The 142,452-nt window shown below is 48.4% G+C and overlaps 3 protein-coding genes across 4 annotated transcripts in view; 2 read left to right on the top strand and 1 right to left on the bottom strand.

The window, feature by feature from the left end:
• PRSS27 (serine protease 27) overlaps positions 1–2,412 on the top strand; it is a 7,428-nt gene extending 5,016 nt beyond the window's left edge. The window contains exons 4-6 of the mRNA XM_008146530.3: positions 819–1,090; positions 1,425–1,594; positions 2,005–2,412. Of these exons, the coding sequence (XP_008144752.2) occupies positions 819–1,090; positions 1,425–1,594; positions 2,005–2,298 (736 nt within the window). The 3' untranslated portion in view covers positions 2,299–2,412. The remainder of the gene's footprint in view (positions 1–818; positions 1,091–1,424; positions 1,595–2,004) is intronic.
• Positions 2,413–7,842: 5,430 nt separating this feature from the next.
• On the bottom strand, positions 7,843–46,191 carry KCTD5 (potassium channel tetramerization domain containing 5). The gene is made up of 6 exons (XM_054714633.1): positions 45,898–46,191; positions 25,555–25,663; positions 23,315–23,406; positions 22,001–22,096; positions 18,548–18,673; positions 7,843–11,711 (listed from the first exon to the last, which is right to left on the bottom strand). Exons 1-6 carry the CDS (start codon positions 46,147–46,149, stop codon positions 11,682–11,684), a joined length of 705 nt encoding a protein of 234 aa, XP_054570608.1. The 5' UTR covers positions 46,150–46,191; the 3' UTR covers positions 7,843–11,681.
• Positions 46,192–59,848: 13,657 nt separating this feature from the next.
• PDPK1 (3-phosphoinositide dependent protein kinase 1) lies at positions 59,849–141,897 on the top strand. Of its 2 annotated transcripts, none has more exons than XM_054714631.1 (14): positions 59,849–59,994; positions 95,662–95,907; positions 100,064–100,106; positions 100,376–100,513; positions 105,492–105,636; positions 106,486–106,583; positions 113,842–113,917; positions 118,870–118,938; positions 119,190–119,286; positions 124,633–124,806; positions 128,861–129,078; positions 133,986–134,043; positions 135,357–135,509; positions 136,160–141,897. In XM_054714631.1, the coding sequence occupies exons 1-14, from the start codon at positions 59,971–59,973 to the stop codon at positions 136,274–136,276; spliced, it is 1,656 nt and encodes a 551-aa protein (XP_054570606.1). In that variant the 5' UTR covers positions 59,849–59,970; the 3' UTR covers positions 136,277–141,897. The 2 variants fall into 2 exon arrangements, with proteins under 2 accessions (XP_054570606.1, XP_008144653.1); XM_008146431.2 differs by having other exon boundaries at positions 95,641–95,907.
• Positions 141,898–142,452: the final 555 nt, after the last annotated feature.

The raw sequence follows: 142,452 nt of genomic DNA, 5'->3' as shown, positions 1-142,452 counted from the left end.
GGAAGCTCCACTGCTGGTCTCACTAGTGATGTGCTTGGCCAGAACTGGGGCCCTGTCCCTACAAGTGCTGGCGGGCTCCTCCAGGACCTGGACCTGATCCCCCCTCACACACCTCAGATCCCTTTTCCGGCTGCGACTCTGGTTACAGATGAGCCCAAGGACTGGAGTAGATGTCTCTTCCTCCTCCTCACCCTGTCTAAGATCACCCATGTCATTCCTGACCAAAGGGCCAGGCTACACATTCCTGCTATTACACTGTGAATCACCTGGTCCCTGACCTTCAGGGTTTCCCAAGCACCTTAGCTCTTGCCTCACCACAGCTCTGCATTTTAAATTCAGCAATGCAGGTTCAGAGGGAGTAGCTCACTTGCCCAAGGCTCACGGGAAGGGCTGGGCCCAACCCCCAGGTGGCTGGCCCCCAGCTACTCCCTTGCGGGCAGTTAACTCCTTCACCCCTCACAAAAAAGCCTCTTACTGTCCCCATTTCATAGCCAAGGAAATTGAGTCACAGAGAACTTGATAGGTGAATTGCTCAATGTCACCCAGCTGGCCAGGGGTAGACCTGGGAATTAAAATCAAAATTTAAAGCTGCTTTAGCTTATACGTCTTTAACCACCTCAGCCGGATGTGTGTCCCCTGGAGATTACTTTTTTGTGCAGAGATGTCAGGCACTGGACCTGGATACCAGGAGGAAGGTGTCTGGCAGCAGAGGAACAAACGAACTATTCCCTTTCCCTTCTCCATCGAACCTGCAGCAATTCCCCCTTCGAAACCTCAGAGGGGCCGCCTCACACCAGCCCTCTGCTCTTTCCCACCAGCACCTCTGAAACATCCTTCTACCGGGTCCTGCTGGGGGCGCGGCAGTTGGTGAAGCCAGGACCACATGCCACGTATTCACGCGTGAAGCGGGTAGAAAGCAACCCCCTGTACCAGGGCATGGCCTCCAGTGCCGATGTGGCCCTGGTGGAGCTGGAGGCACCTGTGACCTTCACCAATTATATCCTCCCCGTGTGCATGCCTGACCCCTCGATCATCTTTGAGTCGGGCATGGAATGCTGGGCCACCGGCTGGGGCAGCCCCAGTGAGCAAGGTAATGGGGCAGGTTCAGGAAAGAATGGGGGGCATGCCATAGAGAAGGTTAGGGCCACTCTGAACCAACAATCTTTTTCTGTTGCTATTGGTACGCATGATCTCTACTCAAATGGGAGAAGTTGGTATGGGAAAGGGGCAGCAGATGCAGGAGGAGACATGGGAAAGTGGAGGGACGATAGAAAGAACCCAGCCTGGTGCATGAATAAGGGAAGAATTCTGTTTCACAACGCCCTAAGCGAGGAGAGGTCTAAACCCAAGCACAACATAGGGAGGGACGGAGCTGTGCTTCTCAAAAACTGTCCGCTGAGTTGAGGCTGTTTGCCCCTCCCCAGACCGCCTGCCTAACCCTCGAATCCTCCAGAAACTCGCTGTGCCCATCATTGACACGCCCAAGTGTAACCTACTCTACAGCAAAGATGCCGAGTCTGGCTTTCAGCTGAAAACCATCAAGGACGACATGCTGTGTGCTGGCTTCGCTGAGGGCAAGAAGGACGCCTGCAAGGTAGGGGCTGGAACAGGCTGTGATGGAGGCTGAGCCCTAGGCCTAGGTCAAGGTGAGAGCCAGCCCAGGCCGATGAGGCCCACTAGGTGGGTCCATGGTCCAGACCACAGCTGTGTAGTGAACCGAGAAAAAGATTCCTGGATCCCACCCAGAGGTGTCAGTAGGTCTGCAGTGGGACTCAGGAAAATACCATTTCAACATACCGCTCTGAGCAGGTGGACTGGAGATGCTAGAGAAATAGGCAACCCAGGCCAAAAAAGGGCCAGCCATTGGGGTGAGGGGAGCTGGGCAGGGACATTCCTAGGGTGGGGAGGTGAGGGACAATGGGAGGAAAACAGGTGTGTGTGCGTGTGTACCTGTTGGCTCTCAGGCCCGTATGGTTTCTGATGGTACCTCTGCTTTCCCTGCAGGGTGACTCAGGGGGCCCTCTGGTGTGCCTTGTGGACCAGTTGTGGCTACAGGCTGGAGTGATCAGCTGGGGTGAGGGCTGTGCCCGCCGGAACCGCCCAGGTGTCTACATCCGGGTTACCTCCCATTATAACTGGATCCATCGGATCATCCCGGAACTGCAGTTTCAGAAGGCCAGGTCTGGCGGCCAGAAGCGGGGGCCCCGGGTCCAGCAGCCCCACATTCAAAACTTTGCACCCTGCCTGGCGGCCCACACTGCCCTCCTGGTCCTCATGGGCCTACTCACCTCCTTCTGAGCCCTGCTCAGGCAGGTAGGCGAGTGTAAGCCCCGGAGCCCACATGTACATTTGTAAATAGCCTTTTCTCTCTTCTTTCAAATGCCAGTTATTTTTATTTATGTTCACCCTCCAATAAAAACCTAACCTCAGTACCAGCTGCCAGGTATGGGCCCTTAGGGCAAGAGGGGAGTGGAGAGGTACCTGATGGAGAGGTGTACTAAGGAGTGTGAGTTGGGGGCAACACTGGGTGGGGGTGTGTGGAGGGCAAGGCTCCCAGTGAGAAGGGAACTGCAGCAGGCACACTGGAGGCTGGATCACTGGAGTCCAGGTCCTCAGTGTCCCGTGACACCTGCTCCCAAGACCGCCTCACAGGCAGCTTCCCTGCTCGCCCCCTGCTGCCTCACTGTCCTTGCCAACAGCCACCCTCATCATAAGTGCTGCCGCAGGGCACCCTGGGCTAAACCCTAGGGGCAGCGACCAAACCAGCAGAAAGAATGGGGGCCTGGCAGAGGGGCCTGAAGAAAGAGGGCTTTGTGGGGCATGGGGGACTCACAGCCCCCACTTTCTATTTCTAAATCACCCCAAGACTTTTTCAAATAACATCCGAGGTGATGCCCCCACAACCATACTTCCCTACCCCAGTGGGGAGTAGGTAGGGGCCCCTCCAGGGGCTCCCTGCTCCCCAGGTTCCCCTTGACGCCCAGCTCCTTTTCCTCCACCTCCCCCCTGGTGAGTCCAAAGCTGCAGGAGGCTGGATTTGGGGCCCATATCCACTGGGAGACTCAGGGGGCCCTCTGGGGTGCCTTGTGGGCCAGTTGTGGCTACAGGCTGGGGTGATCAGCTGGGGTGAGGGCTGTGCCTGCCAGAAGCGCCCAGGTGTCTACATCCGGGTTACCTCCCATTACAACTGGATCCATCGGATCATCCCGGACCTGCAGTTTCAGCAGGCCAGGTCGGGCGGCCAGAAGACCTGCCCCTCCTTCTCAGTGCACCCTGCTGTAGCTTGTCAATACCAGGAATCCAGCACAAAGAGGTCTCTGGCGCTCTGGCCCGCAGGTGCTCAGGCCCTGCCATGATGGCATGTTTACCCATGGGGCAACGTTAGGTTCGCAGGCTGGTTCAAACAGGTCCACAGCAGGCCTCTTCTGTGGCCATGGTCAGCTCTCCCCCACATGTAGACTGACTCTCAAAAGGTACCTGGGCTTACCTGCCATGATCAGCAATAATGAACTGGATGAGACTCCTAGGAGGGCCTTGCACACACATATAACCACATACCCATGCACACACTCCCTAGCACACCACATATACACATTCATGCAGACCTGTGTGCACACCCATGCCTTCACTCACAGATGTCCATATTCATGCACACATGTTCACTAGTACATAACATGAACATACCCATGCACAAAGAAACACCCACACATATGCAAGCCCATGCACACACCTGTGTATACACAGGCAGAGCTTTCCACCTGGTGCCATGAAGAAAGCAGGCCTGGATATTTATGGAATGAATCAGTAAGAACTTAGCAAGCACCTGCTGTGAACTGTGCCTGAGGACAGAGTGGGAACAAATACTTAACTCCTCTCTGTGTTCCACTTTGCTGGGCACATCCCTGCCTGCAGGCAGGAAGGAAGGACCAGAGGAGCAACTGGCAGAGGCTCATGGTGGCCCCACTCCCCTGCTGGCTGCTCTGTGACCCTCTGGGGACTGGACTGTCTGCTACACTCCTTCTCTAGACCAGAGATGGGCTCTCAGTCCCTCAGGGGCCAGCAGGTACACCAAGGCCCAGGCTATGGGTATCCTGAGGGCAGCCGTAGGGACAAGTTCTGGATCATCCTGGCTGGGACCAGGGTCTGGCCTGGGTCCCGCAGCCTTGGAGAAAGGCCTGGCTGACCCCTCCCCCTAGCCCCTGTTCTGGAGGCATTAAAAAGCTTCATGCCAAGAGCTGAGGATGGGAGAAGAGCAGTGTCTGAGCAGCACTCCCAGCTTCCTCTCCTCTCTGCACCTCGCTCTCACGGCCTCCCCGCCCTGCCCCTTGCTGATCCCCCAGAACAAATTCCACCATGTCCACCTCAGCGAGTTCCACTTGAACAACGGCATCAAGCAGGTGTACATGTCCCCGCCTCAGGGTGATAAAGTCCAAGCTATGTATATCTGGACTGATGGTACTGGAGAAGGACTGCGATGCAAGACCCAGACCCTGGACAGTGAGCCCAAGAGTATAGAAGAGTTGCTGAGTGGAATTTTGATGGCTCTAGTACTATGAAGTCTGAAGGCTCCAACATGACACGTATCTCATTCCTGGACCCTGTCTGCGAGGACCCCAACAAGCTGGTGTTCTGTGAAGTCTTAAAGTACAACCGCAAACCTGCAGAGACCAACTTAAGATATACCTGCAAACAGATAATGGACATGATGAGCAATCAGCATCCCTGGTTTGGAATGGAGCAGGAATATACTCTCATGGGCACAGATGAGCATCCTTTTGGTAGGCCTTCCAATGGCTTCCCTGGACCCCGCAGTCCATACTACTGCAGCGTGGGAGCAGACAGAGCCTATGGCAGGGATAGTGTGGAGGCTCACTACCAGGCCTGCTTGTATGCTGGCATCAGGATCACAGGGACAAATGCCGAGGTCATGCCCGCTCAGTGGGCATTCCAGATAGGACCCTGTGAAGGAATCGACATGGGAGATCATCTCTGGGTGGCCCGTTTCATCTTGCACCGAGTGTAAGAAGACTTTGGAGTGACAGTAACCTTTGATCCCAAGCCCATTCCTGGGAACTGGAATGGTGCCGGCTGCCACACCAACTTCAGCACCAAGGCCATGCGAGAGGAGACCGGTCTGAAGTACATTGAGGAGTCGATCAGGAGGCTGCGCAGGCGGCACCAGTACCACATCCAAGCTACAATCCAAGGGGGGCTGGGACAATGCCCGGCGCCTAACTGGACCCAATGAAACCCCCAACCTCGACTTCTCCGCCAGCGTGGCCAACCCAGCATCCGCATTCCCCGGGCTGTGGGCCAGGAGGAAGTATTTGAAGACCGGCGCCCCTCTGCCCTCTGTGACCCCTCCGCAGTGACAGAAGCTCTCATCCGCACGTGTCTTCTCAACGGAACTGGCAATGAGCCTTCCAGGACAAAAACTCAGTGGACTAGACTCGCAGCCATCCAGCTCCTTCTAATTACTTCATCCTGCTTCCACTCTGGCCCCTCAATTGTCGTAACAAATGTAACTCAAAGGGCAGAATATCAAGGTCTTTTTTAATTCCTTGTGCCCAGTTAATATCTCTTGCTTTCTTTGGCCAGGTTAGAGGGGTCAAGTTCTTGGTCTCTTCACACACACATACACACACACACACACACACACACCTTTCCCCCCTCCATCACTGAAGCTTTCTAGTGTGTTAGTGGCGGGGGGAGTTATTCTGAGGGTCCGGGGCGCGGGGAAACATAACCACTGCTTCACTTAATCAGGTGTTTGTCCAACAGGCGTAGCTATCTGGACAGTGAGCACAGTGTTTGTGAAGGGAGGGGAGGAGGGGAGGACCTTTTTCTTCTTTGAGGTAACTGAAGTGGGTAGGAGTGCTGGGCGTGCTCTGTGGTTAGGTTAGATGTTCCCTTTTGTGGGCAAGTTCCATTTCTTAAAAGGTTATAACCAGCTTTTTTTTTTTTTTAATTGATTTCAGAGAGGAAGGGAAAGGGAGAGAGATAGAAACATCAATAATGAGAATCATTGATCAGCTGCCTCCTGCACGCCCCCTACTGGGGATGGAGCCCGCAACCTGGGCATGTACCCTTGACTGGAATCGAACCTGGGATCCTACAGTCCACAGGCTGACGCTCTATCCACTGAGCCAAACCGGCCAGGGCATAACCAGCTTTCTAATTAAAGTGAGAATTAGGAAAGGTGGGGGGCAGCAGGCAGGAAAATGCCCTCTTACCTGCCAACTATGACCCGTTTGCAGTGATCTGCTTCCCTGACCTGGAGCGAAGTGCCCTCACTGGAAGGCAAGCTCAGCATAAAGGGACAGGATGGGTAGCCCTACCTCCAAAGAAAAAGTCCTCATTGCTCGGTCCTCCGTTTATAACACAAATCAGAGTAGTGTTTTTATATTTAAATGCAAAAATAAAAAAATTACATGTATGGGTGTACGGATGGATATGTGTGCTTTTTCTAGAGGAGAAAACCCACTCTGGTCACTGGGAGCCACATTTGAGGCAAGTAGTCTGGTTAGAAATAAGGCACTCCTTTTGAGGGGGGTGAGGAGGGCGGTGCTTGAGAAGTTGGCTGTTAGGGGCTGTTAAACCCTCACTACCATTTAAGGGTTTCTCTGTGCCCTGCCTGCCCTTCTGGACATGGTTGGCTAACAGGAGCCAATAGCAGCAGTCACCCGAGCCCCATGGCTTTGGTTTATTGACACATGTATGCACAGGGGTTTAGAACTATGAGTTGGCTGGTCAATTTGAGCCTGTATGTTACTGACAAGGGGATATTGGGTTATTTTCTGGGGGACTAGCATGTCACTAAAACAGGCCTTTTGATATATTTTTTAAAAATTTAAGCAAAAACAGTTTATATTTTAATCATATTTGTAGGGATTTGAAGTCTCTGTTTTACAGAATTGCTTGTTTGCTTCCACTGTCTCCTTCCTGTCTGCTCTTGGAGGGGAGGACAGGACTGGGGTTAAACAATTGTAATTTTGTATCCTGGTGTCTGTTCTGAGTGTGAAATATTCCTTTTTTTTTTTTTGAAATATTCCTTTTTGCTCAAGATTCTGAGGAGTTATTTTTTCTTTTATAATTAAAAAAAAAACCCACCTTCAAAAAAACAAAAAACAACTTCATGCCTAACTGGTGTGGCTCAGTGGTTGAGCAGTGACCTATGAAACAAGAGATCACGGTTCGATTCCCGATCAGGGCACGTGCCCATGTTTCGGGCTCGATCCTCAGCAGGAGGTGCGCAGGAGGCAGCCGATCACTTATTCTCTCTCATCACTGATGTTTTTCTCTCTCGCCCTCTCCCATCATCTCTGAAATCAATAAAAACATACTAAAAAAAAAAAAAAAGAACGTTTCAGGTCCTGTGGTTAGAAGTTAGGTGGTCTCTGGAGGAAAGCCCCTCTGTGGGGAGGCCAGGATGAAGCCTTACTGCCTGGAGATGGGTGAAGACCAGGCTCCGCTCAGAGGACTTGCCACCCTCTCTCTGCCTCCTCCAGCCTGCTGTCCCAGCTTTCTTCCCCCATTAACACCCCTCCCGATCTACTACAGGGCAGGGGTCTGGTCAGGTTCTGTGGGGCCAATGGGGAGGAGGGCACAGGTGGCAGGGCACCCTCGCCTCCAGTGACCCCACACCCAGTTGGGCTGGAAAGGCGAGTCTGGAGTCCCGGGTGGGGTCCTTGATGCAGCCACGGTGGTGGCCAGCATATGACCTAGGGCACAGTTCCCCCATCCCTGGGCTCCCCCAACACTGTCCCCGCCCAGACCCAGAGCAGATGCTCAAACAGAGGGCTGTGGAGAGGAAGGGCAAATAGTCTTGGAGAGACCAGGAGATGAAAAGAGAAAGCAGGTTTATTTCATACCTTTCAGTTCACGGCACCCTTAGTGCTGTGAACAGAGGTTAAGGAGAGACATGCCCCCATCTGTCACCAGTCCCCTTTCCCACCCTTGGCAGGGATGTGGCTCTGACACAACTTTCCACACTGTCTCCAAGCAGTACCTCAAGAGCCATCTGCCAGGGTGGGTGGCAGTACCAGGTCTAGGTCAGTAGCAGGAAGAACACTTTGGAGAACCGGAGACTGTCTGCTGCTCCACAGGGGGCAGAGGGGAGCAGGCCCAACCCAGGGCAGGAACCACATCAGCTTATAGGTGAAGCAAGAGTTGGGGGACCAGATACCCCTCCTGTGGGCCACAACCAAGCCCAGAAATCCCAGATATGCACCCACACCCACACATGGGCATGCACACATAAGCATTATGACCAGCCCACAGGAGCCCCAGGAAGGAAAACTGCTGGGCCAATACCCCAGACCCCTTCTGGCCTCAAGGACCAGAGGTCAGCCATGGCTCTGATGTAGCAGGATGCCTGACTGTGTGCCTCGAGCAGAGTCCTAGGTCTGTGCCACCACCAAGAGCTCAGGTGCTCAGGAGGCATGGACAGGGAAGACAAGAGGGGATGCGAATCAAAGCCCCTAAAGCCAGGGCCTCACCTCTTCCACCGGGTTGTGCATGTGTCAGAGTTTTAGTCTGTCTCAGGGAAGCACAGCTCGCTCCAAAGGTGCCAGAGTGGAGCTGCTTCCGCTGAAGGCGCACCTGGGCCTCAGCACCCACAGGCCTGCCACAGGCTCCGTGGGACTAATAGCTGCCCTATAGGCTCAACTCTTTATTGCCTCCATAGGGCTCAGTGACCAGTGGGTAACAGGGCAGCCGCCAGCCATTGCCACCAGCTCAGGGCAAGACAAAAGATGCCAGAAGCACCTGTTGGTTGGACACAAGTAAACACAGGGGAGAGGAGGGGCAAAGCAAGGGGTCAAGGGGTGGTGCCTGCCCCTGTGCAGAGCCCTGGAAGGTTCCAGACATGGGCTCTGCAGGAGGCCCAGCAGCTGGGGATCCTCGAAGGGAGCCTGCACACACCAAGCACCCGCCTTGCCCTCCTGTCCTGTCCTCTGGCTTCCTGGAGCTACAGGGCTGGTGGCCCCGAGGCTGCCCCGAAAGCTGTCACCTGCCCCTCCTCACACACCCCCATGGCAGGCAGGCTATGCTTGGAGGATGAGGACCAAGGGGCAGGGCTCCCTCATCAACCTCAGGACCCAGATTAGATGGCTGTTTCCTTTCCAGTCCTTGGCTCAAACAGAAGACAATCTGAGGACTTTGACAGAGATACCCAAGATACTCTGGAACCTCTCCCAAGTACCCACCTGGCAGAGGGACCTAGAGGCATGTCCAGGTTTGCTGTTGACATCAGGGAGCTGCGGGATGCCAAGTTTAGTCTGTTCAGAAAGCAAACTCCTCAGAGCAGAACTTGGAGTCCTTTGCCATGTGCCCCGGGCTGTACATGGAGCTATGGAAGAGCCCAGCCCCCAGGCAGGCAGTTCCTACCCCCAGCCTGGGCAGGCAGAACAGGTCCCCACCCAGGGCCCTGGGGCCCCTGGCCAGGCCGGCCCCACACCTGGAAACAGGACAGACACTCCTGAGAGGCTGGAAGTTTGGAATGCCGGAGACTCCAAAACCTTGTGATCGAGGACATCCTAGACAGCCTCAGGATGCCAGAGCTCTCCAGGGACACAGGAATTTCCCTAAAGCGTGGAGAGCACCCCAGGCGCTGTCGCACAGCAGCCACCAGTGGGAGCCGGAGCGACTGTGGGGAGGGTGGCATTGGGGGTGGGAGGCTCGCAGTGCCCAAGGACGTGAAGGAATTTGAAGCTGGTGTTACTGGCCAGAGTAAGAGACAAGACAGGTGGGCACGCCAAACTTGATGAGACATCAGCACTTTAAAATAAGTCACTCACAGATGATCTTGTCCCCGGACATGTGCTGCACTAACCCCCTAGCCAGTCCCCAGGCTGGACAGTAATGGACAGGTGGATGGCCCAGCTCCACCCTGGCCACTAACCATGCCCAGTGTTGCCAAGAGCTTTTCCATGCATTTTAAGATATTAACAGTTGCTCTGCTCATTCATAAATACACAATTTTATTTGCTATTTTTAGGGGAAACTTAGGCATTAAACTGTCAGCTGATAAAATACGATACCTAAAAAAGTATAAAAGTATAAATATCCCCTTAGAATAAATTTTAGTGAATTAAGTCTTAATATCTTTAAATTAAAAAAAAAATCCTATCTATGATGTCAAGGTCACAAATTAAACAACAATAAGCGGCCAGCAGTGCCCCACAGGTATACCCTGAGGCCCACAAGGCCGCCCTCCTCCCCAGGCTCCATGAGGAGATCGGGTCACCAGGGGCTAAATATGCCCTATAGAAAGGTCGCTATAAATGGTTGAAGCCAAACATTTAACAACATACAACAGACCTTACAAAAAGGAGTAGGTAAGTCCTAGGTGCTGGAGAACTTGGTTAATCAGGTTATTTATTGGCAAAGGAGAAGAGGGCACAGGTGAGATGCCTCCGGAAGCATTTGAAACTAGACGTGCCAGAGCCTCTGCCCGACATGTCAGCAGCCCCGGTGTCGGTGTGCACAGCTTCCGGGGAAGCCCTAGGTCAGGAAGCAGAGAGCTGCCTGTCCGAGCCAGGTCCCCCAGGCTGTTTCCACGACCAGCTCAGAAAGGTCTGTTCTCAAAGCATGTGGATAGCAGGTTTTAGAGGAATCCTTGTAGTTCCAATGTCATGTAAGGTGGGCAGAGCCCATGTGTGGAGTCTCAAACATCCCAGAAATATCAGAGAACTGCATAGTTATACAAAGAAAATGAAAGAGCCGGCAAGAAAGAGAAATATTTGTGATGCGCTGTAAACATCCAATTTTCAACATGACCCGGAATTTCAGCTCCAGAAGCCAGGTGGACAGGCCTCCCGCCTGACCTCCATCCCAGGCGAGACAAAGGCACTGACGAGCGCCAGCTCCTCCAAGAGCCCATGGGTGGGAGGAACAACACAAAATTTCTCCCTCCCTTTAAAGGACTTAACAGATCAATCCAAAATGCAGCAACACTTTTAGGCGTTTCTAAAAAGTAAAAACATTGGGAAGTCTATCCACACTGGAAATAAGAGATGCAAAGGTCTCTTGCCTGGAAAATACAAGTGAAGACGACTTGACCGTTCCAGGCCAGGTCAGGCCAGGGGAACATGGCTCTGAAGGAGGCCCAGCCTTGGGGTGGGGGTCCAGGAAGTAGTGAACATACAGAGGCCACCTCTGTCAAAAGCTGCCCAAGGCTGTGAGAACTCAATCATACCTAGGCATGACTCTCTGACCGGAGAACCAGGGCCTGGTGCGGTGTGGGTGATCGGCAGACACCCAGAGCCCGGGGCCACAGCCCTGCGACCACTTGCTACCAGCAAGGCCCAGGCTCCGTTACAGACTGTTTGTGTAGCACCAAGAACGCTGTCCTCTGAATGATCTTCGGTGATTAAAGGGGTTGGTCAGGAGCATCCTTCCTCGGGCCTGTGTGGCACTTGGAAAAAATCGAGCGAAGGCTCCCATAGCAACGCCCGCCTGGCCAGCACACCTCCTCCTAGTGGGGGATGCGGATGCCCGGCCTTGGACAGCTGGTCACGTCTCTCACCACCCACCTCAGAGGCAAAAAAGGATTCACACCCAGATCTCTATAGAAAATTGTCAAAAGCAGGTTTCTTCTCACGGCCAAGCTTCCTCGACATGGCGGTTCATTTCATCTTGGGAAAAGTAAAACGTTTCGTCAGCTGTCAGCACTGTGCTCCTCACATCCTTGAACCTCGTTCTTGCAAAATCTGAAAATGCCAAATGCAGAGAATGAGGACTTGAGTTTTGCACAGGGAGGTGGGAACTATGCAGCCCTGGAACCAAGTGCCCTGCTTCAGGAAGTGGAGCCCACAGACCCCAATGAGCCTACAGATGGCTCGGCTCTGGGGCCTGAGGAAGCCAGCACCACAGCTAGGGTCTGAGAATAGGCTGGGGCTCAGCCCAGCTGACCCTCGATGTAGGGGCCTGGCTTGCGTACCTCCTGGCCTACACGAGGGGCTGGCCCCTCCAACTCTCTCGACCCTCCATCCCAACCTGACATCAGAAAGGCATGCTCCCACCTCCATCAGGTGCCTCCCTCGGCTTCCTCCAGGAGGTCTGAGGAACACAGGCATGGCTGGAGGGGGGACAGCTCCTTATCAGGCCCCATGGACTGCCAACAGCCGACTCTCTCCCTCCCACTCTTCCTTGGCATTTCAGGGCCAGAGTAGCCGTACACCCCACCCAGCCCTTCCCTCACCACTGGGATCAATTGTGCATCCCATCCACTTCCAAATCGGACTGGGGAGCTCCTCAAGGCCTGGAGCCACCTGGAAGCATGCCTGTGCACTGGCAAATGCCTATGGAGTTGAACCCCACACAGGTGGAGGAGCTGGAACCACCTGTGTCCCTAGGTGGGGGCTTCAGGGCTGGCAAATATTGCGGTTTCCATACATCAAGTATGGCTGCTAAGCATCAGGTAACCAGGACAGATAGGCCACAAGTCCCAGACTAGCCCATCCTAGCCAAGGCCAATGCTGTAAGATGACCCTCCCTAGGATCCCATCAGCAGTGTAAGAGTGAGCCACCCAGGGGCATTCTGCACTTGAATTTCAGAGCTGAGAGATATGGCTTCGAGGACACTGTGTACTTCTGAGCCCTGGGGCCCAGGCACAACACAGGGATATGCCCTGGAAGGGAGCAGGTTCTGCTTGTGCCAGGCCCAGACCCACATGGATGCTCTGGCCAGAGTGAGGTTCACTGCCTCCCATCAAGACCCTGTAGAAGGAGGCAAAATTCTCAGGCTCACATTGAGTGTCCTGCTGGCCCCCAATTCACCAGCCAGGGCACCGCCCCTAGTAGGCAGTCCCTCAGTCATCTAGGGCTCATCTGAATGACTCAAGAAAAGGCATAAGTTTTTGGGAGTTGCTCCAGCTGTCTCGATACCCCTCCACCCCTACTGGTCCAGAGGTCTGGGCCCCTTGAGTCTGAGAGCTCTGGGGCTGCTCAGACAGCCCATGCTGCAGCCCTTGCAAGCCATACCTTCCGCTGTGCTGGGGAGCAAAGGCCCAGATCAGCCCCTGCAAGTCCCTCCTGCCCCAAGGTGCTAGTCACAGCTGGGGCTGCGACTCTTTATCTTTGCTGTTTGCAGGGAAAGCTAGGGCTGGCAGGGACCCATGAAGTACAGAGCTGCCCTCGCTTTGTGGGAACCCAGCAGAGAAGACTGAGTTTACAGGACTAAGTGGTGAAAACAACGAGGCCCACACACACGATGAGGCCCACATAACCGGAATGGCCTGAGAGCAACATGACAATACAGGAAGGGCTGCCTTGCCAGAGCAGAAGCCCCAACAACTATCTCCTAACGAGGACAGAAGACCCCTCCTCCGAGGACCTGTGACAGTCATAGCCCTGTCTGCCCTGGACTCAGCTCTTACCCGAGCCACCTCCCTCAGGGACCAGGGCAGGCCATGCACCACGAGCAGCACCCCCACAGGCAGGCCTCGGCAGATCCGGAGGCTAGGGCAGCTCCAGGGCTGCTCTGTGATCAGCCCACACCCACCCCTCCCACAGCCCAGACCTCCATGAGGGCCACCACAGCAGCTCTAGCCAGCAGATGCAAGATCAATAACTGAGAAGGGGAGCGGAAAGAAGTCCCCAATGTAGGCCCAGTGCCAGTACCTGGCAGCTAACCAGTAGGTACGGCTCCTCCAAGCTCCCCTAAAGCCTAGCCAGGTTCCTAACACAGTTCCTACCAGTGGTCACCATCAGGCCAAAGTTCAGGACCTGCTGTCCATATGCTGCTGAGACAACTAAGATGTGGCCCCAAACTGAGAAGGGCCACAAATGCAAACTATACATCTGATTTCAGAGACTTTGAAGTGAGAAGCGTAAGTATCCCAATGATTTTTTAGGTTCAAATTAAAATACTTTTTGCATGTACTGAATTAAGAGTATTAGCATAGCCCTAGCCTGTTTGACTCAGTAGATAGAGCATTGACCTATGGACTGAAGGGTCCCGGGTTCAATTCCAGTCAAGGGCATGTACCTCAGCTGCAGGCTCGATCCCTGGCCCTGGGTGGGGCACATGCAGGAGACACCCAATCAGTGTGTCTTTCTCATATCAGTCTCTCTCTCTCTCCCTCTCTCTCTCTCTCTCTCCCCCTCTCCCTCTCCCTCTCCCTCCCCCTCTCCCTCTCCCTCTCCATCTCTCCCACTACCTTCCACTCTCTAAAAACCAATGGAAAAATACCCAAATATCCCTAGGTGCGGATTAACAAAAACAAAACCAACAAAAAAGGGGCACTAGCATCAATTTCACATTCTTCTTAATGTGGCTGCTAGAGAGTTTAAGAGGACAGATGGAGCTCGTGCTGCATGTCCTTGGGCTCTGGCAGCTGGTCTAGACCTCTGCTCAGCAAACATTTTCTTAAAGAATTTTCTTCAAGAGTCATATAAGTAAATATTTTAGGATTTATGGGTCAAAGGGCAAAATGGAGGATGTTATGTAGTTATATAATCACCCCCCCCAACACACACAAAAAAACAAAACCACCAACTACTGAAAGTGTAAATAAAGCCCCCAGTCTAAACCTCTCATGGTGCCTCCTGCCTTTCTGAGCTCCTCTCAGGACAAAGGCTGAGGGTCCCAACCTGCAGAGCTCAGCCTACAAGGGGGTTCCTGGTGGGAGAAGGGGACCCCAGGATGATGCCTGGCTCACCCACCTTCAACCTGCCCTCTCTGGGCCTCGACTTCCTGTGTGCAAGACAAGAGAGTAGGCCAGATGGTTCCTGCTAACAGAACGAAGCTGGGTTCTGGAACCAGCTGGGCCTATGAATCTCAGGCAATGAGAAGAGTCTGGGAGGTGGCAAAGAAGTGAGGAGCAGCCGGGGCCTAAGGAGGCAAACAGAAGGAGGATCCACACATGCTCTCCACCAGCATCCTTAGCCCAAGGCACTTGGGAGTAGAGGCACTCCGGACTTTGGCTTCAGGATCGGAGTCCATCTTCTGCAGCACAGCCCAACTCCTCGGCCCTGAGCCCATGGCCCAGCAACAGGGTGGGAAGGCTGGCAGGCTGGTGAGGAGGCCTGACACCCTTCTCAGGCCCCCAGCGAAGGTCTCAATCTCACCCAGACAGGCGTCCTACAGGGGACAGACAGACGGCTCCACTCCCAGACAGGCCAGCTCTACTGCAGATCTACACAACCGGCAGCCAGTGTGGAAAGCTCTCTGTTAACTACAGGCATGAGACAGACACAGCAGAGGAGGGGCTGGGTCAAGGAAACTAAGGTATGGGGTCCATTGCAAGGGCGGCAGAGCTCACCAGGACATTTACACTTAATCTGAGTCATTCCCATCGTGACCCGTCTCCTCGTCATCACTCTGGCTCGGCACACACCATGCGGCAAGGGAGAAGAAGAGAGGACACCATCAGTGCAGGGCAAAACAGGGGGGCAGCAGAGGGAAGCCGGCCCAGAGAGTCCTCAGGGACCATGGATGCTCAGGGCCAGGAACTCCCACTGTTCTGTACAGCAAACCACAGACCAAGCCTCATCTTGGGGACCTGGGCCCCAAACGTACTGGCCCAGATCACACCATGGAGGAACACGGGGCTCAAGCATCTCTCTTGCCCCATCGTCCCTGGGCCCTGGCACTCCCAAAGTGCCAGCATTTTCCTTCCCCCTTCCTAGTGAAGAACTGAACCTTGCCCTAACCGAAGTCTGGGCTTTGCACTCGGTTCCTGGTTACACTGGACAGTCTGACTATGTGATGGGAGGCAGGATCAATTGGCCAAGAGGGCTGGAGATTGCAATCAGGTATGTGGGTGATTAATCATCAATCAATCATGTCTACGTGACCGAGCCCAGTAAAATCTCTGGACTCAGAGGCTAAGGGAGCATCCTGGTGGTCAATGCTCTGTTCATGTTGCCCCCCATCCTGACTCCATGAGGAGCACAAACAGAGAAGCCCTGCATCTGGCTGGTTCCCTGCCTCCACCCCATGAGCTCTCCCCTGGTGCATCTGAATCCTCCCTCTATAGTTCCTGTAATAAATCGTCACCGTGAGCATAACAGTGGTGAGTTCTGTGAATACTTCTGGCAAAGCAGTGGTGTGGGAAGCCCCTGAACTTGCAGATGGTGGTGGACTTGGTAGCTCTTGTGTGGGCCGTTCCCCGTGCTGTTGCCCCATCCCACCTGCTCTTTCCAGCCACTTCCACTTTGACAAGAGAGGCTATTACGAGCTGCAGGCTATCATTTGGTGAGCAGGTAAGTCCGCAGTAGTGACATTCACTACCCTCAGGACGTGCAGCACTGCTACAACCAGGGTGCACGTGGGTGTCCCCAAAGCACCGTCCCCAACCCAGCCCCAATGGTTTTCCATGGCTTTCCAGAGGACCCAACCGCGCTCCACATCCCCAGGAACTCCTGCCACTGCCCCCATTTAGAAGTCACTGTGGCCACCACACTTCAGAGCCAAGTATTTTTAGAGAGAGAAATAGGGCCGCGTTTTCAATGACAAAGAAATTTGGGGTCATGCCAGGAGCTCCCTCATAGCACAGACACGTTCTTCTGCAGCTGAAAAGCCACATGAGGGAAATGAGGTTGGGTGGCTGCCCTGCTGAGCTCGGCTATGAAAACTTTTCAAGTTCAGAAATAAAAGCTTCTAAGAGTCCTGCAATTGCTCAGAGAGAGATATGCCTTCTCATGAGGCTGGGGGATCGCAGGGAGGTGAGTTCACCTTCCATCCCAGATTCTGTGGGAAGCACGCCCCCAGGACCCGGCACCATGACTCCTCCATCCCCGGCGTGCCTGCCAGCATCGTAGGGAAACTGCACCAACCCCGCGCTGTCCTGTCCTCAGCAGCAGCAGGACAGCCCACACCTGAACACCTAGCTGCAAGCACTGCAGAAGGGCAGGGTGGGGACTGGAGGACTCGGTGGGCCCTGGGCATGGATAATCATGCTATGGTAAAAATGCTGCCTGTGGCCGGTGGAGGGCCAGCAGTCAGTGACTCTGCTCTTAGTCACCAAGCCCACACCTCCAAGAAAGACCCTAAAAGGTTCACAGGTGTGGTTCTGAGCAGGTGGTGGCCAGCCAGTCTGAAAAAGCCCTGGGAGCCCTTGGTTAATGTGATCAGTTAAAATCCTTCTGGCTCAAGCCTTGGCCGGTGTGGCTCAGTGGACAGAGCATCATTGAAGGGTCCTGGGTTCGATTCCGGTCAAGGGCACATGCCTGGGTTGTGGGCTCAATCCCCAGTGGGGAGCATGCAGGAGGCGGCCAATCCATGATTCTCTCTTATCATTGATGTTTCTATCTCTCTCTCTCTACATTCCTCTCTGAAATCAATAAAAACGTATTTTAAAAAAAAAATCCTTCTGGCTCAGGACTTTTCCTAAACTCACTCAAAATGCCCTTTGGCAGACAACACCCTGAGCCTTCACCAGGGCTGCCACAGAGCCTGCCCCCACCCCCTGGGCTCTGCTAAGGCTGCTTAGACCCCCTCGCCCCTCCCGAGTCCCCCTCAGAGTTGGTTACCACCTGGTTCAAAGGTCTACCTGCCAGGTACAGCCAGCCCAAGCCAATGCTAGGTTCTGTCTGTCTTGGAATCCCTGACCTCAGAAACAAACCCAGAGGAGATGCCACTAGTCTCTCACCTCTGGGGAAGGCCAGCTGCTGCTCCCTGCCACAAGGCTAACTTGAAAGCAAATGACATGGCAGCTCCACTTTGGCCCTGGCTGCACTGCCCTCCCCATGAGACAGAAAAGCCGGTACCCAGTAGGGAGTGATGTCAATTTACATGGTACTGGCCAGGGCAAGGCCAAGATAATACTCCATGGACTCTAAAATAACAGAACCTGCAGGATCCACTTCTTTTACAAACCAAACTCAACTCCCAATTCAGGATGGATGTGGCCAGGGCAGGTGCCACTCGGGCCCCACCCGGAAGCCTCTTGGTCCCAAATCTCCAGGGAAACAGCCCACAAATGGTGGCATCACTTAAAAGCACAGCCACACACTTCCAAGAGCAACTCTTGGAAGAGGGAGCCAGCGGAGAGAGTGGGTTATGAAAGCCACAGGGGCTCACCCTGTGGGGAAGCCTGTGTCCAAAGACCTCTTTTTTTTTAAATATATTTTATTGATTTTTTACAGAGAGGAAGAGAGAGGGATAGAGAGCTAGAAACATCGATCAGCTGCCTCTTGCACACCATTGGGGGTGTGCCCGCAACCAAGGCACATGCCCCTGACCGGAATCGAACCTGGGACCCTTGAGTCCACAGGCCGACGCTCTATCCACTGAGCCAAACCGGTTTCAGCCAAAGACCTCTTGATCCACCACATCCTGGGGGGCATATATGTCTTTCTTTACAGGACTCTGCCTATGACACTCGTGAGAGAATTACAGGATAATGAACAAGCAGCCCAGGTGAGTGAGTGCCAGGAAGCCTGCATAGCAGGGAGTGCAATGAGAACAGCAAGAAACTATAAAGTTTGAAGGGAAAACCAACCCTACACAGGGTGCCTTCTGCCCTCACAAGCCCCTTCCATTGGCAGGAGGCCAGAGTACCGAGGGCTGCTGCCTGCCTGCTGGCCCACCATTACTCACCTTGGCTTTCTCGCTGGGCTCACTGGTAGTGCCGTACGGGGAGTTGTGCAGCTCCTTGGAGACCACACAGAGGAACTCGGCCTGGTCTTCACTCCCATAGTTGTAGGAAGAGCCAATGCTGACCAGCTGCAAGGAGAGAAGACAGGTGTGATGTGGGCAGAGCCACATACGCATCAGGCTCAAGACCAGCCCACCAGGAAGGAAGCACCAAAGTGTGAAAACCCGTGGCAAAGATAGCCAACACTAGGGGAGATTAAGGGACAGGTTTCAGCCAAGAAGTTTTTTTTTGTGGGTTTTTTTTAATATTTTATTGATTTTTTACAGAGAGGAAGGGAGAGGGATAGTTAGAAACATTGATGGGAGAGAAACATCAATCAGCTGCCTCTTGCACACCTCCTACTGGGGATGTGCCCGCAACCAAGGTACATGCCCTTGACCGGAATCGAACCTGGGACCTTTCAGTCCACAGGCCGATGCTCTATCCTCGGAGCCAAACCAGTTAGGGCAAGAAATTTTTAATGCAATTATGAAAAATGAAGTCCCGACACATCCATATTCGGGCACATACACACCTATATCCACCATGCACATAAACCTCATGCAGGACAGGCCTTCTCTGCAGGATGGTCAACAATTTCAGGGTTTCTGGGCCCACAGAACCCAGCATCCCTCCTAATTAAGTCTACCCCTATTCTTTGGGTCTTTTGAAATAATGGATTGCACTGTAAAGTGCAATGCTACCTGACCACAGGGAGAGGGGAGCACAGTGTGAAGGACTGCAGGATGGGGGTGTCGTGCTCAGAGATGGTCCTCTTGGAGCAGGCAGTAGAATTGGGGCATTTAGCATACCAGATGCTTCCTTAACACAGGCCCAAAGCACGTATGTGAGAACACACACACATGCACACATGAGGACAAGCTCCCATTCTGCTTGTTCTCGAGTGGTCACCAGGCCTTCCCAGGAGAAGCCAGGATGGAACCTTCCTCCCCCAGGGGCTATTAACAGAGAAGGGCTATTAACCGAGAAGGCTTATATTCTGATGGCAGGAGGAAAGTCTGGCAGAGGAGGGCCGCAGAGGAAAGAGCTGCTTGAATCTCAAAGATGATGCTAGGAAGCTGTGACTTTGCATGTCTCAGTCTCAGTCTGTGTGAGTCCACATCTTTGTGCGCTTCCAAGTCACTAACACAGCCATACAGGGGGCCAAGGGCCAACCTAACTGCTCCAGCCTACCCCAGGGCTACCAAGGGCTTCTGTGCTTTTAAATGTAAAATTAACCAGAGGAAAACCACTACAATTGTAGTAAGATCAATAGCATAATTATAGAGCTAGCAAACACCTGGAAGGCCCCTCAATCTCTGGCCTCCCTACATATGAATCTGTACTCATAGGAGAGGCCAGAGATGTGAGGCAGCTCTGAGTGCAAGGATGTGGGAAGGATAAGATGGGAGTGGTGGGTGCAAGTGAGGGATGTTCAGAGAGATAAGGCCAGTGTGACCAGAGGAGGGGAAAGCACAGGCGGCCCATGGAAAAAGGGGGACACTCTCTCCCTGTGTTTCTAGAAGTCTGTTCCAGGTTCACAATCGCCCCTCAGGAGATGGGCCCTGCCACCATTGGACCACAGTGGTGCCTGGCCCTGGATGCAGAATGGGCAGTGGGTGTGCAGTCACTTATAACTGGGTCTGCCTGGAGGCCATGTTCTCACAAAGCATGCAAGCCTCTCCCAAACCTCACTCAGAACCTTGTTTTGGCCTCGTTACTGACCACTAGGTGATCTGCCCCTCGTCCCCTGCAGCAGGTCCAGCCCCTGCTTCTGAGAGTAGAGCGTCTCTCATTAAATAAGCATGACTCTGGTTCTGGGCTTTTACCGGCATGAACAATGTCCTCAAGGAACAAACTAGGCAAAGGGAATAAGACTTGAGGAAAAGAGAGGACCCTGCTCTTTTCAATGGATTTAGGATCCACTCCGAGGAGCTAAGGACAAAGTCCCTAAGCTGATCATGGGGAGGAAGCTGCCCATGCAAAAGGCCAGAGGTGCACTCTCCCTCCCAGCAGGAATCACAGAGGTACTCAGCTCTACTTGAGGGTTACCCAGTTCACAGAACCTGAACTGATGATTGCAGCTCCCACCTCCACAGCCCTTGTCCAGGCAGCACGCCAAGAGGCAACAGGAGGGGCAGTGGGAGACACCTGAGTGAGTCTCTGGCGGGATTTTGATGAGGCCAGAGCATAAGAAACATATGCAGACCACAGGACCCTGCCTGGATTCCCCAGGGCAAGGGCAGGGCAGGGCAGGACAAGCTGCAAAACCATCAGAGCAGGGACACACAGAGCAGCCCTGGTGGCTGGTCCCAGGGTGGAGGGAGGGACACAAATGCTGACTGCATTTATCTTTAGTGACGGCTTAAGGGGACTCCAAGCACTTTACAATGCAATCCATTATTTCAAAAGACCCAAAGAATATGGGGAGGCTTAATTAGAAGGGATGTTGGGGTGACCATGTAATTTCTCACACTCTCTCTGGGGAGCACCTGTCCCAGATGGCAGCTATCAACAGAGGAAAATCCAAGAGGCCAGAGGGGGCCTAGTGATCAGGGCAGTCACTAAGGGGGGCTAGGGTCACAGGGTCACAACCAGTACCCTGGGCTGGGGGTCAAACAGGGTCACAAGCCCAAACCTCAGAGCCTCTGTCTAAAAAAGTGGAATAGCAACAATGAGCTGATAGGAAAGGTGCTGGCCACTCAGAGAACACCCTTGATGTGTTCTGAGGCCACAGGTCCTGAGCGCAGCTGCATGTGACAAGAGCAGCCTAAGAGGTGCAGGGAGGGACACAGAGCAGGAGAGAGGACTCAGCACTCAGCACATCAGTCCCAGCCTGTGGCAAGAGCAGAGCTGAGGAAAGTGGAGGGGCATAGCGAGGCCAGCAGCAGCAGCATCTTTCCAATCAAGGGCAGGAAAGGGGCTGGGGGGCTGAAGAGCAGTCCCACTGGGAAGGCCATCGGTGCCACCTCCAGCACAAAGGAGCCCGATGCACCATCTGCTCAGCCAGCACAGGAGGGGCCGGGTGGACATGAGGTGGGACAGGGAGGTTGGGCCAGGCCAGGATGTGGCCAGAATGTCAACCACACACACATTAGACAAAAGACAGAAGCTCAGAGAACAGTCCTCCCAAAAGAATGATCTAGAACCAGAATAACTGCATAATGAATGAGGGGGTGGGGCAGAGGCACTCTTAAGAACAACTCCACCCTCCCTACCAAAACACCGAGGCACAGGCTGTTTTCAAGAGGTGCCAGTAAACCACATTTCCAGGAATCACAGGTGCCCAATGCCTCGTTATTTATGGTCCCTGGGGCCAACCCTGAGGACCCAGGTGGGGTCACTGTAATTAACAGGCTGACATCAATCAAGGCGGGGGTGGGAGTGGGGGAGGGGTATATGCATGTGCGCTTCACCTGCTCAAACTTCCAGCCATCGGACATGGTGGACACCATCTGCGTGAGCTCCTCCTCCTGACACTGAAGTACACGGTAAACATGCTTCACTGGCACCTGCAAGAACAAGGGCCACAGGTGAGAAGGCTGCACATGCCCTGCTGCTCCCGCCCCAGTCCAGCAATCTGGCCCGGGTTGCTGATTCTGGAACAGCACAACAGGAGACCCAGTGAGGCTGACATTTCTTTCCACCTCTCAGGCTCAGGTCACGATGCCTTAAAGTGGCCCAAACACATACACCAAAACAAAACCAACAGGCTGGAACAGCTGCCGTTTCCTTCTTCCTTGTCTGCCTCCAAATATATTTCAATTTCGACATTCCAAAATAAAATGAGTCATGTTCCTAAAATGCCAAGAGCACCTGTGTCTCGATGTGAATGCATGAGGATGTCCGTCTTTGTTACACAGGGGAACCACACAAAGTCCCTGAACCCAGCTGGGGAGGGATTGACAGGGAGGCTTGAAAGCAATGCAGGACCAGCCCGGACCCTGCTCCTAGCAAAGCTTTCATTCACGCACAGCAGCTCAGACATGAACTGGCTTCCAAAAAATTGACATATCTTTTGAGCCAGCCACCATCCAACCTTCTCTGAGCTCTGTTCCAGGCATTTCTGGTGCTGGGAGGCCGAGGGGGTCTGCTCTCATGGAGCTGCTACTCTAGCAGGAGGCCGCGGCCACCACTCACAACACGTGTGTAACCAAGGGGAAGGGGCCATAGGAGTGCCAGGCTGTTCTCTGATGTTAAAGCAGTGACTCACACTAGTGACACTCCAGTGACAGAGTCACAGCCTAAAGTACATTGCTTTAATTTGAGAAACAGTGAATGGCACTGGAGTACTACCTCACCTGAGCCCTCTCATCCGCACATCGGCCCTGTGACAAGGGGCTCCTCTACCTCCACTATGCCACTCTGCAGGGGAAGACTGAGGCATACAGTTTGTACTGGTCCTGGTCACACAGCTCATTAAGTGGGGCAGCTGGGTGGGGGAGGAAAGACCAGGGAGGGTGAGGAGGTGGCGAGGAACAGGGAAGCCTCTGAGGGGGAGTGAGCATAGACACTGGAGTGGGCGTTCTGAGGATAGGCTGGACAGGGCTAGATGAATTTACCCTTCATGCCTGCCACGGTGCCATCAGGCACTAGAACAATTACAGAGGAAGATGGTTATCAAGGTAAGACAGCCAGATCTCAAGGCCTCATGAGGAGGAGGGAGGGGAGGGAGCTCCACATTTGCACCAGGCCTCGGAAGCTTCCAGCACATTCATCACTGGTCTCACCTGTGATGTTTTGCTGTCTCGTTCTCTAATTTTGTCCTTTACAAGTTTTATTAGTGAGGTGATATTGTAAAATTCCGCTTCCTCCAACACTCCTGAAATAAAGAAAAGTAACTATAATTTTCATCAAATCAAAAAAGAAACATTTCATTTGAGCCCTTCTGTGGACCTGTGGCCTATGCCTGACCCACTAAAGGCTCCTCAGCCCCCATCCTAACACCCCAAAGGTCACTACGCAGACATGGCTGGCTCTCAGTAGGGCTCCCCAGGACTTGGCACAGAGGGCTCATGTGGAGAACGATGTGTTTACTGAACATACTCCTGCATGAATCCCTCCACGTGACCTGCTGGGTGCAGAATTCACATACAGCTGGTTCACACACAGGTCCACGAGTGTGGACTGCGAGCTCCACGCTGGGCCCATGGGATGGAACACAGGCATCTTTCCCTCCACAGCCTGCATCTGTCTCTCTGGGCTGGCTAACTCTCCTCCCTCCATGAGAGGCTCAGGCCTGGCCAGGCGGCCTTGTGCAGGTCTCTGAGTCATTCAGCACATCAGTTTCCCTATTCAAGTGTTAGACTGTGGCTGGTTGAGGGAGTAGCTCATCACTCTAGGACTCGTTCCAATTTAGGAACTCCTTTTTTCCCCAAAGATGGCCATTGTAATGTACCTTATTTAGGGACTTGAAATCTCTAAGAATTCTAAAAAACAAATTAGAGAGGCTCTGCTTCAGGGATTCCTCATGGGTATTCCAGAAGGTTCAGAGTGAGCCTGGTCATCCTGGCTAGACCTCACTCTGCACGGTAGTTCCCACTGGCAACACCAGGAGCTCAGAGCCGTGGACTCCAGCTGCCGGACCCACTCAGGCTGCCTCCTAACAAGGTCCCCAGGTGAGGCGACAGAGGGTGAAGGTTGGGACAGGCAGTAGCCACCCAAAGAGAGGCAAAATCTAGTTTGTTTCTTCTCGGGATGACTTAAGGCGACTGTCAACTCCTCTCTTCAGATCCATGGGTGGGGACTGAAGGGCATTACAAATGAGCATCTTACGCTTTAGGACGAGTGCTTGGGCCTAAAGGGCACATCTTTCTTCCACCTGGACACTCCGTGCACTATACTCGGAAGGGCAACACCAGGAAATGGTGTCCACATGGGTGTTGCTCCTGAAAACACTGTGACTGAATCCAGTAGGAAAGCAGGTGAGTGAGGCGAACTGGCAGGGCTTGGTCACATCAAATACCCCTTTCTAAGCAAAGTGCATTGGGAAGAGGCTGTGAAGCTTAGCTTCAAATTGTACAGCTGCCCACACACCACATAAAGGAAGGGTATCCCAAACCATACAACTGTGTGAGCAAGAAAAAAGGGCTCCAGAAAAGACATAGAGTAAGATGTGATGAGAGCTGAGGGAGGACAAAGTTCAGTACTGACAGCCAATCCAGGACACAAGCAGAGCAGAGAAGCCAGAGCCCACTCTGAGTCATAGTGCCCTGAACCTCTCCAGACCTCCCTGGTGCGTGGAGCCAAGCCCATACCAGAGCATGCATACACCAGCCTTAGACCTGGTGCCCACAGGGCTGCATCTGGCATCCCTGCTCCTTGTGACCTGAGTTGGAATGCAGTATGGCATTTGGACATGCAGACAGAACTCAAAGGGGATAATATAGTGGTGCCCTGGAAGGAGAGCAGACCCGGGGTGACTGAGACAGAGGGACACCTGAGAGACTCGCATGGTGGGCACATTCCTAACATACCACCCTCAGATTGTTAAGCCAAAGCATCTCTGAGAATGGGTGGTTTCCCAAGGGAGGAGTCCCCACCCTCATGCATCACTAACTAGACACTTGGAAGAGGGAGGCCATAGATTTACCCACAGTCAGGGGGACCCTTGCAGCCAGGGAGTGGGATTGCAGGGGCCTGGACCAAAGTCCCCAGGCCCTTCTGCTACAATGGTCCTGACAGGCCAGCCTGGCTCTAATGAGCCTTCACTTCTTGGAGGAGAAAAGGGGAAGAGGCCATGCTAAACAGCCCTCTCACCTCTCCGAGACCAGCATCTGCTGCCTCATGGGACACATTTGTGAGAAAGCAGGGAGGCAAGTGAGGGGACTTGGGCACCTAGGACTTCTGCAGGGGACAAGGGCACTCAAGATGCCAGCCTGGCCCCAGGGGCACAGAGCCTGTTCAGGCCCAGAGGGGTCCAGTTGTCATCTTCACCTCCCTCCTCCCCCAGATCCCAGTCTCAACTCACCTTCCTCTGCAAGGTCTTTGTTAATGACCAGCTTTCCATGTCTCAGGTAATTCAGCACAGGCCCAAAATAGGTGGGATCTCTGTCGATTAAATAGGCACCTGTTTCATCCTACAAAGAACAAAGTACCAACATGAATCCTGGACAAGATAGCAGTGGCCCCACAGCTAACCCACAACCAGATCAACGTTCATGGCACTTCAGTGAAACCCTAAGTAGTGTTGTATGCCTCCTGCCGTCTGCAGCCTCGAACCCCTATCTGTCACCATATCAAGTCTAAGCCAAGTTGAAATTGTTTTGTAACTAGGTAACCTTCCTTTAGCTACTGTGAGGCAAGGCAATTATGTATTGAGCCTCTTTCCTCACAGGACCAAAGATTTCTAAAGAAAAGCTGATTGCCAGAGCCGGTTTGGCTCAGTGGACAGAGCATCGGCCTGTGGACCAAAAGGTCCCGGATTCAATTCTGATCAAGGGCACATACCTTGGCTGCAGGCTCCTGCCTGGCCCAGGCCCTGGTTGGGGTTCCTGCCGGAGGCAACCAATCGATGTGTTTCTCTCACATCAATGTTTCTCTCTCTCTCACTCTCTCTAAAAATCAATGGAAAAATATTCTCAGACATAAGGATTAACAAAGAAAGAAAAAAAAAAGCTGATCCTTCTTCATTTTAGAAACCATCCCACAAGAGTGACTAACAGACTCTCCTTAGTGGAAAGCTCTTAAAGGCAGGGCTGACGCTGGTGGGTCCACTTCTGAAGGACACCAAGGCATGGGCCTCTGCAGCCAGTGCTTGCCCTTCTCATTTTGGGGTTACTCCTTGGGAAAGGGTGCAGGATTGAGCGTCAGGGCGATGGCCTGGGTCAGAGGCACAAGAAACAGAACCTCACTTTCCAGAGCTTCACAGTGACTGCTGATCACCAAGGAAGCTTCACCCACTGGGTAGTGGTCCCAGAGTCCAAGCTGTCTATAAAACAGACCATCAGGAGGACAGAGATGGCAGCATGGGTAAACGCCTGTACTTGCCACCTCCCACAACCACATCAAAATGACAACTAAAATACAGAACCACCATCATCCAGAACAGCAGGAAAGCTGGCTGAATGGAAGTCCTACAACTAGAGAAGTAAAGAAAGCACAGTGAGACTGGTAGAAGATGCGAAACGGGCTGGTCCGGCACCCACGTGTGCCGCTTTTTTAATCAGGGAGGGAGATCGTCTCGGCGGAGGCCGCCCAGAAGGGCAAGGGGTCTCAGCCTCACACCAGACCCCCAGCCCAGAGTCCCAGAGCTGGGAAAAGAAGTAAGAACTACAGGCTGTAAAAACCAGTACGGATTGGGGCTCAGTGACACAGAGGCTGCTGGAGACCCAGCCATTCCTCTTAAAAAGCTGGAACCACGAACTGAACTTACCAGGTGTACCGGTTAATAATGCAGATTTTTTTCAGTAGATGGAGTTACACATATACTGATATATATGCAATTTGATTTGCATGCTATTTTGTTGTATTGACAGCAAGCTTCAAAATTTCATGTCAAATTTGCTGAAGGTGTTAACATCATAGATATTTTTACGCTTAAACATGTCGAATTTCATGCCAAAAAAAAGAGCATTTGCGGGAAGTTTTAATTCATTACTTTATTTTGAAGAAAAGTGCTGCTGAAAGTTATCGTATACTTCGGGAAGCTTATGGTGAACATGCTCCATCTCAAGATACTTGTGAACGCTGCTTTAAACACTTTAAAAGTGATGATTTCCATGTGAAAAACAAAGAACGTCCAGAGTTTGAACTGTTGGTCTTCAAACGGAAAGAGATTGAAGACGAACAATTACAAGCATTATTGGATGAAGATGCGTGTCAAAACTCAAAAACAACTTGCAGAAAGATTAAATGTTGCTCAGCAAACAATTTCCGATCGTTTACAAGCAATGGGAAAGATTTTAAAGGAAGGAAAATGGGTGCCACATCAACTGAATGAAAGACAAATGGAAAACCAAAAAGTCATCAGTAAAATGTTGCTTCAACGGCACGAAAGAAAGTCTTTTTTGCATCGAATTGTGACTGGCGACGAAAAGTGGATTTATTTTGAGAATCCCAAACGCACAAAATCATGGGTTGATCCAGGTCAACCATCAACATCGACTGCAAGGCCAAATCACCTCGGAAAGAAGACCATGCTCTGCGCTTGGTGGGATCAGGAAGGTAGTGGTGTATTATGAGCTTCTAAAACCAGGTGAAACCATTAATACTGATCGCTACCGACAACAAATAATCAATTTGAACCATGCTTTGATTGTGAAACAACCAGAATGGGCTAGAAGACACGGCAAAGTAATTTTACTTCATGATGATGCACCATCACACACTTCAAAACCAGTTAAAGACACGTTAAAAGATCTTGCCTGGGAAGTAGTAACCCACCCGCCACATTCATCAGACCTTGCTCCTTCAGATTACCACTTGTTCCAATCGATGGCACACGCACTTTCTGAGCAGCACTTCAAAACGAAGTGGAAAATTGGGTCTCTGAATGCTCTGCCTCAAAACAAGAAAAGTTCTATTGGGACGGTATCCACAAATTACCTGAAAGATGGGGGAAATGTGTAGCTAGCGATGGACATTACTTTGAATAAAGCACTTTTGATGTTTCTCTTGAAATTATCATGTTTTCTTTGATTACAAAATCCACATTATTAACTGGTACACTTGGTACAAGGTCCTGCTTGCTCTGAGCTCCAGCACCAGGGCAAGGCTCTGGGGAACACAGACACATACGAGGAGGAACTGGATTGTCCAGCATTGGGGCTGGAACTCGGGGGGTGAGGGGAGGCAGCTTTCTCCCAGATGGAGGTGCTCACAGGGATCTTGTTCCTATGCTGGGACCTGCCCAGTCGCAGAGCTGACTGGCAGCCATTTCTGTTTGTTCTGCCCTGGTGATTCCCTAAGACCCTGCCTCATGCAATTTACAACCCCACTCAAGTTGTGTGCAACGGCTTTTGCATATGAATGGCCTGTCCTTGCTCAGGCTAAAATCTCGCAAAACAAGCTGCAGCTGAGTCAAGGAGCCCTAAATCATCATAATAAAAGGCTAATATGCAAAGAGTCGTCATGCCGTGAAGCCGTAACAACCAATCAGCAGGGACCTGAGGCTGCGTGGCGCCTGGCCGGGGGACCTGAGGCCGCAACCCCCACCTGGCGGGGCTTGACGGGGGACTTGAGGCCGTGCCCTTCGCCCGGCGGGGCTTGATGGGGGACCTGAGGCCATGCCCCCCACCAGGCAGGGCTTGACAGGGGACCTGAGGCCACGCATTCCCTGCCTGGTGGGGCTTGACAGGGGTGGGGCCGACTGGGTCTGGGTCCCGCCCAATGGGGGTGGGGCCAGCCAGGTCTCGGTCTGGCACGATTTCGAGGCACACAAGGATGGGCAGGGACTTGACTCTGGGTCCCACAGTGTGCCCCAGACTTTGATAGGAGGGGGATTTTCATATACATTTTACTAATTTTCTTTAATCTCTGAAACTTCTGTTATAGAGAAAGGGCAAATAGCAATATTAAAATATTTCCTCTAATTAATTTTCTTTTAATGTGCATGAATTTTGTGCACCGGGCCACTAGTATATCAATAAAAGGCCTAAGACCCAGCACCAGCACCAGCCTACCTTGCTTCATAGCTGGGACTCGTCTGGGTATTTCCAAACCCAATACAAAGAGGAAGAATCTGCAGATCTCTCTATAGCTCCTGCTGGATGGCCCCAGGCAGTGGCTGACTTTGCACCTCCCTGGAGCCAGTGCACCCAGTGGTCAGTATCAGACCATACCAGATTACAACTCTACACACCAATAAGCAACACACTCAAGGGGCAGACTCAGTGAACACCAAAGCCCCACTGAAGTAAGTCTTGCACAGCAGCTCTCACACTGTAGTTGCAGCTGGTCCTCACAGCCAATTGGCCTGGAGGTCAATTCCTCCCAGTGACACCAATAGCAATCAAGTCTCAACTACAACAAGACTGTGCCCACACAGGGGTGCACCTAGAGCTCCCAGCTCAGGTGACTGGGGAGGCTGAGCCACTGGGCCCCATAAAACACCTACTACACAAGGCCACTCTACCAACTCAACGAGACATAGCAGCTCTACCCAATACTAGTACATAGAAACAAACACAGGAAAGCAGCCAAAATGCGGAGACAAAGAAACATGTCACAAATGAAAGAAAGAAAACTACTGAATACAGAGTTCAAAACCACAGTTATAAGGTTACTCAAGAATCTTATAGAAACCGCCAAAAAAAATGGAAAAGCACACACTGATTGAAATAAAGAATAATATACAAGGATTCAACAGTAGAGTAGAGAATTCTGAGAATGAAATCAACAATTGGAAATATGAGGAAGTAAAAAACACCCAACCAGAAGAGAAAAAAGAAAAAAGAATCCAAAAATATGAAGATTGTGTAAGGAGCCTCTGGGACAACTTCAAGCGTACCAACATTCGCATTATGGGGGTGCCAGAAGGAGAGAGAGAGCAAGATATTGAAAACCTACTTAAAGAAATCATGACAGAAAACTTCCCCTCGCTGGTGAAAGAAATAGACTTATAAGTCCAGGAAGCACAGAGAACCCCAAACAAGAGGAACCCAAAGAGGACCACACCAAGACACATCATAATTAAAATGCCAAGGGCTAAAGACAGAGAGAATCTTAAAAGCAGCAAGAGAAAAGCAGATAGTTACCTACAAGGGAACACCCATACGACTGTCAGCTGATTTCTCAACAGAAACTATGCAGGCAGAAGGGAGTGGCAAGAAATATTCAAAGTGATGAACAGCAAGAACCTACAACCAAGATTACTCTACCCAGCAAAGCTATCATTTAGAATTGAAGGTCAGATAAAGAGCTTCACAGACAAGAAGTTAAAGAAGTTCATCACCACCAAACCAGTATTACATGGAATGTTGAAGGGTATTCTTTAAGAAGAGGAAGAAGAAAAATAAAAAGATCAAAAATATGAACAACAAAATGGCAACAAATACATACCTATCAACAATTGTATCTAAAAATCAAAATAAGCGTGTAAGAAATCTAATGAACAGAATAAACTGGTGAATAAAATAGAATCAGAGGTATGGAAATGGAACAGATTGACTATACTCAGAGGGAAGGGGGGGTAGGGGCGCAGGAAGAGATTAAACAAAGATCTTATATGCATAGATGCATTACCTATGGACACAGACAATAGGGTGGTGAAGGCCTGGGGCGGGGTGGGAACCAGGTGGAGGGAGGCAAGGGGGGGGAAAAAAGAGGGACTTCTGTAATAATCTCAACAATAAAGATTAAAACAAAACAAAAAACAGACCATCAGAGGGGATCCTCCTACCCCTTGGCCAGCCCTGTTCTACCTACCCCCAGTTGGGAACCTTTCTGAGACCCCTTGCTGTTCACTGGAGTCTTCAGAGTCAGTTCCAACCACAGCCTCTCTGGCTGCTGCAGTCATAGCCAGGGGAGGTAGATACTAGGGTGGGGGCAGTCCCCATACAATGACACCACTAGAGTGCACCCTGTAGAGGCTGCAGAGTAACAAGCATGTGGGAGCCACCTCAGTATAGGGGGATGTGGTAGGGACTGGGATCCATCAAGGCAATAGATCCAATGCTGCCAAGACACCAAAGATGTGTTGGCTGCATATCTGATTTGGGTTGATGACGGCTGCATATCTGATTTGGGTTGATGACTATGACCTCACCCAGGCAGCCTTCCAGTGGAACTACTGGGTAGATGAGGGACCAAACAGCTTCTGCTCCACACCAGTGTATTCAGCCTATCGAGAATCCTGCTCCCCGCTGCAAGCCAGCCTGCCCTCCCCAGGTAGAGTCTGTACCTGGACTAGCGGCCCCAAAGGGGCAGAGGGTGCCGAGGTCTCCACCCTGAGACTGTGACTCTGTAAACCAGTCTGAGAGTCAATGTGGCCTCCCTGTCCAGAAAGTGGATCTCGGGGCTCACAAGAGGTCCTTAGCAGGTGAGGGCCACAAAGAACTCAAGAGCAGCTGGCTGGCCGCAGCACCAGAACAGCAGCAGGCATCTCTGCAGGGGAGGTGGAACAGTGGAAATTCCTAAACCTCTTAGATGTGACATACCCACAGGCCCCACAGCCAGAGACACAAGGAGGCAGGCAATACCCCATGTTAGGACCCTATTTTTCATTTATGAACATTAAATTCTGGAATTTATGTAGTAAACCCTCATAGTTTCCAGGGTTTCTTCCCTAAGTCCACCTTCACAAAGTTGCTATTTAGATCAGATCTTAATTAAGTTTCTGGCCATGGAGGCACTTCCCACTCAGCCCAGAGCACCTCTGTGCCCTTTTCTCCTGTAGGCCTGGCACTCAGACCAGTCTCCAGCCACCACCTGCTCCCTGCCGCTCTCACCGTGGACTTCCTGTCCCCAACTACACAGATTTCCCAAATTCATCTTCTGACCCCACCCCCATCTAAGAAACCATGGTCACACACTGTCCGACCCGCCCGCCTCCTGGCCTCTGGCCCTCTGCTATTCTCTTAGCAAGACTAAAGGAGCCCACAGACCAGCTTGTGGGAAAATGTTATTTCAGCAACCTCCCTGCTGGTGAAAAGGACCACCATTTCCTACAAAGGGGCCAAGGTCTGAAAAGAAAGGGACAGAGCTGTCAGAACATGGAATGGAGGGGCATTCCACCTCACCCCCAAGGATGAAAAGAGCTGAACCATGACATTTGCACTCACCAAGCTCAGAAGTTACTCATCAGCTCACTGCTACCTCACAGACAGCTGGTAGAAGGTTATGTAGGAAAGATCAGAGGGGACAAGGCTCCTCTCCTCCCTCAGGGCACCCCAAGGAGCCTCCCTTGTCACAAGGTGCTTAGGACTCAGGGCCAGCCTCAGTATGGTCAGATCCTGGACTCAAGGCCACACAAGCCACAACCTAGGCATTGCACTTGGAGCTGGGACATGACAGAAGAAAGGACTTTTCGTTTGTGTTTTATATTTTAGAGAGAAGATGGGAAGGAGGGCGGGGGGAAGGGAGGTAGAGGAAGAGGGAGAGAGAGAAAGAGAACATTGATTGGTTCACACCCTGACCGGGGATCAAACCCGTAACCTGAGTATGTGCCCTGACTGGGAATCGAACCCACAACCTTTCAGTTTATGCGAAAATGCTCCAACCGAGTCACACTGGCCACGGTGAAAAGGACATTTATTGAGTGCCAACAGTATGTGGAGCAGCATAAGATACACAAAGGTAACCCAAGCTTAAAGGGAGCCGTGGCTGGTTTGGCACAGTGGTGAAGAGTGTTAGCCCTCAGAACGAAGGGACCAGGTTCAATTCCCAGTCAAGAGCATGTACCTAGGATTGCAGGCCCAATCCCAGCCCGAGTCAGAGCGTGTGCAGCAGGCAATCTATATATGTGTCTCTCTCACACTGATGTTTCTCTCTCTCTCTCTCTCTCCACCCTCTCCCCTCCTACTCTCAGTAGAAATCAATGGAAAAGATAGCTTCAGGTGAGGATTAACAACAAAATATTGGAGGGAAAAGGTGGGACAGAAAAGAAGGGGCTGGGAGTCAGTGGAAAGTGCAGTAGCCCGAGCACAGACAGAACCTGGATGGGGAGCCTAGACTGGGCATGGGCGAGCTGGCACTGGGGATGGACTTTGAAATGTGAGGCTTATCCAGAAAAGGGCAGGAATGGGAGGGACAACATGTCCCTTTCTGAGGCTCAACAGCTCCAAGTCAGTTAAAGCAGTGCCTTGTGTAGCCAACTTTAAAAATCCTGACCAGTGAGGCTCAGTTGGTTAGGACAGTGGTCGGCAAACACATTAGTCAACAGTCAAATATCAACAGTACAACGATTGAAATTTCTTTTGAGAGCCAAATTTTTTAAACTTAAACTTCTTCTAACGCCAATTCTTCAAAATAGACTCACCCAGGTTGTGGCATTTTGTGGAAGAGCCACACTCAAGGGGCCAAAGAGCCGCATGTGGCTCGCGAGCCACAGTTTGCCGACCACGGGGTTAGGACATTGACTTGTGCACTGAAGGGTGGTGGATTGATTCCTGATCGGGGCATATACCCAGGTTTTGGGTTTGATCCCTGGTCAGGGTGAGTATAGGAGGCCACCAATTGATGTATGTCTCTCATATCAATGATTCTCTCTCTTCCTCTCCTTCCTCTCTCTCTAAAATCAGTAAAAACAAAAACAAACCCTACAGATCCTAAGGTAAGGATTAAAAAAAAAATTTAATGTGAATTTTACAACTGAATTCTTGTTCTATTTTGTTGTTTTTGTTGTTAATCTTCACCCAAGGATATTTTTCCATTGATTTTCAGAAAAAATGGAAGGGAAGGAGGGAGGGAAGGAAGAGAGAAAGAGAGAAAGAGAGAAAGGAGAGAGAGACATTGATGTGAGAGAGACACATCAATTGGTCACCTTCTACACTCACCCCAAACTGGGCCAGGGATAAAACCTGCAACCCAGGTACATGCCCTTGACCAAGAATCAAATCCGCAACCCTGCAGTGTGTGGGCCGAGGTTCAACCATTGAGAAACACCAGCCAGGGCAATTTGTTCTATTTTTTTAAATATATTTTTATTGATTTCAGAGAGGAAGAGAAAAGGAGAGAGAAACATCAATGATGAGAATCATTGATTGGCTGCCTCCTGCACTCCCCATACTGGGGACTGAGCCTACGACCCAGGCATATGCCCTGACTGGGAATCAAACCATGACCTCCTGGTCCATAGGTCAATACTCAACCAGTGAGCCACACCAGCTGGGCTGTTCTATTTTTAATACAAAAATGTTTTCCCAAAAACCTCACAGAGGCCATCCTGACACATAGGATCAAACACACTAATTTACAAAGCTCGGGCAAAGAGCATTCCTAGAGAGAGAGGTGCACAGGGGCCAGGCATTCAGACACACAACAGAACCCTGACTACCCTGAGCTGGGCACTCTTCCACACTCCTGGAACACATGCCAGCTCTCTGTGGCATCCAGAACCTGCCAGTCACTCCAGATATACCTGCTGCTGGGCTGACCTCCACAAAGTCACAAACAACCAGAGTGGGCTTTAGAAGGAACCCTCATCCAGGCCCTGTCAGGTAGCTCAGTTGGTTAGAGCCTCCTCCTAATATGCCGAGGTTGCAGCTGTGATCCCCAGGCAGGACACATATAAGAATCAACGAATGAATGAATGAATAAGTGGGACAAATTGATGTGGGGTTTTTTTCCTCTCTCTCTGTCCCTTCCTCTCTATCTCTAAAAATGAATTTTAAAAAATTGTTAAAGGGGCCCTCATCATACTGTGTTTCTCCCACATGGTACGACTCTCTGAGCTTCAGATTTGCTAAGGCATCACCAGGCTCTGAAGGTAGGACACTCAGCCCAGTGGCTCCTTCACATTGGTCCTGTTACTGGATAATCCCCTGAATTACAGGGGAGAGCTCTCCCCTCCTAGGCTCTTGTCAATCTCCTGAGAAGAATTCAAACAGGTGAAAGAAAGCAGTATTGAAGCAAAGCAAGCGAATTTATTAAGGAAGAAAAGCAAGCAAATTTATTAAAAATGCACTCGGCATAGCCGAAACCGGTTTGGCTCAGTGGATAGAGCGTCGGCCTGCGGACTGAAAGGTCCAGGTTCGATTCCGGTCAAGGGCATGTACCTTGGTTGCAGGCACATCCCCAGTGGGGGGTGTGCAGGAGGCAGCTGATCGATGTTTCTCTCTCATCGATGTTCCTAACTCTCTATCCCTCTCCCTTCCTCTCTGTAAAAAATCAATAAAATATATTTTAAAAAATTATTTTAAAAAAAAATGCACTCGGCATAAAGCACAAATGGACAACTCAACTATCACCTGGTAGGGGTTCAAGGGGTTTTATACCCTTCCCCCTACAGGTTTCAAAGTTCCCCTGCCCGTTCGTTATCTTGGGTAGCAGACTAAGTTTCAAAGTCCCCCTCTACACTGTTGTGGCTTATCTCAGAATGTTTATACATACATCTGGTCATCTTGTTTGGCAAGTCCTATAGCGGCTGACTTCTTTGTTTAGTGGGTGATATAAAACTCCCCCCATTTCCCCCCTTCCCCAAGATGGCTGACTTCTTTGTTCAGTAGGTAAGATAAAACTCCCCTTTCTTTACCCTTTCCTCCTTTCCTGCCCCAGCAGCTATCTTTTCTATGTAACAGTTCCAGCAACGTGGCCCTAGCACTCCCCCCAAGAAGGAAAGTCACAGAGCCCATGACCCAGACCTGCCTCAAGGCCCACCCACCTGGGCCCGGAACTTCGGGTTCACCGGGGAAACCCTGAGACGTTGAAAACCAAGTGGCCTTCAGTGACAGGCTACACCATCCACCAGGGACAAGCCAGCCTGTCTAGCTCTGCCACTGATGAGCGGCACGTAAGGAAATTCGAAAGCAGTCTCCCCTGTGGAGTCATGTCAGTGCACTCTGGTTTAATTTCTTCTTGTGGACTCATTTTGATTTAATGAACTTCATTAAGAAACAGGTCCGGCAAAAATATTAAAAACAAAGAGAAAAAGAAAAGAAAGAAACAGCTCCGAGATGGCAGGGTTAGGACAGGATAGGCAGCAGCATATGAGAACTGTGCTCTCACCACTGAGCTTACCAGAAGGGAGATTTCAAACTCTACAAGATGTGCCAGAGGTCCTACACCAAGACCCTGAAATTCCACGGGGCCTAATCTCCAGCTGCAGCCCACATGGCGACAGACTTGACTCTCATTTAGAAGCACGTGAGCAGGACTCTGTGCCTCGTCTCTGAGCACCTGAGCGTGAGCAGCGTGCTCCAGAGTCCAGGAGCTTTGGCAAGGGTGGGCTGTGAACAGGCACCCTCGGACATCACTGCTGGGCTAGCTGACCAGATGTGTGCCAGGCGTCAGCCCCTCAGAACCTCGTGTGCTTGTATTGCTAATGTGGAAATAAAGAAAAATACAGGACACAAAAATAGAAAATATCACAAATTCAGAAGTCTTAGGCTCATGTTTGCACAAGCACAGACAGGGCCACCTCAGTGATATCTATACTATGTGGTTTGTGACTGAGGCACAGCTATCAGCACGCTGCATTAACATCATGTCACCATTCCACAAGTCTGCACCAGCCCCGTAAGGAGAACCTGATGATGTACACTTGGGGTACTCACATTTATACAGCAAGGAACTGGGCCAAGACTAAGACTCCTGGATCTCGCCCCTTCCTCCCTCTTTCCATCCTTTCTTCAAGTTACATAACAAGCGTGTGCTACATTTCTAGAGTAGCCAGGCTGGGGTTTTTTGTGTATTTTTTTGTAAAAGAGCCAGAATTAACAATGCATTCTCTTCAAATCAATTCCCTCTACTGACCTTTCCCACTTCTCACTGGGTTAGCATTTGACCTACTTGTGAAGTGCTGGCTGTAAAACCATATATCTACCCTAAAAGCATAAAAAAGAGATGCTAGCCTTTGACTCTTGAACATTTACTGGAAGCCAGCATACTCCTCACTCCAGTTCACGCACTGGCAAGAGTGGGTTGGATCACTAATACTAGGTTGGCTGAATCCCTGAATCTCACTCCCAGGGGACCCAAGGGAGTGTTGATGGCAAATGTTTGTGCACAGAAAATCCGATGCTTTGTATTTAGATTTCAATGGGAGAAATTTGACAGAAAGACTATATCCTGCATTTAGGTCAGGACACCGAACCTCCCAGTGGCCATCCCTTTTCCATTGCAACCAAGTAGTGGTGGTGTCCAGTTCCTAGTGTGTTTGTGGAAATCCAGAAGGATCAGCCAAGCTGCAGGTCTCCAGGGGAGGTTTGAAGCCTACATCCATGAGCCTGCGCCACGGGACCCGGGGCCTGAGCACGGGGGCGGCCAGGACACACAGATGAGGCCTTGGCCAAAGCCTAGAGCACGGTGCCCACAGTCACTTGTCAAGAGATAGGGAGGGCAAAGGCAGGGCAGAGCCAAGTCACATGCTGTCCCGGGAGACCCCTGGCCTAGGTTCCTAAACTGAGGGAGGCAGTGAAGACAACCCTGACCGGGAGCCCCACGCCACCACTCCTCCCAGCCTGCCCAGCAGTGTTCTGAGGACCAGGAAGGCCTCCCAGCCTCTCAGACAGCCCACCCCCACACACAGCTGGTTCTCCCTGCCCATGCTGCAGGCCCACAGTAAAACAGCCCTGAAATTCAGAATTGAATGCACTGCCCAGCCAAGCATCATGGATAAATTGGATGCTACTTGTCCCTAAGGGCTGCCACTCCGTGACACCAGGTCTTGAAAATGGTGAGGAACAAAGGAAGAGAATGACAGGCTCTTGCATAAGATTCTAAACAGAAAATATCTCTGTTGACATGTCACACTCCAGCTCCTTGTTTCCTTTATAGAGCTTCTCCACTTGGCTCCTTTCGATCACTTCCGGATTTCCACAAACATGTCCACAAATGGACACGACCACTACTTTGTTGCAACAGAAAAGGGATGGCCACTGGAGACCTGAAAATAAGAGGGCTGAGTGTCCTGAGTTCAATGCAAGATATATTCTCTCTGTCCAATTTCTCCCACTGAAATCTAAATGCAAAAGCATAGGAATTTCTGTGCACAAACATTTGCAACCGACCTAATTAGAAACACAGTTTTTATCTCTTTCGAATTTGCACATGAAAGCTTCACCTATGCCCTCTCTTCTGCTTTGTTTTCTAGTTTCTCACAGCCTTGACCAGGAAGAAGCGGTAGACATCACCCATTGCAAATGAGGAAACGGAGGCCCAGAGACCAGATGCTTGTCCCAGGCACCAGATGCACACAGCAGGATGGGACCTCACACAGCAAACAGGCTGCACACGTGCACGAGTGTCAGCTGGTTCTGACTTAGTTTTCCCTGTAGGAGACCCCACATGCCCTGTAGGCACCGAGATCTGACACTCTCCGGCACACTCGGGGAATAAAGGAAAAACAGGGCTCCAGGTAGAGACGAGGGTGCATGTCAGGGCTCCAGGTCATTCTGACCCTCGGCACTGCCCCTGGACACCTATCCAGGAAACAAACCCTCAGACATCAGGACTCCGAACCCCAGGCTGCCTCCCCAGCTGCAGACAGACACTGTTCAGTGTAGCTTTGGATTTAGGATGACACACACGACTCAAATGAGGCTCCCCAGAAGCAAAGGCCCCATCAGTGAAGCTCCTGAGGAGGCTCCTGGAACAATTGTGCCTCAGATTACCTGGGGGAGTGCCACCAAGCTCCAGGAATAGTGGAGAGGGTTCACAGGGCCCCATTCAGTTCAGCAGGACCCGACCCATTTAGAGACCATCACCCGAGGGAGGGGGACAGTCGTGAGCATAATGCTGTGGTGGACCTGCCAGCTCCAGTGCCACCTGCCCAGGTCACAGCTGCTATGACCTTTATGTCACAAGGCAAGGGGACATCCATATGCCCGGTTTTATCAGGTACTTCCCTCCCGAGAGACATCTCAGGTACAAAGCTCCTGAACGTAAATCCCCTGCAAATATCGTGTGGGTGTTTAACATATAACTGCTGGCATTAGAAAATCAACTAGAGCCCTAGCCAGTTTGGCTCAGTGGATAGAGCATCAGCCTGCGGACTGAAGGGTCCCGGGATCGATTCCAGTCAAGGGCACATGCCCAGGTTGTGGGCTCAATCCCTAGTAGGGGGTGTGCAATGAGGCAACCGATCAATGATTCTCTCTCATCATTGATGTTTCTATCTCTCTCTCCCTCTCCCTTCCTCGATGAAATCAATTAAAAATAAATATATTTTTTAAATTTTTTTTTAAATCATGCCCTAGCTGGTTTGGGTCAGTGAATAGAGGGTCAGCCTGCAGACTAAAGGGTCCCAAGTTCGATTCTGATTAAGGGCACATGCCTGGGTTTCGGGCTTAATCTCCAGTAGGGGGGTGTGCAGGAGGCAGCCAATCAATGGTTCTCTCTTATCATTGATGTTTCTCTATCTCTCTCCCTCTCCCTTCCTCTCTGAAATCAATAAAAAAAATATTTTTAAAAAAAATCAACTAGAGACGGAAACGGGTGAGAATCATGACCCCTGGGGCAGAGGCACCAGTTGTAAGAACCCAGGGGCCCTGGCTGCAAACACTCGGTGGGGGCTCTGCCAGCCTGGGAATGGGGCCTCCTCAGGGCCAGAGTCTCCAGTCCCCCTGGCACCAGCCACTCTGAGGTAGAAGGCAGGACACTGCAGACAGGACACCAGCCTGGGTTCATACCTGGCCCTCACCACCAGCTGCCTCCACGGCCACCGCCCTGCTGGCTCCCAGGTGGCCTCTGCTCTCTTCTTGCACTTGGCTCTGTTGGCAGATTCAGTGCAGAGTCCACCCTTCCTCGCTCTGGGGCTGAAGGGCAGGCCTGTGGCTCCTCTGCTCCCTAACCCCCTCCTAAACTTTTGTATAGAAAACTGTGTATAAAAGTTATGTGTTCTATTTAATTCTTATGCCTTGGGGCTTGTAAGTGGCTTCTGGTCCTTCTCACAATAAAAAAAAAATTTTTGAAGATATCAAAAAAATTTTTTGAAGATTTTTTAAAAATAAATAACTAGGACTGCCTGGGACTCAGCGCCCCTATATCTCTGTTTTGAGATACCTCAGCCTATCTATCGGCAATGAGTGGCTGGCCCAGCTCATCCTTCCAGAACCATCCCCACACCCCTAAACTGACTTGCAAAAGCAGGCCAAGATCCTGGAGGCCCAATGCTGAGGAAACCAGAGCACAACAGTGGGAGAGACAGTGGGTGCATCCCCCACTTAGTTGCCGCCCGGATGCCTTGAGGCTCTCCCAACACACACCACCAAGACATGTGAACTCTGAAGCAGTGTTCTCCAGTTTCTTGCAAGAAACCTCAGGGACTGCCCAGAACCTGCGCCCCTCCCCCAGGCACAGGCTCCAGTGCCCGCAGCAGGAACTGGCCTTCCAGGACCCGTCCTGAAACCAGCCAGGGGCTCTGAGTGGACAGCATGAAGAGGCAGCCAGGAAGCAGGGAGACCAGGTGTGTGTGGCTGAGGTGGGAGCTGGCACCACGAGGTTTGGGTAAGCCAGTGAGGCTATGTAAGAGACATTAACAAAAAGACATCATGAGGGGGAGATTGAAAGCATTTTTGGTACATTCTTTCTAAAAGTACAGATGTAAGACGAAGACTATTAGGAGAGGACTCTACTGACTGCAGTAACCCAGCTCCAAGCACCGGGCAGGGCAGATGTTCCAGTCATCATCTTCCTTAACGCTCACAAAGCCGCCATGACTTAGGCACATTAACTTGCCCCAAGCCACACAGCCAATTAAGTTGTGGGTGGAGTCAGTCAGGGCCAGAGTACCAGCAGGGTTGCTCCATCCCACCCAATACCCACATCCCAATTGCAGACTGGAATTTTCTGGGTGCTCTGGAGTGTGGGGACAGATGGCCATTAAGACCCAGTGAGAGCACTGGGTCCCGGGTTCCATTCTGATCAAGGCCACCTGACCAGGTTGGGGGCTCGATTATCAGTAGGGGGTGTGCAGGAGGCAACTGATCAATGTTTCTCTCTCATCATTGATGTTTCTATCTCTCCCTCTCCCTTCTCGGAAATCAATAAAAATATATTTTCAAAAAAGAGACCTGCGGGCACCCAGGCCACACAGACCGCCTCCCTTGGTGCCAAGCAACCAGCTCCTTTAGAGGACCCGAGAGACTGCGGGCCCAGTGACTGCTGACCTGGAGAGTCAGTCCCTGCAAAGGAGGTTTCACCGCTCACAGGTGAAAGCAGCCACTGACAACCCGGCCACAGGTAGGCATCTCTGCTCCCCTACAACTCCATTGGCAAGATCAGTATTCTGACGGCTGCTTAAACTACCACCAGTCACTGCTGCTGGAGGAGAGGAACTGAAGGATACATGTGCACGGGGCAGAAAGAGGAACTGCTGTGCGGCTGACACCACTTCCTCTGGCTACCCTCAGGTGACTGAGGGTGGGACAGCTGATGGCCTGGGGGCCGGTGCCCTGAAGCAAGCTCTTCTCACTCCTTTTTAGGACTTGACAGCATTGACTCTAGGGCTGGCTCAGGTCAGAGGAGCCTTCCAGTTAGGCACGTTGTGAAGAGATGACCCCTCTTCTGGGAGCCAGCACCTGCTGTACTAAGGGGAGGAGGAGGACTGCCCCCAGGACACAAGGGGACCCTTCCCTCAGGTCCTGAACCAACCTCGATGCGTGGTCAGGGCTAAGAACAGACCCAGAGCCCCATCCTCCAGCAAAGTGTGAACTGACATGCACCAGTGTCTCAGGACACCCACTCATGGCCTCAGGCTGGCGCACAGCTCTCATCAGGACAGGAGCCACTCGTAAGAATTCGGCCAGTTAAGCCCTTCACCTCTGATCTAGTTATACTGAACATTATCTACCATTGCCACTCAGAATAATCCCCACTTCTCTTGCCAAGTGGCTTAAAATATCATATTTCCACCCACAGCCCCATCACTTAGCCCTGTCTATAAAATGCCTTCCACTCTCTTTCCAATGCTGACTCTTGCCAACACCAAGTACACCCGGAGTGAGCCCAAGCAAAGAACTGAAAAGGGCAAGTCATCAGAAGCACCATGATGGCCCCACCCCTCAAAGACCCAACTGCTGCCACAGAATCTGCAAACCCAAAGCCAGGACACTGCCCTGTCAGGGGACCAAAGCAAAGAGGCAACCCACAGTTTTCTCCCGGACGGGCTCAGCTGCAGAGACCAAATCCCCTCAATCTTACTTCATCTGAGTGGTTTACCATCAACAAGTAGTCGTATTTCCTATTGCCCTTATACTCTAAAGTATTTCCACATTGAAACGGGCTGATTCAGCTCTTAACAAGGTCTAACCTGTTCAACAATACCTATGGGCCAGCTATCTTGGAATACAAAGGGACATAACCAAAATGAATCACACATCAAGTATTTACTAAGCACTTCCGGGAAGCAGTATTACACCTGGCCAGTCCCTAAGGGAACGTGGAAGAGAAAAATGACCCAGGACAGACTCAGCCCCCATGGAGGAAAAGAGAATTCACATTTACACTGTCCATAAAGAGAACTTCATGGGGGCACTGGGCCTGGATTTTTTTTTCTTTTTTTTTTTTTTTTCAGAACTTGAGACAAGAAGGTAGGGGACGGGACCAGTTTGGCTCAGTGGATAGAGCGTCGGCCTGCGGACTGAGATCCCAGGTTCGATTCCGGTCAAGGGCATGTACCTTGGTTGCGGGCACATCCCCAGTAGGGGGTGTGCAGGAGGCAGCTGATCCATGTTTCTCTCTCATTGATGTTTCTGACTTTCTATCCCTCTCCCTTCCTCTCTGTATAAAATCAATAAAATACATTAAAAAATAAAAAAGAAGAAGAAGAAGGTAGGGGACAGTGGGCACTGGGTCCCACTCAAGCTCGTCCTGAAATGGGAATGTGAAGACTTCAGGGAAGGGGGACCAGTTGTAGCCCAGCTGCCCACCTTCCCTAGCAACCTGCCTGCCCACTTCTAAAAGAGCACTCTGAAAATGTCCTGTAACTCCAACTCTCCCACATGGCTTCACTGACTGAGCTCCCACCAGACAGTCTTCCTTTAACAGCAGGCCACAGGCATTCTCCCAGTGAACTCCAAACCCTCGGAACTCCTCCCCCTTAAGTCTCCCCACTCAACCCCTATCCAAGCACCACCTTCTGCAAACCCAGGTGCTCAATAAACACTAGTCCAACGCCCAACAGGGAATCTTCCACCAGGACCACGCTGAGCTTCAGCCCTAGGATTATCTGCCAGGTGTGCTTTCATTCATCTTAACTAGGAGGTCAGGGCTAGAGATTTTTACCTGTGAATCAACATCCTGTTTCTCTTCCATTTTGTAATTACTAGTGTCCCACTCCTCCAAACATCCCCTCCCCTCCTCCCTAATCCTCAGATTCCTCTCTCAGGGTTTAGTGACTCTCTGGACAGTCTTTTTTTTTTTTGTAATTTTTGTTAATCCTCACCAGAGGATAAATTTTACTTATTTTAGAGAGAGGCAGGGAGAAGGAGGGAGGGAGAGAAACATCTATCAGTTGCCTCCTGTACCAATCCCGACTGGTATGTGCCCTGACCAGGAATCAAACCCGAGACCTTTCAGTGTACAGGACGACACTCCAACCACTGAACCACACCTGGCCAGGGCTCTGGAGCGGACATTCTTTCATCTAAACCAAGGAGAAAGAAACTGAAGAGACCAAGTATCTTACACATTTTCTCACTCGAAATAAAAAATCCTACTCCTGCCGAGGCCGGTTTGGCTCAGTGGATAGAGTGTCGGCCTGCGGACTCAAGGGTCCCGGGTTCGATTCCGATCAAGGGCATGTGCCTTGGTTGCGGGCGCATCCCCAGTGGGGGGGTGTGCAGGAGGTAGCTGATTGATGTTTCTCTCTCATCGATGTTTCTAGCTCTCTATCCCTCTCTCTTCCTCTCTGTAAAAAATCAATAAAAAATATATATTAAAAAAAAATCCTACTCCTATATCTAGTGTGAATTAGCATTACTCTTTCTGACAAATTCACATTATCTGTGACTAAAATTAACCCTTATTTACTAACAACTATTTTATTTTATGAGACAGAAACTATAACTGCTACTTTACCTTCATGTTATAAATTTGTTTTACATTTTTGAAAACATATATGGCTAAGCAGATGATAATTGGAAAAGCAACAACACAGATATATTCTGATAGATTAATTACCCTCCCTCAGAGAACTATTACAGTAAAGCATGAATTTTTAAAGCAGTCTTGAAACAGTCAAATAAAGGGATGAATGGACTTAACTGTGCAAGCTATCGTTAACTGGCTCAGAATCAATTGTTTCAATGTTGAATAGACAGCCATTGCCTCAAAACAACCCGAAGGACAAGAGCAATTTAAAATCTGACTCAATACACGAAACAGGTACGCCGGAGTAGCAATGCCAGTGAATGACCACTAAGACCCACTGTTTAAAAAGAAAAACAAAACAGTAAAACATACACCCACACTAAAAGGAAAATCATAGCTCACACAGCCTATTTCTATCCTGGAGATGACTGTCATTTTCTGGGAGGTCAGTTCTCTTAGACTCTAAGACTTAGAGAACTTGCTCAAATGAGCAAAGGAGGCATCTGAGGAGTGGGGGTGGGGTGGAAGGTGGGGAACGAGAGGGCCAGGGGGCTGGCATCTCACTCTGATTTCTATCCGTGAGTGGTGGTTTTGCAGGAACTAAGAATTCTCATTTCCTGGTCACAGGTCATGCCACCTGAGGATGGTCTCTGGCATGCCTCTCCGACTGAAGGATGTGAAGTTTGTTTGGAAGCCTTATGCCTGGCAAGTGCTGGGCTGGCAAGGAATGAAGCCACGTGCTATTGCATAGGCCCAACTGAAAGACCCAGGAAAGTAAGAGGAAGGCTTGTGAATTCCCTAGGATAAATATAGGTAATAACTATATTCCAACAGCCTTTTCTGAGTTTCCATCCTATACAGCTTGTATAGCTTCTGAGATACTCTGCCTTGGCCACACAGTCTTGTCAAGGTAATCAACAAAATAATTTACTTTCTATTACTATCTGGAACAACAGTGTGAGCATTATATTATACGAAGACAAGCTGCAAACCGGCCTAGAAATTCCTATCCTTTTGCTAGGGCAGTGGGAAAACTAGGATAGTTAGGAAGCAGTCTGAAAAAGATTTCCTACCTGGCCCTTCCATGACATCCCTTATCCACCCCTTAATATGAACAACATTCCCTTTGAAATATCACTCTGTGGACATCACCTTCTTAGAATGCTAAACGGGGTGCGTGTTGTGGCTGGAAACAATGAAGCACCAATTCTCTAAATGCAAGTCACTGGGAGAGGAAGACGACCGTGTCCACTCCCCCTTGCCAACATTAAGTCAAACGTCTGGAATGTGAGAAGCGAAGGACGCCAGGGTTCTCTGGTTCCAAACTCAGTAAGTACACTGGGACGGAGAAGAGGAGGTGTTGACACACCAGGGGCCAAAGAATCTAGGGAGGAAAAGAAAGTAGATCCACTACAAGTCCGGGATGTGGGAAACCTCTCGCACCGAAGATCAGTGAAGGCTAGATAGAGAGACGCAAGGTGGAGTGGCTGGGGATCCTCGAGAGTAGTAGGTGCTAGGGCGCCATCCCCTCTCCTCCCGGCCGAGGAGTCGGATCGAGCTAGTGACCAGGGGAGTGCGGGGCTCGGAGACCCGAACGGGCCTCCTCAGCATGGGGCAGGGGGTGGGCGGCGGGCCGCAGGCCAGGGCGACCCGGCCCCTTCTGGCCGGCCTGCGCGGCCCTCACCTTATCCGAGTCCAGGTCGGGGTCGGCCTGGCACAAACGGTACAGGAAAGATTTCGGATCCCGGCACAGCGTCTGCCGGGTGGTGAGAAAATACGTGCCGCCGACGTTGAGCCGGACCCACTTGGACACGCTTCCGGGGCGCTGGGCCAGGGCGCCGAGCCCCACGCTGCAGCGGCGGCACAAGCCGCCCCCCAACCCCGCCCCGAAACCGCCTGGAGCCGGCTGTAGAAGCTCGCAGTGATTCTCCGCCATGATCCCAGCAAGCCCAGCCACAGCTCCCCTTTACCGGAAGCGTCCGTTCTTTAATACCTTCCTCCGAGCTCTGTCCCGCCCACGGGTCCGCCCTGCTAATGCGCCCGCCCGGGCGTCACGAGGTAGGCGAAAATTCCGGTCCGGAAAAGCCAAGGATCGTGCCCTCTTCTGGCCAGAGAAGGTTGTGACGTGGTCTGTGATGCTCACGTAGAAGTACAGAGATGAAGACAAGCGCGGGGCTGGAGCTTGGCGTCCCCATCCCCGCCCCACTCCCCGTCTTAATACAGGTCACGACAAAGATCCACCATAGCCAAAAAAGAACTACACCGGTCATCGCCATTGTTTACGCTCTACATGCTTTTTTTATTTTAATCTTTGTTGTTGAAAGTATTACCGCCCTAGCCGGTTTTCAGTGGTTAGAGCATTGGCCTGTGGACTGAAGGGCAGGGGTTTCGAATACCGTCAAAGGGCATATACCTAGGTTGGGGAATCCTTGGGCGTGCAGGAGGCAACCAGTCCAGAGACACAATGATGTTTTGCTCTCTGTCTCTCCCGCTCCCTTCCACTGTCTCTTAAAAAAAATCAATGGAGCCCTTGCTGGTTTGGTTCAGTGGGTAGAGCATTGGCCTGCGGACCGAAGGGTCCTGGGTTCGACTCCGGTCAGGGGCACAGGCCCAGGTTGCGGGCTCGACGCCCCCCAGTAGGGGGCATGCAGGAGGCAGCTGATGGATGATTCTCTCTCATCATTGATTTTTCTATCTCCCTTTCCCTTCCTCTCTGAAATCAATAAAAAACATATTTTTAAAAAAATATCCAGTGAGGATTAACAAAACAAAACAAAACAAAAGTATTACAGATGCCCTTCCCCTTTTTCCCCCATTGACCCCCTCCACCCTGCTCCCACCCCCTCCCCAGGCCTTCACTGCACTATTGTCTCTGTCCAGAGGTTATGCATATCCTAATATACAAAAAGCCAGGGGATGTCACAACCGAAACAACGGGACAGACGACCAAACAGCAGGCTGTGTGGGGCGACCAGGCTGGCAGGGGGGTTAGTGAGGGATGACCAAACGACTGAACAGCAGGCTGCATGGGGCAACCAGGCCAGCGGGGGGGGGGGGCAGTTGGGGGTGACCAGGCTGGCAGGGGGGGCAGTAGAGGGCAACCAGGCCGGCGGGGGGACAGTTGGGGGAGACCAGGCCAGCAAGGGAGACAGTAAGGGGCGACCAGGCCAGCAGGCAGAGGCGGTTAGGAGTGATCAGGCTGGCAGCGGGGGGGCAGTTAGGGGTGATCAGGCAGGCAGGCAGGCGAGCGGTTAGGAGCCAGCAGTCCCAGATTGTGAGAGGGATGTCCAACCACCAGTTTAGCCCCAATCCCTGGCATCCCCTGAGGGGTCCCAGATTGGAGAGGGTGCAGGCTGGGCTGAGGGGACTCCGCCCCGTGCACGAATTTCATGCACTGGGCCTCTAGTCCTATATAATAAAAGCCTAATGTGCAAATTGTCCCCTCCAGCAGGCATCTCGGATCGTTCACTATGACGTGCGCTGACCACCAGGGGGCGGCACTGAACATGGTGGGTGTGGCGACCCGGTGCTGGTAGCAGGCAGCTGTGGAAGCACTGCAGGTCGATGGGCCCCGACTGGAGCAGGACATGGCAGTATGGTGGAGCAGGTGAGCAGGCAGTGCCAGGCCAAGGCGGGTGCAAGCAGGGGCCTGATCACCCTGCTGATCACCCCACAGACAGCAACCAGTGTCAGTGGCAGGGGGCGGGGCTGCCGCCCAGCTCCCAAGCACTGGGAGGAGAGTAGGAGGGCAGGGGGCCCGGCCCCAATCGATGGTCCTGCAGGCAGGATGGTGAAGCAGGTGATGGGGTAAGGGGGGCAGTGCTAGGCCAAGGCAGAGTGCCAGGTAGGGCTGTTGGGCTGTGAGGCTGGGGGTGCGAGCTGGGGCTCGATCTCCACAGGCCACCTCGAGGAACCCCACCCATGCACCAGGCCTCTAGTACGCATATAAGTTCTGTGGTTAATGTCTTCCTGCTTCCACACCTTTTTATTACAAGACTACCATAGATACGCACAAAATCATCCAGCAACTACATTGAAGCACAAATATTTTTTAAAAGGAGGAACAGACTCATCAAATTATATGATTAAATCATTGACCAAATAGAAAATCCTATTTTATAATAGACAAATATGCAAATTGACCATACCTCCGACACACACAAGCCACACCCACAAGCCACGCCCATTAGCCAATCAGAGCGAGTATGCAAATTAACCCAAACCAAGATGGCTACAGCCACAGAGAGCAAGGTTTCCTAGGTAACAGAGGAAGCCAAGCTTTCTGCCAGCCGTTGCAGGCCTAAGCCTCCACTCAAGCTACAAAGTTTCAATTATAGAAGGTAAACAAATTCAAACAAATGGCGGCAGAATGGAGCTTGAGAGAGCAGGCCATGGTTGCCGCCAGCAACAGGGGAAGCAAAGCTTTCCACACACCCTGGCCGGGCCCACCCGCTTAAGGCAACAAAGTTTCAATTATAACCCCAACACAAATGGCTTCCGGCCCGCCTCGGACGGAGCCCCAGGCTTGGCTCCGCTCCAGGCTACAAAGTTTCAATTGTAGAAGGAAAATAAATTCCAGATACCAGGGCCTCTGCTTGCGTTGCCAGGGGGCGTGGCCGGCCTGCAAACCACCACAGGCCCCTCGCTCAGGCCGCCCCGTGCCCCAAGGGAACCCCACCCTGATCAGGGACACCCTTCAGGGCAAACCAGCTGGCCTCCATCCCTGTACCAGGCCTCTATCCTATCTAATAAAAGAGTACTGTGCAGATTGATCATCACTGCAACACACAATATAGCTTCCCCCATGTGGTCAAAGATCCTGCCCCCATGTGGACACAAGATGGCCACCACAAGATGGCCAGCAGGAGAGGGCAGTTGGGAGGCACCCGGCCTGCAAGAGAGGGCAGTTGAGAAGGACCAGGCCTGCAAGGGAGGACAGTTGGAGGTGATCAACCCTGCAGGAGAGGGCAGTTAGGGGTGACCAGGCCGGCAGAGGAGGGAAGTTGGGGGCAAACAGGCTGGCAGCAGAGTGGTTAGGGGGTGATCAGGCTGGCAGGAAGAAGTGTTTAGGGGCAATCAGGAAGGCAGGCAGGCAAGCAGTTGGGAGCCAGCAGTCCTGGATTGTGAGAGGGATGTCCGACTGCCCGTTTAGGCCCGATCCCACCGGTGGGATCGGGCCTAAACGGGCAGTCGGACATCCCTTGAGGGGTCCCAGATTGGAGAGGGTACAGGCTGGGCTGAGGGACAACCCCCCCTCCGTGCACGAATTTCGTGCACCAGGCCTCTAGTTTATATAATAAAGCCAGAAAAAAGTTGTAAAGTATCGTTTACAATAATTATTCACATTCAATGCAGTATATCAATACATTCAACAACCTGGCCCCAAACATGAATTCTATCCAAATAACTTATATATTCAATTTTAAATAACACAGATTGAATTAGAGGCCAACCATAGCCAGCAAATAACCTTATATAAGAATAAAAATATGTCCTGGCCGGTTTGGCTCAGTGGATAGAGCGTCGGCCTGCAGACTGAAAGGTCCCAGGTTTGATTCCGGTCAAGGGCATATACCTGGGTTGCGGGCACATCCCCAGTAGTAGGTGTGCAGGATGCAGCTGATCGATGTTTCTCTCTCATCGATGTTTCTAACTCTCTATCCCTCTCCCTTCCACTCTGTAAAAAATCAATAAAATATTAAAAAAGAATAAAAATACAAAAGTATTTTGTATCCTAATAACATTGCATTGTTTGCTTTTCATAAGTGGTTGTTTTTTTTTTTTTAATTTTTGCTTTACCTATACATCACAGTTACAGCTACAGACCAGGTAGAGAATATCACACATGTTCTAAGTGACTGCCACCGACCTGAAAGACAACTACCAGACTATTAACTCGTCCGATTTTGTATCAAGGAACAGGTACAGCAGCTCTAAATACTGCGGAATTAAATTTTGCCACCTATGATGGTGATAGAGGCTTTTCGCCTGCAAAATGAACCTTATTCATAGTCATTTAGCAATATGACTTGATTCACACCTACCCAAGGACTACCACTGTCTTCAAAGGTTTACTCAAACAACATAGAAGTTCATCACAGTCTGGGCAAAATTTAAAGGTTAGACTAGGGTGGATTACACAGCTTAAAAAGCTTTGTTTTTGTAAAAAGGTCTCTGTACATAATGCTTGTTGTTTCCTCGTACTGAAGAAATGACTTAGAGGGAAAATTCAGGTGTACGAAGGCTTGTTCAGTGGCACACCACAGCTGTCTGAACCAGGGAGAAAACTGCTCTTTGCTGGAACAGCTTCCTCCCCAGACCAGCTCTCCACAGGCAGCCTGCTGACAGCCCTGCCAGCAGCCTGTGCCCCTCAGAGGCTCTGGCAGTGACTCCTGCCCTGGTTTAAAGCACTTGCCCGGCAGGCTGCCCAAGAGGCCAGGGCCACACCCACTTGAGTCACCATCCGTTCAGGTTAGGTTTGGATGTGAAAAGAAAGAATAGGGGAAAGCATGTATGGCAACATCTCCAAGAACAATACCATCTCCAAACTCTCCTGGCGACTGCATCCTCAGCCTATGGACTGGCCAAGGGAGCGGGGTTTGAAGATTCAGAGGAGGGCAGGAGCCCCAATTCTGTGCAATTCAGCCAGTCTTTGCGGAGTCATGTGCCACTGAGCATGGTACCTAGAAAAATTTCTCATCCATGTTTCCCTTCAGAATCAATGGACCACAAACTAAAGTGGAGAAATTAAGTATAAAATCAAATTTAGGTGGTCTGGACGTGAAGACCACTACCACAGAGATGGCACTGCAGAACTTCCCTTCTCTCTGCAGAATGTAAAATTCAGATGTGCAGCTTTGTGTCCACACGATTGGATGCAGAGGAACCTAAACTTGATTCTGTGGCAGCCCAGCCCCCAAAACACCTGGTCAGAACCAGTTGTGCTACCAAAGCTCAAGTCCAGTCCACGAGCAATGAGCCTGAGAACAGGCAATGGCCCAAGTCCGGTGGCTGCCCCAGTGTGAGGTTTGTCCTGGGAGCTGCCAGGGCCACACTCAAGTATAGTCTGCTAGGAGGGAGCCCACCACCATGAGCTCCCAGTCTTAGGACGTGTGGGGCTCTTGATGTATATTATACCCCAGTGGTTCTCAACTGGGGCAATTCTGCCTCCCCACTGCCTCATGGACCCTTGCCAATATCTGGAGAAATTTTGGATTGCCATACCAGGGAAGGAAGAATCTGTGTTACTAGCATCTAGTACATAGGGGTAGGGATGCTGTAATACCCCACAGTGACAGTTTGAAAGGTCCTGAATGATCTTGTAGACCCGACCCTCTCTCCCCCAGGAAGAACCCCATCAAGTGTATGGTGACCGCCCTCAAAACACTCAGTATTAGGGCAGGCCCTGTGTTGAGCCCTGAACTGCACTACCCCTTAGAACAGGAGGGAGAAAGAAGCCCAAGCACAGGGATCTGCAGAGGTAGCAGTACCCAGATTGAAAAGCCCATGTTAAAAAATGTTAATGCTGTTCTGGGTGATGCGTAGAATATGGCGGAAGCAATGCTGTATGAAATCTGATATCTTACCTAATAATAGACAAATATGCAAATTGACCATACCTTCGCTATGTCCACGATTGGCCAGGAGGCGCGGGGGGGCGGGACTCGGGGTGGCCGGGGTGGCTGATTGGGCCGGCGGGATGCTGAGCTCGTGTCGCCAGCGGTGGCGCGAGCTCAGCGTCTGCACCATGGCTGTGCTGCGGCACAGAAGGGGCTTCTGGGGCAGCGAGCCCACGTCCCGCCACAGACCATCAAAAGCGGGGGAGCTGGGTGCCTGTCCGTTCCAGCACCAGGCCTTTCAGAAGCCTCCCCCATGCCAGAGGCTTCTGAAAGGCCTGGTGCACCAGCAGACAGGCACCCAGCTCCCTCACGATTGAAAGCGGGGAGCTGTGTGTCCGCTCCGGCACCAGCAGACCCCCTGCCATCAAAAGCGGGGAGCAGGCTGCTAGCAGTGTCCACAGAGCGTACTAGGCTTTGTGGGGCAGTGGATATGGCCTGGATGGCAGGTTAGGCCTAGGGGACCCTACACGTGCATGATTTAATCATGCACTGGGCCTCTACTTAGGTTATAAACATCACTGCAGCTTCTTCCATTTTGCGTGTGTGCTCTTTCTCTTGAAACATTCACTCTGGGGAAAGCCAGCTGCCACGCGGTGCAGACATCCAGACAGCCCTGTGGAGAGGCCCACCCCCCAGGTGAGGAAGTGAGGCATCTACCAACATCTGGGTGAATGGACAATCTTGGAAGTGGATCCTCCTGCCCCAGTCAAGCTTTTAGATGACTCAGCACCGCCAACATCTTGACGGCAACCTCATTAGAGACTCTGAGCTAGAATAACCCAAGATGCTCCTGGATTCCTGCTCCTCAGAAACCATAAGATAATAAATGTTTGTTGTTTTATGCCTGTAAATTTTGGGGTAAGTCATTACACAGTGCTACATAATTAACACACTAGCTGTGTGAAGTTAGGTAAGTTCCGTTACCAGGGAACCCCGTTTCCTCCCTTGTGCTGAGAGGGTTATAGGAATGAGTGAGAAATGCCTGAGTTAGCACAGGCCAGGTGCAAGTACAGAGCTGGGTTTGCAGTGAGTACTCCACACAAATGGCCCATGTACATAAGGCAGCCTTTTAGCTCTAGCTCCCCCCACCCAGGATGGTTATGGTCATCCTCCTGCCCCTCCCTAGGTGGGACTTGACCTCACAATGTCAGGCCAAGTCATTGCATTCTGTCCAGAGGTCACCCTTCTGCCAGGGGCAGAGGCTCTGGGCACAGAAGGGACAAAGAAAATCTGGGGGCTGTCCTTCTCATTCCTCCAGCCAGGATGCCCGTGAACTCTGCTGGGACAGGTGAGTACACCTCCCCTCCTGCTCACTGTCCTGGGAAAGGGAGCCAGAGCTAACACATGGAGGGGGTACCCTGCCTCTCGCCAGGAATGAGGAGCAGCCTGGCCTGGCCTGGGCTTCACACACTGGCTGCCACTGAGGCCCCACAAGAGCTGAGAACTGTCCTACCATCCTCTTTCAGCTGCCACTCCCTGCCCTTCTTTTTTTTTTTTTTTAATATATTTTATTGATTTTTTTACAGAGAGGAAGGGAGAGGGATAGAGAGTCAGAAACATCGATGAGAGAGAAACATCGACCAGCCGCCTCCCGCACACCCCCCACCGGAACCAATGCACATGCTCCTGACCGGAATCGAACCTGGGACCCTTCAGTCCACAGACCGAAGCTCTATCCACTGAGCCAAACCGGTTTCAGCCACTCCCTGCCCTTTTGCTGCTGCCTGCTCAGCTGCCTTCTTCAGGGCTACCACCACCCCTCTCTCCTCACCCCTTCCCTGAGGCTGGCTGACATGTGGTTGGCTCCACCTGCTGCTCCACTGGGCTCTAGTGCTCAACCTGTTCTTTCTCGCTGTTCTCTGAGTTACTCAAGAACGACATGGCCATGTTTTCGTGTAAGAGGCTCTAAGTTTTTCAAAAAGTTAAAGACCCCAGTTCATAGTCTGCAATTTGCTGCTTTGCCTTCACTCTCCTTCTCTGCAGAGCTTTGCCTTGTTCTTTTCAGAAGCTGCATAGAATTCTCTAGCAATAATTTACCATTCTCTTGTTGATATTTTGGTTGTTTTTCTTTGTGTGTGTGTGTGTGTGTGTGTGTGTGTGTGTGTGTGTGTGTGTGACATTAAAGCCACGCTGTCACAAAGATCCTTGCACAGCTTTACATTCCCACGGGAGAGCTTCTTAGGATTTCCACAAAGAAGATATACCCATTTCATTAATTTTTATTTGCATCAATGTTGAAGAGGCTAAAGAAGTGATACCTTAATCAATAAAGTAATTAAAAAAAAGAGGCCAAAGAATTCTAAAAATACTTGTAAAGAGAAACAGTAGCCCCTGCCTCATGTCTCCCTACTCATATTCCACTTACTATTGGTTTCAGTGTTTTTCCTGTGATTTATGTCCATCTTTTTAAACACTATCTCGGTACTTTGTCTTCATTCATTAGCTACTGCCTTTCTGTTAAAAGGGGTGAGGGGTCAGCTCACTCATACCTTCTCCTACTCCAGTTTCTACCAAGGTGGAGTATGATAATTACCAGTTGAATCAGTGCATCTGTATTATGACTGTAAACATCACCCACAACTGAGATGAGTGAGATGCCTAGGAAACTGTGTTTGCTCTTCTATTCCTTTTCCCCCCTTCTTTTTCTGGTACACTGTTTTTCTGGGGTTTTCCTCACCTCTCGCAGCTTCTTAATTCAATTTTAATCTATTATTTTCTTTTTTAAAAATATATTTTATTGATTTCTTACATTGAGGAAGGGAGAGGGATAGAGAGCTAGAAACATCGATGAGAGAGAAACATCGATCAGCTGCCTCCTGCACACCCCCCACCGGGGATGTGCCCGCAACCAAGGTACATGCCCTTGACCGGAATCGAATCTGGGACCCTTCAGTCTGCAGGCCGACGCTCTATCCACTGAGCCAAACCGGTTTTGGCTATTTTCTTTTTTTATTTAATTTCTTTATTAAGGTATTACATATGTGTCCTTATTTCCCCATTACTCCCCTCCATCCCCCCGATTCATGCCCTCATCCCCCTGTTGTCTATGTCCATTGGTTAGGCTTATATGCATGCATACAAGTCCTTTGGTTGATCTCTCCCCTTTACCCCCACCCTCCCCTACCTTCCCTCTAGAGCAGTGGTTCTCAACCTTTCTAATGCCTCGACCCTTTAATACAGTTCCTCATGTTGTGGTGACCCCCAACCATAAAATTATTTTCGTTGCTACTTCATAACTGTAATTTTGCTACTGTTATGAATCGTAATGTAAATATCTGTGTTTTCCAATGGTCTTAGGCGACCCTGCTAGCGGTTCTCAACCTGTGGGTTCCGACCCACAGGTTGAGAACCGCTGCTGTAGAGTCTAAGGTTTGATGGTCTGATCGATGTTTCTCTGTCTCTGGATCTGTTTTTGTTCATCAGTTTATGTTCTTCATTATATTCCATAAATGAGTGAGATCATGTGATATTTATCTTTCTCTGACTGGCTTATTTCGCTTAAAATAATGCTCTCCAGTTCCATCCATGCTGTTGCAAATGGTAAGAACTCCTTCTTTTTTTACTGCAGCGAAGTATTCCATTGTGTAGATGTACCACAGTTTTTTAATCCAGTCATCTGCTGATGGGCACTTAGGCTGTGTCCAAATCTTAACTATGGTGAATTGCGCTGCTATGAACATAGGGGTGCATATATCCTTTCTGATTGGTATTTCTAGTTTCTTGGGATATATTCCTAGAAGTGGGATCACTGGGTCAAATGGGAGTTCCATTTTTAGTTTTTTGAGGAAACTCCATACTGTTCTCCACAGTGGCTGCACCCGTCTGCATTCCCACCAGCGGTGCATGAGGGTTCCTTTTTCTCTGCATCCTCGGTTGATTTGTTGATGATAGCCATTCTGACAGGTGTGAGATGGTATCTCATTGTCGTTTTGATTTGCATCTCTTGGATGATTAGTGACTTCGAGCATGTTTTCATATGCCTCTTGGCCTTCCTTCTTTCAAAAAGTTTCTATTTAGGTCGGTTGCCCATTTTTTGATTGGGTTGTTTATCTTCCTTTTGTTAAGTTATAAGAGTTCCCTGTAAACGTTGGAGATTAAACCCTTATCGGTGATAACATTGGCAAATATGTTCTCCCATGCAGTGGGCTTTCTTGTTGTTTAATCTATTATTTTCAATATATTTTTCTGGAGCCCTTGAGTCTATGTGTTCCACATTCTTATCCTGGGATTTCTTCTCATTATCCATTTCAAATCGCACTTTCTCCTTGAGCACTCCTGAGTCCTCCTTACCTGATTTTCTTTCTCTCCCACAGCATTTATTACCATCTAACATCCAATAAGATGTGTTTATTTATTACTAGAGGCCAGGTGCACGGATTTGTGCACGTGTGGGGTCCCTCAACCTGGCCAGCACCCTCTCGCAATCTGGGACCCCTTGGGGGGATGTTGGACTGCCAGGGCCTGCGGGGATTGGGCCAAAACCCAGCAGTCTGACATCCCCGAGGGATGTAGCAGTGCCCAAGTGGCAGGTGGCCAAGGAGGAGCCCCAGCCCAGGCCAGGTGCAGCTCCGCTGCTGCTCATTCCAGCTCCGCTGTGCCTGCCCTGCTGTTGCTGCAGCCGGGTTGTGCTGCCTTGGAGGTAGGAGAGGCTCCGCTGAGAGGCTCTCCTGCTGTGGGAGCGCACTGACCACCAGGGGGCAGCTCCTGTGTTGAGTGTCTGCCCCCTGGTGGTCAGTGCACATCACAGCAACCAGTTGTTCCTGTCGGTCTGGCCCCTTAGGCTTTTATCTATATAGATGCTTGCTATCTGCACTTCCATCCCCAACCACAAGCCAGTGGTATCAGAGTTCCACGAAGGCAGAGATTTTTGTGTTTACTCATTAATGAATTGATAATATCTAGCACAGTGCTTGGCGTGGTGGAAATGTCAATACATATTTGTGGAATGGACGAATCCTGGGACTCCCCTTTACCCCTTCCTGCGTGTTCTCTTTCTTCCTACTTCCTGGATCTCATGCCTTTTTTCTTGGTTTAGTGGAGCACATCCCTCAGTAACTTTCTGAGAAAAGGTGCTTATGATAAATATATATATATATATATATATATATATATATATATATGTGTGTGTGTGTGTGTGTATATATTTGACTCTATAGCTTTATATATATTTACACTCACATTTAGTGTACACTCTGGCAGATTTCTTCACATGCAAGATGGTCATAAATATTGAGTATCTCATAAGGTTGTGATGAGAATGAAGTAAGATAAATCATATAAAGTGGTTAACATTCTCTGAGGACAAGTTATAATTACTTTGTGAAGACTAAAATACATTTAAAACAAGGTTTGTTGGGAGGCAGTTGAGTACAGTGGCCGAGGTCAGGGTGTCATGGTTAGTCAGGACAGGTTTTGAATCCTGAGCTCTGTGATCTAGTAACTCTGTGACAGGGACAAGGCAAGTCATTGGCGCCTCAGTTTCTTCATGTAAAAAATGGAAATGGTCAGAGTACCTACTCTTTTTTTAAAAAATATGTTTTTATTGATTTTTGGAGAGAGAGAGGGAGGGAGAGTGATAGATAGAAATGTTGATGAGTGAGAAACATCAATTTGCTGCTTCCTGCACATTCCCCACTGGGGATGAAGCCTGCAACCCGGGCATGTGCCCTGAGTGGGAATCGAACCAGTGACCTCTTGGTTCATGATTCAACACTCAACAACTGAGCCACTCCAGCTGGGCCAGAGTACCTACTCAAGTCCTGAGAGGAACACCTGCAATTTGACCCAGCGGTTCTATCTGCTAATAATTTATGTTAAGGAAATAAGTATGGGTGTGCCTGGATTTAAGTGTAGGGTCTTGTTCATGGGGCAGGAGGCTGGGATCCACTTCAGTGTAAGTTAGGAGGGAGCTTTATCAATACATGGATCTTTAAGCTATACACTTCCTCCAATAGAGTCCTCCTGGACAGTGCATTGTTAAGTGGTAAAGGTGAGTATCAAAGCAGCAGGAGTCCTTCTGGGGAACAGAGGTTACACTTGACTTTTTATTGTTTCTAAAGATCAGTACATGTGCCGAGGACTGGAAGTCTGAATAGTCAAAGACTAAAAAATTTGATTTTTAAGGGGGGCAATTAGAGAATGAGTTATCAACAGTAAATTTTTTGCATTTCTTATGGTTCTAGGAGCCTCATATACAGTATATATGTTGTGACATGTTTGTGCTTTTCAGTTGTTTCGAAAACTTTATTTGCTATTTTTTCACATCACTTCATATTATTATTATTATTTAAACCATTTCTTAGTGATTTCTTCCTCAGTCCTTTTGTTCTTTTATTTTTCTCTGTCATGGATGCCATGTTCTTTGGAAGGTTGTTTAGACCACGTTAATGGCCTTTTAGGCTTCCTCCACATGAATAGTTCACTTTTTGAATAATAAGAATTATATGTCACGGGGTGGGGCATCAGGATTTTAGAGATGCTTAGGTGGGGCATGGCCACAAAAAGGTTGGGAACCATGCTCTATAGCCTAATGGTCGAAGGACAGCCTCTGGCATGGTCTGGCACTACAAGACCTAGGGCAAGTTACAGAACTGTGTGCTATGCCTCAGCCCCCTCATCTGGAAAGTTGGGCAACAATAGTTGGATGTTTGTTTAGAGTAAATGAGATTAGACATGAAAATTCCTTACTAAGAATAAGTGCTGAGTAAATGTTAGCGGGGCTATTATTGCTACCCAACAATTAAGTCTGGCCAGTGTGCCCTGGCCGGTTTGGCTCAGTGGATAGAGCGTCGTCGGCCTGTGAACATTCCAGTCAGGGGCACATGCCTGGGTTGTGGGCTCAATCCCCAGTGGGGGACTTGTGGGAGGCAGCAGATCAATGATTCTCTGTCATCATGGATGTTTCTATCTCTCCCTCTTCCTTCCTCTCTGAAATCAATAAAAAAATATAAAAAAAAAAAGTCTGGCCAGGGTGAATTAAGGGTTCGGTGATTTTATTGTTACTTCTGTATTGTTATATAAAAAAATAAACGCCTATATCTTTTGGAAATAGGAAGAAAAAAATATTACTTAAATATGCAAATGTTCAGGTAACAAAGGTGAGTCTAATTTTGTTTAAAAACTGTGTGTGGCCCGGTTGGTTGGTATGTCCTCCTGTACATGGAAAGGTCATGGGTTCCATTTTTAATAAGGAACCGATGATTCTCTCTCTCCCTCCCCCTCTCTCTACAAATTCAATAAAAAAGCATATCCCTGAGTGAAGACTAAAAAATAAAACTTAAAAAAATAACTTTGCTATTTTTTTCACATCGTATAAAACATCATCGCGCAACAATTTGAATATATTTAATGCCACTGAAGTGTATACTAAAATGGTTAATGTAATAAATTTTGTCCATTTTACCACAATTTAAAGAAACAAAAATAACAGCGTCATTATCAACAAAAACAACTTCAAAAACATTCAATATCACCTTCATCAATTAAAAAATTATAAGCAAGGAAGTTCGGAAAGTGTTCCTGGGGCCATTAGCGGAGATGAGATGTTCTTTGCCGTATAAATATGACTCGAGAGCCCAAATTTCCTACCGTGAACAATTCTCAGTTTTGTAACTGGTCAAGTTTGGTCTCCGCGTTTACGCAGAGCCGGGCTTCCGAGCCGGAGCGGCGGGTGGGAGCCCAGCCTCGCCTCCGGTCCGGGTGTGACCTTGGCGGGCCCTGCCCCTGCGAGCCACCTTTTCCCAGTCCGGGAGCCTGAGATGACAGTTCGCCCCCTTCCCCGCCCCGCACCGCCCGGCGGCCCCGGGATTGGCTCCCACCCGGTCGCGCCTCCACCTCCCAAGACAGGGTCGCGCGGGACCAGCCCGCTGGGCCCCAACCCGGAAATGCGGCTCCAGGGGCGCCGACTCAGCTGACCAGGGCCGCCGCGTGACGACGGCGAGCACGGCCAATGAGTGCGGGCGGCGGCCGCGGTTTGAAGGAAGTCCCGCCCAGCGTCGTGCGGGGGCGGGGCGGCGAGCGGCGGGGCGGGCGCAGGATGAGGGCGGCCATTGCTGGAGCTCCGCTGCGGAGAGGAGGACGCTGAAGAAGCGCAGAGTCGCGCGGGGCTGCGGAGAGGTGCCCGAGCCGCCGCGGGGTCCATGGCCAGGACCACCAGCCAGCTGGTGAGTGCGCTCGCGGCAGCCGGGGCGCATCGGCCTGTCACCTCCCCGAGCGCGGCGGCCGCCTGGGCCCGACGAAGCTTGGCGGCCCAGGATTCCGAGGGCCGGGCGGCGTCTCACCTGGGGCCGGGCACCAGGGCGGAGGGCCGTGGGCGCAGCGGGGACCCCACTCAGCCACCGAGGGGAGCCCGGTATCCGTGAGGTGGGCGCCGGTGCTGACAGGGGCGCAAAGGACGGGGGAAGCCGAGGAGGTGTCACCAGCCGGTCCGGGTAGAAGTGTTTGGAAAGTTTGTTTTCGGCGCGGCCTAGAGCCGAGCCCTTGGGGTTACTTTTCCTTCTGTGTGCGGAGGAGCCGCCAGGGGCCTTCACTGCCAAGAGGTCCCGGTGCCTCTGCCCGCAGCAAAAGCAGGAGGTGCGAGCGCTTACTCAGAGCACCTGATGCTGCTCCGGGCCTTCCCAATTCCCGGTTAGCGTGGAGTCTGAGACGCCTTTCTCGGCCCGGAGGGTGCTTTTCCTGACTTGAGTCCGCGCTCCGGAACAGGCACCGGTGTTGGGGAAAGCCCCCGGGAAGCTCGGCTTGACCCTACTGACTAGGGAAAAGGGAGCATGACAGGGAGGAGAGGTTTTATGGGGAAAGAAAAAGAAAAGCATTTGTTAGGTTAAATGTTTTGCTAAAAGTATATCTAGTGTTTCTATGTTTTCTCTGTGTTGCTAAAAGTATCCCTAGTATTTTTTATGTTTATTTCTCTGCTAAATTCTGGGCTCTTGGGAAGATGGTTTAAGGTTTTTATACCTTCTGTGCGAATGTGGAGTGAGTGAGGGAAGAATGTCTAGACAGCTTGCAAAGTTTTGGTTGAAAGGGCAAATCCCTTAAATGAAGGAAGATCCGTGAAATGTACTTGACCCTCATCGTTTGGGGGTGGCGGTCGTGAGCCCCTTTGAGAATCTGAGGGAAGGTGTGCGTCCTCTCCTGAGAAAAACGCACAGCTACATTGCGTTTTGTAATTACTTCAGGAAGCTCTTGAACCTTCTGCAGCTCACCCATGGACTTCGTGTAAGAACACTCAGCTTTGTGGAGATGGGTGATAACCCAGGGTCTAAGAGGAGGAGAACCTGTTCTGTTGAAGAAAATGGTGAAAGGCAAAAGGGATGTCTTTGATTATTGCCACGTGTGGTGCCCGGGTGAACACACAAAAACACAATTTAGGAGGTTTGGTGAAGCTCAGTTGAGGCTGAGGCTGATGTTAATCCTGGATATTTGTAAAATAAACTTTCACACAGTGATGCTGTTGCAATGCAAGGTGTGTGCTTTGATGGTGTCCATTGGAGGAGAAAAAGTGCATTTTCCCATAGTCTCGGTAGTTCCACGGCATGGTATTTGACACCTGATGTTTTCTTGGCATGAGGCAGCTTTTTAGTGCAAAACGCTGGAATCCAATGAGAAGAAATGAATTACAGAATAGATGTTAGCCCTGTTCCCATCAGGAAGTGAGAGGAACAAGGATTTTGTGACTGGAGCTAGGTTCCTTCACATGTATGTGAGACGATGCCATGTTTCCCATCAGTAATGGCAGAGACACCCCAAAATAGGATTTTCTTTTTTTCTTTTCTACATGAGGACCGGTAGATTTGCATGGTTCAAATGAGTTTGCTGTCAAGTTAGGAATTATAAGGTGGCGCTGTATGAGAATCCCCCGTCCAATGATTAATTTTCCTATTTCTTGAAGTGTGTACAGCCAACAGGGGAGCAGTAGGAGTTGTGAAGTGTGAAAATGGCCTAGCCCAGCTTGATAGTAAGGTGGGCCCTGGGCTGTGGTACCACTGATTGAGCACTTCCTTTAAGGCAGGCACTTGGCTAGATAGTTCACACAGTTTTGGTTGGCTTCTGTCCCCAGTTTCCAGGTAGGTGTCGTTCCCATTTTACAGGTGTGGGAACGGGTGCAGAAAATGTTAAGTACCTGTGTGGTAAATAGAGTCTGTCTGAATGATAGAGACCAGGTGCTGCCCTGCCCCTCACCTGAGGTCTGCTGGGCAGTTCCGTGCAGCACTCAGTCTAAGGAAGTCCTCCGTACCACTGCCCAGGAGGTCTTTCCCAGGGGCTTGTGCCTGAATGTCTTAACTGCGCTGGAGGCTGGAGGGACATTGTTACATGGATGGACAGCACACTTATTTCTTTGGGCAGATAGCTGAACTCTGTGACCCCGGAACCTGTTGCAGCCTCACACTGTCAGAAAGCAGCTGTTTGGAAAGAGGCTCTGGTTCATCCTCATCTGAGGGCTGATATTCTGAATGGGTGAGGCTTGGAATCCTCCCTTTGGAAAAAAGACTGTCCAACGATTTTGTTAAATGAAAAAGTGGTGATTAGCCAGAGTGGCTCCCTCCAACTGTAGGGTGGCGGTGTGTTTGCAAAGGTGGCTATATCTGTGTGGGCCGGTAGTGGGGAAAACAGAACATGGAAAGAAGTGGGCTCTGACTTTCATTCTCCCTTTTGGTAGGTAGCTCCTCCTATAGTGTGATGTATTTCTTTCCCATGACATCCCTACCGCAGTTACTGAGCTGAGTCCAGAGCTGGCGAGGTGAAGTCCCCATGCTAATGAGGTGGAAGTGTGGGTTTGTTCTACTCCTTGGACATGCGTTTCATGAGAGGTGTCACAGCACATGCGTGCAGAGATGTGGGGCCTGGAGAGAGGCTTTGTTTTGGGCAGCTGGTAAAGCAGGTGTGGGCCTCTAGGCTGCCTGTAGCACAGCTTGGGGAGGAGGAAAAGGTATCTCCTGGGTGTGTGTCCCTTGAATTCGTGCCCTTATCTCCTGAGACTCCTGATGGGAGGTTTGGGTGCATGTAGGGCAAGTGCATGATGACCTAGGAAGCACTGCATAAAAGGTCCACTCCTTCTGAGATGATGATGTGAGGCGAGCCTTCACTGGCACTTTACTATGCCCCATCCTAAGGGGTGCCTTTGTGGAAACCGACTTGGACTAGAGCAAGGAGCTGATGCTGAGGACACTTGATGCAGAAATGACTCCCTCAGCAGGTGCAAGGGCTGGACTCACGTGTGCCAGCTCTGTATGCCTGCCCTTGTGATGACAGCTGGCCGTAGGGGTGTGGAGCACAGTTGTTTTGAAGGCAGGTTCAAAGGGCAGATCACCAGGGAGGAAGTGCTGGTGTGGAAACTGTAAGTTTTAGACAAGTGTCATTTAGGACTTGTCAGTAGTGCCTTCTCGTGTAACCAGATAGCGTTCTTGTTCAGCGTGACACGAGGCCCTCAGAAAAAAATTATTTGAATATTGAGAACTGGTTGTGTACCCACTAGCTGTCAACACAAACAGGCAGAGTGTGTTTTCTCAAGAATAGGGGGAATGTGTTCTGATGCTAGTGTCTGAGAGAAGAAAGGCCTGTTGGGGTCATGGTGGTTCTTGGAGTCTGTTTACAGTGCTTGATGCTGTTTGCATTTATATAATTGCACAAGGTCTGTTTCTTTTTCTCTTTATTTTTTTATTATTATTTTAAAATCCTCATCCAAGGATATTTTCCCATTGATTTTTAGAGAGAATGGAAGAGAGGGAAAGCCCATCGATGTGAGAGAAACACATCGATTGGTTGCCTTCTGCACCACCGACCAGGGCCCGGGCCAGAGAGGAGATTGCAACCCAGGTACATGTCCTTTACCAGAATCGAACCCGGGACCCTTTGGTCTGCAGGCTGACACTATCTACTGAGCCAAACTCTGTAAGGCTTCCAGGTTGTTTTGACTGTGTTAGGGAGATAGTTCATTCCAAATGATTTAGGTTTGAGGGCACCAAATGCCTTATCAGAGCAACTGAGTCAGGTTTCTGTTTAAATAGTTGGATCACACACAGCCAAACTGTGTGTGAAAAAGATGGCCAGGTCTGACATTAGTAGCCCATGACCAGGCGCATGGCCCACAGAAGGACAAACAAGTGTGCTTTCCACCTGGAGTGTTTCTGAGGGGCCTGAGGAAGGGGGCACATAGTTCCTGATGGCCCAGTGACCTCCTCTATCCACAGACAAGTTCGCACGCCCTCTGTACCAGCCATTGGGCTTTAAGTCAGCTTGCAGCCTGCTGGGATGGTTGGAAGGAATGTCTGGATGCCAAGAAGTTCTTTCTGGATGTCCTTGTCTTTTCATGTGTGTGGAGCTGCTAGGCAGTCCTGCCCACGTTGTAGAGGCTGATGAGAGGCTGGATATAGGGGGCTGTGTGTGTGTGTCTGCTATATTATAGTCTGGATTCATCCAGCTAAAAGCTTACCTTTACAATGAATTTCATTGTTAATGTATCATTCTCCAACCTGTTTTTCTCTTTTGGAATTAATTTAGCTGCAGCAGGAATTGTATCTCAAAGTGACAGCTTTGTATTGGGTGCTGACAGGGAAGGCTGATAAGATTTGCAGGGAAGCTCGAAGCCTCACTGAAATTTCATGAAGTGCTTTGATCTGCATTGTAGTGGACACCTGTGGGAAAAGGTGCTTGCCGTTAACTTTTTTTGTTTTCCGTCCCTGTTTCTGGGATATTGGGCGGACAGTGCCTTCAGTGGACCTGGGAAATCTGCCCACTTAGGAGAAGAAGTTTGTACCTTACAGATCTTGTTCTTGAACCCCATCTGAAATGCAGTGCGTGTGCTGGGTTGTAGCATGGCTGTGTGTCCTCTTCTGCATAAGGAAGTAGTTACATCTAGAGGGGGTTGTCCACATGCACTCAGGCCTGGTGAAGCTGAAAATATTGACACATTCTCTTACTAGTTTCCCCTTCCCTAATCAGAGAAGAACTAGGGTTAGGGTTAGGACTTGCTGGTGAGTCCCCAGGTTCCATGGCTCCTGTGACTTCCCCCTACCTCTCCTGGCTTGTCACTGATTCTCCTTGATGAGGGTCCCTTCTCAGGCACCCCTACCATGTGGCCTCTGTTCTCAGCCTGCACAGCCCAGGACAGTGTCCAAGATGTTCTTGGCTGCCAGGTTCTCTTTAGGCCCTTCTTATTTGCCTGAAGAGGTTCTGATTAGTGGACCCCCACCCCAAGCTGGCTGTGAAGCCTTTTTCGACCAGTTTTTTCATGACCCCCCAGCCCCTTGGTTTGTACCAGGTTTTGTTATATATTGTGTTCAGTTTCTTTACAATAGGTTCTATACCTTGTTATGTTCTTATGTTTCTGAACCTTGAGTCTCTAGATGGCTTCTATTACTCTTTTGAAAAAAATGTTTTTATTGATTTCAGAAAGGAAATGAGAGGGAGAGAGATGTAGAAACATCAATGATGAGAGAGAATCATTGATTGGCTGCCTCCTGCACACCCCACACTAGGGATTGATCCTGCAACCCAGACATGTGCCCTGACCCGAATCAAACCGTGACCTCCCACCTCCCAGCAGATAGGTCAATGATCAACCACTGAGCCATGCCCGCTGGGCTTCTGTTACTCTTTCACACTTTCTCCTCCTGGTTCTCATACCCAGGCTTCCTGTGGTATATTTTTCAAATGCCTGCCCACCTTATCATTTTTGCTACTTATTAACAAAACCGTGCCCTCATCCTGCATGTACATTCTGACTCCCCTGCATTCAGAACTATACATTTGAGGGGTGCAGAGCCTCATCTTAAACTGTTTGTTGCCAGTTTAATGCCCAGTATGAAAGCATACCAAAGTAAATAGAAGTCAGAGGGTTAAAAACATGGACTCGTTTTTCACTTCTTCATTGTCTAAGGCAATATAGTTTAAAAGGGGGATAGGTCTTTTTTCTGTGTGCACATTACCTGACCTTGAAAGCTTATATTTCAAAGCCATTGGTTCCTGTATATACTGCAGCCCTTCCCGGGAAGTCTTGGCGATCAAGTGTTGGGTTAAGTCTGGTTTAGCCAATAGTTAGTGTCAGGCATGCAGTATTCTGGGCTGAAGTTCTCCATGTTGGCACTGACACCATGGCAGGTGAAGCCTGCCTTGGACCACTGTCTTCATATAGCTGGATCCTGAGTACTTAACCTGTACAGGAGCCAGTGTTGGTGATGTGGACCCTGATTGGAGGCAATTGTTTTCCCATCGGGAGGACTGTTTCTTGAAGATCTCTGAGGATCAGGATCACCCTAGCTGTCCCTATGACAAGTCAGGAAGCTGCTTTCCCTTGAGACAGAAGGACCTTGGGGGAAACGGCCCCCATGATGTTCAGTCCCTTTGGCACACCTCTCTTTGCCACTTTGGGCAGAGTCAGAGAGGGCTTTTCCCAGGCCTCAACTTAGCTCTAATTTTTAGGTGTCCTGTCCCAAGAGGGGCATGTGCTCCACATACAGCACCACGGCTGTGCCCCGAGGTGTTAGAGGCTCCACCCTTCTGAAATCATTGTGCAGCTGAGATCTCTGGACTCTTTGGGTAGCCCACCTTTTCTCCCGGTTTCCCGCCATGCACCTGTGGAAGGATACACAGTGAGGGAGGGCGTGAGCCAGAGCGCCACCAGCCTGGGAGGAGGGCAGGAGTGGAATGGGAACTTTAGAACCATTGTGTGCCAACACTGGCTGTCAAGCAGTGCTGCATGCACTTCTCTTTTGGAAAACGATGGAAACAGCCCAGTCTTTGGCAAAACTGCCCAAATACTGGCTCTGCTAGCCAACATAGGCTCTAGAAAACCACAGCAGCCTGACCCTGGGGAAGCAGGTAGGTTAGCAAGCTAACTTCTTTAGCAAGTTAAGAAGCTTGATAACTGATAATTTCTGAGGTTTTGTCATTATTAACCAACTTCCTTCCTTGAGAGTGAGCAATTTTCCATTTTCTCTCCCAGTGGCCTGTGATTTAGGCTGGACAGGAGGCTGAGAGAATACACTGTTTTCTCAGTGCACAATCTCAGAAGCTTAGCATTTACTACCTTTTTCCCCCATTGTTACCTCATTTTTTCTTTCTGCTCTTTGGCATTTACTTTCATGGGTTTTTTCATTGGTCAAAATTGTCTTCTACTGATTGTAAGTACTAGTACGTAGCTGGTTCTTATCAGATTTACAGTTTTAATATTAAATATGTGCATATAAATATAAAATTTATTTGTGATTGCATTTTATTCTCATTCCTTCCTAAAAAAAATGTAAAAACTTATCATCTAAATTTCCTCTCTTTCCTTATTTTATTTTTTTAATTTTAGAAAACTTTCCGTCCCTGAAGCTGCTGTCACTGAGCATTGTGTTTCTAGGGTGAAAGTGGGTGAGGATGGGCTGGTGATGATTTAGAGAAGAGGCATCAACAGAATAGGGCTCCGTGCTCCTGGCCTGAGGAATCCTTGGGTGAAAAGGACTGAATCTGTAGTTTAGTGGGTGGAGACAGTCTGCATGGGCTCCTACCCCTCTATGAGCCCACCAACCACCGCTCTACTCCTGGGGCTGCAGGGAAGCAGTCAACAGCAGGGCCATTACAAATGGTGGAGGGAGGCGTTGGTCGGACTTTGTGGGGTTGCTGCAGAATGGAGTCAGAAGAACCTGGGCCGAAACCGGTTTGGCTCAGTGGATAGAGTGTTGGCCTACGGACTGAAAGGTCCCAGGTTCGATTCTTTTTTTTTTTTTTTTTTTTTTTATTTTATTGATTTTTTACAGAGAGGAAGAGAGAGGGATAGAGAGTTAGAAACATCAATGAGAGAGAAACATCGATCAGCTGCCTCCTGCACACCCCCTACCGGGGATGTGCCTGCAACCAAGGCACATGCCCTTGACCAGAATCGAACCTGGGACCTTTCAGTCCGCAGGCTGACGCTCTATCCACTGAGCCAAACTGGTTTCGGCCCAGGTTCGATTCTGGACAAGGGCATGTACCTTGGTTGCGAGCACATGGTGGGGTGTGCAGTAGGCGGCTGATCGATGTTTCTCTCTCAGCGATGTTTCTAGCTCTCTATCCCTCTCCCTTCCTCTCTAAAAAATCAATAAAATATATATTTTTAAAAAGCTTTAAAAAACAAAACAAAAAAAAGAAGAAGAACCTGGAACCAGAGTGCACCTGGCATGGGGGCCAGAAGGCTGAGGCGGCCAGAAGGCAGGTGAGCAAGGAAGTGGCCAAGTGTAGCAGAAGTGCAAGGAGGGAGGGAGGGAGGTAGTTTACCAGGTGTACTGGTTAATAATGCGGATTTTGTAATCAAAGAAAACACGATAATTTCAAGAGAAACATCACAAGTGCTTTATTCAAAGTAATGTCCATCACTACCTACACATTTCCCCCATCTTTCAGGTAATTTGTGGATACCGTCCCAATAGAACTTTTCTTGTTTTGAGGCAAACCGTTCAGAAACCCAATTTTCCACTTCTTCGTACGTTTTGAAATGCTGCTCAGAAAGTGTGTGTGTGCGCCATCGATTGGAACAAGTGGTAATCTGAAGGAGCAAGGTCTGATGAATGCAGCGGATGGGTTACTACTTCCCAGGCAAGATCTTTTAACGTGTCTTTAACTGGTTTTGAAGTGTGTGATGGTGCATCATCATGAAGCAAAATTACATGCCGTGTCTTCTGGCCCATTCTGGTCGTTTCATGATCAAAGCATGGTTCAAATTGATCATTTGTTGTCAGTAGCGATCAGTATTAATGGTTTCACCTGGTTTTAGAAGCTCATAATACACCACACCTTCCTGATCCCACCAAGCGCAGAGCATGGTCTTCTTTCTGAAGCGATTTGGCCTTGCAGTCGATGTTGATGGTTGACCTGGATCAACCCATGATTTTGTGCGTTTGGGATTCTCAAAATAAATCCACTTTTCGTCGCCAGTCACAATTTGATGCAAAAAAGACTTTCTTTCGTGCCGTTGAAGCCACATTTTACTGATGACTTTTTGGTTTTCCATTTGTCTTTCGTTCAGTTGATGTGGCACCCATTTTTCTTCCTTTAAAATCTTTCCCATTGCTTGTAAACGATCGGAAATTGTTTGCTGAGCAACGTTTAATCTTTCTGCAAGTTGATTTTGAGTTTTGACACGCATCTTCATCCAATAATGCTTGTAATTGTTGGTCTTCAAACTTTTTCCGTTGACCTGGATGTTCTTTGTCTTTCACATGGAAATCATCACTTTTAAAGTGTTTAAAGCAGCGTTCACAAGTATCTTGAGATGGAGCATGTTCACCATAAGCTTCCCGAAGTATACGATAACTTTCAGCAGCACTTTTCTTCAGAATAAGGTAATGAATTAAAACTTCCCGCAAATGCTCTTTTTTTGGCACGAAATTCGACATGTTTAAGCGTAAAAATATCTATGATGTTAACACCTTCAACAAATTTGACATATGAAGTTTTGAAGCTTGCTGTCAATACAACAAAATAGTATACATATCAAATTGCATATATATCAATATATGTGTAACTCCATCTACTGAAAAAAATTCGCATTACTAACCGGTACATCTTGTAGCATGCTGGACCGACTTGGCCACTGCTCAAATAGGGAGACATGCTCTGCTTCGAACATGGAGGCCTTTGGAGAATGCGAGCTGAAGAAGGTAGTGGGGTTAAGAAAATTATACTAAACTTTTCTGTGTTTAGTTATCTTCACTTTTTTTCAAGTGTACTATTTTCCTTCAGTGGCCCTATGTTTTTCAAATTACTTTGAGCAGTGACTCTGAATCGGGTTTTTATTGACACAGTAAGTTTTCAGATCCTTTAAATTTGCTTGAAGCTATCAAAATAGCCTCCAAACAAACTTATTTTTATAATAAGCTTGATTTGGAATAATTATAGATATATAGGAAAGTTGCAAAGACAGCTCAGAGTTCCCATAATATCCATCACCCCATTTTCCCTCGTGTTGTCTCTACACAACCATGCCACATCTGTCAAAACCAAGAAATTTACATGGGCACCACTATTAAGTAAACTGCAGACCTGTTTGGGATTGCATCAGTTTCAGGCCTTCCTTGTTTTTCGTGAACATGATGCTTTGGTAGAGTAATGGTCAGGTATTTCGTGGAGTGTGTCTTAGTTTGGGTGTGTCTGATGTGTTTTGGTGATGATGCTGGGGTTATAGGCTCAGGAAGAACCCTACAGAGATGGGTACCCTTAGTGCATCCTGTCAGGGGTGCCTGACACCCACTGACTGTCACTGTTGAGATGAAACAAGGTTAGTGCTGGTTAACTGGAATTAGTCCCAGGGCCCTGCCTTGCTCTCTGATATGTGCTGTTTGTGGTCATAGCACGACCATGGTATTTTTATTTTGGAAGAACCTTCATGCTTATTACCCTGTTGTATTCTTCCAATTTCCAGATTAAGACACTTGGGACCTGGAGGGCTTCAGACTTAGCATGTGCCAGGTCAGAGCCAGCATGCGTGTCCAGGCCCCTGCCCACTCTGACCACTTTCTGCAGACATGGACACTCCCAGGACACTCTGCAGGGGCTGCGATGTCTCTAGGTGCAGAGTGGACCTGAACTCACTGATAGAACTGATTCCCAATCTGACAGACTGCATCCCTTCAGAACATTTGGAGTCTGTTGCTTGTGATCTCGTTGGCTTTTGTGCGACCTGCAGCACAGGTTCGTGTACTGGGTCTCTTGGTGTTTCTGCAGGTTGGAGTAGGGGCTTGTTACAAGTCTTTGTGAAAGTAGGTGGTTGGCTCTGATACATTTCTCCTCTAGCTCTTTTCTCTCAGGTGAAGCTGGTGTTGTTTGTTGTCTATGGACCTTTCCCTCCAGTCAAAGACCAAGCTGTGGGCCATTACTTTGAGGCTCTTAGATTGAACCAAGAGCAGAGTATGGAGTTTGTTCTAGTCATAATTCAGAAGATAGGCACTTCAGGAAAGTCATGAATTTGGTTTGTTTTTCTAACCATCTACAGATTTGCCCCTCCAATCTCCTTTCTGCACAACCACAGTTTTGCAAAAGCAAGACAGTTATTAAGGTAGGAATTGGTATCTTAAGAGGGGGCACTGAAACAAGGGGAAAGCACTTTGAAGAAAATGATGGTGATGGCTGGTAGCAGGCAGATAGGCCTCAGGGTGTTAAAGGCTCACCCTGGGACTCCGGCCAGTCTGTAAGCCTGTGACAGGTGCTCGGGGTTGGCTAACACAAGGTGAAATATAGACTGGCCTGGCTGCCCTCCCTGCTTTTCTTCCTCCTCCTTTCCTTGTTTCTGGTAAGTGAACTCCAAATTGATGAGTGGTGGAGGTGTGGCTGAATGTCATGCTAGGCACAATAGATCTTTCTTCGCATGTGGATGATGTTGGGAAGTTATACTTTGGGAGTTGGCTGGTAAAGTTGCAATAGAGTCTCTCTGTATCTCATTGGCCATTATTTATCCCCCAAACAAACTCTTTATTCAAAATTTGCAGATAAGGAGCCCAGGAAGGGAGAGCATCTGTTTATGGTGTCTTTTCAGGTGTCAGGATAGTCATTCTGGTTAGGAATAAGCTGGGGCTCTCTTGTGTTGCAAACCACAGAGTTTACAATGCTGGAGGGGTGTTCTTGCAGATGATATTTATTTATTACTAGAGGCCCCGGTGCACGAAATACGGGAGGGGGGGGTGTCCCACTCAGCCCAGCCTGCACCCTCTCCAATCTGGGACCCCTTGGGGGATGTCCAACTGGGATCGGGCCTAAACCGGCAGTTGGACATTCCTCTCACAATTCTGAACTGCTGGCTCCTAATCCTCACCTGCCTGGTTGCCCCTAACTGCCTCTGCATGCCGGCCTGGTTGCCCTTAACTGCCCCTCACTGCCGGCCAGGTCGCCCCCAACTGCCCCCTCCCTGCTGGCCTGGTTGCTCCTAACTGCCCCCCTCCCTCCCGCGCCAGCCTGGTCACCCCTTACTGCCTCCCCTGCCAGCCTGGTCGCTCCCAACTGCCCCCCTCTGCCAGCCTGGCCGCCCCTAACTGCCCCCCCTTGCCGGCTTGGTCGCCCCCACTGCCCCCCCCCAGCCTAGTTTCCCCTCACTGCCCCCCCCCCACCAGCCTAATTGCCCACAACTGCCCCCCTGCCAGCCTGGTCACCCCCAACTGCAACCCCCCCCCCTGCTATCCTGGTCGCCTCTTATTGCCCCCACTGCTGGCCTGGTCACCCCCAACTGCCTCCCCCCACCCCCCGCTATCCTGGTCACTCCCAACTGGCCCCCCCTGCCAGCGTGGTCACCCCTCACGCTCCCCCCCCCTCCCCCACTGGCCTGGTCACCCCATGCAGCTTGCTGTTCAGTCGTTTGGTCGTCCCTCACTAACCCCCTGTTGGCCTGGTTGCCCCATTCAACCTGCTTGTTTAGTCGTCCCTCACTAACCCCCTGCCGGCCTGGTCGCCCCACACCGCCTGCTTGTTCACTTGTTTGGTCTTCCCTCACTAACCCCTCTGTGGGCCTGGTTGTAGGCAGCCATCTTGTGAGGGTGTGAGGGTTAATTTGCATATCACCTCTTTATTATATTGGATGGCCAGTAGCATTCTGGGAGGCTGGTTTTTGTTTTTTACCTATTTCAAAGAGAAAATAGCTCCTTATTTTTAAAAAACAAAAGTCTAACCACATTAATCTTGCATTTTCCTTGCAGGAGAGCATGTTAGGGTTATTAGAACACTTACCCATATCATTGTGGGTATAGGTTTATGTGTGGGGAACACTGATGGAGGGTAAACGAAATCCAGGGCATTTTAAGGACTGTGAGCAGTTCTCACAAGTCCCTGTGCTGCTCTCAGCCGTCTTGTATCTTGCCTGGAGAGATGCTATTTCTTCCAGGGTACATAAGCCATGGGTCGGCAAGGACAGAGTACGGTTCAGTCCACACTGAGGTTGAAGGACACAGGAGGACGGGACAGAGCTGGTGCATCAGTGTCAGTGAGGGGTGGGTTAGCGTTAGCTGCAGAAATCGGGTGAGAAGTGCTGAGGGTCCCCAGCCCAGCAGAGGGGATCAGAGAGGGGAAGGGGATACTAGAGAGGAGGTATTAGTAGGGCTGGCACCCCAGAAAAAGGCGCTCATTTCACTGGAAGTGCCCACATGCTTTAGGTTCTATTTTAGCTTTTGACCCGTTTCCTGTCAGGTGCTGGGGTTGGAAGCTGGAGAGTGGGAAAGAGGAGTGAAACAGCTCAACACCTGCCGGCCTCACCACATCACTTTACTTAACCAAATAACCTATTTTTGGTCAAGTTACGTGTCCCTCAGATTCCAAAACTAGATCATGCGGGAAAACGTTTGCTGTATGCATGTAATTTCCAAGGAAAGGTTTATATTGAAGTGGTATATTTATTAACATGACTTTATTCTTATTTATTTATTTTTTAAAATATATTTTTATTTTAGAGAGGAAGAGAGAGAAAAATCAGTGATGAGAGAGAATCATTGTTTGGCTGCCTCCTGCACACCCCACACTGGTGATTGAGCCCGCAACCCTGACTGGGAAATGAACTGTGACCTCCTGGTTCATAGATCGCCGTTTAACCACTGAGCCGCGCTGGCTGGGCTCACTTCACTTTTTTTTTCCACTTCACAGTTTTGAACACTGCCTAGTACTCCTCTCTCTAAATGAACCAGAGTGGCCATTGTTCTACTGGTGGACATTTACATAAGCCGTTTCCAGTTGTTAGGAGTCATTTCTTAACGAATGTTTCCTTAATTTAAGTCTTATTCTGAATTTCTGACTGTTTCAGCTGGATTCAGTGTAGACGAATGTGCCAGGTCAGAAGGGCAAGAGCCCAAGGTATGATATGGTGCTGATTCCTAAATGCTTCCCAGGAAGGCCCTGCCAGTTTAGGGCCCCCCCTTCCTCAGTCCCATCATCCAGACTCTCCACTAACTGGTACTAACTGGAAGGGGTTGAGAGCAAGGAGTTTGAATATGACTGGGCATATGACTATGGACAAGGACCTGCTCTGTGCCTCAGTGTCCCCATCTGTGAAAAGAATGCCAGTGGTTTTCACACCAAGAGTTGTTTTGAGGAGTAACTGTAATAACATATATGTAAAATACTCAAAAAAGTGAGTGGTGAACCATAAGCACTTAAATGTTAGTTATGATTTTTAGAAGTTGAGAAAAATAGCATTTCATTAATTTTTAAAAATAATTCTTTATTGTTCAGGTTATTACAGTTGTTCCTATTTTTTCCACCCATAGCGCCCCTCCACCCAGTTCCCACCCCACCCTCTGCCCTTACCGCCTCCCCACTGTCCTCATCCATAGGTGTACGATTTTTGTCCAGTCTCTTCCCGCACCCCACAACCCTCCCCAAGAATTGTCAGTCCACTCCCTTTCTATGCCCCTGATTCTATAATATTCACCAGTTTATTCTGTTTATCAGATTTTTTTATTCACTTGATTTTTAGATTCACTTGTTGATAGATATGTATTTGTTGTCACTTTGTTCATAATTTTTATCTTTACCTTTTTCTTCTTCCTTTTCTTAAAGAATACCCTTCAGCATGTCATATAATACTGGTTTGGCGGTGATGAAATCCTTTAGCGTTTTCTTATCTGTGAAGCTCTTTATCTGACCTTCAATTCTAAATGATAGCTTTGCTGGGTAGAGTAATCTTGGTTGTAGGTTCTTGCTATTCATCACTTTGAATATTTCTTGCCACTCCTTTCTGTTAAGAAATCCGCTGACAATCATATGGGTACTCCCTTGTAGGTAACTAACTGTTTTTCTCTTGTTGCTTTTAATAGTCTCTCTTTGTTTTTTGCTCTTGGCATTTTAATTATGATGTGTCTTGGTGTGGTCCTCTTTGGATTCCTTTTGTTTGGGGTTCTCTGCACTTCTTGGATTTGTAAGTCTATTTCTTTCACCAGGTAGGAGAAGTTTTCTGTCATTATTTCTTCAGATAGGTTTTCAATATCTTGCTCTGTCTCTTCTTCTGGCACCCTCATAATTCTGATGTTGGTACACTTGAAGTTGTCCCAGAGGCTCCTTACACTATCTTCATATTTTTGGATTCTTTTTTCTTTTTGCTTTTCTGGTTGGGTATTTTTTGCTTCTTCATATTTCAAATCTTTGACTTGATTCTTGGGATCCTCTAGTTTGCTGTTGGATCTCTGTATATTATTCTTTATTTCAGTCAGTGTATGGTTAATTTCTAGTTGGTCCTTTTTCATATCCTTGAGAGTCTCACTAAATTTATTGGTGGTTTCTAGAAGATTCTTGAATAAGCTTATAACTGTGGTTTTGAACTCTATATCCAGTAGTTTGCTTTCCTCCATTTCTGTCATTTGTGACCTGTTTCTTTGTCTTCGCATTTTGGCTGCTTCCCTGTGTTGATAGAGTGGCTTTGTGTGCTAGGTGTCCTGTAGGGCCCAGTGGCTCAGCCTCCCCAATTACCTGAGGTGGACACTCTTGGTGCACCCCTTTGTGGGCTGTGTGCGCAGTCTTGTTGTAGTTAAACCTTGATTGTTGTTGGGATCACTGGGAGGAATTGACCTCCAGGCCAATTTGGCTATGAGGATCAGCTGTGTCTATGATGGGAGAACTTCTGTGCTGGAGACACCCTTATTGGGCAATACTTGCTTCAGTGGGGTTTTGGCACTCACTGAGCCTGCCCCCTGAGTGTGTCTCTCATGGATCTGAAGAGTTGTAATCTGGATGGTCTCACTCTGACCACTGGGTGCACTGGCTCTTGGATCTCCAAGGAGGTGCAAAGTCAGCCAGTGCCTAAGGCCACCCAGCAGGAGCTACAGAGAGATCTGCAGATTCCTCCTCTTTGTTTGGGGTTTGGAGGTGCCCAGATGAGGCACAGCTGTGAAGCAGTGCAAGCTGCTGTGGAGCCTTGGGCCTTCTTTTGGAAGTTCTGGGGCTCTCTGACCCAGCTGTAGTTTGTTAGGTAATTTTAGATTGCAAAAGCCTCTGCGCACAGCTTGGGTGGGGTTGTAAATTGGGTGGGGCGGGTCTCAGGGAATCACCAGGGCAGAGCAAATAGCAATGGATGACGGTCAGCCCTGCCCAGAAGAGGCCCCCGAGTGTCTGTGTCCCGCGGCACCGTGCAGGAACAATGATCGCTGCAAGCACCTCTGAGATAAAGCCTCCCTCATGTTCCAGCCCGATGCCAGACAGTCCACTTTCTCCCTGTCTGAGTCTGGGTCCCCAGAGTCCTGCCCGGAACTGGAGTTCAGAGCAGTTGGGAGCTTGTGTCTCCCTCCCGATTGAAAAAGACAACAGCGTACCCAGTTGCCAGCCCCTTTCTGCGCGCGCCTCTGTTCTTCACCTCCGCACCTCCTCCGAGTCTCAGTGTGCTTTTCTCTTTCCTTCTAGTTGTAGAATTTCCATTCAGCCAGCCTTCCCATGGTTCTGGATGATGTCCATTTTGTCTTTTAGTTGTAGTTTTGAAGTGGTTGTGCGAGGCAGCAAGTTCAGGTGTTTACCTATGCCTCCATCTTGGTTTCTCTTGCATTTCATTAATTTTATTTTGAGAAATGGTATTCAAAGGTGCATCTGTAAGGTATGTATACACTGAGTGGCCAGATTATTATGATCTCTGAATGCATAATAATCTGGCCACTCAGAGTATATCCTATATAATAAAAGGATAATATGCAAATTGTCCCCTCGACCAGGAGTTTGACCAGCAGGCAGGCTGGCCAACCGCCCATGTCCCCTCCCCCTGACTAGGCTGGCCGGATCCCACCCATGCACGAATTCATGCACTGGGCCTCTAATATATATGCATACATACACACACATACATACATACATACATACACTGAGTGGCCAGATTATTATGCATTCAGAGATCATAATAATCTGGCCACTCAGTGTATAATTATACGGGAAATCTAAAGAATGAACACAAAACACATTCCCTTGTGCCCACCACCCTGCTTTAAACAGGGTTTTATTTAGAACCCTCTGAGAGGCCCTCCTGATTGTAATCTTTTTCCCTCGGGTCCAGAGGTAACCTGCATCCTGATATTCATGTCAATCAAGTTCATGGTGTGTAAAGTATACTGGTAGGCAGTTCCAAAGTGCAGGAGGTGAGCAGAGCTTCAGTGTCCATGCAGCGCAGTCTTATATTTCAGTATTTCATATAATATATTTGGTGACATAAGTGCAAAGTTAATGTCAATGGTGAAGGTTGGTGAAATGCATAGACATGGTGTTTATGGAGTCCTGAGACCAGTTAAGTCTGAGGACTAGACTTCAGGCTGCTGGCAGCCCAACCTTGTGTACTCCGCCTACCTTACCTCCCTATGGTTGGATGAGAGGCTCTGAGAAGAGGCTGGAGGAAAGAGTGGGAGGACAGATTAGGTGACCAACTGGGGCGAAGGCACCTAGTGAATGCTTCACACCCTCCCTTCTGGTCCTTTTCCCCACACTGCTTTGTGGAGCAGTAGAAGCAGACATAGTCTGGTCTTCATTTAAATCCAGACAGCCACCACCTGGAGCTCTAGCTCCTAAGTTGGTTCCATGTTGGCTAGGACAAACTGCATTTTGCTCTGTGTTGCACTGCACAAGAGCATTGGGGACCACTTATCTCATGTGTGCCAGCTCCCCATCTGCCTTCAGTCAGAGTCCAAGGTGGGCAGAGCATGTGGCACAGTCTGTTAGGAGCACATGCAGGCAGGATCCTGGGCCCAAGACTCCCCTGCCACCACCTTAGCCAGTAAGTCATCGCGTCTTCCCCATGAGCATACGGCATACATCATCCAGAGAGCGCCTTCCTGTGTCTGTTGTTGGCAGGGAAGCCCTGCAGCCCTCAAGCGGTGGGTCAGTGTTATCAACCTCATTTAATAGAAAAGTAAAATATGGTTCAGAGAGAGTGTGGCTCACCTGTGGTTACCACCCCTGGTTTCAGCTAAGTCACAGACCTAGAACTCAGGCCCTTGGTTTTGCTGCTGCACCATAGTTTTAATTTTTTTTTAGTAAAAACATAGCCTATAATGTTTATTTTTTATTAATTTTTAGAGAGAGAGGAAGGGTGAGGGAGAGAAAGAAACAGCAGTGTGAGAGAGAAACATCCATCAGCTTCCTCCCACACGAACCTGGGCATGTGCTCTGAATGGGAATCAAACCCACAACCATTGGGTGCATGGGACAACACTAAACCAACTGAGCCACACCAGCCAGGGCTGTGGTTCTTCATGGAGGAAGTCTGGGTGTGGGAGAGGCAGCCGTGGTTACTGTACCATTGACTGGTTTTCTGTGCTGGGCCTAGCTTTGTGAAATTCTTGGGGTGAGAGAACATTCTTAGAATGTTCTTTGTCGGTGAGCACAGCTGACCTGAGAGCAGAGTCCCTTTAGGGATGAGCTGGTTGGATTTGACAGCAGCTCCCACCCCTTTTACACAGGTCCCAGAAGAAGGTACCTGTCCTGGTGCTTTCAGAGCACACTCTGCCCAGGCAGCACTTAAAGGCAGTTTAACATTCTGAGTTTGGGATCCTTTTTCTTGCTGGCTGGAGTCTTAAGCTTTCTGATAGCATCTTTGTGACAAGGCTCTGATTTTATTTTATTTTTAAACTAGAGGCCCTGTGCACGAAATTCGTGCAGTGTGTCGGGGGGTGTCCCTCAGCCCAGCCTCCACCCTCTCTAATCTGGAACCCCTCGGGGGATGTCCGACAGGGATCGGGCCTAAACCGGCAGTTGGACATCCCTCTCACAATCCGAGACTGCTGGCTCCCACCCGCTCGCCTGCCTGCCAGCCTGATCACCCCCTAACTGCTCCCTTGCCAGCCTGATCGATGCCTAACTGTTCCCTTGCTGGCCTGATCACCCCCAACTGCCCTCTCCTGCAGATCTGGTCGCCTCCAACTGCCCTCCCCTGCTGGCCCAGTCACCCCCAACAGCCCTCCCCTGCCAGCCTGGTCGCCCCAACTGCCCTCCCCTGCAAGGCCTGGTCCCCCCAACTGCCCTCCCCTGCTGGCGTGTTGTCCCTAACTGCCCTTCCCTGCTGGCGTGATTGCCCACAACTACCCTCCCCTGCCGGCCATCTTGTGGCAGCCATCTTTGACCATGTTGGGAGTGGCCATCTTGTACGAGGATGTGAGGGTCAATTTGCATATTACCTCTTTATTATATAGGTTATATTTTTACTAGCCTGGTGCATGAAAACTGATGCACTGGGGGCAGGGGTCCCTCAGTCCGGCCTGCCCCCTCTCACAGTTGGGAAGCCATCAGGGGATGTCCTACTGACGGCTTAGGCCCGCTCCCTGCAGGAAGCGAGCCTAAGCGGCAGTCTGGCCTCCCTCTGCCAGAGTCGACTGGCTAATCAGGGGAAGGCGCCGCCGCCGCCACTGCCGGCCGTGGCTGCCGGCCCTCCTCAGCCCTCACTGCTGCTGCGGCTTTGTCTGGAAGATGTCTGGTCTATCCATTCTACTTAGCATATTACCCTTTTATTAGTATAGATTGATTTCAGAGAGGAAGGGAGAGGGAGAGAGAGATGTAAACATCAGTGATGAGAAAGAATCATTGCACGGCTGTCTCCTGCACACCTCCTACTTGAGATCAAGCCTGAAACTTGGGTATGTGCCCCTGCCCGGAATGGAACCCAGGACCCATCAGTCCACATGCCAATGCTCTATCCACAGAGCCAAACCAGTTAAGGCAAGACTCTGACTTAATGTTGTTTCCTTTGCTGGTGTATTAGCGGAGCTCAGCCTTCCTATATTGTTTTGTCTGACTCACAGTTAGAATTGGGCCTCGTAATACAGTATATAATTAACTCGGTTTTAGTGACAGATGAATAAACAACACTTGGAAAGGACCTGAGGGGCTTATTTTATAATTTGATGGTCCCTGGTTGGAGAAAGTTTGTGTCTGTGTCTTCTGTGCTATTTAATGTTAAAAATGCTCTTAGCACGCTCCCTTCCAGTCAGATTGAGTACTTTTCATACATTCACTCGTTAAATCCTCACAGCAAGCCTGGGGGTTCCCGTTCTCCTTATCCCTGACTATGAGGTAAAGGGTCTGAGCCACAGGGAGGTGACGTACCTTGTTCAAGGTGAAGCAGCTAGTGAGGAGCAGTGCTCAGCTCAGCAGAGTGCGTATTCTAACAGTTCAACAATAACCCTTCTCTACTTGTACCTGTAACTGTGATTGTCTATCCAAGGCCCATGACTAGTTCATATGCAAAAGGTTGACACAGTTTAGTAACTAGTGATTAAGCTGTTGGAACTCTATTCGTGTGATATCCTGCAATTAGATTCTTCCTCAGCAGGTCTGTAGAAACTAAAAAACGCTTAAGAGCCAGGACACATTTAAAGAATCCAGTTGTCCTTGCTCAACTCTCTGGGGTATATAGGCCCCAGCTTTGAATCCTTGGTCCCTCTGCAGGTCTACAGGCTTCCTCTCAGAATGAAAGACTGTTCACCGCACTGACCCTGAGTCTAGCTTCAACATCCCCAAGCTCAGTCTTCATATGAAATCCTTGCGTAATTTGCATTTCATCCTTCCTAAAGAGAGAGAATGATACAGAGACAGATAAAGATGCAGGGGGATCTGAGGAACATCAGTCAACCTTCTACTTCCAAATTCAATTCCTTGGCCTCCTGGCGCTGACTCAGGGCTCACTTCCCCATCTGCCCAGTGCAGCACAGTCCTCTCTTACCTGCTCTGTGCTCTCAGGACAAGCTTCTGTAACTTCATCGCCACTGAGAACTGGGGGAGGGGTGCCATTTAAAAAACAAGGTCTGTATTGCAAAAATCAGCTTCCCTCTGCCTGGCAGTTACTCTTTTAAGGGTGATGGAAGCTGTTGTCTGCAGCTATGGAGGAGGCGAGGTGTCTACTGTGAGACTTGATCACATGGGGAAAAAGAAATCCAAAAATATCCTTGGATCATTTGTTTCCTTGCCCCAAATTCAATCTATTTGTCAACCAAAATGTTTGCTACATTTAGCAGATTTGAATATTTGAATATTGGATACTGGATATTTTGATGCTGGTATTTTCCTAAACTCTCTTGGTGGCTGAGCAAGGTACCCATAATTAAATTGAGCCTTGATGTGTTTTTGGTGGCTATGAAAATGTAATTTGATCTCAAAGGAATTTTCCCTTGAGAGTTTCTACTTCTAAGAGGAGACTGCTGAACCCAGTACTCAAAAAGTCAAAGAAGTTAAAGTTCTTATTTACAAATTGTGTGAAATAAATTGAAGTCTACAGAAAATGCCCAGTTTACATATGCCTCTTATTTCAAGTTCATTTGGAAGTCAGTGGTTTAAAACTTGTCTTTGTCTTCCTGTCAGAGGTGCCCTTGCATAGGGATGGTTGTCTTGCTCTCCAACACCCCCCCCACCCCCCCCCCCCCCCCCCCGTGCCCGCTCTGAAAGGTGGAGTGAGCACAGCAGGTGGCAGTCCTACTTACAGATTCACCATGACACACTGAGAGGGTGTAGAGGAGGTTTACCTTGAGGGGAGTTGTGGGACATGGTGAGACCCACTTTTCCAGAGACTCCAAAGGTGCTGATGTCGACGACACTTCCTAACCAAGGTCATTGAGAACAGGCGTCCTTCCTTGTTCTTGATAGCACTGTGCCATTGGCACACCTCCCCCAATTCTCAGAGGCAATGAAGTTACAGAGCTTGTCCTGAGAGCACATAGGAGATCAGAGGGAGAAGCACAGGAGGGGTCCTTTCTGAGGGGAAGTAGGAGGTGGATGTGGTGCTGTTAGTGGGAAGTAGGGGAGGAAGAGTGGGGCTGGGGCACAGCCTGTGGGAGACTCCTGGTGGGAAAGGCGTGGCATTGATGTAGGGCTGTGGCCGTGGAGAGCCACGGGTGACCCTGAGGGGCTTGCATTTGGGGTGCATGCATGTCTGTGTGTAAGAAAGGCCAATGATCATAACTCTTATGGTAACTCGGTGCCTGCAGGACCGGGCAGAGGGCCGTGTAGTTGAGAATGTCTCTGAGGCCAGCTCCATTTTATTAGGGAGGACAGGGATAAATGAATGGCACACTTAGGGTTTGGTTGCTTTAAATTTTTCCAGAGAGCTCTGGCCAGGTGGTTCAGTTGAAGCGTTGTTTTGTACACCAAAAGGTTGCAGGTTCCATCCCCCATTGGCGTGCATATGGGAGGCACCATACATTTTTTTTTCTCTCCCGAGATTGAAATTTCAGAAGCTATTGAGGAACCAGAAGTACAATCGAGGTGTGCTGGGAGGGAATGACTCACCCACAGGACCTGAGGGCTGGCAGGCTGGATGGGGATGCCTCAGGAACCCTCACTGCCACACGTGACCACTGGTCAGCAAGTGTACTCCAGATCCTGGAGGTGTCAGAGTGCTGTTTGTGCAGCTTAATTACTTCTCAAGATGTTTTTAAAAATTACCCCTTTAGAATAACACCTATAGTATAAGTAAACATTTGGAGTTTTCATACTGGAAGAGGGCTTTTTTCTTTGGCTTTTCATTTCACAATTGATGCTTAAATGCTTTACACGGTAATATTGCAACCACCATTTTCTTTAGTTGCAGAAGTAAAATTGTTTCTTAAACATACCCATGCTAGTGAGTTATGCCCGTGGGAAGAGAAAGCACGAAGCACCGAGTCGACCCTGTAAACATCTCCATCTGGGAGAGTCCCTGAGACTGGTCTTGCGCTGAGGTGCTTGGCTGGCTCATGTGGCCGAGGCAGGAAGGAATCCCACGAAGGAGGAAGGCTGCTCATGACTTGTTCCTGTGTCATCGTGCCCATAGTGTGGAGTGCAGGGGACACTGCTGGGTGCTTTTGCAGCGGTAGTGGTCTAGTGACTAGCGTCTCAGCCTTGGACTGATGCTGGACAGTACAGCTTGGGTTAGGCTGTCATCAGACAGGAGGTGCCTGGGTCCTCATGGGCAGCCCTGTTTCTCAGGCTCCCACTCCTGTGGGTTGAGGTGCCCAGAAGGGGTGTTTCAGGGGTGCTGAGATCCCTGCCGGGCACCCAGGGGTTTGTCTGGAGGTAGGCTGGCCCGCTGTGAGTCTAGAGCTGCTCCTGCCTTGGGACCTTTGCACTGGCTAGTCCTCTGTGGAGAAAGCTCTCCCAGGTGTCCTTAGGGCTTTCCCCACATCCTCAGATGTCACCTTCCCAGTGAGGGCTTCTCTCTTTATGTACATTTACACCAACCCCATCCAGATACTCCCATCTCCCTTCCCTGCTGTATTTTTCTCACAGAGATTATCACCATATGACACACTGTAACTGTTATCTGGTTTCTGTTTTTTTTTGGGGGGGGTCTTTCTACCCCATTAAATGTGGGCTTCTTGAGGTCATGGGCTCAGTTTTGCTCTTTGCTATCCCTCCAGTGCCCAGGAAAAATGTATGGCACATAGTAGGTGTTCAGTGAACCTTTGTTGATGAAGTGGATAAGAGCAGTGTGGTCTCAAGAGCGCTGCATTTGCCTTAAATCATTGAAGCTGCCATGAGGTGCTGGCGGAGGCCCTGCCATTTCACATGAAGCATGTGACGGAGAAGCGTGCGTGCGTGCGTGTGTGTGTGTGATCATCTATTGCCATTTCCAAACTCCAGAGTTCTTCTATATTCACTTGGATGCTGATTTCAAAATGACTGGTTTTTCCTTCTGGCTCACAAAGGCTGCTGTGTTGAATCTGAAACATAGAGGAAAGCAAAACTTTAAAAAATGCTTTCAAGTTTTACGTGATTAGCTCTTCCTACATTTCACTTTCTGAATGTTAATAACTCTCTCCTGGCCATTGCAGCACCATCTGAGCCTCCATCACCTTCCCTGAACAGTACTGCAGCCCTCCAACGCTCCCTCCAAGCCCCTCACCCCCCCACGCTGTGGACCACAGCAGCCAGGGGGCTGCTCTGTACCCCCAGCACTTGTCCACCTCTGCCATCGCCACCCTCACAACTTTAACCAGCTAGTTCTGTAAATGACGTCAGGCTTGTCACCCCATTAAGATGTAGCTTCATAGGGGCAGGGACCATGTTTGCCTCAGGCCGTGTCATGGGACCCTGGCTGGCACAGTGGCCATGTTTGTTGAATATTTGGGTTAGTAGCATAGTTGATTTACCTCTTTTAAGGAACTCTGATGAATAAAAGGAGTGCATATATTTTTTCAGTGAAATAATAGGAAAACCGTGGCTTTGAAGAGTCAGGTGTTCTTAGAGAAGTCACTCCATGGCCTGAGTTGCTTGCATTGGGCACGTTAACGTCTCAGAGCGCCCCTTGACCACCCCAGGGCTGAGGATACGGAATTGTGGGACATGCTGTATCTGTGGCAAACAACAAGATATGCCTGCTGAGCTGGGTGGAGCAGGCTGGGGCTGGGGGGCGGGGGGGGGGGGGGAGGTGTTGGCTAGAGAGGTTCCTGGGGTGACTCTCGGAGTCCTGGAAATTCGAGGTGGAGAGGGATGGTGCTTGTGGACCATGGGTGCTGCCAGCATCCTCTCCTTGCCTCTCCTCATCCTGACTGGTGGGCCACCTTCCTCATCTTCCTGTATCTCTGCACGCTCCCTGTTCTCTCCTCGCACTGTGGTTTCCCCAACCAATGCCGGTGTAAGTTTCTTATTGTTTCCCATTCACAGCCTTAGGATATTTAAACATGCCTTTTCAACCTGCCATAGCTACCTCTGGATCTCAGCTTCCTGTGCTTAGGTTTCTTTCTCTCTACTGCTCTGAGGGGTGGTTCAGGTTCTCACTGCACAAAGGGCCTGCCCTACTGCTGAGTGCTTTGAGGGTCCTCACTGAACACTTGGTGGGATTCTTCCTGTGGGAGGGAGGGTAGAGTCTACAGAATAGATCAGGATCTCTCAAGTGGGAACTGTCCTGTTTATTGTTGGGTACGATAGCATGCTTTCCTCTATGTACTAAATGCCAGTAACACTTTCTCCCTTCTCCAGTAATGGCAACCAAAATGTCACCAGACATTGCCAAGGTTTGGGGGGTGAGTAGGCACAATGCCCTAGTTGAGAACCACTGGGATAAAATATGCATCAGTGGCTCCCTCCTAATGGATTGTATTGAGGTATAGCCTTGGCAGTTCCCAGAATGAACCCCAGCTTGGGGGTAGCCGCAGGACATAGCCTATTGCCTGTTCTAAGGCTCACACTTATGTACTGGATACGCTGGCTCACCTGCATAAGGAGCTTTGTTAGCACCTTTGGTCTGACCAGTTTTGGGGGCTGCACTGCTGCAGCATCAAGTTTGAAGTCCTCTACATCCACACATGTGGACACGAAGCAGCACATCTGACACTTAAATTCTGCAGAGAGAAGGGCAGCTCTGTAATGCCATCTCTTTTGCTCTTTCTGCCTGAATCATGTCTCACTGTCTGCCACCCCAACACCACCAGTAACAATAAAACACTTTTTTATTTTCAAATCTCAGTGTTTGTCTCACCTCCTGTCTCCTCTCTCATCTGCTCTGGTGTCCATGACGCTTACCATCCTCATGTGTGGACAGGTGTCAGAGAGGAAGTGAGCAGGTTTTAGCCAGCACAATGTTTTACTTCGTCCCTCCTTAGTGGTGGCCAGGTGCTGCTCCAAGTCACTGGGTCTGTTGGGTCAGGTCCAGCCATGGAATCTGGGAATGGGCAGAGGAGTACCAAGGGCTGCCCACTTGGTTGGCACCTGCATTCAAGGTTGGCCTAGCCCAGATTGGGTGCAAACCTTCATTTTCTAAGGCAGTGCTCTCCTTTGAAGATCCGTTATGGAGACCCTTTTTTTTTTTTTAATAATAATCAAAGGTATGACTTTTTTTTTTAAAATAAATATTGTTCAGATTATTACAATTGTTTCTCCTTTTTCCCCCCATATCTCCCCACCACCCAGTTCCCACCCCCCTCTGCCCTTACCTTCCCCCCGTTGTCCTTATCCATAGGTTTATGATTTTTGTCCAGTCTCTTCCCGTACCCCCCACACAGACACCCCTTTCCCCCTGAGAATTATCAATCCACTCCCATTCTATGCCTCTGATTCTATTATGTTCACCAGTTTATTCTGTTCCTCAGATTTTTAATTCACTTGATTTTTAGGATCACTTGTTGATAGATATGTATTTGTTGTTCATAATTTTTATCTTTACTTTTTTCTTCTTTTTCCTCTTTTTAAATAATACCTTTCAGCATTTCATATAATACTGGTTTGGTGGTGATGAACTCCTTTAGCTTTTTCTTATCTGTGAAGCTCTTTTCTCTGCCCTTCAATTCTGAATGATAACTTTGCTGGGTAGAGTAGTCTTGGTTGTAGGTTCTAGCTATTCATCACTTTGAATATTTCTTGCCATTCCCGTCTGGCCTGCATAGTTTCTGTTGAGAAATCAGCTGACAGTTGTATGGGTGCTCCCTTGTAGGTAACTAACTGTTTTTCTCTTGCTGCTTGTAAGATTCTCTCTTTGTCTTTTGCCCTTGGCATTTTAATTATGATGTGTGTTGGTGTAGTCCTCTTTGGATTCCTCTTGTTTGGGGTCCTGTGCGCTTCCTGAACTTGTAAGTCTTATTTCTTTCACCAAGTGGGGGAAGTTTTCTGTCATTATTTCTTCAGATAGGTTTTCAGTATCTTGCTCTCTCTCTTCTTCTGGCACCCCAAAAATTCGGATATTGGTACACTTAAAGCCATCCCAGAGGCTCCTTACGCTATCCTCACACTTTTGGATTCTTCTTTCTTTCCGCCTCTCTGATTGGGTGTTTTTTTCTTCCTCATATTCCAGATCTTTGGTTTGACTCTTCGGGTACGGTGATCTACAGTTGAGTGTCTGTATATTCTTTATTTCAGACAGTGTATGCATAATTTCTGACTGGTCATTTTCCATTTTTTTGGTATTCTCATTAAGGTCCTTGAAGGTCTCTTCAAGTTTCTCAGCGGTTTTTAGAAGATTCTTGAGTAACCTTATAGATGTGGTTCTGAACACTGTGTTGTCCATTAGTTTGCTTTCCTCCATCTCTCCTACTCATGACATACTTCGGTGTCTCCACTTTGGCTGCCTCCCTGTGTTGATGGAGTGGCTTTGTGTGGTCAGTGACCTATAGGGGCCGGTAGCTCAGCTTCCCCAATCACTCTAGGTGGTCGCTCTTGGTGCACCCCTTTGTGGGCTGAGTGGAAAGTCTTGGTGTAGTTAAAAGCCTTGATTGCTGTTGGTACACTGGGAGGAATTGACCTCCAGGCCAATTGGCTGTGAGGACCTGCTGCGTCTATAACGGAAATATTGCTGTGCTGGAGACACAGTACGGCTTTGGTGCTCACTGAGTCTGCCTCTTGAATGTGTCCCTTATGAGAGTGGTTGAAATCTGGTGTTGTCCACACCGACCACTAGATACCCTAGTGTCTGGATCTCCAATGGGGTGCAGGTCTGAGGCCTCCCAGCAGGAGCTACAGCAAGAGCTACAGTTTTCTCCTCTTTGCTTGGGCGGTTTTGGAGCAGTCTGATTGGAGCTGCAGTTAATTTGGTTGAGCTGCCACAGAACAGGCCATTTATATGTAAAGGCCGCTGTGTGGAGCCTGGGCGGGTTTGTAGAATGTGCGGGGCGGGGGCTCAGGGCGGGGCGGGGGCTCAGGGCGTCACTAGGCTGGGGCGTGGCCAACGGCCATGGCTGCCTTCAGCCGTCTCTGCCTTTCCGCGTTTCCAAGTCCCCGTGTCCCGCGCTCCAGCGCAGCAAACCCTGATTGCTGGGCGCACCTCTGCAGAAAAGTCACTCTCACTCTCCGACCGATGGCTGAGAGTCCAGCTTCTCCCCGTAGGCGTCTGGGTCGCCCGCGTGTCCCCAGAAACTGGAGTTCAGAGTCATCGGGAGTTTGTCTCCCTTCGGTTTGAAGAAAAGCCGCACGCCCAGTCGCCTGCCTCCAGCCCGCTTCGCGCGCCTCCGTACCTCGGCTCTCCAGCGTTTGCACTCCTTTCTCTTCTTAGTTGTAAATCTATCACTCAGCCAGCTTTCCCATGGTTCTGGGTGGTAGACGCTTTGTTTTTTAGTTGTATTTTTGAAATCGTTGTGCGAGGCAGCAGTTTAGTTGTTTAACTTTGCCGCCATCTTGGTTCCTCCCAAAGGTATGACTTTGATAAAAAGAAAAAGCTCATAGGAACACATGTTTATAAACCAGTCTCATTAAACTTAACCTTTTCATTGTCTTTGGGGAACTTCTCTCCATGGCCTGGGCACTTGTTCAGTTAGCAGTCAGGAAGCTTGAGCTGAAGACAACTTGTCTTGGCAAGTGCTCCTGAGGCCATCTTCATTGTGTCAAGGCCCTCGAAGAGTGAGAAAAGGATTGTCTCTTTGATGGTGGTCACACCCAGGTCTTCAGTGCCCCCTTGCTTCCTGTGGACTCGCAGACACCTGCTGTCTTCTGTGCCCGATCTCTTCAGCCATTGAAGCTGACCCTTTGGGAAACTCCTCACTGCTCTTGGATGTCACTTATGATACCTCCCAGAGTTGAGGTTCTGCCTACTGAGAAGAAGCAATGGACTGTGCCAAAAACCTTTATGTGACAGATACGTTGGTGCCTTTGCTGGATCGTCTTTCATCCAGAAGCATGTGATGTACAATAACATTTTTCTAGGTCCATGAATCAATCCATCACATTTTGTTATTTAAAAACTTCATGTTTGACATTTTATTCAGTAGTTCATTTGTCAGTTATGAATTAAAAACAACATTTGTCACTGTCCTGTGTGCCTCTTTCATTGTTTCCTTGAGTCTTGCTTGGCATACGGCTGGGCACACAGGTTTAGATGAGGCCTGTAAACAGGCCCATGTTAATCTGATTTACACATTTGTGTGTGTGTGTGTTTGGGGGGGTGAACACGTGGGAGTGTGGGGCATGACAGAAATAGGTAGTGTTCTCCCTTCCTCCATCCTGTGGGGGGAGTGATGGCCACCTAGCAGGCATATGGCCAGGAAGATTGCAGCAGTGCTGTAGTGCTCAGGACTCTGTGTGAAGCGCTGACTCCTTCTGCTTCCCTACACTCGCGTTGTGTTCCTTCAGGTCACACAGTCCTGCTTCTCTTCAGTCCTGGGCCTGAGGCTCTGCACTCAAGGATGACCCTGGAAGCCCAAGGAGCATTTCCCCCTTGACTGTGTATTGAGAACCCAGTGAAGTGCTCAGTGCTCTGTATGTACAGCTCTCACTCATAGCATAGCTGGCCTAGCTGGTGAGAACAGTCCAGGCCTACCATGGATCTTGATGGGCCTCAGCCTGGTGACTGACCTCTTTCCCATTTACCATTGCCTCTGAGAACAAAAAGTTTCGCTTTAGAGGAATCCACAGGCAGCAAAATCTCAGACATATGCTGAAGCAATATCTTCACCGATACAGCTCCTAGGGCAATGGAAATGAAAGATAAAATAAACACATGGTACTACATCAAAATAAAAAGCTTCTGTACAGCAAAAGAAACCAACAAAACAACAAGAAAGCCCACTGCATGGGAGAACATATTTGTCAACGATATCACCAATAAGGATTTAATCTCCAACATTTACAGGGGACTCATACAACTTAACAAAAGGAAGATAAACAACCCAATCAAAAAATGGGCAACCGACCTAAATAGATACTTTTCGAAAGAGGACATAAGGAAGGCCAAGAGACATGAAAACATGCTCAAAGTCACTAATCATCTGAGAGATGCAAATCAAAACGACAATGAGATACCATCTCACACCTATCAGAATGGCTATCATCAACAAATGACAAGTGCTGGCGAGGGTAGGGAGAAAAAGGAACCCTTGTGCACTGCTGGTGGGAATGCAGACTGGTACAGCCACTGTGGAGAACAATATGGAGTTTCCTCAAAAAACTAAAAATGGAACTCCCATTTGACCCAGTGATTCCACTTCTAGGAATATATCCCAAGAAACTAGAAACACCAATCAGAAAGGATATATACCTCCCTGCCCCCCCTATGTTCATAGTGGCACAATTCACCATAGCTAAGATTTGGAAACAGCCCAAGTGCCCATCAGCAGATGAGTGGATTAAAATACTGTGGTACATCTACACAATGGAATACTACGCTGCTGTAAAAAAGAAGGAATTCTTTACCATTTGCAACAGCATGCATGGAACTGGAGAGCATTATGCTAAGCGAAATAAGCCAGTTAGAGAAAGATAAATATCACATGATCTCACTCGTTTGTGGAATATAGTGAACAACATAAACTGATGAACTGATCCAGAGACAGAGAAGCATCGATCAGACCATCAAACCTCAGAGGGAAGGTAGGGGAGGCTGGGGATAAGGGTGAGAGATCAACCAAAGGACTTGTATGCATGCATATACTAATAACCCTAAATAATGGATACAGACACCAGGGGTGTGAGGGCATAAGTGAGGGGGTGGAGGAGCAATGGAGGATAAGGACACATATGTAATACCTTAGTCCAGTGATGGCGAACCTATGATGCGTGTCCGCACTGACACGCGTAGCCATTTCTGATAATGAAACATTTGCTGCTCCTGAGGATGAAACATTTGCGAAATAATGTTTTTTCCTCAAAGTGACACACTACCCGAGTTATGCTCAGTTTTTTGGCGAAGTTTGACACACCAAGCTCTAAAGGTTGCCCATCACTGCCTTAGTCAATAAAAAATAAAAAATTTCTGCTGATCTCCAGGTAAGTAATTGACTTTAATGTACTTCTGTTATGATTATATACTTAGTTTATAGGGACAAATTATTAAAGTACTGACTGAACCTCAGAGCATGGTCCAACCTTTGGTACCTCCTGTGAGATGGAGTATTTATAAAATGTATAAGGCACACTTGACTTACTGCAGAGCCATAAGGCGTTGGAGAAAACAGCAGTTTTCCATAAGTAAATGTGGCACTTGGGGCTCCCATTCCAGCTAGAGGACATGTACTGCTAGTCGCCTCATTTAATATCAAATTCTCTTAGACGTTTTTTACAAAGTCAATTAGTCATATTCTCCTAACATTTCATTGATACTGTGTGTTTGATTAATTCCTTCATATTTTCATACTTTGCCTGGAGTTATAATGATCTTAGCAGACCTTTAAGTAAAAGAAGCCTGACACCTCTTGGCTGTGGTGTAGTTCCAAAGTTCTTGATGATGGCTTCTTGGTTGGGAACAGGGACGTGGTGTGTATTCCGGGGTGACCCGGCTTGAGCTTGCCTGCCACATGGAGCCGAGGTTTATATGGCACTGCAGGACTGCCCAGGCTCCTGCCTGTTCTTGCCATCTCCTGCCTCCGTTCTCCACCTCCATGCTCATTGTGTTTGGGTTACAGGATGTCCTGGCTAGCTTTGGTTTTGACTTTGTTATGTGTTTTACACATCTCAAGATGAACATCGTTTCTTGTGGTGGCTGAGCTGTCACCCGCTGTACACTGTTGATTACTTTGTGCCCACTTGTCTTTCCTGTCCTAGGCGCAGTTTCTATAGGACTCTGACTTCTTCATAGTTTTCTGTTTTTCTCTTCCCTATTTAAGTGGAAATAGGAATATTTTTGTCTATCCTTTATGAACAAATATATACACAATACAAGGAACAGCTTTGTATGACTCTATTAGCTATTCAAATTTATAAAATTAAGCATTCAGTTGTTGTTATGTTATAATATTGATATACCTGTATGTATTGTTACAGACACATGATTTTTCCCTGTTTCAGCTTATTCTAATTAGCTGTACTTAATTGATCTCTTTTTAGTGTTTATAACACAACTTGGCCAGTAGCAGCCTCTACAGGCCAGCTTTCCTACTTCCACAATTTGTGAAGGCACCTTCTTTTCATTCCCAGCAAGGGATTCTTGGATCATACTAATTATCTTTCTTCTGTTCTAAGACATGGAGTCAAATGCTCTCCTGGTTCTTTTAATGGGAAGTACTATTAGAAACAGATCTGGGTGCTCTGAGTTCACTTCATGTTGTTCTATAGCAATCTGGTGGTGAGTAGGCTAATGATGTCACTGCTAAAACACTTCAGGGTCAGAGCTAGAAAATATTTCTTTATGGTTGTGGGTACAACTTCTATGTATTTCTGATTTGACACTATCTAATCCTTTTTTAATTCCAACCTAAATTTTTAACTGTATTTATAGCCATTTTTGTTCTGTGTTTCTATATCTCATTGACAACTGTTCTGTTATCGCTTTATGGACAAATTATCAAATTGCTTTCCAGAAACATTTTAATAGCATCACAGGTTTATGGTGCCAGCTGTACTTGTAGGAATATACTTGCTTTATTCTAGTCTTGCCAGCATTGGGTGTCTCTGTGTATTGAAAACATTTAATCATTCTTATCTATTAATTTATCCTTCCTAGTTGAAAATTTACCATGCTGCCTTTGGTTGCTTTAATGTGTTTTTTTGTTTGTTTTTTGTTAATTTTTATTTATTGATTTTTAGAGAGAAGGGGGAAGGAAGAGAGAGACAAACATCGATTTGTTGTTCCACTTATTTATGCATTCATTGGTTGCTTCTTGCATACATGTGCCCTAACCAGAGATTGAACTCACAACCTTGGCATACCAGGACAGCACTCTAGCCAACTGAGTACCTGGCCAGGGCTCTGGTTGCTTTAAATTGTCTTTGAATGCTGTGTGTGTTTTCATCTCTTGGTTACTTGAGGTATTTTGGTGTCTGTTCCTTGCCTATTTCTTCTTTAAAGTCTTGGTGATTTAGAGATTTGTGTGGGGTTTTTTTACATTTTAATTTCTTTATTGATTAAGATATTACATGTGTCCTTATTGATTTAGAGATTTGAATGAGTTCTTATTATAATTTAATGCAGTCATATGTGATACAACTATCCTTTATAATAAAACCCTAATATGCAAATCGACCGAATGGCGGAACAACCGGTCGCTGTGACGCACACTGACCACCAGAGGGCAGACAATGCAGGAACTGCCCCCTGGCGATCAGTGCACTCCCACACAGGGAGCACCGCTCAGCCAGAAGCTGGGCTCACGGCTGGTGAGTGCAGCGGCGGTGGCAGGATCCTCTCCCGCCTCTGTGGCAGCGCTAAGGACCCCTCGTGGGACATCCCCAGAGGGGTCCTGGACTGCGAGAGGGCACAGGCTGGGCTGAGGGGACCCCTCTCCCCCAGTGCTGCACGAATGTCGTGCACCAGGCCTCTAGTATTTTATAATAGCTCATTCTACATAATAAAAGGGTAATATGTAAATTACCATCACTCCGCTACGCCCATGATTGGGCCAGCGGGAGGCGCAGGGGGCGGGACTCGGGGTGGCTGATTGGGCCGGCGGGACGCTGAGCTCGCGTCGCCAGCAGAGGCGCGAGCTCAGCGTCTGCGCCATGGCTGTGCTGCGGCACAGAGGGGGCCTCTGGGGCAGTGAGCCCACGTCCTGCTGCAGACCATCAAAAGCGGGGAGCGAAAGCAGGGGAGCTGGCTTGGCTGTCCGCTCCGGCACCAGTGGACAGACAGCCAGCTCCCCTGTGATCGAAAGCGGGGAGCTGTGTGTCCGCTCCAGCACCAGCGGACGCCCTGCCATCAAAAGCGGGGAGCAGGCTGCTAGCAGTGTCCGCAGAGCGTGCTAGGCTTTGTGGGGCAGTGGATATGGCCTGGGTGGCAGGTTAGGCCTAGGGGACCCTACACGTGCATGATTTAATCATGCACTGGGCCTCTAGTAGAGATATAATTCATATACCATACAGTTCACTCCTTTAAATTTAGTGGTTTTTAGTATATTCACAGAAAACATCACCACCATCCAATTCCAAAACATCTTCATCATTCCAGAAGGAAACCCCAGAACCATTAGCAGTCACTCCCCATTCTCCCCTTCCCCCAGCCCCTGACAACCACTTATCTACTTTCTGTCTCTATAGATTTGCCTGTTCTAGACATTTTATGTCACTTGAATCATACAGTATGTCGCCTTTTATGCCTGGTCTCTTTCACTTAGCATCATGCTTTCCATTTTCAACTATGTTGTAGCATAGGTCCATACTTCCTACCTTTTTATGGCTGTGTACTATTTGATTTTATGCCTACACTATGTTTTGTTTACCCATTTATCTGTTGATGGAATTTGGGTTGTGTCCATCTTTTGGCGCTGCTATGAGTAATGTTGCTATTAACAAATGCGTTTTCATTTCTCTTGGGTATATACCAAGTAGTGGAATTGCTGGGTTATATGGTACCTCTTTTTTTTTTAAGGAACTGTCATACTATTTGCCAAGGTGCATGCACCATTTTATATTACCAGCTGCAATGTGTGAGGGATCCAATTTTTCTACGTTCCCATTAACTTATTATCTGTCTTTTTTTGTTCTAACCATCCTGGTGGGTTCAAGTGGAATCTCATTGTGGCTTTGATTTGCATTTCAATAATGTCTGGTGATGTTGAGCATCTTCATGTGCTTATTGGCCATTTGTATTTTTTTTTTTTTTTGGAGAAATGTTTATTCTAATCCACTGCCTATTTTTTTAAATTGTATGTGTGGTTTTTTTTTAATTGAGTTGTAAGGGTTCCTTATATAGTCTGGCTACAAGTCCTTTATCAGATATATGACTTGAAAATATTTTCTCTCATTCTATGGGTTGTCTTTCACTTTCTTAATGGTGCCTTTGAAGCACAGAAGTTTTTAATTTTGATGAAGTCCCTTTGACCTGTTTTTTTCTTTTGTTTCTTGTGCTTTTGGTTTCATATCTTAGACACCAATGCCAAGGTTATGAAAATTTTTTCATATATTTTTCTCTAAGCGTTTTATAGTTTTAGTTCTTACAGGTAGATCTTTGATCTACTTGAATTAAATTTGGTATATGATGTGGGAAAGGCATCCAATTTCATTCTTTTGCATGTAGATATCCAGTTGTCCCAGCACCATTTGTTGAAAAGACTGTTTTTTCCCATTGAAGGGTTTTGGCATCCATGTCAAAAATCAGTTGGTGGTAGTAGATGTAACAGTTTATTTCTGGACGCTGTTCTATTCATCTATGTGCCTATACTTTTGCCAGTACCATCTTGTCTTGGTTACTATAGATTTTTGGTAAGTTTTGAAATCTGGACATGTGAGTCCTCCAACTTTGGGTTTAGTGTTTGTTTTTTGTTTTGTTTTTTGAGATTGTTTTGGCTATTCTGGCTCCCTTGAATTTCTATATGAATTTTAGAATCAGCTTGTCAATTTCTACAGAGAAGCCAGTTGGAATTTTAATAGGGCTCACATTGAATAATTTTTAAAATTAAGTTTTTAAATTTGTTTGGTGTTTAGAGGGCAGTTTGGCTCTAAATCAGTTACTGTTAACCGATTATGCCACTATTGTTTTGCTTTGTTAAGCTTATTTTTATCAACTATAACTTTTATGTGTAATTGGCAATTCTTGGACTCTTCTTTCCATTAAGTTATGTTTCTGTGTTCCAGGAATGTGTGGTTAACATTCTATTTGGCTGTGGGATGCAGTCTCAAGCCATTCTGTTTGTTCAAGCCCTAATTGAGTGCCTTCACGTATATCCAGTCTTTTATCAGCTATGGGTGGGTGAACAGGGCCAGGGGTTCTGAAACAGTATATACTGTTGTCACAGGGTTTGGACTGACTTTCTTTTTGAACAAGGGTTGGCTGCAGATGGTATTTAAGCTGGGCGGTGATGGGCAGGCTAACTGGCCATTGAGTGGGGTCGGGGGTGTGTGTTGGAAACTCATACATTGCTAAGGGAGGAGGAGGCGGGCAGATTGGTACTGGGTGGTAGAGTTATTGGGAAAGCAAGACAGGGAGGGCTGGGATTTGAGCAGGGAAGGGACTTGGGAGAGGAGGGTAGCATGAGCCACGTGGCAGAATGTCAGATAGCCTGCCTGTACTTTGTGTTTGTGTTTCAATAATGTCAACACTTGAGTTCATGCATTTAAGAAGAGCTGCTTTGAGTCTTATCTCTTTTTCCTGGATCCACCAGTATGACACCATTCCTATTCAGTCCAGCGTGGTGTTATGTTCCTGCCCATCCCCATCAATGGTGAGGACCCAGACTGATTCCGGCACGGCCCCTGTTGTTCCCAGCGGTGGTAGCAGGCAGGGCCCCACCATGGACAGCACTGCGGCTGAGTCCCGACCAAGTGCCAACTCACTGCAACATGCTGCACAGCCACCACCACAGCCTCGGAAGAAACGGCCAGAAGACTTCAAATTTGGGAAAATTCTTGGTGAAGGATCTTTTTCAACAGTGAGTACATGCTGCTGTTGTTGAATAAGTGTGTTTTCCTTGGATAGGCTGACCTTCCAGGCTCAGAACTGGGAGAACCAGATACGAGGTGGTGTTCTTCCCAGGAGGAGGGTTTCAGGCCTCTGGGGGTTCCTCTCCTATTCTGAAGGTGACTTGGGGCCACAAGTAGATCATGTGGCTGAAATATCTAAGCCATGATTTTGTAGTTGCAAGCTTTAAAAGGCATCATTTGATCTTATTTTTTATTAAATGGCAGTTCATTTTATTCAAACCACGCATCAGCAGGTGACTAACATTCCATGTCCTTGTGTCACATAGGCAAGATTCTGGGAAGCTTTTCTGTTCCTTAGATTAAAAGTTAGTATTGGTTCTGGCCAGTGTGGCTCAATGGTTGAATGTCGACCTATGAGTCAGGAGGTCATGGTTCGATTCCCGGTTAGGGCACATGCCCAGGTTTCAGGCTCAATCCCCAGTAGAGGGTGTGCAGGAGGCATCCGATCAATGATTCTCTCTCATAGTTAATGTTTCTCTCTCTCTCTCTCTCCCTTCCTCTCTGAAATCAATAAAAAAAATATATTTTTTAAAGTTAGTATTGGGCCCCAGCTGGTTTGCCTCAGTGGATAGAGCGTCGGCCTGCAGGCTGAAGGGTCCTGGGTTAGATTCCCACTCAACGGCACATGCCCGGGTTGTGGGCTCGATCCCTAGTAGGGGGCATGCAGGAGGCAGCCAATCCATGATTTTCTCTCATCATTGATGTTTCTATCTCCCTCTCCCTCTCCCTTCCTCTTTGAAATCAATAAAAAATATATATATTTTTTAAAGTTAGTTTTGGTATTAGTATCTCCTCAGAGTTTTGGGGGGAAACATTTAAAAACTTTTATTTTAAAATATGCAAAACGTTACATTCTTGACACTTGCTAGAGTTACAGACCAAGACCTGCTGGCCTCTAGATTCTGTGTCCTCTGTTTTATAAACAAATGTTATCATGGCAGTGTCAAGTCACACTCAAGGTAACTCTTTTTTTGCTCCTTGAGTGAGTTGTGTCTGTCCTATGGTATTTTTCCTCTTGCAGCAAAGAAGTGAAGGTTCAAATCAGCTCCTTTGTTGAAGTGTCAGCTCCATGTGGCTATGGCATCGCTGGAGGCTTGCTGCAGGCTTGGTGGAGGCTGGAGTACTTGTTCTCCAGCTGGGATGCACAGTCTAAATCTGTACCTTCATAAAAAAATAGCTCCTATGTGGCCATGGTCTCTAAGCTGGGCTCAGCATGCATTATGGTCACAGCATGGTGGTGCTTGAGGCCCCTAGTGCAGCAGGGTTTCTGAACAATGAGTCTTCCTTGCCTGGCTTTTGTGAAGAAATCTTACATGAAATTTGTTTTCCTTTTATCTTTTTACATTTATGAAATGTTTCAAAATGCAAAGAACATGAAGTTATTATAGCTCACTTATGTTTTCAACGTTATTTTAATTAATGTTAATTTTTGCTGTCCTTACGCTTTTTTTTTTTTTTTAATCCTCACCTGAGGATATTTTTTTTCCATTGATTTCTAGATAGTGGAAAAAGAAAGAGAGAGCCGAAACCGGTTTGGCTCAGTGGATAGAGCGTCGGCCTGCAGATTCAAGGGTCCCAGGTTCGATTCCGGTCAAGGGCATGTACCTTGGTTGCAGGCATATCCCCAGTATGGGGTGTGCAAGAGGCAGCTGATCGATGATTCTCTCTCATCGATGTTTCTAACTCTATCCCTCTCTCTTCCTCTCTGTAAAAAAATCAATAAAATATATTTTAAAAAAAGAAAGAAAAAGAAAAAGAAAGAGAGAGCCCTGACCAGTTTGGCTCAGTGGATAGAGCATTGGCCTGAGAACTGAAGGGTCCTGGATTCCGGTCAAGGGCATGTACCTTGGTTGTGGGCTCAATCCCCAGTAGAGGGAGTGCAGGAGGCAGCTGATGTTTCTCAGCATTAATGTTTCTAACTCTCTACCCCTTTCCCTTCCTCTCTGTAAAATGAATAAAAATATATTTTTTAAAAAAGAGAGAAAGATCGATGTGAGATACACACATCAATTGGTTGCCTTTCACAGGTGCCCTTACTGGGGCTGGGGTACCTGCAACCGAGGTACATGTTCTTGACGGGGAATTGAACCTAGGACCCTTTGGTCTGGGGGCCGACACTCTAACCATTGAGCTAAACCGGCCAAGACTCCCTTTATACTTTTGATTTAGATTTTTTAAAATTAGCAGTTTTTGTTTAAATTATGAAAGAATTGTGTCCTTAGAATAAAAACCTTCAGCCCTAGCTCGTTTGGCTCAGTGGATAGAGCACTGGCCTGTGGACCAAAGGATCCCGGGTTCAATTCCGGTCAAGGGGCACATACCTTGGTTGCAGGTTCCTCCCCGGCCCAGCTCATGCAGGAGGCAGCCAATCAATGTGTTTCTCTCACATCGATGTTTCTCTCTTGTCTTTCCCTCTCTCTTCCACTCTCCCTAAAAATGAACAGAAAATTATCCTCAGATGAGGACTAATAAAAAACAAAACAAAACAAAAACACTTCAACTGTGAGGATAATCCCCAGTCCTTATGGTACTTACAGATCCTTTTAGGAGGACGAAGCTATTTTGAAGAGAACCTTGGTATTCTGCATGGTTTCTTACAGCGGTCCAGTAAAAGAACTTTACTTCATTGGACATTTATTTTGACTGGAAAATGGGGACTTATTTGTGAAATTCCTCCATGTCTGGCTTTCTGAGTCAGATCTTGACGTCCAAATTAGTTCTGTAATCAGCCTGAATGGTGTGTGGCGGGCGGGGGAGGGGGGGCAGTGTCAAGTCATGTCCTGTTAAAGAGGGGCACTCCCTGCCCTGTGTCCATAAGGAAACCTGAGTGTGAAATACCGAATTCACACACAACAGAAAGATGACATAACTATCTCCTTCAGAAAAGTTTCCATTTAAATATTAGTACTCTTTAACAGTTCTTTTTACTTACATAGCTAGTCTAATCCTGTGAAGAAATTTAATATTGCATAAATACATAAGCAGTTCTCCCCCATCACTCCCCAACGTGTGAGAACAGTCCACATAGGTACATTCCTCTGGAAAGATCTTTGAGATCTTTTCACTTGAGTATGTACAATCCAACCTCATCCTTAAATGACTGCAGGGCGTTTCACACAGTACTTTTCCAGGATTGAGTCTGGTGAAGAATTCTGTACTGGCATTTAACTCACACTCAGGGACCAGATGAACCCGGCTGTGGCCTCCTGAGGTCTTCCCAGAAGGCCCAGGGATACTCCAGGAGTTGGGCAGGTTTTCATCTATTCTCTGGTCCTCGGGCCTTCCCCCTGCAGGTATCTTTGAAGAGATGTTTGTACCAGCTGGCAGTGGTGGGGGCCACCCAGTACATCGTCAAACTGGGCTCATTAGGCATTTGGAAGTTGGTGCTTAGGTTGCACCTGGGGTTTCCTTGTGTAGAAAGGCCTTTTCCATATTGTGCGATGCCCCATTGGCACTCTGTCCCTCAAATAGAGTTTGAGCACCAGACTCAGGTGTACCACAGAGAGGACGCAGCTTGGAGTGTGACTGCACTTCTGATGAGGGTATAGGACTCCCAGGAGGCCACTGGTGATTTCATTTCCTGTGCCCTTGATAGCAGAGATGGTATTTATGGTGTCTGAGAGCAGCATCAAATGAGATGTATGGTAACAATTATTTGAAAAAGCCTAAATACAGTGTTACTTTTTGCAATGAACATATACTGAGGACATATTTTTAAAGTTATTTTTTAAGACATTCCTAATACCTACCTGTGGAGGTATTATTTGTTGCTTCTTCCTACTTTTGGGGAGGGTGACACAGGTCTAGATGTTCCTGCGCATGCACTTCACTGCACAATGGGGACTATTGGCAGCTGATGAAGAACCTTCTGGAAACAGTAGAGAGAGATATGTGTTTGCTGTTAAGTCTTGGAATGAATTAACTTTGTCATTGACATTCAGCTATATTTGTTAGCACAGGACCAAAAATATTTAAAGGTAATTTTACAATGGGGGTGGGGTAGGCTGTGTGATTGGTTGCAGGGTAACTTGTGAGTCTCAATGCCCTGGTTACATTTAGTGTTGTTGTTTTTTTTTCTCTTTCCCCCTTTTCTTCCCAAACCAGGTTGTTCTGGCCCGAGAACTGGCAACCTCAAGGGAATATGCTAGTAAGTACTAACTCCAGCAATCTTTGTCTGGGATGCAGGGACAGTACACTTCTGGGCACATGGCCACTCGGCACTGCCCAGCGCTTGGGGGTTTCTGTGCTGATTTTAGAGGAGAGGACACTGTTGGTCTGTCTTAGAGACTATGAAGTCAGTAGCCACATTATGTGAAAAATTTGAATTTATGCCAAAAATTTGAACTTTATGAGTTGTGTCTTTAGTGTTTTCTTACCGTTTCAAATCATAGTAACTTGCTTCTCTCTTACCTTAAGTTAAAATTCTAGAGAAACGTCACATTATCAAAGAGAACAAGGTCCCGTATGTAACCAGAGAGAGAGACGTGATGTCGCGCCTGGATCACCCCTTCTTTGTTAAACTTTACTTCACGTTTCAGGATGATGAAAAGCTGTGTATCCTTTGAATAGTCAAAGCGTTCTGAAATCACACAGTGACCCCTATTAGTTTGGCATCATGACAACATGGTTGTTTTTGCAAGTAGTCCCATCTCCTGGAAAGGAAAAGGGCTGTATATTCTAAATACAAAGGGATTCATAGCATGGCTGTGGCCCCCTGGGGTTACTTCATGGGAGACCATCACAAACATTTTTTCATTTTTTTATCGATAAGCATTGTATATAAAGGATTTTTATTATTTTAACCCCGTGGTTGCTATACATTTATTCAAAGGCTTCCCTCATTCCTCTTACCAGCATCCTTGGAGTATCTATCAGGTGTCAAGTCCTGTGCTCAAAGCAGGGAAGTGAGAGAGGAAGAATGATCTTGGGCACCTGGGGCTCCTAGAAGGTGGGCAACTATCTGACTTCTTTGGTTCAGGCATGTGGGGTTTGGTTGGAAGGGACATTTTTACCAGGCTCAGTCCCCAGGTGAGAAGTTCAGGGAGTGACCCATAGGAGTCCAAACCCTTTCTCCCTATACATAGATGCTGTCCTCTCCCTGGGGTCTCCAACCTCCCTCCTCCTGCTCCCTATGGAGTCTGCTCTCAGTGCCTTTTTTTAAAATCTCTGATCACCCAGTGCTTCTTGCTCTTCATGGCTTTGCAGCTGCATCTCCATCAGAGATATCATACTCGCTGATTCTTTGCTTTGTTTGAGGGCATCTTATGTTCCCTGACTTCTCTAGCTCTTTTACCTTTGCTTAGGGATAAGGGAAGCAGGGTACCATGGCAGTCAGGGTGGACCACACGTCTATGTCATGCAGCTTATCGTGGGCCTACCCATCATGTAGCCAGACTGGCCAGTATTTCCTCACTTCTCAGTCCCTTTACTGTAGTTCTTCTAAACCAAGACTTCCCTCAGCCCCTGTTTGCCTGGTGACTGTTCTCAATCTCAGCAGACGCTCTTGGTTTCTACTCAACCAAGAGAGGTTGGACTGTCAAATGGAGTAGGTTAAGAGCTTGTTCAGGTTTAAACCTCAGTCTTTGTATTTGTTCTTTTCCTCTTGTCTTCAAGGTCTCCAGAGCCCCTTCCCCTCACCACACCACTTCCAAAGTTGGTCCAGTGCCTGAGAGTTTGCCTTCCCCATCTTCTATTCCCACCGGTTCAGGCTTCCTTTCCCCTCCCTCTCTATACACAGATTCTTCTGGGTTAAAACTTTGCTCAGTCCTGTTCCCCTTTTAACACCATTTTCTGGCTTCATCAGCTGTCAGCTGAATTTGTTCTTTTGTTTATTGAGAAGTCTTTGGTGAATGCTGGGTGATGGCAATGTGCTGGTAAATGAGATGAGGGCTTTGTCTTCGGGGACCTTAAATTTCCATGCAGGAGTTAGGTAACACAGGTGATCAATACCTAAGAGATCAAGAGTAGTAAAACCAGGTAAGGGAGTGTTGGAGCATGCTACTGTTTTAGCTTGGTGGTCCTAGTTGACAATGTCAGGCAGAGACCCGCACGTATGTGTGGGTGGAGCGAAAAGGCTGGGTAGGGGTCAGCTCTTTGAGCTTCAGAGGCCTGATGAGAATTTTCGATTTTCTTCTGAGTGTGGCAGGGAGCCCAGGAAGGTCTCCAGCAAGGCAGCTGTTCACTCTGGCTGCTGCTTCAGTGAAGGTTCTTATAAGTAAACGGGCGAGGGAGAGCGAGGGAGAATGGAGTCAAGGTGGCTCTCAGGGGTGGACCTCAGAACCTGGATGCGCAGTAGCGCTATAATTGAGCCGGAAGAGACTGGAAGGAGGCCAGGCCAGGAGTGGATGTTGCATTGGCATTTGACACATATGTAGTTGCTAGCTACTAGAGGGCCAAGTGGGCTGCTGGGTGACTGCCAGCAGAGCTCAGGGAGGAGTCAGGACTGCCTTAGCAGGCTGGCCAGCCACTGAAGGGCACTCAACAAGGGGAAAAGGTCTTAGGCCTAAGCCTGGGCCACCCACATTCACAGAGATTGGCACTTGGAAGGGACTCTTTTAGAAGGCAAGGGGGGGGGAGGGGGTGTTGTTAGTGAGTTGAGAGGACAGAGACTCAGGGGCCACAGGACCAAATGGTTTCTGAAGAAGGGTGCTGCAGCTGGGCCAGATGCTGCCAAGTGGTCAAGTGCATGGGGAATGGGCCTCACCTATGGATTGGCCCTGGTGCAAGTTGTCATTGTTAGTGGCAGTTTGGAAGTAGGAGGAGGGTTTGGAAGAGGTGAGGAAGTCAGACAGCACACAGGGCAGGTTCTTCCTAGCGGATTCTCTGTAAGCGGGGGCAATAAAGTGGTCTAGCAGCCAAAGGTATGGGAGGTGGGGAGGGGGTTCCTCATTGGTGTTTTTTAGGTGTTATAGAATGTCTCTCCACCTGGTTCCATCACTTCTTGTCCCTGTCTCTTTGTTGTCATGCCATGCAGCAGCCATTAATGGCTTCCTGAGGACATTGAAGGGTCCTCTTCATGTCTGTTCTGTCTGTCTCACCTCTGGGGCCACCTTGACCCTTTGATCCTTGTGCTCCCTGGGACCCATGTGACTGTGCTCTTGGAGCCTGTGGGGATCTCTGGTTGCCACATTTTTTGGAGGCCCGGGCCTGGGCTTTCTGTAGGCCCCTGGGACAATGTGTCTTGTTGGTTGTGGGCTCCAACAGATGGCACACACTTGGCTTTATCTTCTCCAAAGGCCATGTGAGATGCGATTAGGTGGTTCAGAGTCTAGATGAGTGAGCTTGCTGTCTAATTTTAGATGGGATTGGCCAGAGCAATGCAGGTGGAGGGGACTCTAGGGGACTTGGTTCAGTGGTAACTGTTACTCTTAAATTTTAAGGCAAATTCCAATGCCTGTGAAGGCTGTGAGGGCTTGCTTTACCTCTGACAGGAGTGAAAGAGGGACTTCTACCTCAAGTTGAAATCCTTAGTGGCATACATTGTATTAAGAGAGAAAGAAAAGGAAACGCTCTGCCTGAAGAAAGCCCCAATATGCACACCACACTCCCTTTAGCCATAATTTACACATTGAGGAGACACTGGAGTGACTGCAGGGGCAAACTCCCCTCAGGACAGGTAAGGCAGAGCCTGGTGACATCCCTGTTGCAGCCTGGAAACCAGGGCTCTGGACAGGGAGCCAAGCTCCAAGACACTGCTGAGCTCAAGCCCACCCTTCCAGGCTGCAGTGATGTGTTTCCCTCCTGCAGGGATGGAGGTTGAGGGGTTTCAGAGGCTGTTCCTCGGCTAGCCTGCATTCTTCCTCCATCCCCCACCTGTTCATCTTTGTATGTCCCCTCTTTCAGCTTGGGGACAGGAGCAGTGCACCTAGGCCTCAGGAGGCTGGGCTTCAGTCCTGTCCTCCCTTGGCTTTGTCACCTTGAATCAGTTGGGTTGCTTAATCTCTCTGAGCCAGGATCCCCTGCAAAGTGCAGGCTTTGGGTTCACCAGGCTCTGCAAAAGGCCTGATCTGTGCTCATCCTTCTGGGAATGTACCACTCCATGCAGTAGAACAGATTTCCTCAGTGCCCTACGGCATTGGCTTTGCTAAAGGAGGTAGTATGGGAAATGGACCAATGAGATCTGAAAAAGTATTTCTGGAGGATGAGAAATGTGTGTGGTTGGAGGGAATATGGGCTTGGAACTGTGATCCTTAACATCTGTCATATTCAAACCTATCAGTCACCTTAGCTTCACAGTTGAGCACAGAACTAGAAGTATCTCTTAAATAGGAAATGGGAACACAGAGGATGGTCAGGCAAGGAGCAGAACCTGTGAAGCAGGAAAAGGTGCTGTTACTGTGGCTGTGGCTGAGCCCCTGTGGAATGTAGGCTCCTGGGAGATGGCATTCCTAACTGGTGAAGCTCCTTGGCTATTCCAGGTGAGGCCACCTGCCCAGGCAGTGCTGAGCTCCTGCTTGGGTTCGGGCAAGCCAGAGTCTATAGCCTTCCCTGTGGAGGGGGGCCGAGCAGGACAAGTAGGGAAGGGGGCCTGGTTGAGACCCTTTGAATTCCTCAGGTTCCGGTTAGATGTCCTGGTTAGAAGGGCTTGGGTGGTCACAGGTGGGGCTGGATTCAGGGCAGGTTTGGGCAGTCTTGGTGGTTGGTCTCTTCCTCCTGGGATTGCCCTCACTGTACTGCAGCTTCAGGTTCCTTCTTGGTGGGAATGGTAGTACCGTGGCAAACGGAAATGAGATGGAACACCCTGAGCACCGGCCAACCCTTTCCTGTCCCTAGCTGCCAGTGGTGAAGTACCTGTAGATTTCCATTAATAGGCACATATGTTTGGGGCTTCTGGGAGGAAGAAGTTATATGGGATCCATTTATTTTTGCAACCATTAGTCCTCTTTGGAAAATGGAAAATAGATAAAAAACATATCACAATGTAGTGGTGTCCAGAGGAAAGATGACAGTGTTCCTCCAGTCTCTCCCCATTGGGTGCCTAATAAATAAATTGAAGCAAGAAGTTAATAAAACGGCATTTCTCTTACAAAACTTGTCACTTTATAATTGGAAACAGAGCGTTCATTTGAGAAACCTTTGCATGAATTGGCTCTTAGCACAGCATGTGGAATGCAGCTGGTGCTCAGTAAATGTATACATATGGTGCAGGTGTGGAGACTGGATTATGATGGAAACACGCTCCCTCCCCACTCCCATACACACACCTTGGCTGAAGCCTGCAAAGGGGCATTTGACTGCAATCTAGCAGCTTCCCTTCACTGGGGCCAGTGGAATCCAGAAGGGTCACTTGGGCTGAAAGACTCATGTCATTGTGTTCTGGGTGAGAAACTTATCCTTGGGCCTCGCTCTGGAGCTGGGATCTGGGATTCCCTTTGGCCATGAGTCTGAACATGACAGAGTCTGACTCGAAGAGGGGCAGCAGTCTTGGGCCACAGGTACTTTCAGTTTTCATTAATTTAAAAAATTTCTATTGGGTTAAGGTTAGTTTTTTAAAAATGATTTTTGCATTCTTCCTTAACTATGCAATGTTTAGATTTTGGCCTTAGTTATGCCAAAAATGGAGAACTACTTAAATACATTCGCAAAATTGGTTCATTCGATGAGACGTGCACCCGATTTTACACAGCTGAGATGGTGTCTGCTCTAGAGTACTTGCATGGCAGGGGCATCATTCACAGGTACCAAGCTGAGGACGGGCTCTGCTCTAGGTCGGGGGCAGCTGTGGTTTATTTAATGGAGGGTGGGATGCCTCGTGAAAACTAAGAAGAGTTCACATCACTCTGACATTGAGAGTCTCACAGACCTTCAACTATTAGATGAAATTATGTCTTTTTTGCCAGGCTAGCAGTTTTCTTACCCATTTTGACTGCTGCTTTTATTTTGTCACTTACGGCTTTTGTGTGTACTTTCTTCTGGTCTTGTTTTCCATGACTTTCTGATAAAGTCAAATTGAAAATATTCAAATAAGCTCTTTCTTAAAAATTTATTTGAGAGAGAGAGAGAGAGAGGAAGGGAGAAAGAGAGATACATCGATTTGCTATTCCACTTATTTATGCATTCATTGGTTGCTTCTTGTATGTGCTCTGACTGGGGATTGCACCCACAACCTTGGCATATCAGGACAATGCTCTAACCAACTGAGCTACCTGGCCAGGGCTTTTTTTTAACTGACTTTTAAAAATTGGACTTTGTATAAATTAAGTTGTACAGTATGATAGTTTAATATCCATATTTTATGAAATGATTACAATAATAGTTCTAAAAGCTATTTTATGGGTTAAAATGATAAATTATACTTCAAAAAAGTTTCTTAAAAATAATAGATGGCAGTTTTGAAGTGATGTAATTTGAATGTCATTATATGCAACTGGTATTTGTTCAGTGTGAACTTTAGGTTTATATTCTTGATTGTTAGTCTATAAAGATTAGCATTAACCAGTTTATTTTCTTTTTGGCAAAATTTAGAGTATGTAATAACATTGCTGTTTTAAATACTTATGTCAAATATAAAAAATCTGCTTTCACAGGGACCTGAAACCAGAAAACATTTTGTTAAATGAAGATATGCACATCCAGATCACAGATTTTGGAACAGCAAAAGTATTATCCCCAGAGAGTAAACAAGGTGTGTGAGTGTTTTATTTCCAGTCGATCCTGCTTAGTGTTTAGATCAAAAACAACCTTTCTGAAATTCAGTGAATTGCATTGTGTTCATGTGGTGACAGATGTTTGTAATATCTTTGTTATTGTAAACTAGATGCTTGAGTTTTCACAGGGAAAGCTGTATGTCTGGTCTAGTGGGTGGGAGGGAAGGGCTTTCTAGGCTGCCTATGGTTGGTCCGCCTGGTCTTGAGTTGGGGAGCTGGGTCACCAGGTGCTTTCTGCATGTTGTTGTCATAGGTCCCTTTGAGCACTTTTGAGTGCCCTGTGGCTCACCCTCCCTAGTTTTAGAAAGTGCTGGGGTGCCACATTTGTTCCTGGTCTCCCATGCAAGTACATGAGGTCAGTATGGTCAGCTTGCAGCTCTTCCTGTTGGCACTGAAGTTTGTAACTGGAGGTTAGTGGGGGTACTATCCCTCTATCCCAGAGCCTGCCAGCTTTCTTTCTCCTCACTTCCCGTGTGCAGCTGCAGTAGTGGCCCAGTCACACCCATTATAGTGAGGTTCTACAGAATCACAGAACAGGGATTGATTTTTACTTGGTCAAGTGCATATTTCTGATTGCAAACCATCCTAATCACTGTTCCCCTAGGGTGATTTTTAGCATTGGATTACGTATTGGGACAGCTGTATCACCTAGGAGGAGTTGCTAACTTGGGCCAGAAGAGTGTCCTGGGTGTCCTAGCTAGCCAGGAGACATCTCGGCAGGGGCTCTCGCTGCCCTTAAGGTGTTTGTTGAATGGAAATCAAACTGGAAGTATAAAGAATGGCAATTTTACTTCTGACAATTGTTGTCAAGTGTTGGCGTAGAGAGAAGATAAAGCCCTTTATGGTGAGGTTTGGGGGAAGCTAAGGGCACTGTGCAAGTTAATAAGTGACCTTGAAAATGAACTTTGGGTCTTAGGACAGTTGTGACTGTCAGAGCCACCCTGACCCAAGAGGCTGTCGTGGAGACCTCCATATAATGCGCACATCTCTCTGCCATGAGAGGAAGACTTTGGTAAAAGGCACAAAAAGTGCTTGGGCTAACGATATGCTGAGTGTGAATACAGGGTTTGTTGGCAGAAAGATTCAGACTAAAGCATCCACTCTGCTACAGCTACTCTCTTGTAGAAAAGGAAAACTATGAGTATTACATAGCGGTGGGGAGGAACTTGGCTTTTTAGAAAGTCCTCTAGCTCAGCCGGGCTGGCCCCCTCTATCTTGGGCTTGAATTGCGGTGGGATTAAACAGCGTGTTGGACATCCATTGGGCTGATGCCTGGGGTCCACTCATCCCAGCCAACCGTGGGTAGAGATACAAACCTGTGCTGCTGGGAGGCACCTGGTGAGCCTATCTGGGCCTCCATGGGTTTCCTTCTGCAGGGTGCCTTATCTTTCCTTTCTGGGTGTTTTTCCAGCCCCATGTTTTCAAACAGAGGGTTCTAGTTAAGATTCAGCTAGTGCTTTAAATCCACCAGACCTGAGGCCCTGAACCTAACTGTCCCCTATACCTGGGCTCCTGAGCATTAAAGAGAAAAAATCAACATGATATAGAAAAATGTTAGTTACATGCAAACAAGTGGTTAGAATAAGATGGAACTTGGAAACATTGTAGAAAATAGGTCTAGGCAAAGTACCAAAAATTAGGAACAGCGGTATAGCGGCAGATTCGTAAATTACCGAAAAATCGGTACAGCGGTCTGATAGGGTTAATTTCTGTGCAAACACTCACTGAGTCACCAGCGTCTTTGATTTGGGAACCTCTCTGAGAATCCTAAAGCACCACCCTTTCAGGGCTGAAACAAAACTTGGAATCATGGGATATGCTCTTATTTCTCAACAAGTCTTAGTCCTGGCCTCACTTGCCTGCCTTTTGTAGCTGCCTTTCCCTCCTTCCCATAGAAGGCATCAGAGGATGGATGGTCTCCCACCTGGAGATGCACAAAGCCAGGGAAGTCCTACTGGCACTTGTGAGATGCCCCAAAACCTTTATCTATTCAACCTATGCATATTGCATAGTAACATTTTATTGGCCAGTAATCATGTTTTATGGACATGGTATAACCCATAACCTTAGCATTATTCATGACAGAGGTGAACCCCACAGGAATTGCTGTGTCCCCAAATGTTCTTGTTAGGCTGCTTATCACAGTCTGTGTGACTTCTGCCATGGGACCTCCCAGTCATTCTTGAGAGCTGCCCACCTTGGGTTCTGCTTTGTCCTTTCTTCATGTATATTTCCTTCAGAATCTGATATTTGATACAGGCTAGTCCTGTTGCCCTATAGTCATTGAAAAAATACAAGAATTTAAATGCATTGGTGAAATAATGAAATAAATAAGCATGCTTTTCTTTCTTTCTGGAAGCAGGAAGCTAAAAATCCTTACATTATAAACCAGGGAGAATTGCTTGTATATATACAATGAGTGGCCAGATTATTATGATCTCTGAACGCATTATAATCTGGCCACTCAGTGTATATCCTATATAATAAAAGGCTAATATGCAAATTGTCCCCTTGACCAGGAGTTCGACCAGCAGGCAGGCCGGCCAACTTCCCATATCCCCTCCCCTGGCCAGGCTGGCCGGACCCCACCCATGCAGGAATTCATGCACCGGGCCTCTTAACCTTTTGCACTCGGATGTCGAGTGTGACTCGACACGGTTAGCATCGGTAGCAGCTCTTTTTATACTCTTGAATGTATCAATAATTTGAAATATAAAAAAATCCAAATAAATAAGTTTGTATGAAAAGAAACTCCAGTTTTCTACTGCCACGCTTTGTAAAATCTGGGGTATTTAAAAAATTAAATCCCAAGTAGAATAAAGGAATCAAGAAAAAAGCAAGCGAGTGCAAAGGGTTAATATATATACACTGAGTGGCTAGATTATTATGCGTTCAGAGATCATAATAATCTGGCCACTCAGTATAGATGAGTTGGCTTTTTTTTTTTTCTTCTTAAAGAAAAGGGAAAAGCATATGTAATTATGTGAATGTTTCATTTTAGTGAATTACTCTCATTTTCTGTTTGAAGTACTTTGGAATATATTTCTGTACTAGCTTTAAAAAAAAACAAAAAACTTTTGTGTAAAGATGATTTCACAAAAACATCTTAAAACTTCCAGAAGGAAAGTGTTGGTGGGAGCTCAGATTCTTTAGCTGTGCACTAAGCATGTTTGCCTTTCTCCTAGCAGGAGGCAGGTTGTCTATCTTCATAGACCTTTGTCCCAATATGTTGCTCCTGAAAGGGGGTGAGCCCTGCATCTCTCTCTCACTGCTGCCTGTTAGGTCAGAGTCGCCTCCCTGTCTATAATGGGCAGGGTGGGACACAGTGGGGACTGTTGAGGGCATACGGGATTGATGAACAATTTCCGGCACAGAGGACTTGTGACTTCTTCTTCTTCTTCTTCTTTTTGTTAACATATTTTATTGATTTTTCACAGAGAGGAAGGGAGAGGGATAGAGAGTTAGAAATATCCATGAGAGAGAAACATCAATCAGCTGCCTCCTGCACACCCCCAACTGGGGATGTGCCTGCAACCAAGGTACATGCCCTTGACCGGAATCGAACCTGGGACCCTTCAGTCCACAGGGCGACGCTCTATCCACTGAGCCAAACCAGCCAGGGCTACTTGTGACTTCTGACCTTGCACAAGGGTACCACAGACATATCTGGGTGAGGACAGCTTAATCATGTCGAGTAAGCCCCTTGTCTGTGGCTGTGTCTCTGGCCTTTGCCCACTTTGCAAAAGGCTTGAGTTACTTGGGGACGCTGGAGGTTCAGACTGGGGTTTGTGTCTGAAAACCTGTGTCCTGAGCTATGTAGGCTTTTCTGGTATACAGCCAGATGTGGAGGCTTCACTTACTAAACAGGACGGGTGGGTCTGCTGGTATAGGTTGGAGGACAGCTGGAGGGGGGGATCCAGGGGAAGACTTCGGAGCCTAAATCATTCTGTCACTCCAGCTGCACCTTTTCTGCACGTCCCCTCTGTGGACAGCCAAAGTTCCCACATTTGAACTTCGCTAATTTATCTCTTAAATTTCTTTTAATCTGTGGCTTCCGTGCGTGCTCCCCGCCCCCCCCCCCCCCCCATCTTTATTTCTTTACCTTGCAGTCTGTTGAAGAAACCAGGTCATTTGTCTTCTAAAGTTTCCTGATTACATCTCTTTGGAGTCATGTCACATGCTCCTCTCCTCTGTACATCCTGCAAATTGGCAGTTGGTGCTGGTCACTTTGATCATATTCAGGTTCAATTATCACACACCAGAGTCTGGTGGTGGTGCCTTCTTTATTAGGAAGCATTTGACACCCATTCATTTCTCTATGTTGTCAACAGCCCTTTAAAGCCATAATGGCTTAGATCCATTAATTCAGTAGAGAATACAGAATGATTATAGTCTAATTCTTTTACTCATGAGATGGAATTCTTTTTTTAAAGAGAAATTTCCCCATAGCAACTATTTCCTTTTCCTATTGATTGTGGAGGAAAAACAGGATAAATGCTTGCTCTTTCCCCTTGCCACTTTTGAAAATCATGAATTGGTTCACTATCGTCCTCCAGTGATGACCAAATTATCAAAAGCATTATTACCCCTTGCCTCACACCATACACAAAAGTTAACTCAAGATGTTTACTTGGGTAGATTGGAGATCTGAATCTAGGATCTAAAACTATTAACACTCTTGAAAGAAAGCATAGGAGTAATCTTCATGACCTTGGGTTAGGGAATGGTTTCTTAGATACAGTACCAAAGGCACAGAACACACACACACACACACACACACACACACACACACACACACACCTCAAAGGCACAGCAACAGAAGAAAAAAAAAATAGGTAAATTATGCCACATTAAGTTTAAAAACTTTTGTGCCATGATACCATTAAGAAAGTAAAAAAGATAACTCTATCAACATGTCCTCGGGTGAGGGTTTAAAAGAAAAAAGAAATACAGTTGATGTTTGTGTACAAGGTCATGTCATCTATGATTAGAGATAGTTTACTTTTTCCTTTCTAATCTGGATTCCTTTTATTTCATTTTCTTGTCTTAATTGTCCTGGTAGAACCTCCACTATGTTGAATAGAAATGGCAAGAGTGACATCCTTGTCTTGTTCCTAATCCTAGGAAAAGCTCTTAGTCTTTCACTGTGAGTAACAAGTTAATTTTGGCTTTTTCATAGATGCCTTTATCAGGTTGAGGAGGTTTCTTTCTGTTCTTATTTTATGTATTTTTATCATGAAGGAATGTTGAATTTTTGTTAGATGCTTTTTCTGCATTTATTGAGTTGACCATGTGGTTTTGTCCTTAATTTTAATGATATGATGTATTACATTGATTGATTTATAAATATTAATCACCTTTGCATTCTTGGGATAAATCTCGCTTGCATACTCCCTTTTTTAAAAAAATTGATTTTGAGAGAGAGAGAGAGAGAGAGAGAGAAAGGAAGAGGGAGAGGGAGAGAAAAAGAAATATTGATGTGAGAGGAAAACATAGATCAGCTGCCTCTTGCATGCCCCCTACTGAGGATTGAGGATTGAGCCCACAACCCAGGCATGTGCCCTGACCTGGAATCAAACCGGCAACCTTTCAATGCAGAGGATGATGCTCAACCAACTGAGCCACACTGGCCAGGGCCAGACTCCTTTTTATGTGTTGCAGTAGTCTGTTTTCTCAACTTTTGTCCAAGAGGTGACCATATTTTGTGAATGTTTGCTGTGCTTCATGTGGGTTTATGGGTATGACACTAGCAGTCTGCACTTTTGGCTTGAAGAGAGTATGAGGGTCCCCAGACCTTAGGAACACTTCTTTAGGTCCCTCCTTCCCCACTGGCACTTCAGAGTTTGACTTACAGATTTGTGGTGACCAGAGTGGTCCATAGCCCAGGATGCTGATCACTTTCTTTGAACCACTTTAAGGATAGAAACAGCAACCCAGCCCAATACCTTTCTCCTTTCCCTTGACTGTGTGTCCTACAGGTGAGGGGGTCAGTGGCATAGAGGAGGCCATGTTTACCAATGATGGGTTCTGGGTCTGGTTTTTCAATAGCTGGAGAAGTTTGATCTTTAGCTTATCGCTGAACTTCCAGGGGGAGGAGACTAGATTACCTCTGTGGATTTCTGATGCTCTCTTTGGGGTTTTTACCCTGGTGTCATAGATAGAAGCCAGTCAGCCATGACACTGGAGAGGAGAAAAGTCACTGATTTTCTTTAATCTTTCAGTGAAATTGAACTTTTCCTTCAGTCATAAAAGTAGACAGCAAATGTCTGCTGGTTTACACAGTACCAGCCTGGAAGGTTGCTGTGAGTGAAATATGTGGCTCCTCTCCTTAGAGAATCAATTTGTTTTCGGATGATAGGTGGCTCTCATACCGGCATCCCTGATCCTTCATCCTCTGAGAGTCATAGGAAAGGCTGAGAACAGCTGTGTGGTCCCCAATGCCAGAGATGCTCCATGTAGGATGCCTCTCAGGAGCAGTGTGGTGGGGCACGCAGCTTATGCCTGTAGTTCTTTGTCAGGGATGCATGGCCATTGGTGAGGTCCCTAAGATCCTTGGGGCCACTGGGATGAGTGGGTGTCAGTGCCTCCTCTCTCTGGTGATGGGCAGGTCCAGAGGCTCCTGCTGCCACCCAATCCAGCTCTGCAGTTGATCTTTGTGAATCTTGCATCACACAGTCCAGTACTAGAAACAGCAGTATGCTGTGGAGGTTGCCCAGCTGGGAAACATGAGTCTCATTCCCTGACCTCCCTGAGCAGTTTGTTACCAGAAGGTATTCCTGCCCTGCAGGGGATCCAGTCCTTTCCTGCATTCTGTGCCTGTTCATTGTGTGCTTGCTGCATGTCCGGAACTGTTTTTAAGCACCACAGGCTCCTTGAGATGCTCCAGCTGAGAGAATGCTGGGTGAGGGCTGCTCTAGTGTTGGTGAGAGGCACTAGGAGAACATGAGTTAGGGAGGTGGCCAGGATGAGCTTCCTTGGTGGTCAGGGAAAATGTCACTGAGCAGGTGACCTTTGAGCCATCTCTGGGAGGAGAGGGTCTCAAAATGGGGTGTGAGGGGTAGGCCCTGGACAAGTAAGGCTTTCGGGATTGTACAGTACAGTCTGATTCCAAGTGACCAGTGCTGTGCTGGCAGAAAGCTCCAGTTTATGCCCATGTCAGCCATGATGTCCTGATATGAACGTCCACAATTTTAAGTGTTTTGTATCTCAGCATGACCATTTTCCTCTTCTCATCAGCCAGGGCCAACTCGTTTGTAGGAACAGCCCAATATGTTTCTCCAGAGCTGCTCACAGAGAAATCGGCCTGTAAAAGGTAATCTGATTTTTTCTTGTTCTTGTTTTTATCCGTGTGTGTGTGTGTGTGTGTGTGTGTGTGTGTGTGTGTGTGTATTTTTTTCCTGATCCATAATAATCTTTTCTCTAAAGTAGCTAATACATGTGAAATTAATAGTTAAGAGAGTGCCTTTCACCCAGCCGGTGTAGCTCAGTGGTTGAGTGTCTGTCTATGAACCAGGAGGTCATGGTTTGATTCCCAGTCAGGGTACATGCCTGGGTTGTGGGCTTGATTCCAGGTGGGGGGTGTGCAGTAGGCGACTGATTGATGAGTCTCTCTCATCATTGATCTTTCTCTCTGAAAAAAATTATTTTTTCAATGAGAGTGCCTTTCATGGCCTTTATATAGCTAAGCTTACTTTGGAAGAAGTTAGCATTTTGCCTTTTAAACAGTATTTTTCCTTTAATAACCAATGTGCTACTTTATTGTTACACTTTATACTTCCTGGGGTGGTTGTTGCTTTATACTTGGAGACTGGATCTTGTTCCCTTAGAATAACTGTTTGGTGAAAAGAAGTGTGGCAGACAGGTCTTTATTATTTAACAAGGCTTCTTGCTTGTTTTGAAGCTCAGGGATCCTTGTGCTGCCTCCGGCTCTGGCAGACTGGCATTACTGGCAGCCGCAGATCAGCTGTTTAGTGTTATGGACTCTGCAGACTATGGGAAGAGTCCCAGAAGGCAGCATGTGTGGGAGGGGACAGAGCCAGTTTCCTGGCAGGGGCCCAGGCAGCACTAGCCAACTCTGCTCAGTGCTCAGACCTGGGACGGGCCTGGCAGTAGCTACAGAGTTGAGGGCCTTGGTGGGTGTAGAGTAAATTAGGGTGTAGAGGACACAGGAGCTGGGGTTCTGTTCACAAGGGCAGTAGTCTGAAGAGTGGAGCAGGGTCAGCAGCAGGGCAGCTGGGCAGTGGAGGAAAAGAAGGTGGGGGGTGTTGATGGCTAGGAGTGTGGAGAAGTCTGGGGAGCTGTCAGGTAGGCTATGAGGCAGGTGGAAGACTGAGGTGGCAGTAGAATCTGGGGTTACAGAGTTTGGGGAGTGGCTTCAGGTGGTGACAGATTCTGTAGTTAAAGCTTTTCTTTGGATTCTTCCTACCCAGGGGCCAGCCAGGCATGTGGTCTGCTGGCACCTTCCCTTGAGTTGACAGAGGGTCTTAGGATCAGTGACGGAGATTGGCAGGCTGCCAGGGATACCTTCCTAAAATGACAAAGTAACGGTGCCAAAGCCATCAGAGGAATGAGTGATTCTGGGGACAGCAGCTCTGTGTTTGTGAGCATAACAGCTTTTAAAAAACTCTTTAAGGGGTGGTGCTGTGGGACAGAAACATGATGAAGGATAGAAGGATGCTCTCTTAAGGATTAAACTTCAGTCTCCAGGCTCTGGTTTTTGAGCTTTTGCCAAGGACCAAATGCTATTGTAGGTCACGGATTCCTACGTGGGGCCTTTTAACCAATATTCTCCCCAGGGGACATTTGGCTGTGTATGGGCACAGTTTTGGTGTCACAACTAGGTGAGGGTTGTGAGAGAGTGCTATTGGTATACAGTGGACATCCGCTCAGCATCCTGCAGTGCAGAGCCATACTCACAGCAATAATGATTGCCCTCCATGCCCCCCCCCCGCCCATGTCTACAGTGCCGAGGCTGAGACACCCTCCTCAGGGTGGTGAGTACTGTTGGCCAAATTCTTGAAGTGTGTGTCACTGCTGACTAAGTACTAGCTTTTCCTCAATTTTGGGTTTACTTGTAGGATGAGGCAGCTTATTAGCATGATGGGGAAGATCTCCAAGCTCTACTGAATGCGAAAAGGAAGACACCTTTTGTGAAAAAAGTAGGGAGAATGTCTACCCAGATCTGTTTGTTCATGCATTTTACAACACTAGAAGAGTATACAAGGACTGGAAAATAACACTGTAATGTTGAGAGAACAGGGTTGTGAGGGAGATAACAATATACTGTATATCTTTGTATGCTTTTAAAATTTTTAGCATGTGATACTCAAAAATAGTTCAGATTTTTTAATTTAAAAAGTGATACATATTCATTGAAAAGAATTCTTAGAAAAGATGGAGAATAAAAAAATAACACTCAGAGTCTCCAGCCCACTTACAGTCTCAAATAATGAGTTGGTGTATCTTCCCAGTTATTTTTTTCTAGGGGTATTACATATGGTTATGTAATTTTTATGCACCTGGGAGTCATACTGAATAACCAATTTTGAATAGTTATTAAATAACCATCAAATATTTAATGACTATTATGTAATTATTAAATATATAATGGTTCATTATATAATTATTGCGATTATATGATGAACATTTCCCTATGTCACTAAAATTATTTGCAGTCATCTTTAACAGCTGTGGGGTGTTTTAGCATATGATTTACTGTTGTTTGTCAAACTCTTTATCATTGGATGTTGAAGTGGTTTTGTTTATTTGGCACAATCTGGCATGCCTACTGTGTGCTGCATATTCTGTGCTGTGGGGCAGAGGGGCACTCCTGCTTGTCCACTGGGAGAGATGGGGTATCTGCCAGGCAGCACCAGGGCTGCCCCAAGGCTGCCCTAAGTTCCTGTGTTGAATTTCAAAAAGTAGAATGAGCCCTAGCCAGTTTGGCTCAGTGGATGGAGCGTTGGTCTGCGGACTGAAGGGTTCCAGGTTCGATTCTGGCCAGGGGCACATGCCTGGGTTGCAGGGCTCAATCCCCAGTAGGGGGAGTGCAGAAGGCAGCCGATCAATGATTCCCTCTCATCATTGATGCTTCTATCTCTCTCCCTCTTCCTTCCTCTCTGAAATCAATAAAGAAATATATATATATTTTAAAAAGTAGAATGACTTGCCCTATCTGAACATTTTTAAAGTCTTTGGTACATGCTAGAAATATTAAACTGACTCCCCCTTTAGTTTTTATTGTATTTTAAAACATTTTCGAGCCCTGACTGGGTAGCTCAGTTGGTTAGAATGTCGTCCCGATACGCCAAGGTTGTGGGTTCGATCCCTGGTCAGGGCACATACAAGAATCAACCAATGCCCCAGGCTGGGTTGCTTAGTGGTTAGAGTGTTGGTTCGCAGACCAAGAGGTCATGGGTTCAATTCCCAGTCAAGGGTGCGCACCTGGTTTGCAGGAACCCTGCCATGGTCAGGCCCGTGCAAGAGACAGCTGATCAATGTGTCTCTCTCACATCGATATTTCTCTCTCCCTCTCCCTCCCCCTCCCCTCCCCTTCCTCCTCCCCCTTCTGTGTGCTGTGGGGCAGAGGGGCACTCCCTCTCTCCCTCTCCCCCTCCCCCGATGTCTCCTTTCCTCCCTCCCCCTCCACCTCTGTCCCCTCTTTTTCCATCCTCTCTGACTGTGTCCACATATAAAGGGCATGCTTTGCTGTAGGTGTTTTTCTTATGTAGCTTCCTATTTTAACTAGACTAAACAATAGAGAAAATCAAGTATAAAAACTAGTTACTGGGTAGAATGTAGGTGTTTGTTTATTTTTTTGTTAATCCTCACCCAAGAATATTTTTCCATTGATTTTTAGAGGGAGTGGAAGGGAGGGGGAAGACACAGAGAGAGAAACATCACTGTGAGAAAGACACATTTATTTGTTGCCTCCTGCATGCACCCCAACCAGGGCTGGGAATTGAGCTTACAACCGAGGTATCAAACCCAGGACCCTTCAGTCCGATGCTCTATCCACTGAGCCAAACCAGCTAGGGTGTAGATTTCACTTTTTAAAAAATATACTTTATTGATTTTTTACAGAGAGGAAGAGAGAAGGATAGAGTTAGAAATATCGATGAGAGAGAAACATCGATCAGCTGCCTCTTGCACACCCCCTACTGGGGATGTGCCCGCAACCAAGGTACATGCCCTTGACCCGAATCGAACCTGGGACCCTTGAGTCTGCAGGCCGACGCTCTATCCACTGAGCCAAACCGGTTTTGGCTAGATTTCATTTTTTAAATGCCCTTCACTCCATCTTTGTGTTGTGACTCAGATTTCTGACCTGTTGCATTTCTATTCCAAATCAAGAGCTTCCTCATCTCTCCTGGTGCTGGTCATACAGAGCCCTCATCCAAGGCCCTGGCACTGCAGTTGCCTGTTGTCTCCCCCCATGCCCTTTGAATTCATTTTCCAGATATCAGGCGGTTGCCTCTTCCAGAAACTGACTACATCCCGTCACCTCTGAGCCCTAAAGACAGATAGGGCTGGGATGGAGGTGGGAGTAGGTAGAGGCAGCTGGCAGTGCAGGTCGAGGAGCATCTTGATGATTTCTTAGGGCTGAGCTGGGAATAGAATGCAACACTTACAGAGGAAATTAAATATGCAAAGTAGGTGTCAGCTGTGAGCTCTGAGGTGGCACTGAGAGAACAGAAAACAGACCAGAGCAGGTGGGAAAGGGGGTGGTATCCAGGGCAAGGAGAGCGGTGCTGCCCCCACCCCTCCCCCCGAGTCCCTGCCAGCTGGTTCTGGAAATGACTTAGGGCAAGTTAGAACTGTAATGTGTTTCTTTTGAAACATATAATTAAAATGTTTATAAAGAAGGAGCAGGGCTTTGCACTGTGAGTCCAAAAAGGGGAAGAGAAAGCTTGCTTTGTGCACATCCTATATATTGTCTAATTTGGTTTCTTGGTATATGTGAGCTTGTGTCTCTGTCCTGGGGGTAAACAATGAGTTAATGAGAGAATCTCTTAGCAGCCTCCTCAGCACCACGCTTACCACTGACATTGGAAAAAGGTGTGTGTAGGATACTCTGGACCCAAGTTCCCAGGGAGGCCCCTTTGAAAAGGGCCTGAAGTAGGTTCCCACCTTCACACTGACCTGGTTTTAAAGGAGTGCAATAAATAGGAAGCTGAAATAGAGTGGTATGAACAGAGGGAACGGAAGGACCTCTGCATGTCACTGAAATTTTACAAATGTCATTCTTTGTTTTTCCCCTCAAAGTTCAGACCTTTGGGCTCTTGGATGTATAATATACCAGCTTGTGGCAGGACTCCCACCATTCCGAGCCGGGTAAGAGACACTCCCTGGTCCTACCCTCTACCCTCCACCTTCTACCCACCCCCCACCCACATACCTCTGCCCATTGAAGCAGCCAGAGAAGTGGGAGGAGGCTGAACCAAGGTGGGAGGACTTTTACAATGATGCTTTAATGAATACAGTGGCTCTGTGGGGAGAGGAGACACTGTCCCAGGAAAGGTACAGCTTGCTTCTGGGAGATTTGTGTGATCCTACCCAGACTGATGGTTTCTCTTATTTTACAGAAACGAATATCTTATATTTCAGAAGATCATTAAGTTGGAATATGACTTTCCTGAAAAATTCTTTCCTAAGGCAAGAGACCTTGTGGAAAAACTTTTGGTAAATATTTTGCATTTTCTTCTTGTAAGATGATCTGGTAGCCAACCAGTCCCTCTGAACCTGGAGGCACCTATCTATATATATAAAAGGCTAATATGCTAAGTGTCCAACCGGTCGCTATGATGCACACTGACCACCAGGGGGCAGACGCTCAATGCAAAAGCTGCCATGACGCACACTGGCCATTTACAGAGAAACGGCACCTTGGACCTGGCACCCAACAAAGCAACACTCGGCTTCCCCCAAGTGGAACACAGGCCCCACCACCACCCCGGAGGGACAGCCCACCAAATCACAGCCGACGCTGCCAAGAACCCAAGGCGCAAAATGCAGCCCACAGCCCAGCCCAGCCCTGAAACGGTCGCTGTGGCACCGGGTAATGATGTCACGTAGCAAGGCTTCGGCTTTCTCTCCCTAGCGATAACTAGCCTCCTTGCAGTTTCTTCAGCCCAGGAACAACTTGCTTTATAACCAGGTGCAAACATTTCACGCTTTAACCAAATGTCTGTGAAGCATTTTTCCATGCCTCATCTCATTTGATCCTCACTGAAGTCTTGGAGTAGGTAAATAGGAGACTCAGTGGAATCCTATTTTCCTTACATTAGCTGGAAAACGGAGATTTAGAAAGCTTAGAAATTTGACCCTACTGAAAAGAAGTAAGACAATTACCTAAACGAGAAGTTGGGGTGCTTCACTGGGCTGGAAAAAGTTTAGCTAAATCAGAAAGCAGGTCTAATTAAGCAAATTTATTCTATATATATAAAAGGCTAAGTTGACTTGTGCATGTGTGATACATATAAAGCTCTCGCTGGCGCCAGTCGCATGCATGTGTTTCCAACCGTCATTGTCAATCGTAAATTTCATTGACACTTCTATTATAGAGAAAGCATGAATAGTGATATTAAAATATTTCTTCTAATTTCCTTTCAATGTGCACGAATTCGTGCACTGGGCCACTAGTATTTAATAAAAAGCTATGAGAGAGAATCATTGATTGGCTGCCTTCTGCATGCCCCCTTCTGGGGATCGAGCCCGCAACTTGGCATATGCCCTTTACTGGATTGGAACCCATGACCCTTTGGTCTGCAGGCCAATGCTCTATCCACTGAGCCAATCCAGCTAGGGCCATATATATACCACTAGAGGCCCAGTGCATGAAATTTGTGCACGGGGGGTGGGTACCCTCAGCCCAGCCTGCACCCTCTCCAATCTGGGACCCCTTGGGGGATGTCCGACTGCCAGTAAACTGGCAGTCGGACATCCCTCTCACAATCCTGGACCGCTGGCTCCTAATCACTCACCTGCCTGCCAGGTCGCCCCCAACTGCCCCCGACTGTCGGCCAGGTCACCCCCAACTGCCCCCTCCCTGCTGGCCTGGTTGCTCCTCACTGCCCTCCTCGCCGGTCTGGTCATCCCTTACTGCCCCCCCTCCCCTGCCAGCCTGGTTGCCCCCAACTGCACCCTTCCCGCCGGCCTGGTCGCCCCTAACTGCCTCCCCCCCCCCCCACTGTCCTGGTCGCCCCTCACGGCCCCCCACTGGCCTGGTCGCCCCACACAGCCTGCTTGTTCAGTCGTTTAGTTGTCCCTCACTAACTCCCCTGCCGGCCTTGTTCCCCCACGCAGCCTGCTTGTTCAGTTGTTTGGTCGTCCCTCACTAACCCCCCTGCCGGCCTGGTCATAGGCAGCCATCTTGTGAGGGTGTGAGGGTTAATTTGCATATTGTCTCTTTATTATATAGGATTTTTTAAATTTTTTTAGAAAACTCCATACTGTTTTTCACAATGGCTGCACCAGTCTGCATTTCCACCAACAGTGCACAAGGGTTCCCTTTTCTCCACAACCTCACCAGCATTTGTTGTTTGTTGATTTATTGATGATAGCCATTCTGGCAGAAGGGAGGTGATATCTCATTGTGGTTTTAATTTGCATCTCTCTGATGATTAATGACGCTGATAATTTTTCTTATGTCTATTAGCCATCTGCATGTCCTCTTGGGAAAAGTGTATTAAGTCCTTTGCCCATTTTTTTATTTTTTATTTTTAATGATTTCAGAGAGAGAGGGAGAGGGAGATAGAAACATCAATGATGAGAAAGAAACATCGATCAGCTGCCTCTTGCACACCCCCTACTGGGGATGTGACCGCAACCAAGGTACATGCCCTTGACCGGAATCGAAACTGGGACCCTTGAGTCCGCAGGCCGACGCTCTATCCACTGAGCCAAACCGGTTTCGGCTCTATGTCCTTTTTAATGCTTAGTATCTCTGTGGGTTTTGTTTTTAAATATTTTCTTTTACTTATTTTTTAAGGGAGGGAGAGAGAGAGAAAGCCTCAATTTATTGTTCCACTTGTTTATACATTCATTGGTTGATTCTTCTATGTGCCTAGACCGGGGATTGAACCCACATCCTTGGTGTATAGGGACAGTGCTCTAACCAACTAAGCTACCAAGTCAGGGCCTTACTATTTGTTAAGTTCTCACTGAGATCATCCATCCTTCCCCTGAAGTCCTTGAGCATCCTTATAACCATTGTTTTAAACTCTGGATCTGGTATTTTGGTTGCTTCCATTTCATTTAATTCTTTCCTTTGGGGTTTCTCTTGTTCTTTTGTTTGGGGCATTTTTCTCTGCCTTCCCATTTTGTCTCTGTTTATTAGGTAGATCTGCTATAACTCCCAAACTTGTTATGATGGCTTTATGATGAAGGGCCTTGTTGGGTCAGTGGCACAATCTTCCAGATCACCTGAGCTCTGTGCTCCAGGAATGTTTCTTGTGAGTTATGTGCACCCTCCTGTGGTAGTTGGGTCTTGAGTGCTGTTGGCCCTTTCGTGAGTGGAGTTAATCCTTCAGGCTGGCTGATTGTAAGGGTAAACCTTGATCACCCCGAATATGAGATGATGTGCAAGGGCTGCCCCCAAGGCAGAGTTGTTCCCAGCAGGGTCCGGTGCCTGCTGGAATCCCTTTTTGTGTGTGCAGCTATGTGGCCAGTTGGGTTGAGCTCTGGTGTGATCTGAAGCCCAACACTGGTTGTATTGATTCTGGCTCTACTTGGGCAGGGTTCAGGTTCAGGGCAATGTCAGAGGTTCTGTGTAACCAACCTTGGCTACCTGTCTGGAACTACCACGCTATTCACTGTTTGTGGCTGCATCTACTGGACCTGGGTGTATGTGGGAGTGGCCAATCTGTGTATAAGGGTCATCTTCCTCCAGCTTAGATCTGGGGGCAGATCTGTAAAAGGACTGAGGCTCCCTGAGGTTACTTGGTCTTCCTCCAAAGCCTTCTGAAGAAAGACTGTAAAGTGGGCCCAGGCTGGCCATGAACCACAGCCTCTTGCATAGGTTTCGAGCTCAGTAGGGCAGGGCAGCTGGGATCAGGAGGATAGGGCTAGTGGGTCCCCTACTTGGGGATCACATAGTCAGGGACTCACTGAGGGGAAAGTGGCCCCTCCTCCAGAGCCAAACCACTCAGTGTCTGCCAGAGACTCCAATTCTAGTTCCTCTTGGAAGGGCTTGCTGCGGGTTCAGGTTGGGTGTAGCCAGTCATCCCCTTTGCAGGAGCAAGCTCAGCCGCCCTGGGCTTAGGGAACAGATCAAAAGAGTCTCCCCTGGGGGTGATGCCAGCCCACGCCTAAGAAGGGGACTAAGCACTTTGTCTTGGTCCCAGATAATAGCGTCCAAGGGACTCACACTTTGAATGTCTCAGGCCTGAGCCACTCTTCCTTCCATCCATGGAACTGAGCCCAGCGGGGCAGGGTATCCAGGACTTGTCAAGGCTGATCCAAACAGTCTCCTGTTGGAGGTGGTTCCTTCAGGCTTGTGGGAGGTGGGTGGGTACTTATTCCTGGGGTAGCAGGGGCTGAACTCGATGGAGAGATGGGAGTGTCCCCCTCGCCCACCCTGCAATGTAGCCACACACACCCCAGCATCCACCTATCTGATTCCTGGACAAAAGTTTCCTTGGGAGACATGGTCTGAAAGTCCCAGCTCTGCAAGGCACTCTGGTACCCCTGCACTGCTGAACTCAGCAGGACAGGGCCTACCAAGTGAGTCAACATGGGGGGCATAGGGGCACTGGCTGCAGGCTCGAGGTGGGGGAGACCAGCCTTCTTTCCAAATCCACACAGTTTAGTCACTGTCTGAGTCTCTGCCAAAACCTCCCCAGAAAAATAGGGCCCCAAATGTCATGATGGATGCAACTAGCAGACCCCTCCACAGGACCTGAGTACAACAGAGTGGCCTTGCCAGCAGTTGGAGACTGTGCAGTGCACTCCCAGGCTCATGCTGTAACGATAGGAGTGCTTGTCCCTGGGAAGGTGGCACCTGGGTCTCTCAGGCAGATGGAAACCACAGTGATTTTCACCACCAGATGCTATGTTCCCATCTCTGTTGCTCTGAGTTGGGGATCCCTGTGTGGGGTTGGGACCCCACGCTACTGGAAGGAGGACGTTTTGCTGCAGTGATACTCCTCCAGCTTCTCAGTTGCCAACGCACCTGGGTGCTGCGGCCAGCCCTTTCCACATCTCTGCCCTTCTTACCAGTCTCTATGTGGCTTCTTCTGTAAATCTGTGGTTATAATGTGTCAGATCAGCTAGCCTTCAGTGGGTTATTCAGGTTGATTGCTCTATACTAGTAATATAGCTATGAATCTGGTTTGGGGCTGGGTGCAGGTGAGTATAGCTTCTACCTACTCTGCAGCCATTTATAACCTAGCTTCTAGAAATTACTGTCCCTGCCCCTGGAGTACTTTGGCTCTAGACTGTCCCTTAACTTGATCTTGGGGAAGCAGGATCAGTCCTGCCTCGTCAGTTTGAGAAGGCTATCGTCTGCCTCTTCTTGCCTGTCCCTTCTGTGTCAGTCCCCTCAGTGGGAGGGTGTGCTTGGTCCTCTGTGAGTCTGGGGGTGGAGGAACACAGCCATATCCTGAGGAGACAGCTGTGGGGCCCTGTGAAATCAGTGCTGGTGGGAGACACAGGCTCTTTGCCCCCATCTGATAGCTTACCATCCAGATAGATTCTTTGTTCTCTTCGTTATTACAGCCAGTAAATTCATTTTTTTCTCTTTTTAGAATTTTCAACTGTATATTTTAAAATAATGCTTGCTGCTTTCATTAATTTTGAGTTGTGATTTCTTTTCACCTGTGAGAGGGAAAGAACAGAAACTTGAGAGAAGTAAAAGGAAGCTCAGAAGGAGACTCAGTCTGTCCCTGGCCCTTGGTAGGACCAGGTGGGATGGGCCACAGGCACTTTCTATTTCTAGGGTACTGGGAAGTTAAAGGAACTACTCAAAAAGAACTTTTGTCAGAGTTACTTTTTAACCCTAACACTAACATGTCTTGACATTTATTTAAGGTTTTAGATGCCACAAAGCGATTAGGCTGTGAAGAAATGGAAGGATACGGTCCTCTGAAAGCTCATTCATTCTTTGAGTCCATTACGTGGGAGAATTTGCATCATCAGACACCTCCGAAACTCACCGCTTACTTACCAGCCATGTCGGAAGATGATGAAGACTGCTATGGAAACGTAAGCTGGCTCATGTGTGTCAGGAACAACCCAGGCAGAGATGGATTCTGCTTGTCATACTTTGTGAAAGTGGTTCCTCTGTGCCTAGGAAGTATGTGTCCATCGACCACGGAACTCTGATTAATGGTATGAAGGACTCAAGGGGAAGCCAGCATAGATCTGGACACTTGGCAGACCAAGTCTGAGTCTCTCACCGAGACTGAGGCCAAAGTGGCTTTTGTCTGTGAGTCTGCCCCGAGTGCAGGTCACCAGGCCCTGGGGTGGTCAAGTCCCTTTTTCTCATTTTTTCTAGATAATTTTTACTCATAGGGATTGAACCAGAGGCAGATATTGGGTCGGGGAGTCTGGAGCTAGTAGGAACAGCACCCTCCACTTTTTCCCCTGGGCTCCTCATGCTGAGTCTCCTGGTGGGCATATGCTCTTTGCTGGTATCTTTATAATCATACGTCTAAAAACATTCTGGAATGCTTCTGATCTTTCCAAGAGAAGTCTGGGGTGCTGTTGCTTTGAACTTTGTGGGACTTGGCATTGAGGATGGACATTGGTCAATGTCAGCTTTTAGTTCCTGGTAAAAGCAGAGACTGTGGTACAACTCCAAGGGGTGTAGCACCTGGCATGTGTGGGAAGCTGTAGTCACCAGCTTGAACTCAGATGTAAGTGTAAGTACACTTTGTTCTTTAAATTTTTCTTATGGAAGCATATGGAATTGGACAGAGGAGTACAAGGAACTGCAGTGCACCCACCATCCACCTTCAAGTGTTTTTTTATTATCATTGAATAGAGGCCCTGTGCATGCACTGGAGGGGGGGATCCCTCAGCCCGGCCTGCCCCTTATCACAGTCCAGGAGCCCTCAGGGGCGGGAGGCGACCCAGCGATCAGGGGAAGGCGACGCCCCCATCACACCTCTGCTGCTGCCACTGCCGGCAGCACAAACCTCAGCCGGCCCTGGTTACCTGAGCCTTGGACGGCCCTGGGTGGCTGGGCAGCTGCCATCTGAGGCTTGCCTGCGCCTTGGGCAAGCCCTGGGCGGCTAGGCAGCTGCCATTGGCAGCTTGCCTGCACCTCGGGTGTCGGCTGGGCATCCATCATCTGAGGCTTACCTGCACCTTGGGCAATGGCTGGTCAGCCGCCATCCAAGGCTTGCCTGCGCCTCTGGCCGGCCCTGGAGGGCTGAGGGAACTGGGGAACTCAGGAGGCAGGCGTGCAGAGCGGCTGGACCCGTCTGGGGGTAGGCACAGCCGCACACTTGCTGCCCCGTCAGGGCTGAGGGGACTGGGCGCCCTCATCTTGTGGCTGTGGGTGCTGCCATCTTTGAGGGTGTGGCTGTCAATTAGCATGTTCCCTCCTTATTGGCTGTGGGTGCTGTCATCTTTTGTTAGGGTGTGATGGTCAATTAGCATATTCCCTCTTTATTAGATAGGATAGTCCATTTTTCTGGCTTGAGTTCTGTCACTGTAGCTTATTCTAACCAGTTATGTGTAGAGTTCCACTTTAGTTGATGTGGGAATTCTAGACTTTATCTAAGAGTCATCCAGAGCCAAATTAAAATTATTACTAGTACCACCTCTCAAAGATCAAGAGCTCCTTATATCTCCTGCTTATAGTTATAAGCAACACATCCCCCTTTGCTTATCCTGAAATATCCTTTGTGCCCAGACTTGAAGGGAGCCTGACCTGCTTCCCCATTGCAGTGGCTGCAGCCTCTGTGTTTGCAGACTGCAGAAGGCTCATCCCCAGGACTTCCTCCCCCGGCCCTGTTGTTGTTCCTAAGGCACAGCCAGTAGGAGTATGTTAGTGTCTCCAGTGCCTTTGGCAGGGGTGTCCAGGGAAGCAGCATGTTTGGCTGGCCGAGCTCTGATAGAGCCAAGCTCTGATGGAGGGCGCAGTTGTCTCAGATCTCAGTGCCTGGGGAGCTCAGCTTCCTGTAGCCTGTGTGTGAATGTACATGTGCGTGTTTGTGTATGCATGCATGTACATACACTTGAGTGTCTTTTTCAGGCCCTCTGCTGTTTTATTGCCTTTGCCATGTCAAGAGCTCTGGCTTCTTGGTACTCAAATGTTGCCATCTCAAACTGGCTCTACAGGTTAACAACTTACTTTTTGTTAGGTGGCTCATCCTCAGCCTTGAAGGCTGTGTGGTTTGAAAACCTTGGAAAGTATTTGGCCTGAGCTCCCTATACCACACTTCACAATTGGACAGTTTAATGAACCTTGAAAAAGACTTGGACCTGGGAAAGTATCAAATACAGAGAAAACCTGCTCCAGGAGATACTCGCTTACTGCAGAGGTAGACATTGTGTCACAGGGGACAGTCTCACCACCCATGAGGCTCCAAGAGAGTCTAGTGTTCTTTTCAGCAGGAAGGGGACTTCCCTGTGAATGAGAGGAGCAGAAACTATCTTCATTCAGGGAATGAAGAGAGCAGGCACCCTGTTCTCATCTGTGTTCCTAACCCCATGCCGGTGGCTGATGGTGATGCTCGTGTCTGGACTCCAGGTGGCCCCTGGAGAAAAGTTCAGTGTTCAGCACAGTCTGGTGTTTCCTCACTGTGCATTGGTGAGCACCTCCACTCCAGCCCACTGTCACTTCTTGTCACATGTCCTTTCTAGGTTTGGTGTTTGTGCTGCTCGTCTGTTCTAGGTGCTGCTGAGGGGAGAAGAGTGGAGTGCAGAGATAGAGCATCTGGAGCTTTCCCTGGGGACAGTACAATGGAGCCCCCAAGATAGGACTCACCCAGCAAACAGTGGTCATGGTGGTCAGCCAGCAGTTCCACCATGGGAGCGGGGCAGTCACTGCATTGGAAAGACACGGGTCTGGTTCTGAATTCCGCACTGGCCCTCAGGTTGTGACCTTGGGCCCATTCTGAGCCGTGTTTCCCTGTTGTGGAAATGGAGGTGGTGATAACAGTCATCTCGCTGGCTTTGCAGGCTTGTTGAGACACCCACGGAAGCTTACGGAAGCCTCTGTAAGCTGGGAGACACTGCCCAGAGGTGGCCTTGGGGCAGTTTTCAGAGAGGAAGTGGGGAATGCTCCAGGCCTTAGATGGAGGGTCCCCAGGAGTGTCACTAGGGTCACTCCTACCTGGGAGTCAGTGGGCAGGGCTGAGGCTGCTGTTGAAGCTGTATGAGCACATGAGTGAAGGCTGCTTGGGGCAACACAGGAGGGTGGGCGCAGGGTCTGCAGGAGGGAGTCGTCCCTCTAGAGACACAGGGGACTCGGAAGGATGCGCTGCATTCTCATCTCACCTGTTCCTGGTGGCATCTTTCCTTTTCCTCTTGGTTAGCCATGGAGAGGCTGGCTGTCCAGGGTGCCCACTTCTCTCCAGGTCTTTGCTGGGCTCTCTGGCCCGTTCAGCAGCCTAGGAGTGTGCGAGTACTCAGCCCCTGCCTTTTCGTACATTTGTGAGTCATTCCATTTTCTGTGTCATCAGTTCGTAGTTTTCTCTAGAATAGCAGGCAACTCTGACTATATCAAGCTTAATTAATCTTTGCTGAGATGAAAAGGAGTATTTTTTTTATTTTTAATTGAACTCAGTCAAATTGGAACATATAGTGACAGCTATAGACTCAGAGACATAGGACCACAGGGCTAAAGGAGGAGGGCTCTCTGAACTCCTGCCACCGTGGAGGGCGCATTCTCTGAGGCCATAGGTGCCCATCTCTCCTCTTCCCAGAAGGCATCCTAACCCCCTGAAGTGGGGGCACCATGGGGGCTTATAGAAGTTTCCCTTCCTGGAGATGAAGACTGAGAGTTAGCTGCTCTCTGGGGTGAGCATCTTCTCATGTTCCCCTCGGAAAGAGGGATCCAAACCAGGCAGGATTCAGCCCTGCCTTGGTTTAGTGGCCAGCCAGCCAATGGAGGAGAAATCAGAGCTGCCCACACTTAACAGGAGAAGCAGAACTGGGCTGCAGCTCTGAGGCTCATCTCCCACCTGGGCTTTGGGGCCCTCAGGCCGTGAGCTTGCAGGTACAGCATAGGTCAGAGTGTTGTCTGTATCTTTGGACCCTAGGGAACATTAGGCGCTGTTCTCACTTTTCTCTCTTCTCTGTGCAGTACGACAATCTCCTGAGCCAGTTTGGCTGCATGCAGGTGTCATCGTCGTCATCCTCCCACTCCCTGTCTGCCTCGGACACGGGTCTGCCACAGAGGGCGGGCAGCAACATCGAGCAGTATATCCATGACCTGGACACTAATTCTTTTGAACTGGACTTACAGTTTTCCGAAGATGAGAAGAGGTTATTATTGGAGAAGCAGGCCAGTGGAAACCCTTGGTAAGAATGTATAGGCATAAGTAGTACTCGCTATAAAGGTGCAGAGCAGAAAACAGGGAATGCGAGACACGGTAAACGGAGAAAGCAGGCATCCTAGTCTTCATCACCGCTGCCTGTGAGGCTCCGCACCAGCTCACTCCTCCCAAAACTGCCAGTAACCCTCTATGGTGAGGCCCCTCAAAGGGTCCAGCTGGAAGTGGGTATTAAGAAACGTTGGTCAGGGAGTGAGTGCATTTGGGTCTCAGCAGGCCAGTCATCTGTGCTTGGACATGATTCACCGTGAGTTAAATAACTACTGCTCCTTGGTGAGATGTTTGGGGTCTTCCAGGGATTTTGCTGTTGTAACTCATCCTCTGCACATAGTTTTTCTCACTTGTCTGGATAGTTCTTTAAAGGTGGAGTCCGGGGGTGGCAGGTAGAGTGAAAGGGTGCACATTGAAGAAGGCAGTGCTTTGTAGCTGCAGTGCCTGTGAACAACCCCATTTCCCTAATGGTCATGCCTACCCTTGAGCATTTGATGCTCTAAAAATGGGCTCGTGTTGCCGAAACCGGTTTGGCTCAGTGGATAGAGCGTCGGCCTGCGGACTCAAGGGTCCCGGGTTCGATTCTGGTCAAGGGCATGTACCTTGGTTGCGGGCACATCCCCGGTGGGGGGTGTGCAGGAGGCAGCTGATCGATGTTTCTCTCTCATCGATGTTTCTAACTCTCTATCCCTCTCTCTTCCTCTCTGTAAAAAAATCAATAAAATATATAAAAATAAAAAATAAAAAATAATAATAAAAATGGGCTCGTGTGAATTTGCATTTGATTTCTTATCAAAGCAAACATCTAGATACATTGGCCATTTGTATTTACTTGTCAAGGTACTTTGAGCCCTTTTACTATTTTTCTTATGTTTTGTATTTTTTTAAATTGACTATTTTTTTGTTAATCCTCACCTGTGGATATTTTTTCCATTGATTTTTAGAGAGAGTGGAAAGGATGGGGGGCGCAGGGAGAAACACCGATGGTAAAGCCTCTTGTGCATGCTAACTATATGCCAAGAGTTAGACATATCTTTCACTTAGGTCTGCTTTCATCTTTGAATCTGCAGACGACCTGCCAACTGCCAGAAAGAAAAAGGTGCCTAGTTGGGGGTAGGGGTGTTTTCTTCAGGAGAGTAGGAATTGACCCTTTGAAGTAAAAAGTCAAAAGGATTCCTTTAAGTAAACTTTTCAAAGTAGGTAACTAGTAGCTTGTTTAAGCTAATTGGTTAATTAACCGAATGGGTAGGCTGTGGTATTTATGCTAATAAGGGAGCTTCTGACCATCTCTGTCTACCCCCTGAGTCCTGCCTCCTGGACTCAAGGAGTAGACAGAGGTCTACCCCAGCCACGATCCGGTCAGGAGTCCAGCATCAGCTCTTCACCATCTGGAACACCAGTGGCTCTCCTGTGTCCTGTCATTAGAGAAGCTGAGATAGGTGGCTGTGTGCTGGCAGGCATGTGTGAGAGGGAGAGAGAATGTGTATCCATGTGCGTTGGAGGGGCTTGTGCCTGTCAGTAGGGAGTCCTCACTCTGCAGGGACAAGGAAGGAGCTCCATGTTTCTGTGTGGTGCCAAAATGTTCTGTTGCTGAACCATCTTGTGCTTCAGATTCACAGTGTGAATAACAGTTGTGAAGGTGAGTGCTCCTGGTCTTTGCTTGTCCTTAGGATGGACACTATTTCCAAATTCCCTTTCAGCAGGTCCTCCTAATTCAGGCTGGCGGTGCCGGTGCTGAGGGAGACCGCCCTTCCACAGCACCCACACGGCACTTGCCGACACACCAGTGCATCTCAGTAGAACACGTGAACGTGGCGCTCAGTTTCTTTTTTTTCATTAAAAAGTTTTGGTCTTTCTTAATTTTATTTTTTTATTATTTTTTTTAATCCCCACCTGAGGATATTTTTTCCATTGATTTTTTTTTTCTTTTTTAGAGAGAGAGAAAGGGAAGGGAAGAGGAGAGAGAGACGGAAACATCAATGCAGGAGAGACACATCAATTGGTTGCCTCCCACATGCCCCGATCAGGGCCAGGATTGAACCTGCAATCCAAGTACGTGACCTTGATGGGGAAGATGTTCTAACCACTGAGGAAACTGGCCAGGGCAGTTTCTTTATTGAGAATTTTTGGGAATTTCCAATTTGTATCCTTAGCCGTTGAGGTTTTAAGCCTTTATGTCATTCCCTTTGTAGATGCTTCAGTAAAGTGCAGATGGTTGTATTTGCTGAATGTTCTCCAGTGTGTTTGCTTGTTAATTTTGGTTATTTTTTTTTTAATATATTTTATTGATTTTCTACAGAGAGGAAGGGAGAGGGATAGAAAGCTAGAAACATCGATGAGAGAGAAACATCGACCAGCTGCTTCCTGCACGCCCCCCACCGGGGATGTGCCCGCAACCAATGTACATGCCCCTGACCGGAATTGAACCTGGGACCCCTCAGTCCGCAGACCGATGCTCTATCCACAGAGCCACACCGGTTTCGGCAATTTTGGTTATTTTTGTAGTTAGAGAATTATTTTTGTTATGTAGTCATGTCTGTTACTCTGAATTAGGTAGCTTGTTTTGTTTCCAGCTTTAAAAAGTAACCGTCCCCCTTGCCCACCGGTGTGGCTCAGTGGTTGAGCATGGACCTATGTACCAGGAAGTCACGGTTCGGATTCTGATCTGAGCACATGCCAGGGTTGCAGGCTCAAACCTCAGTAGGGGGCGTGCAGGAGGTAGCCTATCAATGATTATCTCTCATCATTTGATTATCTCTCATCATTGATGTTTCTCTCTCTCCCCTTTCTCTTCCTCTCTGAAATCAATAAAAAGTATTTTAAATAATAATTAATTAATTAATTAATTAAATAGTAGCCCTTCCCACGTAGGCTTGAACAATATCCCCTTCTTTTTTCCTTCCAGTTCTTCTTTTGTTTGATATAATATTTTTAATTGTCTCTCCTGTTAATCCATGTGAGGCTGCAAAAATGCTGGAAGGTCTTTTCTTCCCTGGCATGTCTGTCAGACTTCCCTGTTGGTGATCTTGTGCCCACTGGCTCAGTATCCCAGCAGCCCAGCTAACTGAGGCCGTGAACTGGCCTAGGCTTAAATTGACACCCTCCACCCTGCCCTGGTATAACTAAAGTCTTCCCCTTATTGTAAACTTGTGATTCTTTATTATACATCGAGTTCTTCTGTAACAGCCTGTAAGTTAGAAGAGGCTTTCTATTAGGCTCCATTGTTTTTCCATATAATTCTATCTTGCAGCAGAGCTGCATTGGATGTCCTTTTCAGAAATCTCCTTTATTTTTTCTCTTTGCTTCAAGCCTTGTTTTGTTTGTTTTTTAGTGCCTCTGGGAGTGAAGTACTGTTCTTTTCCTTTTTTATCGTTAATATTCATCTTAGTTGTTTTCAAAATCCACATGATGCTGCATCAGTTTGCTTGGGGCTCATTCCTTAGCAAGGCAAGCCCAGTGGGCACTGGGGTGTGGGTGTTGGTCTGGTTGGGTCACGCTAGGCCAGGCACATTCAGTGGGAGAACATGGTTCCAGCAGCTTGGCCATTCTGCTTGAACATGCACTAGGTCCCAAAAGGAACCAGAGAAGCATGTGGGCACGCTTAGATATTTACGTGCTAAAATTGTCACTGTTTGATATAACAGTTGTCTGACATGTTTTCAAATATAAAATATTTTGTGTTTCTAAAGTAGAACCTTGGTTGATCAGGAATTTTAGTAAAATCAGAACATAAACCAGTAACTGTTAGCTTTAACCAGAAGAGAGAGCCTGCAGACATTAAAACAACCTCTTTAAAAAACAAACAAAAAAAAACCCTCTTTTAAACTCTTAGAAATCAAAGAGACCTATATTTTGCTAATTATGTGTATTAAATCAAAACCTGCATTTGCCCTAGCTGATTTGGCTCAGTGGATAGAGCGCTGGCCTGTGGATCAAAGGGTCTCAAGTTCGATTCTGGTCAAGGGCACATGCCCAGGTTGCAGGCTCGATCTCCAGTAGGCAGCCGATCAGTGATTCACTCTCATCGTTGATGTTTCTGTCTCTCTCTCTCTCCCTTCCTCTGAAATCAATAAAAATATATATATAAAAAAACAACAAAAAACCTGTATTTGAAGCTTTCTCTTCCAAATTCCTGCCATGTTTGAATAAAAGTGCTTTATTACTATGGTAGAAACACCAGATGAGATGTTCTTTTTTGTTTTTTAATTGATTTTAGAAAGAAACATGGATTTGTTATTTCACTTATTTATGCATTCATTGCTTGATTCTTGTATGTGCCTGATTAGGGATTGAACCAGCAGCCTTGGGTATGGGGACAGCACTCTACCAACTGAGCCACCAGTTAAGATGAGATATTCTTAAACCAAGTCCAACTTGAGTCTTTTAGAGATTTATGATTCTAAGTGGCTCAGTGGATTCTGAACACTGACTTGGGGTCCCAGCTTATGGAGGTAACATATGAACAACAGGCTTCATCCTCAGGTTGACTCCCAGCAGGCTCTGCCCTTTTGGAGGGGTTTTGTGTCTTGGTCCTGCTTTATTTAAAGTAACAAGACTTGTGTGATGGGCTCAGCTCTGTAGCCCAGTCTCCCTCTACCTTTCCTTGGTTGTGTGAAGGCTGCCAAGTGAGAGGGGACAGCAGGTGATATTTCTGGCATCTGGTCCAAAGGCAGATTGGAAGTTCTATAAAACAACAGTGCTTGTGTGCTCAGTTACATTTGGAGTTTCCTCATGTTTCTCAAGTGAGTTTGGATCTGTGAAGGGAGAGGCTTGGTTAAAGCAAAGTTCACAAATGCCATTGGGAGGTTTGTTTTGAAGGGAGGAGTTTGGAGAATCTCTCTCTGACTCATGTGAGTGTCTCATTCTTGTTTTCTTCTTTTGTAGGCACCAGTTTGTAGAAAATAATTTAATACTAAAAATGGGTCCAGTAGATAAGCGAAAGGTAAGTCAGACTCCCACTGCATCTTTCTGTGTCTCCCTCCGGGTTCTTTTGTTATTGTTAATTCTCACCTAAGGATATTTTTCCCATTGATTTTTTTTTTTTTCCAGAGTGAGTGGAAGGGAGGGAAAGAGAGTGGGGGAGAGAGCCATGTGTGAGAGACACATCAATTGTCTGCCTCCCGCATGCATCCTGACCAGGGCTGGGGATCGAACCTGTGACCTTCAGTGTGAGGGCCAACTTGCTAACCACAGAGCAACACCAGCCAGGGCTCCCTCCTGGTTCTTAATCAGGATCATGCCTTCCTCTCAGGTTCCTGCGGTAACTTGTCGCACATAGCATCTTTCCTTTTTAGAGATCATCTCTAGATTCGGTAGCTAAGGGAGATTTCAGCTATTCGGCTGTTTCTTCTCAGAAGCCAGGGTTCTGGGATCTCCACAAGGCTGGATTCACCAGTAAAGGTTCTGTTCCATTGAGGAGGTTCTGCTTGACGTCACCACAAGTCATCTGATACTTCGTTAGAATTGTTTTGTTTGTTTTTTAACTTAAAAAAGAATTTTTATTGATTTGAAAGAAAGAGAAATATCAATGATGAGAGAGAATCATTGATTGGCTGCCTCCTGTACGTTCCCTACTGGGGATTAACCTACAGTCCAGGCATGTGCCCTGACCAGGAATTGAACTGTAACCTCCTGGTTCATAGGTCAATACTCAACCACTGACCCACACCAGCTGGGCCTAGAATTGTTTTGGAAAATTGTTATTTATTATGTTTTATTATTTTATTATGGATTAATTTTATCAAAACATCAGACTCCATAAATTTCTGAACTTGGGCTCATGAAACCCTTTTCTGACCCACCCTGGGGCATCCTCGGTGGATGAGAGCCTCCATGAAGGTGGGTTCTCACAGGCAGAGCTCTGTACCTCAGAATGGAGCAGAAGGCACCAGAAGCAGTGGGGCTGACCATTGATTGTAGGGCTGTCAGAGTTTGCTTAGCACAGAGACCTGAGCTGGTGGGCTGGCCTGTGCTGCTGTTCCTGCACGTGGCAACCAAAGTAAGGGAGCCTAAAATGGGGGTGAAGATATCCAGATCTCCAAAACCAAGCAGTAAGTGCTTCCACTCTCTAGTCCAAGGCCGGGCCGACATGGGGGATGAGGTGTGCACGCTCCCTTTGTCCCAGGTGAGTGGATAGGTGGCTGGCAGTGGTTCTTGTACACTGAGCTGCTCTGACAGTCCAGCCTCTGAGGCAGCAGTAAGCACTGTCATCACCCACTTCTGAGCCTTAACAAGTGGGGTCCTTTTTTTTGTCAGGGTTTATTTGCACGACGACGACAGTTATTACTTACAGAAGGGCCACACTTATATTATGTGGATCCTGTCAACAAAGTCCTGAAAGGTGAAATTCCGTGGTCACAAGAACTCCGACCAGAGGCCAAGAATTTTAAAACCTTCTTTGTCCACACAGTAAGTTTGTCTCTGTAGGTTCTCCTTCGCAAGGCAGTTGGAGGCCTTTGTACTCCCATTTGAAGCATCCAAATACCGTAGCCTGAGGAGGGAGCTGGAGTCAAGGCACTTGTCTCCCCTTTTCCACACCTCGGGGCCCCACGTTCATGGCTCAGCCCTGAGTTGGGCTGGGAGACACTGTGCTTGTTTTTTACTCTGGGAGGGACCTGAGGGATCGTAAGTCATCACCTGCACATTTCATATCTGCACATATGTGGAAGGAAGAAAGCCACATGTTCGTGTGCTTCCAGAGGTACCTGCAGTGGCTGCAGTAGGATGGCAGTTTCTTCCTTCCTTTCTTTCTTTTAATATATTTTTATTGATTTCAGAGAGGAAGGGAGAGGGGGAGAGAGAGAGAAACATCAGTGATGAGAGAGAATCATCGATTGGCTGCCTACCTGCACGCCAAGTCGGGATCGAGCCCACAACCTGGGCATGTGCCCTGACCAGGAATTGAACCGTGACCTCCTGGTTCATAGGTGGGCGCTCAGACACTAAGCCACACTGGCCAGGTGCTGGTTTCTTTCTGTGATTTCTCCCCAACAAGTTGAGGTGCTGGTCTTGGGGAGACTCAGTTCTTTGAGAACATTAAATGGTTTCTTTCTCTGCAGCCAAACAGGACGTATTACCTGATGGACCCGAGCGGGAATGCTCACAAATGGTGCAAAAAGATTCAGGAGGTGTGGAGGCACAGATACCAGAGCCACCCAGACACCACCGTGCAGTGACAGCCCACAGCCCTGTCCTCGCTGCCAGGACACGCGCCCCAGCGCAGCTCACCGCTATCCGGGACGCTTCCAGACCACCTGCCAGCCATCTCAAGGGGAATGTAGACAGTGGAACCTTGCAGCTTTTTTATTTAAAAGAAAAGAAGAAAAAAATACCCAACAACACAAAGAACAAAACCAATAATGAACAGGAATTCAGGGTCGCTTTGCTTGCTCTCTGTGCTCTATGGAGGCTTCCCCGAGCTGTCCTTGTTGCCAGAACCCAGTGCTGTGCACGTCTACCTGATTCCCACCTGGACCAGTGGACCAGTGTCACCAGCTCTCCACCGTGCACCCCGGTCACCTGCTGGTCTTGCTGTGACCTAGGGGACAGGGTGTGTCTGGGCTCTTTCCGCCCTCTAGGCTATGGTGGACTCTTCCCCAGGGCGTGGTGTGCGCTCTGCGGGGGCGGCCTCTGGTCTCCACGGGGTGGGGAGGTTCTTGGCTTTTGTCCATGTGCTCGTTTCCTCAAGTCCCTAGATCGTGGCCCATCCCCTGTGCTGCGGGCCCTTGCTTTCCTCCTGAAGTAGCTCTGGCTGCAGGATTTCTGTCTGCAAGTGCTCCACGTGTTGTGACTGCCAGGCAGGCTCCCAGTGGTGAGAAGCGGAACAGGCTGTCGGGTGAAATGCCAGCCTCTGCCCACAAGGTTCCGATCCATCATCCCCCGGAGCGGTGTTGCCCTCCGGGGCTGGAACCCACGCAGTGGCTGAAGGGAGCACGGTCAGCAGTAAGCCCGGTTAGCCCCGGCCGCACCAGCAGACCGCTCTGCCGGCCTCATGAGGCCAGGGCAGCAAGGCAGATGGGACCTGGTGGCCTCCACGTGGAGGAGTGAGACCTGAGGAGCCTTCCTGAGAGTTTGTTTAAAAGTTGAAGTGTGCAGGACTCCCCCAGACCAGTTAATTAGGAACCAAGAGACTCCTCACAAATGGGACGGTACTCAAGTCATCTGGGTGGTGGGAGGAGTGCACGCTCCCTGCCGGCACACGCACCCTTTCCTTGTTGCGATTGAATATGCTCACAGCCAAAAATTCTTACATCCCAACAGAATCTAACGCCTTCTCGTGGTGCCAGGTCATCTGGTCTCCATCAAGTGGACTTTGCCTGGAAAAAAGGGGTTAACCCGCCTTGCACTTGAACCCAAGCTCCCAGCCTGCTCTCCTTCCATTTCAGGTTCCCTCCTCAGTGCTTAGAGGCAGCACCTACTCTCCGGTAACCTGCACATGGTCCAGGTCCTGCTAGGCCTTTGGTTTTCTCTGCTGCTGCTCCCCAGACAGTGGGTCTTGGCTGTGCCTCTCCCTCCCCAGGTGTCCCTGGGGGGCAGTCCTCTGATCGGTGGGGAGAGGAGCAGGCCCCGCGGGCTGCTCCCCGGGGATGAACACCTTTTCCTTTAGACTCACCAAGGCACTCGCAAAAGGCTCACGCAGGAAAGCCCCTCACCATTCCCCGCCTGTCTCCTGTCTCCCGTCTCACACACCATTATCGCCTCTGTGGCCAGTGGTCCAGATGGAGAGGAGAGATGCCTTGCTCACATTGTCTGAGTGGTAAGGGTGGCTGTTCTTCAGCTGGGAAGGAGTATGGACGTGGGGAATTCACTGTGCTGGGCAGGGAGAGGGCTGAGCAGAGGTCGTAGCCAGGTTTGCTGGTGGTTTCTGTTCGGGCCTGTCCTCTGCTGTGAAATCTGAGAAAAAGACAGCTCACATCTGTGTGTGTGTGTGGGGGGGGGGGGGTGCCCTTGGCTCAAACTCCCTCTGTGCTCCTCTTTTTCCTCACTTTTGAAAGGCTTGCCTGTGTTCACTTGCTTTTCAAAGTGAGTTGACTTGCCCCTTTCAAGAATTTCACTTCAGGCTTACTCCCACATTTACATTTGACTCTTCTCCAAGCCCTGCCTCTGTGCTGTTGGAGGGGTTAGGAGCCGGTTTCTGTGCAGCATCTCCCCCAGGTGTCTGGTTACAGGGAACCGAGCATGGCTGGTATTTGTGTTAAAAAGAGCACTCAGCCGGGCTACTCACGAGACAAGTCCTCCCTTGCATTCTGCCTTCTGGATAGCGCCACTACCTCCTGGGCTTAACCAACAAGCTCCATCTTAACCTCTGAAACCAGAAAATGAGGGGTTCAGGGTTGAGCTCGAAGTTGACAGAGCTGAAGTGACTGCCCTCGCCCAAGCCAGTGTAAGCGGAGCCCTTCTCTGTAAGCCAGCGTTCTGTTTCACTCAGAGGCCGTTTTTGTTTTTTGTAAAGGCCCATGTGTATTCTTTTACCCTATACTTCTGCCATCTTTAATTTTATCCAACTTATCCTTACATCCATCGTCTTGGCATGCAGGTGCCTTACATTCCGAGTTGTGGACAAGGGTCTATGTACATACACAGACATACCTGGAAATAGGAATGTGGATTTATCCCAAGTGAGAAAGAAAATGCCCTGTTGTTGAATAGATAGATCCAGGAGCCATGTGTCTTCCTGAGAGGAGGCAAAGACAAGTCAAACCAAGTGCCCACCGACCGGAGGCAGTCCCATACCGTGTGGCCCGTCTGGCACGGAGGGAGGGAGGACGGCGGAGGTTCTGTGCTCTTCCCTGTGCCTTGCTTGTCTCTGGGGACTTGGAAACTGGGTTGGCATCCTCTCTCTGTGGACCCGACCAGGGCCCTGGGCAGTGGGCAGCCCCCTGTGGAGTGCAAAGCCCCACTGATGATGGGCACCATTGACTGCCTGCTGTTCTGAACCTAACAACTTGTGACAGACGTGCTTTGGAAAAAACGGCTCTTGTGGTCATGCCAGAGCTGGCGAGAATACACCTACTCCAGCCTCTTGGGCTATTTGTGGCCCAGACCTGAAGGAATTGCAGGAGATGGCCCCATGGCACACATACCAACCCCAGCCCTGGGCAGTGTGCCAGCGCAGGGGGCACTGGGCGACTCAGTATTTTCTTAAAACATTTGTTTTCTAAAAACAACAGTAAAGACCACTGTGAACATTTGGTGTTAACCTGTCCTCTCCCTGCCCCAAATTTGTTTGCTTTTTCCATCTAAACTGGAAACATAAAACATGCTCTTTTTATTATTGATTTTTAGTGTGAGAGGAAGGGAGAGACACTTCAGTGTGAGAAAGAAACATCCATCAGTTGCCTCCTGTACACCCCCCAACTGGGGATCGAATCTGAAACCTTTATATGTGCCCTGACCAAGAATTGAACCCTCAACCCTTTGGTTCGCAGGATGATGCTCCAACCAACTGAGCCACATCGGCCAGGGCCGATACATACTGCTGTGCATCCAGCTTCTTTCAGTTGATATTTTATCTTAAGCATTTCCCCATGTCATGAATAATGATTCAGAAGCATTGTTTTTAATGATTGTAGAGTTTGTTATAAATCTTATAATTTATCTATTTCCCTGTTATAAAACATTTAGATGGTTTCTAGTTTTTCACTATTTAAATAATGCTGTGATGACTATCTTTCTAAATCTTTGGTTTTTTACTCTGACTCCTACCCCCATTCCCACAAGTAGTATTTTTGAGTAAAAGTTTGTTTCAATGGTGGTATTAATTTATTTCTCTGTCTGATCTGATGCTTAGATGCTCAGAGTTCTAAAACAGGACCTCCTTAGTTGTTTCCTTCATATTTTGAAGAAATGAATGAATTCCTGGTAAACTGTATTGAAACTCTTATTCAAACAGTGTTGGAATAAGACTGCTCTTTTTCTTTTTTAATGCTAAAAATGATGTCATTGCTGCAGTATTTTTGTGACAGTTTTTTCCAGAAGTCAATTTCCTCCTTTTCATTGAAAGAATCTGGTGTGCTTGCATGTTAGTTACTCTCCCACCCCTGCTGCTATGGCTTTCAAGTGCTTGGTGATATTTTCAGAATCTTGTGCTTTGTGTCCACAATGGTACTGAATTTGTGTCTGCACAGTCAGGAGATAGAAAGTGCTGAACGGATCTTGCCACATGCTTACTGGGTGATTTGTAATTGAGTTTATAGACTCAAAGTATGCTGGGCCATTTGGAATCTGAAAAAGCAAAAGCTCTACTTGGAAAAAAAATCACAGACACAGTTGTGTTTTACAGAAGTGTGTGTGCCCCCCTCCCACCCCCCACCCCCAGCTCTTCAAATCCTGGGACTTTGTCAGAGGGTCTTGGTTCAGTATAGCACATGGCCAGGCTTTTTCATGGCAGAAAGTGGTTATCCTGGCTGATAAGGACTTAAGGACTTCTCCCCTCTCCTCACCCACAGTGTTGCAGGTTGTCTAGTTGTCTTCAAGTCCAGACCACCCACATTCGGTTTCATTCTTAATTTCTCCACTTTACTTTGTGGTCCATTGATTCTGAAGGGAAACATGCATGAGAAATTTTTCTAGGTACCATGCTCAGTGGCACATGACTCCGCCAAAGACTGGCTGAATTGCACAGAATTGGGGCTCCTGCCCTCCTCTGAATCTTCAAACCCCGCTCCCTTGGCCAGTCCATAGGCTGAGGATGCAGTCGCCAGGAGAGTCTGGAGATGGTATTGTTTTTGGAGATGTTGCCATACATGCTTTCCCCTATTCTTTCTTTTCACATCCAAACCCAACCTGAACGGATGGTGACTCAAGTGGGTGTGGCCCTGGCCTCTTGGGCAGCCTGCCGGGCAAGTGCTTTAAACCAGGGCAGGAGTCACTGCCAGAGCCTCTGAGGGGCACAGGCTGCTGGCAGGGTTGTCAGCAGGCTGCCTGTGGAGAGCTGGTCTGGGGAGGAAGCTGTTCCAGCAAAGAGCAGTTTTCTCCCTGGTTCAGACAGCTGTGGTGTGCCACTGAACAAGCCTTCATACACCTGAATTTTCCCCCTAAGTCATTTCTTCAGTACGAGGAAACAACAAACATTATGTACAGAGACCTATTTACAAAAACAAAGCTTTTTAAGCTGTGTAATCCACCCTAGTCTATCTGTCTAGCTGAATGACCATGAGTCGGGTTCATTTTGCAGGTGAAAAGCCTCTATCGCCATCATAAATTTGATTGGATGTTGGCAAAATTTAATTCTGCAGTATTTAGAGCTGCTGTACCTGTTAACACAAAATCGGACGAGGCAATAGTCTTTAGTTGTCTTTCAGGTCGGTGGCAGTCACTTAGAACGTGTGATATTCTCTACCTGGTCTGTAGCTGTAACTGTGATGTACAGGCAAAGCAAAAATTAAAAAAAAAAAAACTTATGAAAAACAAATAATGCAATGATATTAGGATATACACTTTTGTATTTTTATTCTTATATAAGATTATTTGCTGGCTATTGTTGGCCTCTAATTCAGTCTGTGTTATTTAAAATCTAATATATGAATTATTTGGATTGAATTCATGTTTGGGGCCAGGTTGTTATATGTATTGATGTACAGCCTTGAATGTGAATAATTATTGTAAACTATATTTTACAACTTTTTCTCTGGCTTTATTATATAAATTTTCTATTTGGTCAATGATTTAATCATATAATTTAATGAATCTTTTTTTTTTTTCAAATATTTGTGCTTAGATGTAGTTGCTGGATGATGAATTTTACACATATGCGAGGTAGTCTTGTAATAAAAAAGCATGAAGAGTGTAGACACTCGCTGCATAGCTTTTCCTTTGGCTGGGGATCTGGGGTGGGCGTGACCTGGATTTGGGCCAGAGCAGTGGCCAGTGCACAGCACACACTGGACTGAGGTCATGAGCTTGTCTTGAGCCCCAAGCCAGTGGATCACAGGCTGCATGCACATGGCTGAGGGTGGGCGTGGGGAGAGGCACAGCCTACCACTTTTCCGGATTTCCACCTCTAAGTGAGGCGGGGGCTGGCACTGAAAGTGTGCTGGACAGCTCGGAGGACTTAGTAAAGGCCAATGCTTCTGGTGCAAGGTAGCAGGGCTTGCTGGAATCGTGGCAGAGAATCTTAGCCAGCTGCTTCCCCTGCTGCATCTCAGGACTGGGTGCCTGGCCCAGCATGTCTAACTCAACCTGCTCAGTATTTACTTCCTCAGCATCTGGCATACGCTGTCCCGGGATCCAAATTCTTACCTGTACCTTTTGTGCCAGGCCAACCTCAACCTGGACTCCGACAAGGTGAGCATGGCCCGAACTCCCCTTGTCCCAGCTCCACCCCAGCCCACAAACTCCCTGCCCTGGGCCT

Source organism: Eptesicus fuscus, chromosome 4 (assembly GCF_027574615.1).
Source record: "Eptesicus fuscus isolate TK198812 chromosome 4, DD_ASM_mEF_20220401, whole genome shotgun sequence".
NCBI lineage: Eukaryota > Metazoa > Chordata > Mammalia > Chiroptera > Vespertilionidae > Eptesicus > Eptesicus fuscus.
Note: the sequence above shows the minus strand (reverse complement) of the source record. Positions and strands in the feature narration are given on the sequence as shown.

Bases quoted from the DNA above. Each gene is read 5' to 3' on its own strand.
- PDPK1 (XM_008146431.2), top strand. From the start codon at position 59,971: ATGGCCAGGACCACCAGCCAGCTG. The intron at 100,107-100,375 runs GTAAGTACTAAC...TCTTACCTTAAG, and splicing joins AACCTCAAGGGAATATGCTA to TTAAAATTCTAGAGAAACGT. The intron at 106,584-113,841 runs GTGTGTGAGTGT...TCTTCTCATCAG, and splicing joins ATCCCCAGAGAGTAAACAAG to CCAGGGCCAACTCGTTTGTA.
- KCTD5 (XM_054714633.1), bottom strand. From the start codon at position 46,149: ATGGCGGAGAATCACTGCGAGCTTCTACAGCCGGCTCCAGGCGGTTTC. The intron at 23,407-25,554 runs GTGAGTTGAGAC...TCTTTATTTCAG, and splicing joins CAAAGACCTTGCAGAGGAAG to GAGTGTTGGAGGAAGCGGAA. The intron at 18,674-22,000 runs GTGAAGCGCACA...CTCTCCTTGCAG, and splicing joins ATGGCTGGAAGTTTGAGCAG to CTGGTCAGCATTGGCTCTTC.